We start from the raw sequence: 134,776 nt of genomic DNA, 5'->3' as shown, positions 1-134,776 counted from the left end.
ACATTGTAGGCTCATGTTTAACTTGTCCACGAGGACTCCAAGATCTTTTTCACACGTACTGCTGTCAAGTCAGGCATCCCCCATTCTGTATCTTTGCATTTCATTTTTTCTGCCTACGTGGAGTATCTTGCATTTCTCCCTGTTGAATATCATTTTGTTAGTTTCAACCCATCTCTCTAATCTGTTAAGATCATTTTGAATTTTGCTCCTGTCTCCCAATTTGGTGTTGTCTGCAAATTTGATGATCATGGCTTCTAACCCTTCAGCTAAATCAGGGGTCCCCAAACTAAGGCCCGGGGGCCGGATGCGGCCCTCCGAGGTCATTTACCTGGCCCCCGCCCTCAGTTTTATAATATAATATATTGTATATACATATAATATTGATAATAATATTATAATGTAATACAATATAACACTAATAATAATACCATATAATAGTATTATATTCTATATTACATATAATATTACTAATAATATTACAGTATAGTGGTATAGTTCAATGTAGTAATATATAATGCTAATATTGTGCTATGCTAATAATATAATATATTGTATGTACATATAATTTGTAAGCCACTCTGAGTCCCCTTTGGGGTGAGAAGGGTGCGATACAAATGTAGTAAATAAATGCAGTAAATAAATAATAAATAAATAAATACATTTTAGACTTAGGCTCGCCCAAAGTCTGAAATGACTTGAAGGCACACAACAACAACAACAACAACAACCCTAATTAACTTGACTATCTCATTGGCCAGAAGCAGGACCACACTTCCCATTGAAATCCTGATAAATGTATGTTGGTTAAAATTGTTTTTATTTTTAAATATTGTATTGTTCTTTCATTGTTCTTGTTGTTGTTGTTTTTGCACTACAAATAAGACATATGCAGTGTGTATCGGAATTTGTTTGTATTTTTTTTTTCAAATGATAATCCAGCCCTTCAACAGTCTGAAGGATTGTGGACCGGCCCTCGGCTTAAAAAGTTTGAGGACCCCTGATCTAAATAATTAATAAATGTACTAGCTGTGCTCTGCCATGCGTTGCCGTGGCAAAGTGTGGTGGTATGGGAAATAAAGATTTGAGGAATTGGTGATAATTAGTATATGTTATTTCCTAAAGCTTGTGAATATACAGTAGAGTCTCACTTATCCAACACTCGCTTATCCAACGTTCTGGATTATCCAACACATTTTTGTAGTCAATGTTTTCAATACATCATGATATTTTGGTGCTAAATTAGTCAATACAGTAATTAAAACATAACATTACTGCGTATTGAACTACTTTTTCTTTCAAATTTGTAGTTAAACATGATGTTTTAGTGCTTTATTTGTAAAATCATAACCTAATTTGATGTGTAATAGGCTTTTCCTTAATCCCTCCTTTTTATCCAACATATTCACTTATCCAATGTTCTGCCGGCCCGTTTATGTTGGATAAGTGAGACTCTACTGTACAATATTTCTGGTTGTTCCTTTTTTGTCTGTTGGAGGCAAGTATGAATACTGCAATTAGCCAGAATGATTAGCATGTAATGACCTTTCAACTTTAAAGCCTGGCTGCTTCCTCCCTGGGGGAATATATTGTTGGGAGGTGTTAGCTGGCCCTGACTGTTTCATGTCTGGAATTCCTCTCTTTTCAGAGTGTTGTTCTTTATTTACTGTTCTGATTTTAGAGTTTTTTTAATACTTGGAACCAGATTGTGTTCATTTCCATGGTTCACAACCACAATAATAATAATATTAATAATTACAGTAATAATAATGATTCTGATAATACACACTACTTTTCTCCCTCCTCAGCTTTCTCCCTGGGGGAATTGTTAGTTAGGAGATGTTAGCTGGACCTGATTGTTTCTTGTCTGGAATTCCCCTGTTTTCAGTGTGTGGTTCTTTATTTACTGTCCTGATTTTAGAGATTATATTGTTTTGTTTTATTATACCACAGTGATTGATATATATCATATTTATAATCTTAAATTATTTGGTTTGAACTGGATTATATGAGGCCCCTTCTACACAACTGTAAAAAATCCACATTGTGGACTCAAGTGTGGACTCAAGATAATTCCATTCAAAGCAGATACTGTGGATTATCTGCCTTGGCATTCTGGGTTATATAGCTGTGTGGAAGGGCCTTGAATCTACACTGCCATATAATCCAGTTCAAATCAGCTAATCTGTATTTTATAGGCCAGGGGTCCCCAAACTAAGGCCCGGGGGCCGGATGCGGCCCTCCAAGGCCATTTACCTGGCCCCTGCCCTCAGTTTTATAATATAATATTTTTATATCAGTTTTAATAATATAATATTATATTATATATACATATAATATTGATAGTAATATTATAATGTAATACAAGGTAATACTAATAATAATACCATATAATAATATTAATTATATATTATATATTACATGTAATATTACTAATAATATTACAGTATAGTGGTATAATTCAATATAGTAATATATAATGCTAATATTGTTCTATGCTAAACTATAATATACTGTATATACATATAAATTGTAAGCCGCTCTGAGTCCCCTTCGGGGTGAGAAGGACAGTATATAAATGTAGTAAATAAATAAATAATAATAATAAATAATTTTTTGACAGGCTCGCCCAAAATCTGAAATGACTTGAAGGCACACAACAACAATAATCCTAATTAACTTGACTATCTTGTTGGCCAGAAGCAGGTCCACACTTCCCATTGAAATCCTGATCGGTTTGAGTTGGTTAACATTGTTTTTATTTTTAAATATTGTATTTTTCTTTTGTTGTTGTTGTTGTTTCTGCACTACAAATAAGACATGTGCAGTGTGCGTAGGAATTTGTTCGGTTTTTTTTTTTTCCAAATGATAATTCGGCCCCTCAACAGTCAGAAGGATTGTGGACCGGCCCTCTGCTTTAAAAGTTTGAGGACCCCTGTTATAGGCAGTGTGGAAGAGGCCTAAGTGAACCCTCAGCCATTGTGGCTGAGGCAGTTGCTAGGACATGAAGTGAGCGAGGCCTAAAGGGGGCGGGGCCTACCCTTCTAACTGTCAGCCAGGGGAAGAACAGTTCTGTAATTTGGTCTTTATTTTTCTAGGTTCTTTGATTGAAGGATATAGATTGGATGACTGTGTCTTTTGTGGCCAAATTTGGTGTGATTTGGTTCAGTGGTTTTATTGTTTACTCCATGGGAAAAATGCACATAACATTTTTATATGTACTAGCTGTGCCCGGCCACGCGTTGCTGTGGCGTTGTCTGGTGGTGTTGGTGAGAACTTGTTGAAGTAGTGGTGGTATTGAATGTCTGTTGTATGTTTGTCTTTATGTTTAGTATGCATTTGGTTGTTTGTGTACTGTGAAAGTGGTGAGGGTAGAGGGGGGTCTATCTCCCTGTGTAGTATTGTATAGTATTTATACGTTGTCCATGTGTTGTGAATGTTTGGATTGTGTCCTGCTGCATAGTAGAAAGGGTTGGGCTGGATCAGGGCCGTAGCAAGAAAAAAAATTCGGGAGGGGTTTTGAAAATTTCGGGGGGGGGGGGGGGTTGAACCCCTGATCCACCCGCCCCCCGGGTTCAGACCTGTCAATATCTGCTTGAGATAGTGCCTGGAGGGACTCTTAATGTTTTACGTCTCATAGACTTAGCATGGGGATTTGGTTAACCAGTTAAAATTCATGAGTAAACCAGGTTTTTTTTTTAACCTGAAAAATTTCGGGGGGGGGGTTGAACTCCTAACCCCCCCCCCCTTCGCTACAGGCCTGGGCTGGATGGCCCTTAGGGGTCTCTCCAAACTCTTGGATTCTATGCTTCTATTATTATTATTATTATTATTATTATTATTATTATTATTATTATCATCATCATCATCATCTTCATCTTCATCATCATTATTATGTAGAGGCTGGATGGCCATCTGTCAGGAGTGCTTGGATTGTGTCCTCCTGCATGGTAGAAGGAAGTTGATCTGGATGATCCTTAGGGGTCACTACAAACCTTAGGATTGTATGTTGTTGTTATTAGTAGTAGTAGTAGTAGTAGTAGTAGTAGTATTAGTATTGAGAGGCTGGGTGGCCATCTGTTGGGAGTGTTTGGATTGTTTCCTACATAGCAGAATTGGGTTGGACTGGATGGCCTTTAGGGGTGTCTTCTAACTGTCTGATGCTATGATTAGATGTGTATTATTATTGTGCAGATATTAGATGGCCATCTGTCAGGAGTGGTTGGATTGTGTCCTCCTGCATGATATAAGGAAGTTGAACTTGATGATTCTTAGGGGTATCTGCTAACCTTAGGATTGTATGATATTCTTATTCTTCTTGTTGTTATTATTGAGAGGCTGGCTGGCCATCTGTTAGGAGTGCTTGGATTGTATCGTCCAATGGCAGAGTTGGGTTGGACTGGATGGCCTTTAGGGGTCTCTCCTAACAGTCTGATTTTATTATTCGATTTATATTAGGGTCAAATAGAAACTGTTATTTTGGAGACTGAATATCTTTACTACAAGAGAAATTGGCCCAAGATTCCACGCAACTCCAGGAATAATATGGACTTGGTTGTCTCTTCATGTCTGTTATTTACTCCTTAAATAGTATACTTTGTTAGATTATGACATGGAAATTGTAGCTTTGTTTATGATATCTTGAAAGCAATTTTGTTATATGCAATATAGTTTGAAGTGAATTACTCTAATATAGAGTTGTAGAAACCTGATTTGTATTACATTTCTTGGGAGTCTTACAAGAGTGTATATACACATACATTTTTGTTCTGTGTTATTATAGATATTTGTTCATTATCCAACAACTACAATTTATGTCAGGGGAAGACCTTTACTTTTACAATGCCATGTCTCCATGCTGTGCAGTCTTGGGAGTTATAGTTTTCCAAGGTCCATACCCTTCTCTTGGTGCATTTACACTATGGAATGAATGCTCTTGAACCCCACTTTAAATACCATAGCTCCATACTATGCGTTCCTGGGAGTTATCGTTTCCCAAGGTCCATACTCTTCTCTGGATGCATCTCCACTGTAGAATAAATGCAGTTGAGACCCATTTTAAAGGCTATTGTTGTTGTTATGTCTCCAAGCTGTGCAGTCCTGGGAGTCATAGTTTTCAAGGTCAATACCCTTCCCTTGGTGCATTTATACTATAGAATGAAAAATAAGTCCAAATCAAGTTGAGTAGGAAGTTAGATCATGGATAACCTTGAAGAGTTAAAGAATGTTGAGTTATCTCATTTTTGTCAGCTATTAGAGAGAACGTTTTCTCTTATTTTTCAAAATCTAGAGTCTATGACTAAGAAACTTTACCATCTCTTTACAAGGATTTCCCTAATATTAAGAAATTTGACACTCAAACGCTGCTCACAGAACCCACAAGATGGATGGGTTTCTAACTTAATTAGGGGCAACCAGTCTGGGGTTGGAGTTGAGGTAGGTCAAGGATGGGAGGATAGACAGGGAGATGATGTTGTTGAGTTAGATTGGGAGGGGAGCTGCAGAGGGAGGAGCAATGGTGAAAAGGGAATGGACAAGAGGGAACCACTTCTAGATCTTCTGAGGACCACTCACAAGAACAGTTTAGAGGAAACACCTGCACATCTGATGTCCAACAAATTGACCTTCTACAAGAAAAATGGGCTTTACAGCCCAATCTGCTGGCAATCCAGACCTCTGATTTCCAACTAAATAGGGGCAGGTGGTGCTCTTACAGAACACTGAGGAGATCCCTGGACCAGATTTTAAGAAGAAGCCCTGCGGAGGTTAAAATGAGTGATATCAACTGGCTCCGTAGAGATCATCATAGCCAGGACCGCTCTTCTGTCCTTTTGATAACATTCGAGCATGTTTTACTACCTGTGGAGCTCCTGGCACACACACCTCAATTAGAAAGTTGAGGCATTTACATTAAAAGAGTTGTTAGAGATCAAATTATCTTGGGAAGTGTTTGACTTGTGATTTTGTGAAACGAAATCCAGCATATCTATCTTGTTTGCTGTGTCATACAATAATAATAATAATAATAATAATAATAATAATAATAATAATAATAATAATAATAATATATTGTAGAATGAATGCAGTTTCACACCACGTTTAGCTGCTGTGGCTCAAAGCTATGGAATCCTGGGAGTTGTAAGGTGACAAGGGCTTTAGCCCTCTCTGCCAGGTGCCTCACCAAGCTACAGATTCCAGGATTCCAGAGCATTCAGCCGTGGCTCTTAAAAGTGGTGTTAACCTACATTAATTCTACAGTGTAGATGCACCCTCCCACTCCATGTCTACCAGGCTTGCCTTCTTTTTTCTTACAGAAAACATTCATAGACATTATTCACTTCTGATGAGGTCATTATATATCCAAAAGTTAATATGAGAAATTGCTTCTACTCAACCATGCATCTGGATCTACTTTTGTCTTTTCCACTGTTTGAACATCATATAAACCCAAACATGTTTGCAGAAACAAACAGAACAATTTAAGCCAGCCATTGGATAAGGTTTGTCAGGCAAGCTTAATAAAATGGGAGAGATTTCAAATCTATCTAACAGATAATTAAATCCGTTATCAGTGTCAAAAAATGTTGCTATTATATAGAGATATTCCATTGTCTCCAAATTATGTATCTCCTGTTGGCCACAACCTCACAGTTTGATAGGATCAGTGAAGCATCTTTTTAGCGGAGCATAAGTTATTCATTGAATACAAGTGGAATGCTTGCAAGGCACTGAGGGAGAAAGCTGCTGTTTCAATTTTTCCAGCAGTATGAGGATTGGATGTACTCAGATAATGTAGTCCCAAGTTTTTCATGCAGTTTCTTATCCTTCTCCTGAATACATTTGAGAAAAGTAAATAAGAAACACTATTTTTTTTACTTGAGAAACTATCTCTCTAGGAATCTCTGGATCCTCCAGCACCATTCTACATCTGCTTAAAATTGGAAGTTGACTATAGAGTTGCATGAGAGGACCTAATAATTCCTAGAGGGACCATAAAAATAGAATCCATAATTAATTATATCCACAAAAGTTTAATCACCAAATATGGAGGACAGTACTACACATTATTTTTTAGAAAATATCTTATGACCTTTCAGAGTACCACCTTTAAAATAAAATAAAAGGTGTCCATCAGTAGCTGAATTCTGGCTGTAGTTTTGTTCACATTTCCCTGTGAATACATGCCACCTCTTTCCATTGTGTAGCATACATTTTGAGACAGTAGAAGCTCAGAAACAGGATAAAATGTATTAAGGTAAAAAAGAAACAATTGAATTTTGGAAATAAGTATTGTAATTGCCTGGTCTGGCGGGAAGGGTCAGCACTAGGTGAAGAATAAATAAGAAAAAGGTAAATGGACGTAAATAACAAGTATGTAATAGAGCTAAAGGATGAACAGATTATAGGAGTCAAGATATATATTTTATATATATTTGTCATATATATATATATGACAAATCTGTTGTGGAAAATTGGTATGTATAAGAATTTTTAAGTACTGAATATGTAAAACTCACAAATTATTTAAATAATAATAAAGAGAATATGCTGATTATTGGCTTTTAATGGAATACATATTTCGAGCAGAGAGTACTGCCTTCAAGATCAAAATGTTTTCAGCAACAGTTTTCTGAGTATAATATGAGGACGCTGAAGAGGATGCAATGTTTGCGTTGTACAGGGATCTAAATAACCATTGCCTAAGGCATCATGCAGTGCTATGTTGGTGGCCTGCTGCCGCATACACTGTGAGATCTTCCCTTCCCTTTAATGCCTTAGCGATGCAGATTCCTATCATTTTCAATTTAGGACATAGCCAGCTTTCAAATATGCCACATCTATTTTGCACAGCAGATATACAATTGGCACAGAAACCTTGATATGAATTTTGGACAACAGGCTTCATGATATCCTTACTCAAAGGGTATTTCTCCTCCCCTTGGTGACCAAAGCAGAGGGCTTTGTAATTTGGTCCATCCAGATTACAATTGTGCCATCGGTCACTTGTCAATAGGAGGGGAGCAGCCGCCCCAGAGCAGCTCATCTCCTTCCATTGGTCTTCTGCCACTATTTCTCCATGCTCCTGGCAGACTCGTTTCTAGAGCAGACCTGAAGTGTGGTAGGCCGCGTGGTTTCTCCTCTCTTTCTTGGCCACTTGATCATGCAACTCTAATCTAGAAATATACATTCCAACTATGGTAGCTTTCACTTTGCTTGTTGAGGGGAGAAGGAACTAACAGTATGCAGTTCACCACCATCCAGAAACCTCCTTCTAGGGCCTTTTGCACGTCTGGTGCTGGACTTTCCCAACTTGATATGTTTCTTGAGCATTTACTGGTAATACCTGCCCATTGGGGATTGTTTTTGTGACTTTTATGGGTTTGAGGTATAGGTCCTCATCATATGGAATTTTTCCTCTGTTATGACACACTTTAAAGATGGAATCCCACAAGGCTCATCAAATAAGGCAAGACTGCTTCCAGTTGCTCCTCATGTCTTTCATTTATAAAAAGAAGAGTTTCAAAGATAAGCAGAAATTGACTCAACTCCCTTCCCTGCACATAGAAATACTCAAAAATGGGTGTTTTTCCTTTAGATGGAAAGTAGTGTATATGTCCAATTACTTTGTGACATTTCAGCGTTAGTGTGGGTGCTCTGCTAATGATGATGTAACATTTCTTTGTAATGAGCGATAATAAAACCAGGCCCTACATACATATAATAAGGTGTCTAAGGCACCCAGACCTATAAAGTGACACTCTTCTAGGAAAATGAAGCAAGTAGTCTGTCCAGGTCAGCTGCTGATAGTTCTGCACACAAACAGCAGCACAGTTATATTGCTACAGCCAGGGTAATATAAGACATGATAGACATGCCTAGCAGGTCATAACAGTGACAGCACATGAAGCCTGATTTTCAAGGTGAGACTGAACATTAACCGGACATGTACAGAATTTTAAGATTTGTTAAAAGAGAGAGAGAATAGGTAAAATTTAATTCTAAAAGGCAAGAAGCTGCAGAAAAGCAAAGCAGTTAAAATGAAAAAAGTATCACATTACTTTGCAACTACTGTATTACAATGGTTACCTGGCTACAGAGAAGGAAAGCAAAACAAATGTAAAAAGGTGTCAAAAATGATTGTCTTTGGAGATTTTAAGTACAGTAGAGTCTCACTTATCCAACATAAACGGGCCAGCAGAATGTTGGATAAGCAAATATGTTGGATAATAAGGAGGCATTAAGGAAAAGCCTATTAAACATCAAATTAGGTTATTATTTTACAAATGAAGCACCAAAACATCATGTTAGACAACAAATTTGGCAGAAAAAGTAGTTCAATACGCAGTAACACTATGTAGTAATTACTGTATTTATGAATTTAGCACCAAAATATACGATAAATTGAAAACATTGACTACAAAATGCGTTGGATAATCCAGAACATTGGATCAGTGAGACTCTACTGTATATGGGTTTGTTTTTAATTTAAAGATGGCATGCAGAAAGAAACAGTAGTTGAAAGGAAACTCACACACACAAAGAAGTAAATAAAATGAATATATAGTGTCTATCTGATTTTCCAAGCCTGGGTTCAAAAACAGTAGAAGCAAGTTTAAAAACTGACATTGGGTCTCAAAAGTTAGGCAAGTTAAGCAACTGGTAGAAATTCTACCTCAGAATTGAATAGGCTGAGCCTATTGTGAAAGGATCAGGCAAACCTGAGGACTGTCTTGAAGGGGCAAAGATGCAAAAGTACTCCTTCAATCCAAAGTCGAAAAGCAGAAGCCCCCTTCCAGTGGAGAGGGCAAGGAAGGACACTATGAGAGTTGGATCTTCAAGCTGCAAAAAGCTGTTTATTGCATGGCCATAGCAATAACAACAAAATACATACAGGAATGCAATCAAAGGTTTTGTCACCCCCTGGAATGGGGTTGCAAGGCTTTTTATCATTTTCACAGAAAACTGAAAACACATTAATATTGGTCTTCAAAGATCAATAATTTCATTGGTCTAAAATTGATTACATCACAAGCAACTTAAATTATAAGCATTTCCGTTGGCTTTTTATAATCCTAACAGGCAGGAAGGCACAAACAATGGCAAAACTATGTCTGACCCTGGGCATTGTATCCGTGGGCCAAGCTTATCTATTTCTTCTGTTTTAGACATAGCTCTAAAGGCTGGGAAAATTAGGGATAGCTAGCTAACCAGTTCTGCCCTGATGCCCTTTTTATCCTTGAAAAGTAACTTCCTCCCTGCAGCAGCCTTTTTTCAAAATACAGTAGAGTCTCACTTATCCAACACTCGCTTATCCAACGTTCTGGATTATCCAACACATTTTTGTAGTCAATGTTTTCAATACATCATGATATTTTGGTGGTAAATTAGTCAATACAGTAATTACAACATAACATTACTGCGTATTGAACTACTATTTCTGTCAAATTTGTTGTATAACATGATGTTTTGGTGCTTAATTTGTAAAATCAAACTAATTTGATGTTTAATAGGCTTTTCCTTAATGCCTCCTTATTATCCAACATATTCGCTTATCCAATGTTCTGCTGGCCCGTTTATGTTGGATAAGTGAGACTCTACTGTATCCCTGAAAATTCCCTTTTAAAACTACGTCTCCCTCAGTATGGTGGAGCCCAATGAGGTATTATGATTCAGAAGAGTCCTGAATGACCAGGTCTCCCACCGCAAAGTATTAAGTAGTCCAAAGTGAACCCTAGAATCTAGTTCCGAAACAGTTAAAGGAGCAATTTTGCACAAAAATGTCCTAAATTACTTGTAGAGGATGTGGAGAACATTATTACCATGTTTGGGCTTCTTAGAGGTCAAATAACATTTGTGGAAAATTAAAATTACCTCCTAATGTCCTCCAGGACATATTTATGCCAAGGAGAGGCCTTTTCTGAAGCAGAATGTGAGCAGGAAGTTACCTTTTTCTGTCACCCATCCCCCGAGTTGGCCAACTGCCTCTCGGAACCAGGACTGTTGACTGGCAGGGCCTAACAGAACCTGGTATAACTGACTTCTTTAAGACGAGCTCTGATACCACAGGCTATAATTGATGAAATCGAGAAAAGGGAAAAGATGATCATGTTCTTGTGGAAGTCTGGCGCCTACTTGGCCATATTTGTGAATCTTTGGCTGCTCCCAGTCAATGTGGAGGTCAGTGCCTGGCCCTGCAGCACTGAGAGAATAGTTCATTCAGCTGCCTCTTTTGATGTGCTAGATGTAAGAACAAGACCTCCAAGTGGTGTGAACCTTCGTTATGTCTACAGGGATCCAATCTTAATACAACACACATGTGGAAAGAGATTTAAGTCAGGGATTCCCCCAAGTTTATATCTTGGGGAAAATGTTTTTCTCAGTTTTGACCGTTTTGAAAGCAGCCGACAGCCAGTACTTATCCCATCAACCTTAACAACTCCACCAGCCCTGGTTAGTGCTGCTGTCTTTGTCCAAGCAGACAGACTCCTGATAGTGGTAAATGGGATGGTTTATCTTCACTTCATTTACCAATTGCATTTATGGAAAAAAGCATATGGAATTAACAATCCAGTTACTGAGCTCTCAAACTATGATTGTTGCTTTGCTCCAAAAGATCTTATCTGCTCTGATATCAGTAAAATGGTCCTGGCCTATGACACAGGCGATTTGGCCAACACCAGGCAGATATTCTACTCCCAAGATGGTGGATTTACATTTAAGTCTATAGACAGTAAGCCACGTTACGATGGCACACTACTTCGTGTATACTATTTTGCTTCCACGTCAGAAATTGGAATGCTTGTTAATAGGACTGAAGATAATGCAACTTTGACTTATTTCACATATGGAGATGTAGAATATGTGGCTGATCAAACAGGAACACCATTTGTTTTAAATCTACACGATGACGACAAAATCCTAAGCATTCTTCCTCCCGGGCTAAGAGGTTTTATCATACTTTGGTCCCATGACCACTTTATGAGCTCATCCAACAATGGGATGACAACAGAAATTGTCACTGTACTTCCCACACATGATTATCCTAACACCAGTTTCCCTACACATGACGAAGGTGTATGTTTTGTGGCTGCCACCAGTTCTGAAGTTGCAGCCATCACCAAGAATCGGCTTTTCTATGGAAGCTTAGACATGGTTTCCAGTCAGATGGTACTTCTTGGAGAAAAGAACGTCTCCATGCTAGCTGACCCTTGTGAAGTCATGATGTTTGAACACATCGGGACGCTTAGCATCATACACCCTGTTCCCAGCGACTTATCTGATTATTATAACTTCCATAAATGTACCATCAATATACAAGCCAGGCTCATGGATTTGCGGCCACCGATGCAGCCTTGCCCAATAGAGATCCTGGATGGAGAGTTTCATGATCGTATGTTTTATATTGATGTAAAAGACCAGCTTTATTTTAATGTCACATTTGTCCCCAAGCCAGGCACTGGGGCACATCCTTATGTAACTGTGGGCAACCCACATGTGCTGGCCTTCCGGGCACACATTGTGCAAGAAGGCTATACCTATGATGGAAATCCTAAATATATCTTACATATAAAACTGTTTGAACAAAGGTTCTCGGGAATGTCCCATGAAGACTTTTATGATGACTATCTCACAGGCAAGGTATCTACTGTCACTGTGGATGTTTACAACAAAGGCATATTCTGTGTTGACATGAACCCACAGACCGCTCTTATTGCTGTGGACTGTCCACCTAAGAAACACATCAGAGTTGTTAAGAGTACAACAGCATGCTGCAAGGACCTCTTTAAGCCACGCCTAATGCAAAATTTTACTTATTTAATTGATAAGAATTTATATGATCCATTTTTTCTTGGCAGAAAAGGTATAAAACAGGAGGACCATCCTGTTCCTTATAAATATGAGGAATGGGAATGTCCTCTGCTCTTATATTATGACAGTCCATGGATTCCAAGTCTTGAGCTGTGGGAAAATGATGCATTTGTGGAACATGTACCTGCTGATTTTGTACTCATCGAAATTAATGGAATGCATAATTATGATTATCTCTTGAATGAAGTAGAGGCAAATTGTCTGTCAGCAGCTCAGAACTGGACCACTCAGATACAAGTGGATCCCGACATCCACCCAACTGATTCCTGGAGCAGATATAATTATCACAGTTGTAAGACACACAAAGGAAATCATTCATTACCATCCGCTGCCTCTAAGTATCAAGTTCTAAACATGAACGAGAATAACAGAGTAATATTTCCACAGTACAGTGGCATTTATGTCTTCAAAATCATCGTTGTGGATCCTCTCTACAGCTACTGTAGCCTAAACACAACTGTCAGTGTGTATGTGCATGGTGCCCTCCCAAAGTCTGAGATCAATGTTGGTAAAACATTGGTTAGCTTTCTGGTTCTAATATTTGGCTCCATCCTGATGGCATATTACTTTCCTAAATTAATGAAGGAAAATGCAAGGATGAAATCTATTTGGGACTAATACTTTATCTTGTTGCCCCAAGTTCAAAGAAACCTATGCCAAGATAATAGATTTCCAGTTTTATAGTTACACAAATTAGACTTCTCTGAGTAGCTATTTAATATATTTAGGGTTAGTTTTAATAATAGTCATTTTATTAATTTAACAGGTATTTGATTTAAAAAATCTATAGCTTTAGTCATGCACATTTCACTGCAGGAATATGTAAACTGGCAGTGGCAATGAGTCCAATGTTCAGTACCAATCCTTCCATTTCACAGTCAAAATATATTCTTCTGCTATGGTCCCTTTTATTAAATAATTTCTTTCTTTCTCTCCCACTTTGGGGAGGGTCTGATTCACCCAGAATGATGCAATACCTTTGACAGTTGTCTATGAGCATTCTGCTGTTACGTTAGTGGGCATAAATTGTCATGCTACTTAAACCAGCAGTAACCATCAGATATTAATAAGCATTTGCCTTAATCTCTTCCAGGATTTGCAAAAAAAAAATGTAAAACATCCGTACAGGAAATACAGTGCATATTTTATTCTATTTACAGTACATTTGTTATAAATATACATTTCTTGAAAGCTTAATTAACTGGTATTTTAACAGATTAATTACATTGTTATAGTAACATAATAAAGTGAATGAGTCTATGTGAACAACATTTTATGTTTGTGAAATAGTGCCTTTTGTACTGAGATGAATGAGAAAATATATAAACTGGATTCAAAAGTTTTAAAGTATTAAGCACTGAATGCAGTTGCCAAGGAGAACTGGCTATCAGTACAGAAAAATGAATAAAAATGGGTTGCTTACCTGCAACCATGTTTCTTCGAGTGGTCACCTGTGAAATCCACACATATGGTTTTTTTCTGCGCCTGCGCAGAACAGTTCGGAATTCTCTAGAAGCTCTAAGATACATTTTGGTGGAAGGCCCCGCCCACTCTCCCCATCTCAGTATATATGGCCAGTGGGAGGGGCCAACACCCCAATTCCCAGCTGCGAGAGACAGCTCGAAACTGGAGCATGACACATTGTGGGGAGGATGGGCAGGGATGTGTGGATTTCACAGGTGACCACTCGAAGAAACATGGTTACAGGTAAGCAACCCATTTTTCCTTCATCGTGGTCCCTGTGAAATGCACACATATGGGTGATTAGCAAGCTTCTAACCTGGATAGGCGGGCGTCATGCCACGCACGAGGACAAAACAGCTCTGCCGAAAGCAGTATCCCTTCTAGACAGGGTGTCCAATTTGTAGTGGGACACGAAAGTCAAAGGCGTCGCCCAGGTAGCTGCACGGCAGACGTCTTTCAATGGAACACCTTTCATGAAGGCACACGATGACGCCATCGCTCTCGTGGAATGTGCCTTCACCATCTCCGGTGGGTCTCTGCCTGCAAGCTGATAAGCCAGGCGTATAGTGGAAACAATCCATGAGGAGAAACGTTGTGATGACACAGGAAGGCCCAAGGAGTCCTTGCTATACTTCAGGAAGAGACGGGGGGAGCGCCTATGGGCGCGGGTCCTGTCGATATAGAAAGCAAGAGCCCTTCTCACATCTAGGGCATGGAGCAAGATTTCAAGCGGAGTCGTAGGGCCAGGGGAAAAAGCAGGCAGTATAATGTCTTGTGATAGATTGAATTGAGACACTACCTTCGGGAGAAATGCGATGTCGGTCCGAAGGACTGCCTTGTCCTTATGGAATCGTAAGTATGGTTCATCAGCTCTGAGAGCGCAAAGTTCGCTAGCCCGTCTGGCTGTTGTGACTGCGATCAAGAATGCCGTTTTCCAGGTAAGATGTTGGAGGTTGATAGACGCCATTGGTTCAAAGGGTGGTTTGATTAACTGGGACAAAACTAGTTCTAAGCTCCAAGCCAGAGCGGGTGGTCAAACAGGTGGGTGTAGATTTTTGTGGGTGTAGAATAGCCGTATTAGGGGCTCTGCAAAGCAAAATGGCTGTCCAACCTTCCTTCGGAACCATGAAATCGCTGCCAGGTAGCATTTAATGGATGACAGGGACAACCCCTTCCTAGAAAGGGAGAGGAGAAAATCAAGCAGCAGAGTGACGGGGGCCGAGGAAGGATTGAAGCCTGCTTGCTTTGCGAAGGTAGAAAAACAGTGCCACTTGTAAGTGTAGGATTTCTTGGTAGATGCCTTGTGAGCAGCGGCAATGATGGCTTTCACTGGCTCCGACAATCCTGCTGTGGCCGAAGTCTCCACGCCGTCAGGTGGAGGGATTCCGCATCCGGATGTCGAACCTGACCGTTCTGTGTTGTAAGAATGTCCGGTGTGAATTGGAAGCGATGAAAGTCTCCCCGGGCCATCTGGAGAAGGGGGCCGAACCAAGGTTGGCGGGGCCACCAGGATGTCGACAGTATGCAATTTGAGTCGTCCTCCAGGAGCTTCGCAAGTGTTCGAGCTATGAGAGGAATCGGGGGAAAGGCGTACATCAGCCCGGGGCCCCAGGTGTACAGGAAGGCGTCTCCCAGGCATCCCACCGATAGGTCCTTGGGTAGCCGAGCACAAAACAGGTCACATTATGCATTGCTGGGGGCTGCGAATAGGTCCACTCGCGGACGACCCTACCACTGGAACACTGGTTCCAGCATTCGAGGGCTCACCCGCCACTTGTGGCATGAGTTCGGCGCCCTGCTCAATGCATCTGCGAGTTCGTTCTGTTTTCCTGGCAGGTAGATGGCCAAGAGATGGATCTTGCACGGAAGGCACCAGGTGCATATGCGCATGGTGAGGTTGATGAGCTTTTGGGAGCGAGTGCCGCCCTGCTTGTTGATATAGAACTGAGTGGTGGTGTTGTCTGTCAGCAGGCGAACCACGCGATTTGTCAGGTGAGGTTCGAACACCCGAAGAGCCTTCAAGACCGCAAGCATTTCCAGATAGTTGATATGATGGAATCTCTCGTCTTCTGACCATACCCCCTGGATGGTGAGATCTCCGAGGTGTGCTCCCCACCCCGACAGGGAGGCGTCCGTCGTCAGTATCCTGGATGACCTCGGTTGCTTGAAAGGCATTCCCTTCTGTACATTGTTTCGAGTCAGCCACCAGCAAAGAGACTCACGAATCTTCTTGGGAAATGGGATGATGGATCTTGGGCTGCCGTGAAGAGCATCGAAGACTGAAAGGAACCAATTTTGAAGTGGCCGCATGTGAAGCCTGGCGTAGGGTGTCACCGCTGTGGTGGAGGCCATGTGACCTAGTAGTTTTTGGATGAGACCGCCTCTTACGTTGGAATGATGGAAGGCCTCGAGTATAGTCATATACTCATATACTCATATACCCATAAAGCGGGCATCTGGAAGGAATGATGGATAGAGTCAATAACAGCACCAATGAAATGGATGGATTGGGAGGGCCGCAAACAGGACTTTTCTGGATTGATGACTAAGCTGAGGTCCTGTAGAAGAGGCAATGTAAAATCAATATCGTCTAACAAGGCTTCCTTTGAACTCCACACAAGGAGCTAGTCATCAATGCACGGGTATACAACAACAGACATGCACTTAGTAAAAACTCTAGGTGCAGTAGGCAAGCCAAACGGGAGGATGTTAAAACAATACGACCGATGGCCAACCTTAAAACTGAGAAACCTACGATGGGACCATCTGATCCCAATATGGAAATAAGTGTCCTTCAAGTCCACAGTAGCGAACCAAGCGCCCTCACGCAACAAGGAGAGGATAATGGGAAGTGTCGCCATTCGAAAATTTCGGTGCCTAATGAAATAATTTAGGTCCCTGAGGTCTAGGATGGGACGGAGGCCTCCATCCTTTTTTGGAACCAGAAAGTATTTTGAAAAGAAACAATTGGGGAGGTCATGGTTTCTTAGGCGTTGGGTAGCACCCTTGGCCAGAAGGGATCTTATTTCCTCCAGAAGTGGGGGAGAATGTGGAGTTGTTCGCACCCGTCCGGTTGGTGGAAACGCCTCGAATTCGATGGCGTAGCCCCTCCTGATAATGTCTACTACCCATCTGTCTGATGTGATCTCGAGCCATGTGGCCAAAAATGGGGCCAATCGATCCCAAAAGAAGGGGGGTCTTGAGGGTGGAGGTTTTACTAACGGTCTTGTAGGATGGACAGAGGAACAACTGGAAACTCAGGGATCAACACAACGAGAAACTTCAAATTGGGGAAAAGCGAGTGACCCTTGATCAGGGGCGCTAAACATGCCGTCTGGGCACATAGAAATGCCTAGCCCTACCCTGGGGACGTCTTAACGATGTGGTCATCCTCCTTGAGGTGGAAGGTTGAGTTGGGATGCGAGGCCTCAATTCTGCGGAAGCGGGGCTGAAACGTCTGCGTTGGAATGGCAGGTATGAAGACCATCTCTGTCTGGGTTGGTTAGACGGCTGGGCAGGGAGGCCAAATCTGTGCGCTGTTTGCCGCATCTGGTGAGTACGTTCAAGGTTGGAGTCTGTATTCGGATTGAAAAGTCCAGACTCATCCAGTGGTCGATCTTTGATTGCCGCGCGAGCACTAGGGGAAACCCCTGCGGAACGCAGCCAAGCATGGCGCCGTAATGCGACAGCAGCCGTGAAAAGTTTGCCTGCAGAATCCGCTGTGTGTTTGGCTAACTCCTTTTGCAGGTCGGCGAGTTGACAAGCCTCCTGTTTAAATGCCTTGGCTAATCGCAACTCCTCAGCAGGTAGATGTTGCAAGACGGGGGTGATTCTATTCCAAAGGTAATTTTGGTAGGCTCCCATATACGCTCCATAGTGCGCTAAACGGGCAAACAGGCCAGCGGATGTATAGATCTTACGGCCCATGGCATCTAGTTTCTTCCCCTCCCTGTCTGAGGGAACCGATTGCGACCTCTGGGCTGGACGAGGTTGATAAATGTCCACTACAATTGAATTAGGCTTGAGCTGCTTTCCTAACCATTCTGCAGCTGTAAGGTCAATGCAATACAAGCTATCAGCCTTCTTAGATATCGCCGGGATCAGGGAAGGGGCTGTATCTGGGGCCTTAAGGAGACGGAGCATATAGGGGAGAAGAGGCAGTGGGGTGGTCACTGGTGCCTGCTGCTGCTCACGAGGAAAGATGAGGTCGTCAACCACACTATGGTCTTGTGGGGTTGGTAAGTTTAAAACCTTGGCCAAACGTAAAATCAAGGAAGAAAAACCTCTCATTTCCTCTGGTGAGTCCACGTTGCCTCCTGGTGGCTCGACAGGGCCTTGGGAGCCCATCGCCCCACCTCCCGAGCTGGAGTCTGACTCCACATCAATGTCCACAGCCCCAGGTCCCTGGGTCTGCTGAAGAGTGGGCACAGGGTGAGGAGTAGATGCTGGTGCCTGATGGTGCGCTGGGCCCCCTGGAGCTGATATGGTGTGGTGCACTGGGCCCGTGCTAGGAATCGTAGCTACATGGGAAGGAGTGGGATCCGTCTGGGCTGGGCCCTGTTCCTCCCTCTCGCCTTGGAAGGCCTCCCTCTCGCCCTGGGAGGATCTGGGGTAGTCTCTGGGTGAACGGTACCAGCGTCTATGGTGCCGAGAAATAAAACGGAAATAGTCCCGAATATAGATTGGGTCTCCATGAAAATAATAAGGGGAGATCTAGACACCCAAGTAAAACCTCTGTGTGGAGAGCCCAGGGATCGTGAGCCCCGATCCTCTCCTGACTCTGAGCTTCATGATCCCGAAGAGGAGGGAGAATGGTACCGAGAATGAGAACGGTAGCGTCTCCTTCGTGAGTGACGGTCATGGCTCCTCCTTGCAGAGGAACGGCCTCGGTTTCGCCTCCCTCGGTCCCGTTGGAATGTCGGGTCTGGGAACGAGGCTGTAGCTGGAGTTGGGGCCGGAGCGCGCTGAGGACTCAGTCCGTCTTCCTCCGATGGCGGCGTAGGGGGCGTGGCTGCCTGTGCTCCTTCTGTGCTGTGCACATCTCCCTCCGATGACGGGGGAGGCACAGCGGGTCTGAATTCAAGCTGTGGAGGTGAGAAGGCCTCCGTATCTGGCTGCGACGGCTGCTGGGAGGGGGCGGGAGCCAGACTCTGATTGCTCGGGAGACTGCTGGACGGTGCAGCATTCGATCCCAAAGAGGAGGCGGGGGGGGGGGGTTGGGTCTGCAAGACTTCAGGAGCTCCCTTTCCCCTGGCATCAGGCGTTTTGGCAGTTTTTCCACTCTGAGGAGGCTTGGATTTTTTTACTTTAGATTTCTTGGCCACGGGAGGTAGCGCTTCTCCCGCCTCTCCCACAGGTAAGTTTCCCCGCTGTGGAGGTGTTGGGGAAGCGGTGGCTCCAGCGGGCGAAGGCTGAGTGGGAGGCTCCAACGCTGCTCTTTTCAAAAGTTGCGGAGGCGGTGGAAGGAGCGCCTGTTCGTAAAGGAGGGCCTTAAGCCGCGTTTCGCGGTTCCTACGTGCCTGTGGAGTGACGGCCTGGAAAATTGAGCAAGAGCGGGTAGCGTGGCCTTCGCCCAGGCAGAGCAAGCACATAGAGTGCCCATCAGTGTTGGGGAGTTTTCCCCCGCACTGGGAACATTTTTTGAAAAGGGCAGCCATTAGTACTGTGAAGGGGCAAACTGGCCTGATGAGAGTCAACGAAATCCAAATCGAAAGGCAGGAGAGTGGTCAATTCAGTCCGTGGTCCAGAGAAGTTAGTCAGTCCGCAAAAGTTAGAGTAGTCAATCGGTCCGAAGTCAAAAGGATTTAGTCAGGTAGGCCTAAACTAGAGAGCTAGGAGATTTCCAACTGTCTAACGCGGCGGAAAAAAGGAACTGGGGCATTGGCCCCTCCCACTGGCCATATATACTGAGATGGGGAAAGTGGGTGGGGCCTTCTGCCAAAATGTATCTTAAAGCTTCTAGAGAATTCCAAACTGTTCTGAGCAGGCGCAGCAAAACCCATATGTGTGCATTTCACAGGGACCACGATGAAGGAACTGGATAGATTTGTTGTTTATATTCTACAGAACTTCATAAAATTACATAATTGAGAATGTTGGCTTGAACCCTCTCCCATGACAAGAAGGTCTTTCATATTAACTTAATATTTTAAAGACATCAGTTTTCAGTCCAATATGCCTGGCATTATGAAGTAGACAAAGGATCATAATTCATTTGCATTTTATCAACATCTTTTTAACAGGCTCTATGCCAAGGTTGCAGACTAAAAGAACCCCAGTTATAAACAATATTCAGTTAGTCTAACTTACTGCTTTATTTTATGTGCCCTATAATACATTTCCTTTTATATATTAAACATGATTTCAATATAGGAGGTTTTTGTCCTTCACAATGATGCTGAGGAGCTTTTAAATAGTGAAAAATGGGAACAAGGAGGAGGTAAAGAGTGGAACAAGGTATCTGCACTGCTAGATAGGGCGTGGTTTGTGGGGGTATAATTTCAGATTTGAACAAGCATGCTGCATCTGAAGGAGGAAGGAAGAAGCGGTTGTTCCCTATATAAATAAACACTATAATGGCCATTTGAACTGCGATATATCCCTGGTGTGAATTCAGCTTATGTGGACAAAAATGGTGGTGAAACTATGGAGAGAGCAGCTTTAGTAGGCTTGTGCATGTACGATATATATAAAGGATGAGGCAGGATTCCTGCCAAAGCTATTTGGCTCAAGCAGGTTTTGAAGAAGCTCCTGTGCAGAAACTAATTCCACAAAAAGAATTATTCTTTATGCAATTCAAGGACATTCCAAGATTTTCTTTTGAAGGTAACAAGTATGCCGTTGTTATTTTCTCCAGCCCTTCCAATTCAATTTTTTGAAATTCTTGCATTATGTTTGCAGTCTACTTTTTGAATTTAAGGAAAGAGGAAACTCCTATGAAAATACAGATGCACAGGCTGATTGTGTCCATACCTTGTATTTGTCTACAGCAGCGTTTCTCAACCTGGGGATCGGGACTGTGCCGTCCGCCAGACAATAAAAAAAAACTATAAAGCTGAAACGTGCCGTCCTTTATCCGGGCGAACTGCAAATCCCTATAAGCTGTCCTAAAATATTGAACGACTGAGTCTGGAGAACTTCAAAAAAGGATGTTTATTCATACAAGGTTGTAAACCTGGCACAGATCTTAAAGTTGCAGAAAATGAAACAAATTTCTATAGGTTTTAGTTACAGAATTATCCCTGGTTCCAGAAGGCAAAAGTGATTATAAAACCACTATACCCTAATCACGCTGTCTATATTAGAAGGAGAAACTCTTTCCTTCCCTATCTTTACAGCAAAGATTAGTTCTAGAAGCGATGGAATAACCCTGCTCCTCTAACTAGATTTCCTATTCCAGATCAGTATAATTCAATACTTATCTAATTTGGATAGGCTTAGATTGGCCTGGTTTTGAGGATGATTTGTCCCAGTTAGCCTTGCACAGCTCCAGCACGTTGGAAGACTATAGCCAGAATGAGGCTCCAAAATGGAGACTAGACCCTGGTAAAAAAGGGCGGTCCTAAGATGTTGTACTCTTTGACCAATCATTGCAAAGAAAACTGCAGCCAGCTCTTGCAGACTCCAAGCCACTTTTCCTGGGCTTTGCAGCCAGAGGCTGAAACAAAATGTAAAGGAGGGAAAACAAACAAACGACCAATAGGTAAGGCAAACCATCGTCCTGGGGGACGGAACACTCCCCGCTTAAATTCCCAGGATGTGGGAATTTACCACTCAAAAACATACAAACACCTTTGCACATATGACAATACAAACACTAGAACTTTAAACATCTCCAATAAGCAACACGAGGTCACTAATTGGTCTGTCCAAAATGGACACTTTGTCTCTGTTGCAAGTCTTTAATTGAACCTTCCTGACCTTACCATCCGGGCAAGGAAAGGTCTTTAATACAATGCCCATGGGCCATGCATGGCGGGGCAAGTCTTTGTCCTTTAACAACACAACGTTGTTAACCTCAATGTTGTCCTGTGGGCTTTGCCAGATTCTTCTAGCTTGAAGCTGGCTTAAGTACTCAGCTTTCCACCTTTTCCAAAAGTGGTTGGCCAAGGACTGCACCTGTTTCCACAGGGCACGGTGAGTTCCGTCCGGAACTGGCAACATGATGTCCTTCCATCCTGGCACCTTTTGTGTCAAAATAAGTGCAGGAGTCAGTGGTTGTAAGTTCTCAGGGTCACTGGTAAGGGGAACCAGCGGCCGGTTGTTGATAATTGCGGTAACTTCCGCCATAAGTGTCACCAAAACATCATGCGTCAATGACCTATGACTCAAAAGCATGGCATTAAGGATTTTGCGACTAATACCAATCATCCTCTCCCAAACACCACCCATGTGGGAGGCGTGAGGAACATTGAAAGTCCACATAATTTGTTCAGTATTCGTAAAGTTCTGAACCTTTGGGTCTCTCCCAAACCTAGACACACAATTGAGTTCTTTGGTCGCACCTACAAAATTGGTGCCACAGTCCGACCGAATTGACTTAATTGGCCCTCTGAGGGCTATGAACCTTTTTAATGCGTTTAAAAATGATGAAGTGTCCATCCCTTCTATGACTTCTATATGGACAGCTCGTATTACTAAACAAGTAAACAAAACTGCCCACCTCTTGTTATTTACAACACCACCCCTGGTTTTCCTAGTGACAACCTCCCAAGGACCAAACACATCGATTCCCACATGGGAAAAGGGTGGGTCTGTCAAAGTCCTATCCTGAGGTAGTTCTGCCATCAACTGACTTTGACAGTTTCGCCTAAGGCGCCTGCATTTAACACATTTGAAAATACAACTGTTGACCAACCTTTTGGCATTAACTACCCACAGACCTTCATTTCTAAGGGCTGCCTCAGTTAGAGTTCTACCCTGATGATGGATCCTTTCATGGTGATGCCGAACGAGCAGCAATGCAGTGTGACTATTAGGGGGTATGATGATGGGGGTTTTTATGCACGCCTTGAGTTTAGCTTTGGCTAACCTTCCTCCAACTCTCAAAATACCCTCCTTGTCTAGAAATGGGTTTAACTCATTTAGAAGACTTTGATTAGGGATGTTGAGCCCTTGCTCTAGCCTAGCTATTTCCTGCTTGAAAGCAGATCTCTGTACTGACTTGAATATGACGCTCTTAGCCTTTATCATATCCTGGACCTGTAAAGGCTCACTATCTTTGCAAGCTAAACGATGTATAAGCCTAGCAACTGCTCTAAGAAGACTGTGCCACTCCGAAAAACATTCAAAACGGTGTGGTTCCAGGCAAGATCTTTGGCCCATCTTGATTTCTGTGGTCATCTTGCAAACTTTCACCTCTGGAACGGACTCGGGCAATTCTGTATTTTCCGAAGGTGAAAAGACCAACGGGAAGTAGACATCCGCTAAACATCGGGGACCCATCAACCAACTGGATCTTAAAACTCGTTGAGCTGATGCTCCTCTAGAAGCGATGTCGGCTGGGTTGTCATTTGTGGCAACATGATGCCACTGGCTAGGTGTGGAGCTAGATAGAATGTTGTTAATTCTATTTGATCTGGGAACTGTGATGGTTTCCAGTCCTTCAGCTTGAGAAGTCCAATTTGCCCAAGCTGCTTTCACCGATGGGGTCAGCTCTTGATCCCATCCTATCTTCTTCAGTGACCAGAGTCTTTTTTCTGTCACATGCCTGTTGTTTGGCAAAGTGGGTTTTTCTGCTTTAAAAGGCAGAGGGGCTATCCAATTTCCCTCGGGACTCCGGGAAACTTGAGAGTTCATGATCTCTAAAAACCTCTGTTCATCTTTGGAAAGCGCTGTAGTTTCATCCCTTTCGGAGACTTCAAAGATGGAAGAATACTCTGGTGTTATCCCCTGACAATAGACCGAGATATGACTCAAACAGCTATGCATTAGTGTGGGGCGACTGCCTTGAAGCACGTGCGCTTGACGAGTGCCCACCGACGATGGAGGGTGCATCCTATTTATGCACACTGGGCCTGTAACTGTCCAGCCTAGTGGTAGCAGCTGAGCAATGGGCGCCCCTGGAGGTCCCTTAACTTGGTCGTTCACATAGAACAAGTTCGGACAGTCCGCACCAAGCAGAAGGGCAATGTCCACATCTGGACGGAAAGCAGGTAAGGCGTTCTTCAGCTTTCGCAAGTGAGGATGGGCTTCCACGACTTCTCTGGTGACAATCTGCCTTTTGTTCCGGGGAATAGAGGAACACTCAATGAGGTCTGGTAACTCGAACAGTCTCTTCTGGTCACAAGAGGAGACAACAAAGCCGGATGCTATGCGACCCTGCAACTTCTTCTTCCCTACACAGGTGGACATGGTGTAGTCGACCGTCTGGGTTTTTATGTCAAACAGTTGGAAAAACTCTGGAGTCGCCAGGGAGGCGTCGCTTTGTGAATCCAAAGCCACGTAAAGTCTCTTTTTAAGCCAAGGTCTTCTGGCTGGATATACATCTGCTAGGCAGATGGGATGGCAGACTCTGAACTGGTGCACGTCAGAGCATAGTTCAGTACAGGCGACCGATGGAGCATCCTCCTGCATCCGTGACGCGGTCTGCATGTTGGTGGCTTCAGTAGATGACCCTTCTTTGGAAGACGTGTCCCCTTTGGCGCGGGAGACAGCGTCAGAGTTGTGCATCGCGGTGCAATGCTTAAGGCTGTTACACCTTGCGCATTTGACGTCCTCTTTGCAGTTGGATGCAAAGTGAGGAGTTGCTCCACAGCACCTAAAACATATGCCCAGCTTCTGTACAATCTGTTGTCTTTCTTTATAAGGCTTCTTGCCAAATTCCCGGCAGTTGGCCAAACTGTGAGGCTTTTGGTGAATGGGGCAGAGCACCTCCTTCACCTCTGACTTGGATTCGTTGGCCCTGTGCTGAGTTTCAACAGCCTTAACACTAACCGGTCTTTTGGCCTCTCTGGATGGTTTTTTCTCCACTTTAGGTGCCTTCTCTGGCTGGGTCCCTTGGTATAAGGTGGGGAGGCCCGTCTGCGGATCATTCCTTTCTCTGGCCGCCCTGGTGATGAACTGGACCAAATGAGAAAATGGAGGGTATGCCTGGGAGTGGGCCTCCTTGTAGTTGAAGACCTCCTGTCCCCAGCGTTCTTGCAAAGTGAAGGGCAGCTTGGTCAAGATCTGCCTCTGGGACAGGTGCTGATCGAGGCACTTCAAACCGGGCAGTTCTGGATTCTCCTTGGCCGACTCTAATTCCGTAAGGAGATCGCTGAGGTCCCACAAGAGTTTGAAGTCTTTGAGTTTCAAAGCTGGGAACCTTTGGAGCTTGTCCATAAGAGATGCTTCAATCTCTGTGCTGGCCCCATACCTCTGCTGCAACCTGGCCCAGGCCTTTTCCAGGGCTTTGTCGGGATCGGCTACGTGGGCTGCGTAGATCTTCTTAACTTGTGAGGATGAGGCTGGGCCCAACCATGCAGCCAGAAGAGTCAGTTCTTCCTCAGGCAATAACTTTAAGTCTCTGATTGCTCTCTGGAAGGTGGCCTTCCAGAGAAGAAATTCCTCAGGCTTGTCCGAAAACTTTTCGACACCCTTGTCCTTAAGATCTCTTCTGGGGCTTCTGATGATGGAGACAAGCTGGGACTCTGGCGTCGAAGGGAACAATTGAGGAGTTTGCTGTTGTGGAGTGGACTCCCACCGTGCACCTTGCGTCAACCTTTGGCCTCTTGGAGGGATGACATCGACCACTGACGAATCGGTGGCTCCCTGTGCAGCTGTCTGTAAGGGCCAACTAGCACTTGGCCTTGAGGCCCTGAATGACTGACCTAGGGATTTAGCAGGAGGCACAGGTAGCTCGGGCAAGGGTGAGCTCCCCGCTATGACGCTCTGCTCTGCAGGAAACTCAAAAGTGACTTTGGGGCCCTGCTCTGGGTAAGGAGAGAAGTCTTCCTGTTCCTCATCCGAAAACTGGCTGTTTAAGCTATTAAGATGCACAAGCACCTTGGAAGAAGGGTCCTGCTTCGGCAACTGACTTACATTTTCTTCTGTGAGTGGCTCAATTAGGGCCTTGGCCAAAGTCTCAGCCCTTACCTTTTTGGCAGTAGCATCCATCCTTATTCTAAGCATTTCTATTTCACCTTGCCTTTGGGCCTGTTCCATTTGCATTTCGCTTTGTCTACGGGCCTGTTCTATTTGCATTTCGCTTTGTCTACGGGCCTGTTCTATTTGCATTTCGCTTTGTCTACGGGCCTGTTCTATTTGCAGTCGTTGCTCTTCTTCTTTAAAGGGAAGGGTGAGATCAGCTGCCTTAGCATCAGCCTCCGCCCCCGCTACCTTGCTCTTTAGCTCTAGACGTGCAGCCTCCTTAATGTGCAAGGCAGCTAGGGAAGAGATGGCACTCCCAGCAGCAGAAGACTTGCTAGAGTGGCTATGTTTAGATGATGCACACTCCCTTAGCTTAGATACCTGGCTAGAGCGGTTGGACTTAAGACTAAGTGCCACAGCAGGTGATTTTAAAAGATTGGTCTCATGGCTGCATAAGGAAGACTGATTTCCTTTTGGCTCAGACCTTAGATTAACAGATGGAGAACTAAATTCCAAGGCATCTAGAATTGCCCTCACCTTATTTTCTTTCTCATTAGTGTCAGCTAAGACACTCACTATTTCTAACTCTGAATCCTTGGCGTTAATGCGCTCGAGGACCTGGACTATCTTAGACACCAAACCCCTCCAAATACCGAAGGTCTCTTCAAGGTCTGTCTGTAATATGGATGGCACCCTTGTAATACCCAAGCTCTCAATTCTGTCCATTAATGTTACAATTCGCTCCCATGCCGAACCTAACCTCACATGGAGGAGCTCCTTTTCATCTATTAGATGGGCTAGCATCTTGGCTGAAGGGTGCTTTATCCTTTGGGGCCTTTCATTCCTACTTTCAGCCTCAGAAGGAGGTATACCATCTGCATCATCTTGAAATTGCATAGACATTATGTATTCTTGATAGCAAGTAAATTTACAACAAAGGCAAATGCAATATACCTGCAAGTAAATTTACAATAAAAGCAAATTCAATATATAATACAATTCACAGCACTTAACCATAGCAATATATATCACTAAGTAACTATACTTTACAAAGATTGTGACCTTTGGCGCCAAACTTTGGTAGGCAAGCTGCAAAATGCCAACTGACAGCAACTTGCCACTTGATACCTCCCTTGCCCGAGTGACGTAAACTGCCAAAATGGCGACTTCGCCAAATTTTCAAGCACCTTGTGCTCCGCGGCTCGAGGCCTGCCGCCGAAGGAGCACCGAGGCTGGCTTTGGAAAGGAGGAGAGAAGAGACGCCTCCTCCCCGCTGTGAAGGGAGGTCACCACCGCAGGACGATGAGGCAGGTCACCACCGCCGGACCATGAGGCAGGTCACCACCGCCGGGCGACTGTCCCGGCCGAGATCCTAGCCACTGTGAAGACTCAGCCAGAACTTTCTTTTGGAGTTGCCAGGCTTATCTGGGTCCCGGCCTGGTGCTTCTGGACTCACCACCTCTGTGTGAGCCCAAAGACTGCTGCTGGAGCTCCGCGGCTCGATACCTGCCACCGAAGGAGCTCGGGGTAGATTGCTGGGTTTTGCACAGCCGTGCAATTGCAGAAACAGCCGCAGCTGAAGAGCAGGATACTGCAGAGGCTGAAGGAATGGCAGCAAGCTTCACTGCAACAGACCAACAAAATCAAAGTCTCTATGGCCGTGCAGGCTAGCTCAAGCGGAAAACCGCTGATCGTCCTCAAAACTGTGCCGTCCGCCAGACAATAAAAAAAAACTATAAAGCTGAAACGTGCCGTCCTTTATCCGGGCGAACTGCAAATCCCTATAAGCTGTCCTAAAATATTGAACGACTGAGTCTGGAGAACTTCAAAAAAGGATGTTTATTCATACAAGGTTGTAAACCTGGCACAGATCTTAAAGTTGCAGAAAATGAAACAAATTTCTATAGGTTTTAGTTACAGAATTATCCCTGGTTCCAGAAGGCAAAAGTGATTATAAAACCACTATACCCTAATCACGCTGTCTATATTAGAAGGAGAAACTCTTTCCTTCCCTATCTTTACAGCAAAGATTAGTTCTAGAAGCGATGGAATAACCCTGCTCCTCTAACTAGATTTCCTATTCCAGATCAGTATAATTCAATACTTATCTAATTTGGATAGGCTTAGATTGGCCTGGTTTTGAGGATGATTTGTCCCAGTTAGCCTTGCACAGCTCCAGCACGTTGGAAGACTATAGCCAGAATGAGGCTCCAAAATGGAGACTAGACCCTGGTAAAAAAGGGCGGTCCTAAGATGTTGTACTCTTTGACCAATCATTGCAAAGAAAACTGCAGCCAGCTCTTGCAGACTCCAAGCCACTTTTCCTGGGCTTTGCAGCCAGAGGCTGAAACAAAATGTAAAGGAGGGAAAACAAACAAACGACCAATAGGTAAGGCAAACCATCGTCCTGGGGGACGGAACAGGGACCCCTAGGGGAGTTGCAAGGGGTTTTTAGAGAGGTCGCCAAAGACCACCAGAAAACACGTATTTCTGATAGTCTTAGGAATCCGTTTGGCAGAGAAGGCTGAAGATCTCTCCACCTGTTCTTCTCTTCCTTTTTGGAAACAGACAGCAAATCTTCCCCCCAAAAGCCCTCCTCCTGCTGTGATTGGCTAGCCTCTTAGCTGGCCTCTCAGCCAAGAGTAGGGTTGTTTCTGAGACTCCAAGTGGTGAGGGGACAGCAGGCATGCTCAGCACATGGCAGCATGGTCCACAGGCGAGGGAGAGCACACCAGGCTGGAGGGAGGCTAACGTCCCTTCAAGGCAGGGGTGAAAGCGCCCATTCGTCTTGGACTGAGAGTGGCCCAGCAACATCAGGAGGAGATGCAGCAGCAGAAGCAGGTTAGGTAATTTGTAACACTATTTATTAGAAAAAAATAGTCTTTCCTTTTGTTTTTTATTAATGCTCTCATTAGAAAATGAATAAGGATGTGGGTGAATTACAACTCCCAAAATCATGGGTCAATGATCCTCAAATCCCGCCTGTATTCACAGTTGGCCACATTGGGTCTGTGTGCTTAGTTTGGTTCAGATTCATTATCTGTGAGGTCACAGAGTTCTCTGGTTGCAGGGAGAACTACAACTACCATCATGTTGGGTCAGTCATCCCCCCAACCCTACCAATATTCAAAGTTGGTCATATTGAGTATTTGTGCAAAGTTTGGTCCAGTGAATGAAAATACATTCCACAGATCAGATATTTGTATTATGATTCATAACAGTAGCAAAATTACAGTAGCAAAATGAAATAGCAAGGAAAATAATTTTACAATTGGGGGTCATGACAACATGAGGAACTGTATTAAGAGGTCATAGCATTAGGAAGGTTGAAAGCCACTGGTCTACAGTCTATTAGTCTTGTGCATGTGTATAGACTCACTATACATTTATTTTTGTTTCATTTGTAAGGTCCTGTTTTCTTTTTCAAGTGCCTCTCCTGAAAACAGGCGCCTTTCCAAAGGAGCCTTTTTTTTTCCAGGTCTGAAAGAACAAAAAAAATTCAGACCATTGGCCAACATGGACACTGTTCCCAGGCTCCTCTTTCCCTCAGTTTTAGGGCTAGAGGGGTGAAAATTACTACACATGGAGGGCACATCTACCACTCTTAGCCCACAGAGTTTTATAACGTTTGGGCAATCCTCCAATTTTCAGGGATTTTTTTTCTTTCTATAAATAAAATCTTCTTAAAAACATTCCCTCTTTCTCCCCCGCTGGCCCCACCCTCTAACTTCTCCAGGAGCAGCAGGAGGAGGAGGGAGGCAAAGCAGGCACCATTCCTTCCTGCCAAATGATGCTCTACACACCCCCCACACACAAAACCCAGTGCCCAACCTCATTCACTTCTTCTTTAACTGGTGGCAATGGGGGGGGGGATTCCCCTTCCCTTCCCAACATATTTGGTAATAGCATGGTTTGTCTTGGAGCTGCCATCTTGGGCCCTTGCTTGCTGTTGCTGCTGCCTTCCTCTCCTTCACCTCCTCCGTCTCTCATACAAGGAAAGCACCTCCAACCCCCTCTTCCTCCTTCATACCTCTTACCCTCTCCTCCTCCCTCTTCCTCGGCTCCTGGAGTTGCTGCCTTGGCTTGTTGCTGCTACTGATACCTGGTTTACTCTAGAGTGAGAGGCATAAAGGAGGAAGATGATGGAGCTGGAGATGCCTTCCCTTCATGAGAGATGGAGGCAGCAGAAGCAAGCAAGGACCCTAGACAGCAGCTATAAGACAAACAATGCAATTGCTAAAAATGATGGGAAGAGGAGGGGAATTCCCCCCCCCCCCAATTGCTGCCAGTTAAAGAAAAAATGACTGGGGCTGGGCACTGATGTGCTTGTGTATCGTTTGTGTGTGTAGACCCCAGGCAGCACCAGGGCAGCTCCAAGAGCCGAGGAGGAGGAGCCACGCATGTACTCTCTAAGGCATTTTAAGGAGGCTTCCCACTTGTAGATAAGGAAGAGTAATGACCTCTGTAGTGAATCTTACCTATTAGGCCAGGAATGAAGCCTTGGTAACAGTGAGTCAGGCAGGCATCCATTTTGTTGAGGAATGCCAGGCAGCCATCTTGAGTGTGGATAGAAAGGGGGAGGAGCTTAGAGAGAGACTCCTAGGATTGGCCAGCCAGAACAGATGGGAGGAGCCAAGTCCTAGGGTGTAGAGAAAAAAAGAGCTCCAGGGAGTTCTGTTTTGAGGTTTGAAGAAGAGAGTTCTTTTTTAGGGTTTGGAGACAGCAGTTCGGTTTTGGAGTTGGGAATGTGTGTGAGAGAACTGAAAGCTGTGGAAACTGACAGGCTAAGTCACACAGTTTGGATCTCTTGAGGGGAAGATAACTCAAGAGATTGACTCTCACTACTGGACTGGTTAATAGAAGGACTCTAGGTTAGAATTAATTAACAACCCAGGGGAACTCGTGACTATTCTCAGCAAATAGAGCGAGGGTATTTGTGACCAATAGATAGATTGGTTGGTTGGAACAGTTTGAAACTAAGTGAAGTAACCTGAAACATACAACTAAGTTAAGCTGAAGAACGTTTGTGTCTGATTACGCTTATGAACCTCTCTGAAGTAATCATTTACCTGTTTTTAAGAAAATAAATTTTTATTCTATTTTCAACTTTCAAGAGCCTCCACAGTGTATATTTTCCATCAAGAAGCCTTAATAAAAGTTCCAGCAATACAACAATAAAATACCACAGAAAAGCCTCATAGTGAACATCAGTTTGGGAGTCAAGGGTAGAAACAGTGTGGGCAGGGAATGGGAGAAATTTGCCGCAGACACATTTAACAACAAAAATCCTAAAGACATTTTAGGTTGGTGGCAGCTACCATTTTAAAAGAAAATCTAAAATCAAACGGTATATCCTCTCCTCTCACATACGTGTGCTTGCGTGTGAGTGTGAGTAGAGTGGAGAGTGGGTACAATATATTTGGTGTCAGCGCCTTCTTTATAAGAGAGGTAGAGTTGGGATATTTTTAAAAAGATTCCTCCCTGCCTGAAGGAGTAGCCTCTCCACTCTCCACTCACATTTCCTTTATAACCTCCTCCTGTTTGCTAGAGGATTAAACTGTGCTCTCAAAAAGCAGGTGGACAAACAGTTTCTGAACCTACTTTCCTTTTTGTTTCACTTTTTTTTCTGTACTGGAAAGGGGTGTACTGTTTCGTACAATCCAAATGGATGGAATGAAATGGTAACACGAATTAAACGGATGATACAGATTCCGGGCTCATGCCTACAGTCTATATGAAATAATATATTGTGGTAAACAGTGGGATTTGAGTAGTATCAGTGTTTGAAAAAAATCATTCAGGTTTCTTACTGCTGGTGAATAATTACATCAGGCACTTTTATAACTAGATTTTTGTATAGTTAACAAACACTTGCTCCTTTCATTTTGCTGTATTATACACAGATCAAGAAAAGTATTTTCAATTTAGGCATTCACAAACCTGGACATAATGGTTTATTTATATGATGATTACATATAAAACAGTCACAAAGTTATGATATACATAACTGTTCACTTCCAATTACAATATCTGCAAATGTATAGTGTTCTAAGAATAAAGAAAAAGGCATGTGTTGGGTCTCCAAAAATGAGGAAAAACCATTTAACATTCCAGATATCTTATACTCCAAAAATTAATGCTTACCTGAAAAATGTTTGCACCTTACTGATTTCAAGTACAGCTTCCCTTTCTCTCTCTCACTTAATATCTGGTAGAAGGAATGACCAAATATGAATTACTTTGCATGTCATATACATTTATATGGTCAAACCACCAAATTAATACATCTGAGTTTTCATACACATCGCCAGACATTAAATTATTTGTTAATATACAGTAACATGATTCGCCAACCAAAACGCATCTACACCTATAATTCCAAAACCTTAAGTTCTGTTACTGTAGCATAATGTTTTATGATACAGAGTTACAGCATTTAAGTCAGTAAAAATGTTGGAATATACCATTTAATTGGACTTCTGACATGAAATTTCAGGGGAAAACATGGAATCAGGGCCAGCCCTAAGCAATTTTCAAGTGTAAGCAAACCGTATTTCCCCCCCCCCCCCCAAATGCGGTGAGAGTGGAAGAAGAGAGCCATGGAGATTTCCCCGAAGTGTCGCCGGGCCTTGGCCAGAGGGAGGAGTTTCCTCTCTCCAGCCAAGGTCCCGCCTAGGGAAACGTGAGGTGCACTGCTGCTTAGCAACGCACCACACGTTTCCCCAAAGTGCCGCTGGGCCTTGGCCGGACCCTAGCATAAAGTTTTCTTGGCAAGACTGCTTCAGATGTTTTCCATTGCCCTCTTCTAAAGCTGAGAGAGCTGATTTGCTCAAGATCACCGAGTGGTCTTTTACATTTGAGTGAGGATTCAAATCCTGGTCTTTCAAAGTTCTAGTCAGACACTCTGTTATTCCACACTGACTTTCAACATAAACGTACAGTAGAGTCTCACTTATCCAACATAAATGGGCTGGCAAAATGTCTGATAAGCAAAAATGTTGGATAATAAGGAGGGATTAAGGAAAAGCCTATTACTGTATTTATGAATTTAGTGCCAAAACATCGCAATGTATTGAAAACATTGACTACAAAAACATTGGCAACTAACCAATTGACTAAAAATAAAGATAGAACTGCATAAAATGAACTTACAATAACAGCATTGCCAGAAGTTTAATTAGTAAAAGGTTCGTTCCTTGCTGCCTAGAGAAACAACTGTGGATCCAAGCGAGAGGCAGATTGCGTTAGATAATCCAGAACGTTGGATAAGCGAAGGTTGGATAAGCGAGACTCTACTGTATTGGTAAGAAACATTAAAGATTTTGAATATAAAGAAACTTGGACTTTAGAAAAATACATGAAACTACAATACAATGAACCATTGCAGTTGACTAACATCTTAACAGAGTTGACAAACTCCTTAAAGCATCTCATTGGCAGAACAATCACCCTGCAATATAATGATGTTCCACTTCAAATGGGACAGTTTTCTCCATATTTGGGCTTTGTGACAAGTATCTCATACTTGGAATGCATTGCATTTCAAGAAGCAGGCTGGAAAAAAAAACATTTTTCTATTTTTCAAGAAATTAATCCTCATAAATTTCATTTATAAAGCACTCACATTTCTCAGATAAAGGTGCAGAGGGAGTGCAAAGAGAGAGATGATAAAATATGGTAAAGGTGAGTAACTAGCAGAAGGATGCTACTCTGCCCTCTTCTGGAGAAGTAACACCCACTACAAATTCAGTATCCCTTCTCCAAAATGCTTGGAACCAGAAACCTTTTGGATTTTGGAATATCTCTGAAATGGGAACAATCCAAGCATGGTGTTTGGCGTGAATCCATGCCTCCCACCATTTCATAGATCCTTGTGTCTCTCTGCAGTCTTATGTCTAGAGTATCCAGTATCACATTTCATTCACTCCTATTTGTGTTGTGTATAATACAGAACCCCCTTGATTTTCACCTTGTCGTGGTGAGGGGACTTGTGTATTCCAATGAACCTGCAGGCATAGCTGTCAGAGTCTTGTGCTCCCAGGAGGGTTTCCGTGGGCAGCAGTACCACAGGGGAGAAACCAGACCAAACACAATCTGAAATCCTCATTGGTGGATGAGACAGATTATTACATGGCACATATTAAAATGACTGTGAAGGTGGAAACAGGCTGCAACAGATGAGAAGCTACCAGTCATCGGGTTAATTCATGCCACTGGATGGGAATATCATTCTGTGAAGACTGTGTGTTGATCGGTTGTGCACTAATCTCCACACATAAAACCAGTTAACAAACAGACATCTTCAAGAAAAAGAAAAGAAAACCAACAAAAGTCACATGGCAGTCAGTAAGTGGCAACGGGGGCAGGACTGTTTAGTCTGGAAGCTCTTAGTCACAGGATGGCCCATGGGCGGTGGATATAATTGAGTTGTTCTACCTCAAAATCCAAGGCTTGAGTAGTCCAGCACCTGTATCCATGACTGTGCAGGTCCTTTTAGGTTCCAATATGCTCGCCCCACAGGGGTAGGGGCCTAGAAAAGTTGGCATAAACATTGTCTGCCTCTCTTATCCTTGACTGGAGTGCCGTGTCCAGAGTGGTCACCACTTTGCAACCAAAAAAGAAAAACGAACTTTGGAACATGAAATATACAAACACTGTTGGGTAATATGGATGATGAACAGCCTGAATGTAGGACTGCTATTATTGTAAGGGAGCTGAGACACTTTAACATCGATATAGCAGCATTTCAAGAGATCCAGACAGCAGGAGAGGGACAGCTGAAGGAAGAAAAAGGAAACTATACCATTTTATAGAATTGACTGCCTGAACAAGAACAAAGAATCCACTGAGTTGGTTTTGCTATCAGAAACAACCTAGTGAAGTACCTGTTTGAAGCATTAATGATGGGGCTGGAAAGAGCAACCCAAATGGCATCCTACTTCTCACCAAATGTGTGGAACACAAACTTGTTATCTGCAACATGCTCTTCCACCAGAAAAACAAGCTCAAGACATCATGAAAGCACCCCCGGTCAAAGCATTGGCACCTCTTAGACTATGTAGTTATACATTCCAGAAACTGCTGCAATGTGCTTCTCACAAGAGCCATGACCAGCACTGATTACTGCTGGTGAGACCACAGGTTAATTCGATCCATGGTGGCCATCAAGATCGCCCCCAAGTACAGACTCCTATGAAGAAAGATAAAGTGTAAAACGAATGCCCAAGCCCTTCAACAGCCCTCCAAATGAGCCCTATTCCAAACAACACTCAAGGATCATCTACCCATAGAATACTCTGAAAATTGAGGAACACTGGAATAAACTGAAGACTTCCATCATCACAGCCTAAAAATAAACCCTTGGATACCAAACTAAGAAACACCGAGACTAGTTTGATGAAAATGATTATGAGATCCAACAGTTAATTGATAAGAAAAGGAAAGTCTTCCAAATATGGCAGAAAGACACCAACTGCACTGCTAAGAAAAAGATCTATGCTAGTGCAAAAGCTGAGGTTCAAAGAAGGAGCAGAGCACTCCAGACCATCTTGTGGACAAAAAAGGCTCAAGAAAACCAACACTTTGCAGATGTCCATGATTCTTTAAAGCCACAAAGGTAATCTAAGGCCCAACAAATTATGGCATACACCCTCTACACTCATTAGATGGAACCAAACCTTTGAAGCACAAAAAATCAATTGCACTACATTGGAAAGAGCACTACCATAGCCCCCTTAACTGCAGCTCCAACGTGGCCAAAGAGGTCCCACAACAACAAGCCAGGGATGAGCTTGCAGCACTGCCTAGTTTGGAGGAAGTCAGCAAAGCCATCAGCCAACTAAAAAATAACAAAGCCAGCAGACTTTCCCTGCTGAAATCTTTAAAGAGAGTGGGCCTGTGCTGACACAACTACTCCACCAGTTCATTGAAAAAGTGTGGGTAACCAAGAAAATCCCAGCAGACTTCAAGAACACCATCACCCTTTTCAAAAAAGTGGAAAGAACAAACTGTGGAAATTATTGAGGTATCTCTCTTCTAACCTCCACTGGAAAAATCCTCACAAGAATCCTCCCAGAATCCCAGAATGGCTTCCGCCCCTCCAAGGGAACAGTGGATATGATCTTCACTGCATGACAGTTCCAGGAAAAACACAGAGAACAAAATCATCTTCTGTACATGGCATTTATTGACCTTGCAAAGGCATTTGACACAGTTAATCACAGTGCTCTCTGGATCATTCTCCAAAAAAGTGGATACCCTGACAAATTTGTGAACATTCTGTGGCTCCTCCATGAACACATGATGGCAACAGTCTTGGACAGCAATGGCTCCCAAAATGACCCATTTAAGGTGGAATCCAGTGACCAACAGAGATGTCCCAACCTTATTTTCTATCTTCATCACTATGATACTGCACTTTGTTGATGGGATACTCCCCACCGGTGTGGAATCCGACAATTGGCAAGCTATTTAATCTCAGCAGAATGAAAGCAAAATTGAAGGTTACAGCAGTATCTGTTATAGAACTCCAATATGCTGATGATAATATGATCTGTGCTCATTCAGAACACCTTTGCAGAAGCTTATATGAACAGACTCTGAAGAAAGTAAAATGGGGGGGGGGGGGGGAGTGTTCAAGGTAATAAAAGAACTATACAGTGGAAATAAAGCAACCATTACAGTAAACGGGGCACACTCAAGACAAATTAACATCAAGAGTGGAACCAAACAGGGATTCGCCCTCTTCCCAGCCCTATCTCCATTGGCCATTGAGTCATTAGCAAATTTAATAAGGAACGAGGCCATTATTAAAGGCTACAAGGTGGGTAAGGAAGAAATAAGAATCTAAGATGGGAAGAACTCAAGAAGGTTAAAAATATTATGGGAGTGAAATTGGAGGGAAAGAAGATAAAATACATGGGGTAGATATAAAGACTGAATAAAGGCTGAATTACATCAGTGAACTTGTAAAGAAAAACAGCGAAACTGGCTCTGAGGAGGCAAGTAACGTTAGGAAAGGCAGGAGGAAAGGATAGACCTAGCAAAGGCTGAGTCCCTGAGGTTCTTTGAGTCCATCCTGTAGTGTGAAACAAAGGTGGATGGAGTGGATCAGATAGCCGCTCGACAGATGGAGTCGAGAGGGACACCCCTCAGGAAGGCAGTAGAAGTGGAAAGGGCGGATCGAAGGGGGGGGGTTGGCGTTTAGCCAGCTGGTAAGCGAGTTCGATAGCCTGAGCAATCCAGTGTGAGAGTCTTTGAGAAGAAAGTGGTTCGCCCAGCTTATGGGTAGCATAAGCCACAAAAAGTCTAGGCGACTTACTTATGTCCTTAGTCCTGTCCTTGTAGAAAAGGAGGGCTCTTCTGACATCCAGGAGATGAAGTCTCCGCTCCAAAGAAGAAGAAGGATTAGGAAAGAAGGCAGGGAGTATTATGTCCCGGTTAAGGTGAAAAGCAGAGACCACCTTAGGTAGGAAGGTGATGTCCGGGCGAAGAACAGCCCTGTCGTGGTGGAAACGGAGGTAGGGTTCGTCCACAGTTCCGAAGGCCTGCGCGCAGAGATGATAGCGACTAGGAAGGCAGTTTTCCAAGAGAGAAGGTGAAGGTCGGCGGAGGCCATAGGTTCAAAAGGAGCTGAAGCCAGTTGAGAAAGAATGAGTTCGAGGCTCCATCCGGGGGTCGGAGGTTGAACTGGAGGATGGAGGTTGTTGTAACCTCGAAGAAAGGTCTCAATGAGGTTGTTAGAAAAGAGAGAGGGTTGTCCTTGACGTTGGAAATGCCAGGAGAGAGCAGCGAGATAGGATTTTATCGAGGCCAGAGAGAGTTGACGATCCGCAAGAGAAAGTAGGAAGTCCAGGACCAGCGGGATCGAAGTAGAGGAGGGATCGCCGTGTCAGTCCCGAAGGAAGGTTTGGAATTTTGCAAGATTGTAAGCATAGGCCTTTGACGTGGCCAGCTTATGGGCAGCATGAAGGATCGCCTGCAGGTCTGGGTGGAGAGAATTTAAGGAAGTATCCTCCAGGCAGTTAGGTGTAGGGACGGGACGTCGAGGTGGAGGACCTGTCCCCTCTGCGAAGATAGTAGATGAGGGAGAGTTGGGAGAGTGCGGGGAGGATCCACACACATCCGGAGTAGAGTTGGGTACTACGGCTGGCGTGGCCATGCAGGGGTGATCAGGATGGCCGATGTCGGCGTTAGATAGAGTCTCTCTATTACCCTCGAGATGAGAGGGAAGGGAGGAAAAAGATAGACGGGTTCGAGAGTCCAGTCGAGGAGAAAAGCATCTCCGAGACAGCCCGGAGTCGAGTTTGGAGGTAGTCTCGCTCCGAAGCGAGGAAGTTGAGTGTTCGAGGGGGAGGCAAAAAGGTCTAGAGCTGGCCAGCCCCAAGCGTCGAAGACGGATTTCAGGATTTCGGGATCGAGACGCCACTCGTGGGGGGAGGTCGTTATTCTGCTTAGAGAGTCTGCTAGCATGTTTTGAGCACCCGGTAGGTGAACCGCCGAGAGGGTTATGTGTCTCACTATGCACCATAGCCAAATGTCCATTGAGAGAGCCATCAGCTTCCTCGAGCCCGTACCCCCTTGTTTGTTGATGTAGTACATAGCTACTACGTTGTCCGTTTGGATCAGAACAGTCTTGTGGGGAAGAAAGCGAGCAAACGCCCAGAGAGCTTTGAAGATTGATAACAGTTCTAGAAAGTTTATGTGGTGAGACTTCTCTTGGATGGACCAAAGGTCCCTGACAGTGAGGTTTGACATGTGGGCTCCCCACGCAAAATTGGAGGCGTCGGTCGTGATGGTGACTGACGGAAGAGAGGGATGGAAGGGAAGTCCCACACAAACGTTCGCTGGGTCCTGCCACCAACGAAGGGAGAGGCAAACTTGGTTCGGTACCGTGAGAAAGATTGAGCTCGGATGCCGATGGGGTTTGAAAGAGTCTATAAACCATCTTTGGAGAGGTCTGAGACGCAGTCTGGCGAAAGGAGTAACCATGACCGTGGAGGCCATGTGACCCAGAAGGACCTGGACAGAGTGGGCTCGGATCCTGCGGTTGCGGAGGAGGAGAGAAAGGTGTTGTTGAAGGGCTAGGAACCTGTCCTTCGGGAGGGAGGCGGTTTCCGCGATGGAGTTGAAGAGAGCTCCGATGAAGCGGATTTCTGTGGCCGGGAGGAGTTGGGACTTTCCGACATTCAACTGAAGGCCCAGCCGTTGTAGAAGAGAAAGAGCTTGAGAGACGTGGTTTTGAAGGGATGAGGGGTCGGATGCGACAATCATCCAATTGTCCAAATAAGGAAAGACCATTATGCCCTGTTTCCTTAGGTGCGCTGCCACCACGGCGACCACCTTCGTGAAGACCCTTGGGGCCGTGACGAGGCCGAAAGGGAGAACTGTGAACTGGTAAGACTGTCCCAGGAGCTTGAAGGAGAGGAAGCGCCTGTGAGATCGGCGTACCGAGACGTGGAAATACGCATCTATAGAGGCAAAGTAGTCTCCGTGTTGCAGCATTGGGAGAATGGAGGCCACCGAGACCATTCGAAATTTTGAAGGCAGAATGAAGAGGTTTAAGGCTCGCAGATCGAGGATGGGCCGAAGACCTCCGCCCCTCTTGGGAACCGTAAAGTATCTCGAGAAGAAACCTCGAGTGTCCTGCTCGGAAGGAGAAGGCTGGATTGCGCCCTTCGCCAGAAGGGAGTCGACCTCGGAGCATATCTCCGGTGAAGGGTCGGTGTGGAGGATGTGACCCGTGGGGGGCAAAGTTTCGAATTCCAAGGCATAGCCGTCTCTGACAATGCGGAGAACCCAGGCATCTGAGGTGATAGACTCCCATTCGTGGTAGAAAGGAGCTAGGCGATCGCGGAAAGAGCAGAGAGGAAAGTTCTGGTCAGAGCTTAGGAAAGGCATGGTAGTGGCAGTAGTAGTGAAGGTAGAAAAGGCCCCGAGAGAGTGGGCGTCAGGCCCGTCGTTGGGGTTGTGGCATAGCTGTAGCACCCTTGCCCCGACCTTTCGGGACCTGGTGCTGGCGGCGAGGTTGTTGCTGATGACTGTGGTGACTCGAGCTCGACGAGCGTCGAAATGGTTGGTGACGAAAAGGCTGAGGGTAGCGACAGTATCGTTGAGGGAACCATCGGGTCCGCTGAGCCTGAGGTTGATCGGTCCCGCACTTTGCTGCGAGGATCTTGAAGTCATGATTGGACTTCAGTTTGTCATCAGTACCTGAGTTGAAAAGACCCTGAGTGTCGAAGGGAAGGTCTTCGATCACTTGTCGAGAGGAAGAAGAGAGTCCTGAGGACCGAAGCCATGCATGCCGTCTGATCGCAACTGCGTGGGCAATCATCTTTCCGGCGGTATCGCCGGTGTGCTTAGCCATTTGGATTTGGTGGTGTGCAAGGGAGTCCGCCTCCTGCTGGAGGGTTGAGAGAACTGACCGGTCTTCGTCAGAAAGTTTGGCGAAGAAAGGTTGGGCTTTTTCCCAGAGGATCTGTTGATAAGTGCCCATACAGGCTCCGTAGTTCGCCATGCGGCACAGCTTGCGGCCTACGGCATCGAATCTTTTGCCCTCCCTGTCAGCAGGGGAGTTGGACTGTCGACCCAACGATTGGGAGGCCTTTACCACCATGGAGTTTGGATCAGGGTGATGTTTGAGCCATTCCAGGGCTTCATCATCGGTTCGGTACCAGGCCTCTATTTTCTTAGAGGTTGGAGGTATCGAAGATGGAGTCTTCCAAGATGCCTGGATTACGTCCAGGAGGCTTGAGCCTGGACCCTCTTGAAAACGGGGTCGGTAACAGCTTTTGAGGTTTGTTTAATTTCCATCCCCAGAGCGTCTGCCATTCTGACCATCTGGTCAGAGAAAGCCCGGATATTATCCATCGGAGAAGGTGGGTCGACCTCGTAGGCGTCGTGAGGCGGGGAGAGGTCGAGACTGAAAGAGATAACCGAGGCGGAGAGGATCGACTCAGGGTGTTCGATATCGGGGTCATCCTCCTCGGGCCCTTGAGGGGACCGGGGAGGAGAAACAAGCGCAGAGTCCTGTTGAAGTATCACCTCAAGAGCAGCAGGAGCCGGCTGTGGACGAACGCCCTTGGACGCAGAAGCCTGGGCGGCATGGGCTAAGCGCGTCATCTGTCTACCCCTCTCGGGTGTCTGAGCCGGGGGGAAAAGCTCTTGTCGAGCCAGAGGGCGTGATGGCGCTGGCTGGGGAGCCTTAATAACTGTCCTGACCGACCGGTCGGGAGAGGCTTGAGCATCCGCATCCGAGGACTGACCATGAGGAGAAGAAGAAGAGCAGAGGCGTTGCACTGGTTGGATAGGGGAGGATCTCCTGGAGGAGGCCACAGAGGAAGGGATGTCCTTTTTCGAAGAAACTGAGGAGGACGACCTCTGGATCATTCGTTTCTTTGCTGGAGGTTGCTTCGACACGACCCTTAGCGATTTTCCCGGTGTCGGTGGAATCGGGCACACAGCTGCCGAGTCAGACTGGGCTCGTCTGGATTCCTCCTGGGCCCTCTTAAAGGCAATCTTCATGGCGGAAGAAGATGGCGGCGAAGCCAGGCGGGATCGAGTGGAAATGGCCGAAGTTACCGAACTCGAAGTCGATGAAGGGCCCATTTTGCCTGACCGGGTCGAAACTGTGGCTGTAGTCACCATGCAGGGCGGTTTGGCCGGTTTAGCTCTCGAAGTTTTCGAGGCCTTGGATGATACCGACGGAGCAGGCCTGGACGCCATTGAGGCCGGGGTGAAAGTAGAAGCCTCAGGAGCAAGAGTCTTTTCGTAGAGAGCTGCCCGGAGTCTCGCAGCCCTATTTCTTCGGGCCTGAGCTGTAAAGGCCAGGCAAAAACTGCAGGTACCGACGACGTGACTTTCGCTGAGGCAGAAAAGGCACTTAGGGTGACCGTCGGAACCTGGAATCTTAGCGGCACATTGAGTGCACCGCTTAGTCGACATAAGAACGAAGAGTCCGAAGTGAGCTTTGCGGCGGAAAAAAAGGAACTGGAGAGCGAGCGCGGAGGGCGCCCTTTATACCCTCTGGGGAGAGGGGCGGGGTTACCGCCAAATTTCAAACTTTAGCTTGGAAGAGTATCCGTTGGAGCCTGCGCAGGCGCAGCCTTCTCCATTAGTGTGCATTCACAGAGTACACGAAGAAAAAGCAATATTACTAGAAGGTTAAAAATTCATAAGATGATGTTGCCCAAATTCTTGTATTTGTTCCAAACTCTCCCAGTGAATATTCCTAACAATTTGTTTAAGAAGTAGTATAGCTCTATCAAAAATGGGTAGTGGGAGGAAATAAAAATAGAATTTCCAACTTTTTATTTTACGGTAAACAAGAAATGGGTAGATGGGGTGGCCCTTCTTTAAGAATACGCTATGATGCAAATCAATTAGCTAGGTTAATAGAATTTGAACTGGAAGAGTAAAAAAGATGGGTGCAAATAGAAAACGAAGTAAATAGTTGGAAAAGGGGGATGTGTATGGGAGCACAAATAGACAAAAAAGACTTAAATAACTTAAAAGTTGGCCCTTTATTAATTTGGAAAAAATGGCAAAATAAATTACAAATAAATAAAATTGAACCTTTCCCATTAGAAACCTTGGAAAATAATGGACTGGATGACACCTAGGGCTTCTATTAATATTATTATTATTATTATTATTATTATTATTATTATTATTATTATTATTATTATTATTTTATTGTATGACACAGCAAACAAGATAGATATGTTGGATTTCGTTTCACAAAATCACAAGTCGAACACTTCCCAAGTGTCTAGGACTGTGTGATGTATTTTCAGATGATGCGTGCAGATCCCAGTAGGGTGGCCTTTTGCAGTTGACAGATCGTAATTTTGTCAATGTCTATTGTTTCCAAATGCCGGCTGAGATCTTTTAGCACGGTACCCAGTGTGCCCATCACCACCGGGACCACCTGCACTGGTTTCTGCCAGAAGTTCAATCTTGAGGTCCTGATAGCGGCTGAGTTTTTCCTGTTGTTTTTCGTCAATGCAACTGTCACCTGGGATGGCAACATCAATGATCCAAACCTTTTTCTTTTCCACAACTGTGATGTCTGGTGTGTTGTGTTCCAGAACTTTGTCAGTCTGGATTCGGAAGTCCCACAGTATCTTTGCATGCTCATTTTCCAATACTTTTGCAGGTTTGTGATCCCACCAGTTCTTTGCTGCTGGGAGGTGGTAGTTGAGGCATAAGTTCCAATGAATCATTTGGGCCACATAGTTGTGCCTCTGTTTGTAGTCTGTCTGTGTGATTTTCTTACAGCAGCTGAGGATATGATCAATGGTTTTGTCGGTTTCCTTGCAGAGTCTGCATTTTGGGTCATCAGCTATTATTATTATGACATTATTATTATTATGGCATTATTATTATTATCATTATTATTATTGCAAAGGCTGGATGACCATCTGTTGGGGGTGCTTTGATTTGTGCTTTTACTGCATGGCAGAAGGGGGTTGGACTGCATGGCCCCTGGGTCTTCCATTGTAATAATGTTAAGTTTATGTTCGTCAAAATTGTTCTTCATTTTAAATATTGTATTGTTCTTTCTTTATTTCTTTTTTGCACTACAAACAAGATATGTGCAATGTGGCCCCTGTGTCCAAAGGTTTGCCCATGCCTGATATATATACATTTTATATATAATATAATATGATATAATATAATATAACATAATATTTTTGTGGGGCTCCACAAGAAACTTCTCCTTCAAAAAGGGCTCAGCAGCTGAAAAAGTTTGAGAACCCCTGGCCGATAGTATAGGAAGGAGTTCAGCACTAAAGATGAAACAAGAACTGGACTTTCCACACTTTTTTTAGTGTCAGAAGTAGCACAGTGGTAGTTTGATCAGGCAAGTCTTACTAGGTCTTTAAACTTCTCTGTACCCTCACCAGACTACAGCCACCATGATTCCATAGCATTGAGCCATAGCAGTTGAAGCGCTGGTAAGCATCATTAATTCTACAGTGTCAGGGCACCCAGTGTCTTCTAATGAAGGTCCATTTATGTTTCAAATTTTGGGTGTCCTTCCATTCTGTTTTCAGGAAGATTGTGGGAGATTAGGAGTGGGGGCGTTCAGATTCATAATTTGGGGTTCGGAGTTCCTTTTCCATTTCGGGAATATTTGGTCCATTGGCACTAATGAGGAAACTGGCGAAGGCTCATCTTTCCATCATTTGGAGTGGGTAGGGAGATAGGTTGCTTGTGCTGATGTACACACACACACACAAACTATAAGGAAGGTAGGTAGATACTGGTAGGCAGGTAGGGTTGACACTTCAAGTTTCAAAAGCAAAAAAGTTTAAAAATAAAATCCTAATACTGTTAGCAGAGTAAAATAAAATAAGAACACTCAAAATGCCCTTTCAACTCACCCCTCCTCCAAACGCATGCCCACCCACACCTCCCTAGCATAATTTGGAAATTAAAAGTTGGAATAAGAAGACAAAAATGATGTCGAAAGAAAAATAAATTACTTATTTTTCAGACAGCTTGTGCTAACACTCTGGCTCATGATTCACAGGGAGCAGCTCTGTCCAGGAGCGGAATAAAGAGAAGCGAAGCGAACAGAGCAACATGTTCTCTCCCCAACACATCACCAGGCCACAAAATGGAGGCGCTCCGCATGGGCTATATATAGAGCAGCTTGCAGAAAAGCCACATGATCAGCTTTCGTCTTTTAATTGGCTATAGCTAGGCTGACAATGAAATAACTGTGTGCAACTGCTCTCGTCAATCATGCCAGCAGGTGCAGCCCCGCCCCATGAAAAATAAGTCAGAATCAACAAGAAAGAACTCTTATCTGTTGAGGCAAGTCTAAATGTTGCAATTGGCCACCTTGATTAGCATTGAATTGCCTTGCTAGTTCAAAGCCAGGCTGCTTACTGCATGGGGGAATCCTTTGTTGGGAGGTGTTAGCTGGCCCTGTTTATCTCATGCCTGGAATTCCCCTGTTTTCTGAGTGTTGTTCTTTATTTACTGTCCTGATTTTAGAGTTTTTTAATGCTGGTAGCCAGATTTTGTTCATTTTCCTCCTTTCTGTTGAAATTGTCCACATGCTTGTGGATTTCAATGGCTTCTCTGTGTAGTCTGACATGGTGGTTGTTACGAGTGGTCCAACATTTCTGTGTTATCAGATATGCTGTGTCCAGTTTGGTTCATCAAGTGCTCTGCTATGGCTGATTTCTCTGGTTGAATTAGCCCACAGTGGCTTTCATGTTCCTTGATTCGTGTTTGGACAATGCTGCATTTGGTGGTCCCTATGTAGATTGTCCACAGCTGCATGGTATACAGTAGCCTCCTGTAGAGGTGAGAAGATCCATATTGTCCTTTGCTGAATGTGGCATTTGTTGGATTTTCTTAGTGGGTCTGTAAATAGTTTGTAGATTGTGTTTCTTCATCAGCATCCCTATGCTGTCAGTGGTTCCCTTGATGTATGGTAAGAATGTATGATGTACGTTTCTTCTGAGTGGTCTTTACTCTCGTGTCTTGTTCTTGGTCTTGCAGCTTTTTGGATGTCTGTGGTGGAGTAATAATAATAATAATAATAATAATAATAATAATAATAAATTGTAGAATGAATGCAGTTTCACACCACTTTTAACTGCTGTGGCTCAAAGCTATGGAATCCTGGGAGTTGTAATGTGAAAAGGGCTTTAGCCCTCTCTGCCAGGTGCCTCACCAAACTACAAATCCCAGGATTCCAGAGCATTCAGCTGTGGCTCCTAAAAGTGGTGTAAATCTAAATTAATTCTACAGTGTAGATGCACCCTCCCACTCCATGTCTACCAGGCTTGCCTTCTTTTTTCTTACAGAAAACATTCATAGACATTGTTCACTTCTGATGAGGTCATTATATATCCAAAAGTTAATATGAGAAATTGCTTCTACTCGACCATGCATCTGGATCTATTTTTGTCTTTTTGACTGTTTGAACATCATATAAACCCAAATATGTTTGCAGAAACAAAAAGAACAATTTAAGCCAGCCATCGGACCAGGTTTGTCAGGCAAGCTTAACAAAATGGGAGAGGTTTCAAACCTATCTAACAGACTATTAAATCAGTTATCAGTGTCAAAAAATAAGTTGCTATTATATAGAGATATTCCATTGTATCCTAATTATGTATCTCCTGTTGGCCACAACCTCACAGTTTGATAGGATCAGTGATGCATCTTTTTAGCGGAGCATAAGTTATTCATTGAATACAAGTGGAATGCTTGTAAGGCACTGAGGGAGAAAGCTGCTGTTTCAATTTTTCCAGCAGTATGAGGATTGGATGTACTCAGATAATGTAGTCCCAAGTTTTTCATGCAGTTTCTTATCCTTCTCCTGAATACATTTGAGAAAAGTAAATAAGAAACACTATTTTTTTTACTTGAGAAACTATCTCTCTAGGAATCTCTGGATCCTCCAGCACCATTCTACATCTGCTTGAAATTGGAAGTTGACTATAGAGTTGCATGAGAGGACCTAATAATTCCTAGAGGGACCATAAAAAATAGAGTCCATGATTAATTATATCCACAAAGGTTTAATCAGCAAATGTGGAGGACTACTACATATTATTATTTTTTAGTAAATATCTTATGACCTTTCAGAGTGCCATCTTTAAAAGAAAAGGTAAAAAAGAAACAATGGAATTTTGGAAATAAGTATTGTAATTGGCTGGTCTGGTGGGAAGGGTCAGCACTAGATGAAGTGTAAGAAAAAGGCAGATAGAGGTAAATAACAAGTATGTAAAAGAACTAAAGCATGAACATTTTATAGGAGTTAAGGGATATGTATTTCTGTATTACAAATCTGTTATGGAAAATTGGCATGTATAAGAATGTTTAAGTTCTGAATATGTAAAACTATCAAATTATTTTAATAATAATAATGAGAATATGCTGATTATTGGTTTTAATAGAATGCATATTTCAAGTAGACAGTTATTTTCACAGAGTACTGCCTTCAAGATCAAAATGTTTTTAGCAACAGTTTTCTGAGTATAATATGAGGAAGCTGAAGAGGATGCAATGTTTGTGTTGTACAGGGATCTAAATAACTATTGCCTAAGGCAGTGCTATGTTGGTGGCCTGCTGCCGCATACACTGTGAGATTTTCCCTTCCCTTTAATGCCTTAGCCATGCAGATTCCTATCATTTTCAATTTAGGACATAGCTAGCTTTCAAATATGCCACATCTATTTTGCACAGCAGATATACAATTGGCACAGAAACCTTGATATGAATTTTGGACAACAGGCTTCATGATATCCTTACTCAAAGGGTATTTCTCCTCCCCTTGGTGACCAAAGCAGAGGGCTTTGTAACTTGGTCCATCCAGATTACAATTGTGCCATCGGTCACTTGTCAATAGGAGGGGAGCAGCCGCCCCAGAGCAGCTCATCTCCTTCCATTGGTCTTCTGCCACTATTTCTCCATGCTCCTGGCAGACTCGTTTCTAGAGCAGACCTGAAGTGTGGCAGACCGCGTGGTTTCTCCTCCCTTTCTTGGCCACTTGATCATGCAACTCTAATCTAGAAATATACATTCCAACTATGGTAGCTTTCACTTTGCTGGTTGAGGGAAGAAGGAACCACCAGTATACAGTTCACCACCATCCAGAAACTTCCTTCTAGGGCCTTTTTCACGTCTGGTGCTGGACTTTCACAACTTGATATGATTCTTGGGCATTTAGAAGTAATACCTGCCCATTAGGGATTGTTTCTGTGACTTTTAAGAGCTTGAGGTATAAGTTCTCATCACATGGAAGTTTTCCTCCATTTCTACATACTTCAGAGATGGACTCCCACAAGGCCCATCAAATGAGACAAGACTGCTCCCAGTGGTTGTGTCTGTTGTTTATAAAAAGGGGGGTTTCAAAGTCAAGCAGAAATCGACTCCACTCCTTTCCGTGCACATAGCATCACTCAAAATTGGTATTTTTCCTTTAGATGGGAAGTGGTATATATTTGTCCAAATACTTTGTGAAATTTCAGTGTTCGTGTGGGAAGTCTGCTAATGATGACATAACATTTTTTTAAAGTAAAGGTAAAGGTTTCCCCTGACATTAAGTCTAGTCGTTCCGACTCTGGGAGTTGGTGCTCATCCCCATTTCTAAGCCGAAGAGCCGGAGTTGTCTGGAGACACCTCCAAGGTCATGTGGCCAGCATGACGGCATGGAGCTCCGTTACCTTCCACAGAAGCGGTACCTATTGATCTACTCACATTTGCATTTTTTCAAACTGCTAGGTTGGCAGAAGCTGGGACTAACAGCAGGAGCTCATTCTGCTCCCCAGATTTGAACCGCCAACCTTTTGGTGAGAAAGCTCAGCAGTCAGCAGTTTAACCCGCTGCGCCACCATGGACTCCATACAACATAATACAGTGACTAAGGCACCTAGACCTATAAGATGACACTCTTCTAGGAAAAACGAAGCAAGGAGTCTGTCCAGGTCAACTGCTGATAATTCTGCACACAAGCAGCAACACAGTTACTACAACCAGGGTAATATAAGACATGATAGAACTGTCTGGCAGATCTTAAGAGTACAGCACATGAAACCTGATTCTCAAGGTGAGACTGAACATTAACCAGACATGTACAGAATTTCAAGATATGTTAAGAGAGAATGTGTATCTGCTAAGAACAGAGAAAGAATAGGTAAAATAAAAATTTAAAAGGCAAGAAGCTATAGAAAAGCAAAGCATTTAAAATGGAAAAAGTATCACATTATTTTTAACTAAGGTATTTCAATGGTCTCCTGGCTACAGAGAAGAAAAGCAGAACAAATATAAAAAGGTGTCAAAAATGGTTGTCTTTGAAGATTTTAAGTATATACCTTTGTTTTTAATTTAAAGAAGTTTCATTGTCTTTGTTACAGAATTACAACCAGATAGCATGCAGAACCAGTAGTTGAAAGGAAACTCACACACAAAGAGAAGTAAACAAATTGAATATATAGTATCTGTCTGGTTTTCCAAGTCTGGGATCAAAAACAGTAAAAGCAAATTTAAAAACTGACATTGAGTCTCAAAAGTTAGCCAAGTAAAGCAACTGGTAGAAATTCTACCTCAGAATTGAATAGGCTGAGCTTATCCTGAAATGATCAGGCAAACCTGAAGACTAAGACTATTGTACGGTGGAGCCCAATGAGATAATATGATTCAGAAGAGTCTTAAATTACTAGACCACCCACCGCAAAATATTTAGTAGTCCAAAATGAACCCTAGAATCCAGTTCCGAAACAGAGCAGCAATTTTTCACAAAAATGTCCCTAAATTACTTGTAGGGGATGTGGAGAACATTATTACTATGTTTGGGTTTCTTAGAGGTCAAATAAAATTTATGGAATATTAAAATAACCTCCTAATGTCCTCCAGGACATTCCTTCATATTCTCTCTTGCCCATATTTACACCAAGGAGAGGCCTTTTCTGAAGCAGAATGTGAGCAGGAAATTACCCTTTTCTGTCACCCATCCCCCGAGTTGGCCAACTGCCTCTCGGAACCAGGACTGTTGACTGGCAGGGCCTAACAGAACCTGGTATAACTGACTTCTTTAAGACGAGCTCTGATACCACAGGCTATAATTGATGAAACCAAGAAGAGGGAAAAGATGATCATGTTCTTGTGGAGGTCTGGTACCTACTTGGCCATATTTGTGAACCTCTGGCTGCTCCCAGTCAATGTGGAGGTCGGTGCCTGGCCCTGCAACACTGAGAGGATAGTTCATTCAGCTGATTCTTTTAATTTGCTAAATGTAGGAAGACCACCTCCAGGTGGTGAGCACCTTCGTTATGTCTACAGAGATCCAATCTTAATACAACACTCATGTGGAAAGAGATTTAAGTCAGGGATTCCCCCAAGTTTATATCTTGGGGAAAACGTTTTTTTCAGTTTAGACAATTTTGAAAGCAGCCGACAGCCACTAAGTATCCCATCAACCTTAACAACTCCACCAGCCCTGGTTAGTGCTGCTGCCTTTGTCCAAACCCGTAAACTTCTGTTGGTGGTAAATGGTATAGTTTATCTTTACTTGTTTCATGACGTGCATTTATGGAAAACAGCAAAAGGAATTAAAGATCCAGTTACTGAGCTCTCAAACTACGATTGTTGCTTTGCTCCCAAAGATCGTATCTGCTCTGATATCAGTAAAATGGTCCTGGCCTATGACACAGGCGATTTGGCCAACACCAGGCAGATATTCTACTCCAAAGATGGTGGATATTCATTTAGGCCTATAGAAAGCAGGCCACATTATGATGGCACACTACTTCGTGTGTACTATTTTGCTTCCACATCAGAAATTGGAATGCTTGTTAATAGGACTGAAGATAACGCAACTTTGATTTATTTCACATATGGAGATATAGAATATGTGGCTGATCAAACGGGAACACCATTTGATTTAAATCTACACGATGACGACAAAATCCTAAGCATACTTCCTCCCGGGCTAAGAGGTTTTCTCATACTTTGGACCCATGAACACTTTATGAGCTCCTCCAACAACGGGCTGACAACAGAAACCGTCACTGTACTTCCCACACATAAATATCCTAACACCAGTTTCCCTACGCATGACGAAGGTGTATGTTTTGTGGCTGCCACCAGTTATGAAGTTGCAGCCATCACCAAGAATCGACTTTTCTATGGAAGCTTGGACATGGTCTCCAGCCAGATGGTACTTCTTGGGGAAAACAACGTCTCCACGCTAGCTGACCCTTGTGAAGTCATGATGTTTGAACACATCGGGTTGCTTAGCATCATATACCCTGTTCCCAGCTATGTATCTGATTATTATAACTTCCATAAATGTACCATCAATATACAAGCTAGGCTCATGGATTTGCGGCCACCGATGCAGCCTTGCCCAATAGAGATCCTTGATGGAGTGTTTCATGATCGTATGTTTTATATTGATATAAATGACCAGCTTTATTTTAACGTCACATTTGTCCCCAAGCCAGGCACTGGGGCACATCCTTATGTAACTGTGGGCAACCCACATGTGCTGGCCTTCTGGGCACACACTGTGCATGAAGGCTATACCTATGATGGAAATCCTAAATATATCTTACATATAAAACTGCTTGAACAAAGGTTATCGGGAATGTCCCATGAAGACTTTTATGATGACTATCTCACAGGCAAGGTATCTACTGTCACTGTGGATGTTTACAACAAAGGCATATTCTGTGTTGACATGCACCCACAGACCGCTCTTATTGCTGTGGACTGTCCACCTAAGAAACACATCAGAGTTGTTAAGAGTACAACAGCATGCTACAAGGACCTCTTTAAGCCACGCCTAATGCAAAATTTTACTTATGTAATAGATAAGAATTTATATGATCCATTTTTTCTTGGCAGAAAAAATATAAAACAGGAGGACCACTCTGTTCCTTATAAATATGAGGAATGGGAATGTCCTCTTCTCCTCTATTACGACAGTCCATGGATTCCAAGTCTTGAGCTGTGGGAAAATGATGCATTTGTGGAACATGTACCTGCTGATTTTGTACTCATCGAAATTAATGGAATGCATAATTATGATTATCTCTTGAATGAAGTAGAGGCAAATTGTCTCTCAGCAGCTCAGAACTGGACCACTCAGATACTATTGGATCCTTTCGTCCATCCAGCTGATGCCTGGAGCAGATATAATTATCACAGTTGCAAGACACACAAAGGAAATAATTCATTACCATCCACTGCCTCCAAGTATCAAGTTCTAAACATGAACGAGAATAACAGAGTAATATTTCCACAGTACAGTGGCATTTATGTCTTCAAAATCGTCGTTGTGGATCCTCTCTACAGCTACTGTAACCTAAACACAACTGTCAGTGTGTATGTGCATGGTGCCCTCCCAAAGTCTGAGATCAATGTTGGTAAAACACTGGTTAGCTTTCTGGTTCTGATATTTGGCTCCATCCTGATGGCATACTACTTTCCTAAATTAATGAAGGAAAATGCAAGGATGAAATCTATTTGGGACTAATACTTTATCTTGTTGCCCCAAGTTCAAAGAAACTGATGCCGAGATGATAGATTTCCAGTTTCATAATTACACGAATTAAACTTATGAGTAGCTATCTATTTTATTTAGGGTTAGTTTTAATAATAGTGATTTCATTATCTCAACAGGTGTTGGATTTTTAAAAATTATTTAGTTTTAGTCATAAACATTTCACTGCATGAATATGTAAAGTGTGGCAATGAATCCAATTTTCAGTACCAATCCTTTCATTTAACAATCAAAATATATTCTTCTGCTATGGTCTCTTTTATTAAATAATTTCTCCCTTACTGATTCACCCAGAACTTTTGACAGTTGTCTGTAAGCATTCTGGTATTATTTTAGTGGGCAGACATGTGCAGTTCCCTGGTAACTGTTCCTATTTCAGGTACATGCTTATGCTTCAAAACACACAACAGCAAAGTAGAGTGTTCTGGTCCAAATAAGAAAAGCAGACATGTGCACACACAAGACTTGTGCATATTGATTGTTAGCTGAACGTCGACATTTGAGCCATTACATCTTTAATCCAGTTTTTAGTTCTGTGTATGCAACATACTAACTCACTGGTAGCAGTAGTAGGCTGCTGTAACAGGTCCCCCCCCCCCCTCCCAGTACTCCTCTTTCAGCTTGCCATTTCATTAGAAGTATCTTTCTCTGAACTGCAGCCTTCGATAATGATTGTAAAAGCACTGTACTCAGTAAGGCTTGGAGGAATAAATTGTCATGCTACTTAAACCAGCAATAACCATCAGATATTAATAAGTATTTATCTTAATCTCTTCCAGGATTCGAGAAAAAAAATATGAAAAACATCCGTACAGGAAATACGGTGCACATTTTATTCTATTTACAGCACATTTGTTATAAATATACATTTCTTGAAAAGCTTAATTAACTGGTATTTTTAACAGATTAATTAAATTGTTATAGTTACATAATAAAGTGAGTGAGTCTAAATGAACAACATTTCATGTTTGTGAAATAGTGCATTCTGTACTGAGATGAATGAGAAAATATACAAACTGGTTTCAAAAGTTTTAAAATATTAAGCACTGGATGCAGTTATCAAGGAGAACTGGCTATCAGTACAGGAAAAAGATAGCCTCAACTTCACCTTTAAAGAAGGGAAAATGAGTAACTGGATTTGTTTATATCCTACAGAATTTCATAAAAATAACATAATTAAGAATGTTGGCTTGAACCCTCTCTCATGACAATGTCTTTCTCCTAAATTTTCCTCTTCACAAATATTAAGACATGCTCAACAGTTTTTTCACAGCTGCAAAATTGCATTGGGATAGGGACTAAGTATTCAAGAATTTTCAATTTTGGTTTGAGGGCTCTGAAATTTGTATGAATATTTCATATTAACTTAAGAAATATTTTAAAGATATCAATTTTCAGTCCAATATGCTTGGCATTATGAAATAGAAGTAGACAAGTAATCATAATTTGTTTGCATTTTATCAACATCTTTTAACAGGCTCTATGCAGGCTGAAAGAACCCCAGTTATCAACAACATTAATATTCCTTTTTGATTTTTAAAATCAGAAAATCAGTTATTGTTGATGATTATCAGTGCTGGCATTGAGTTCTGTTGGCTTGTTTCAAATAAAGTAACTTGATCTGAAAGCTTGGCAAACACCCTTGGAGTTCCAAGATTATAAACTCCTGTACGAGCAAAACAGGCCTTTAACTGCAGACTAGATACTTCCTGGCTTTTCACCTGAAGTCTGTATTGTGTTTTCCCAAGCCAGGTAAAGGAACCCGGAATTTCAAGTATTTCTGCACTGAAAAAATAAAAAAACAACACATACATGTCACATTTTGACTTCTTTTCTGAAAAGGATTATAAACCTATGAAACAGATAAAGAAACAATACCAAGAAATCAAAAACACAATGAAAGTAAAATAAAGCCAATACAATTAGATTAGCCTACTGCTTTATTTTATGGTCCCTACAAGAAATTTCATTTTCATATGTTAAAAATTGTTTCAATATATTTGCTTGGAGGATTACATTCTTCTATAATCCTCATTGTTTTGAGCAGACAATATTTACTATGTTATATCATAATAATACAAGCGATTAATTTTGCATGATTATACATTCCTACATGTAAATTACTCAAGTTGTTTTGATAAAGCAAAGATGATCCCTACATGGAACCACATTTCCTACTGTGTTCTACTTTTTTGGTGTAGTAGCAGTTTTAAAAATTGCTACAGGACTGAGAAGGAGAACCAAAGGTGGCAATGTTTCTTATTTGAATAGCGATCTAATGTTTTTAGGGATAGTTTTTAATAATATCAATTTTAGTAACTGAAGAACTATTGGACAGATTTCAGGAATCAATCTAGGACACAATCTCCCACAGCTACGGGAATGAAACAGAACTGATTTTTCTCAATTTCATCTAATATAAATATTTCTCTGAGGTATTCCCACTGAAATTAATCAAAAACTGTAAACTAGAGAATTCCAGAACAAACATTAAATTGTTTGCTTGTTTCATTTATAATGTCATTCTAACAAATTTCCTCAAATGAGCACCATTTTTGTCCTGTAACTCCTCTCATACTATAACAATATTATTGGCCATTAGAATGAATTTTAACAATAGACTAAAATTCCAGACAATGTACAGGCAGTCTCCAAGGTACAAACATCCAACTTACATCTGACTCTTAGTTACAAATGGGGGTGAGACAACAGGATGCGAGAGGAAATCTACCCATAGGAAGGAAAATTTCACTCCTGAAAGAGTGGGAAAAGGTGTATCCACTGAATCACCAATCCTTGTTTGCACAAACACCCCAATTTTCAAAATCCAATAGCCACAGGGACAGAAAGTGAGGCGAAATCTTCTGAACGGGGCACAGACAGCAAAATAAACATTACAGGGGTGTTAATACTTCCTTAGACTGTCCAAAGCTAAAGGAACACAATTTTGGCCTAGAGTTAGACTTAAAATATGTACCTGTTACATACAAATTCAACTTAAGAACAAATCTACAAAACCGCTCTTGTTCACAACCCAGGGACTGACTATCTTTCTGGATGTGTCATATACCTCAGAAAACAAATATACCAAGAATATGCCCATATGTGTTTCAGATCAATTAATGAAGACATTTCACACAAGCAGAAAGATGTCCATCCTTCTGCATGAATTATGTAGCAGCCCTTTTGTAAGCTCACTGTTACAATGAAATGTAAAGAACATTTCCTATTAACATTTTTCAAGTAGTTTCAATTAACCTTAATCAGGAATTAGTGATTTGTGGAAACAGGCACATGTGTATTTGAACACAAAAATGCTTCTACTTTAAATAGAGGAATAATAATAATTTACTTTATCAACATAAAGGTTCAACAAAAATTACCTTGTTGTTTTATGCCGCAAGTCAATTATCACATCAACGTCAGTCTGAGAGCAATTTGAAAGTAGAAGAGTAACTGGAACTACACAAAGGCTGTAAAAGGACAGTTTCATTAGCAATACTGTCCTGGTGCATCTGACACTGGATGAGCCACAGAGAAAACTACCAACATTTTCTGAAAAATAATGAAATTCTATCCTTCACCACTCGGTAAATGACATGTACTTGTCTGGAAAACATTTCTGTGGGATTTAGGGTGGGGATTATATGAAACGTGATACGCTCTCAGCATTCTGGTTGGTCATGTTTCACCTGATTCTGAAATGGAGAGCTCACCTATACATTTGCTGGCACTACTAGACAATGGTCTAGATCAGGGCTTCTTAAATGTTTCCACTCAGGATCCCTTTTGGCCTGAAATATTTCTATGTGATGTACGAGAGTAGGTATAAGAATCAAACATTTACTGATAAGAAATCAACATTTGCAAGCCTTGCTAAACTGGCTGAGTTTCCTTTTTATCAAGTACAGCTGAAGCACCTTCAACAGAGTCCACTGCAAGCCCTGCACTACAGATTTGTGTAAATCAGGGGTCCTCAAACTTTTTAAGCAGAGGGCCAGTCCACAGTCCTTCAGATTGTTGAGGGACCGAATTATCATTTGAAAAAACAAAAAAACCAATTCCTTTGCACACTGCACGTCTTATTTGTAGTGCCAACCCCCCCCCCCCAACAACAGCAATGAAAGAACAATACAATATTTAAAAATAAAAACTATTTTAACCAAAACCTATCAGGATTTCAATGGGAAGTGTGGGCCTGTTTCTGGCCAATGAGATAGTCAAGTTAATTAGGATTGTTGTTGTTATGTGCCTTCAAGTCAATTCAGACTTTGGGTGAGACTAAGTCTAATACTGAGGTGGGGGTCAGGTAAATGACCTTGGAGACCCACATCTGGCCATGGGCCTTAGTTTGGGGATGCCTGATGTAAATATCTTGAACAGCCAGTAAGTGACATTGAGAAAAAATGTTCAGGACCCCAGCACTGAGCTAAGGGGATCTCATTTGGGATCAGGACCCACAGAAGCAGTGCTCTAGATTGACATATACTCTATATATGGACTTATTTCATTGCTGGAGGGACTGGAATCCAACAGAGTACACATCTCCTTTCTCTCCCTTCTTATAACAGATCCCAGCAGCACTTCCTATGGTATTTTTCATCATCCCTCAATAACGCAGAGCTATTCACCAAGCATGGTGCTGTCGTGAAAAGGAGAAAACAGAATGGCTGACTAACACTTTTACTCCAGCAGCGGCAAAACCTAAGCTCACATTTCAATCCAATCCACTGATTGTAACCCACACTTGTTATTTGACTTGCTCCCATTACTCTCTCAATAACCTAAACTTGGAGAGCATTATTACTTGGAGATTTACAATTCTGAGTTGTGTTTGAGAAGTCATAAAAACCACCTGATTTTAATCAAAGCAGCTGCATTTAACTCAATGTTTTGAAATATAAAAACAGTGTTTTGAAATATATAAGGACAGGTTGCTCACCTGTAACCATGTTTCTTCGAGTGTACTCTGTGAATGCACACTAATGGAGAAGCTGCGCCTGCGCAGGTTCCGACGGAAACTCTTCCAAGCTGAAGTTCAAATTTTGGCGGTAACCACGCCCCCCTTCCCAAGGGGCATATAAGGCAGCCCCAGGCGCGCGCTCTCCAGTTCCTACGCCGCCAAGGCAACGAGAAAGGGAGAGGTTTGCCAGAGGGGAAGGAAGGGCGGGTTTGTGTGAATTCACAGAGTACACTCGAAGAAACATGGTTACAGGTGAGCAACCTGTCCTTTTTCTTCGTGTACTCTGTGAATGCACACTAATGGAGACTGACACGCTTAGGTCCCGGATGGTGGGACAAGGCAAACTCGACAAACAGTGAATGTCCAAACATACGTTTATTAGGACAAATTGAGATAACAGTCCCAAGAGACCAGTGCAATAATTTGTCCGAAAGGACCAGTGCAATGCAACATGAGCATAGTAGAAGAGGAAACATAACATAGAGTTTTATCAATAAACATAATAGACACACGCAATTGCGTATAGTGCATATAAACGCTCTCCCGGGGGGGAGAGGGGAAAAACATCATGCCCTTTGACATAACCGCCAGGATAAATAAGGCACTACAAAGCAACAGAGCAACTGTTCAACACAATCAGGGAAAAACAGATCCCTAGAGGTAGATATGGGAAAAAGAGAGACCGGCCCAAACTTGAAGGAGAGGTATAGAGAGTCACCTGCGGGTAAGTATAAGGAGAAAGGACGTTTGACAGTCAGGAGAGGCAAGATGAGAGTACTGATCTTGCGAAGGCAGAGTCCTTTAAGGTTTTACTGTCCAGTCTGTAGTGAGAGACAAACGTAAGAGGGTTTGACCAGATAGCCGCTTTGCATATGGAGTCAAGCGGAATACCTCTAAGGAAGGCAGTCGAGGCCGAGAGGCCCCTAGTCGACCTCGGGCGGATGGATGGAGGAGGAGGTCGCTTGGCTAGTTCGTAGGCCAACTCAATGGCCTGAGCGATCCAGTGGGACAGTCTTTGGGAAGAGATGGGATTACCCAACTTGTCCTGGGCATAGGCGACAAAGAGTTTTTGTGTCTTACGGATGCCCTTGGTACGGTCCCTGTAGAAGAGAAGCGCCCTTCGAACGTCGAGAAGGTGCAGTTTCTGCTCGAGAGGAGAGGAGGGGTTAGCGAAGAAAGCTGGTAGGACAATGTCCTGGTTGAGGTGGAAAGCTGACACCACCTTAGGGAGAAAGGTAATGTCCGGGCGAAGAACAGCGCGGTCATGGTGAAAACGTAGATAAGGTTCGTCGACCCTGAGAGCAGTAAGCTCGGATGGCCTTCGCGCCGACGTGATCGCGACTAGAAAAGCCAGCTTCCAGGAAAGCAGGCGGAGATCGGTCGAGGCAAGCGGTTCGAAGGGAGGAGAAGTGAGTTGAGAAAGTACAAGTTCGAGGTTCCAGCCCGGCGTAGGTGGTAGCGACGGCGGGCAGATGTTATTGTAGCCTCGGAGAAAGGTTTTGATCAGGTGGTGAGAGAAGAGAGATGGCTGACCATGGCGTTGAAAAGACCAGGAAAGGGCTGCGAGATAGGCCTTGATAGAAGCGAGAGAGAGTTTCTTCTCGACGAGGGTCATGAGGAAGTCGAGGACCACCGGTACCGAGGTCGGAAAGGTGTCGACATTACGGGATCGAAGGAAGGCGTGAAAGCGAGAGAGTTTATAAGAGTAAGCCTTGGTAGTAGACGGCTTATGGGCTGCCCAAAGGACATCCTGCAGGTTCTGCGGAAGGGAGGCTAGGTGAGAATCCTCCATGCAGTGAGATGAAGGGAAGGGAGGTCCAGGTGAAGAATTTTGCCGTCCTCCCTTGAGAGAAGGTGCGGCGAGGGAGGCAGAGGGCGAAACGTTCCTCTGGAGAGACGAAGAAGGGCCGGATACCACGGTTGGCGGGGCCAGGCCGGAGCTATGAGAATCGCTGTGACCGAGATCGAGAGAAGTCTTTCGAGAACTTTCGGTATGAGGGGAATCGGTGGAAAAAGATAAAGCATCTCCGCCGACCAGTCCAGTAGAAAGGCATCCCCTAGACAGCCGGGAAAGGAGTTCGGGGGAAGTCTCGCTCCGTAGCGGGGTAGCTGAGCGTTGTGGGGAGACGCGAAGAGGTCCAGAGTAGGGCGTCCCCAGTGGAGGAACAGACCGTCGAGGATCTCGGGATCGAGCTTCCACTCGTGAGAGGAAGAAGTCATCCTGCTGAGGGCATCTGCTAAGTCGTTTTGGGCACCCGGCAGGTGGATTGCAGAGACCTGCACGTCGTGGGCTATGCACCAAACCCATAGACGGGAGGAGAGGAGCATCAATTTCCTCGAACCCGTACCGCCCTGTTTGTTGATGTAGAATACTGCTACGAGGTTGTCCGATTGAATGAGGATGGACTTGTGACGGATGAGGCGAGAGAAAGCTTTCAGGGCTTTGAAAATGGCGAGAAGCTCGAGGAAGTTTATGTGGTTGGCCCTCTCGGATGGGGGCCAAAGATCTTGAACCGTTAGACCGTTCATGTGGGCTCCCCAAGCGTAGGTGGAGGAGTCCGTTGTTATGGTTAGCGACGGCGGGGCTGGATGAAATGGGAGACCCCTGCACACGTTTTGGTGAGACGTCCACCATGAGAGGGACTGGCGGACGAACAACGGTACCGACAAGTACTTGGAGTTGTGGTGGTAGAACGGCTTGAAAGTGTCTATGAACCACCTTTGTAGGACCCGAAGGCGCAGCCTGGCAAACGGGGTCGTGAGGACCGTGGAGGCCATGTGGCCCAGAAGGACTTGAATGGCACGGGCTCTGACCCTCCTGGCGGATCGACAAAGGACGATGTGGTGGCGGAGAGCCAGGAATCTGTCGAACGGTAGTGAGACAGTCTCTGTGACGGAGTCGAAGAGGGCCCCGATGAACCGGATTCGGGTTGACGGGGAGAGATTTGACTTCTCGGAGTTGAGTTGGAGGCCGAGAGATTTTAGAAGACGCAACGTGAAGGAGACCTGGTTCGCGAGAAGAACCGGATCGGGCCCGACGAGAAGCCAGTCGTCCAGATAAGGAAAGACCGTGATGCCATGTAGCCTGAGGTGGGCCGCTACGGCGGCGACGACCTTGGTAAAGACCCTCGGGGCCGTAACGAGACCGAAGGGTAAAACGGTAAACTGGTAGGTTTGGTCGAGAACTTTGAAGCAGAGGAACCTTCTGTGCGCCTCCCGTATCGCCACGTGGAAGTAGGCGTCTCGTAAGTCTATGGAGGCAAAGTAGTCTCCCCGCTGCAGCATCGGGAGGATAGAGGCAATAGAGACCATCCTGAATTTGGAAGGGCGAATGAATATATTGAGGGCCCTTAGGTCCAGAATGGGGCGTAGCCCGCCCCCCTTTTTCGGGACTGTAAAGTATCTGGAGAAAAAACTTAAGGGGTCCAGTTCGGGAGGGGAGGGACGGATGGCGCCTTTGGCCAGTAATGCATCGACTTCGGCCAGTATCTCTGGAGAAGGAGTTGAGTAGAGAATGCGACCTGTAGGTGGGAGGTCTGTGAACTCTAAGGCGTAGCCGTCTTGGACAATGCGAAGAACCCATGCATGTGAAGTAATGGACTCCCATTGATTGTAAAAGGGGGCTAGGCGGTCGGCGAAGGCACAGGAGGGACGAGGCAGCGTGGGCTCCACAGCGGTAGCGGGCGATGAGCTTTGGCAGGGGTTGGCGTCAGGCACGCCGGTTGGCCTGCGGAGGGGCGGGGGTGGTTCGACCGCGTTGCTTTTGCGGATGAGGTCCCCGACGAGGTTGGTGATGGGTCTGATTATTCGAGCCCGAGGGCCGCCTGAAAGAGTGGTGTTTGAAAGATTGCGGCGGGAAGCGGCGGGAGCGGTGCGGGAACCAGCAGGTGCGCTGAGGTTGCGGTTGGTCACCACATTTAGACGCAAGAATTTTAAAGTCATGGTTAGACTTGAGTTTATCATCGGTACCGGAGTTAAATAGTCCGAGCGCGTCAAAGGGAAGGTCCTCAATGACCTGCCTGGAAGATGAAGATAGACCCAAAGACCTCAGCCAGGCGTGACGGCGGATGGATATCGCGTGGGCAATCATCTTGCCCGCAGTATCACCTGTATGCTTCGCCATTTGTATTTGGTGGTGGGCAAGCGAGTCAGCTTCCTGTTGGAGGGTAGTGAGGACGGAGCGGTCTTCGTCCGACATTTTAGCGAAGAAAGGCTGTGCCTTCTCCCAGATAATCTGCTGGTAGGCACCCATGCAGGCTCCATAGTTCGCCATGCGGCAAAGCAAAAGGGCTCCAGAGTAAAGTTTTCGACCCACGGCGTCGAAGCGCTTCCCTTCTCTGTTGGCCGGAGTGTTCGACTGACGACCTGAGGATTGAGAGGCCTTAACGACCAGGGAGTTGGGGTCGGGGTGGTGTTTGAGCCACTCCAAGGAATCATCGTCGGTACGGTACCAAGTCTCGATCCTCTTCGAGGTCGGAGGAATGGAGGAAGGGGTTTTCCAGGAGGCCTGGATAACGTCCAACAGATAAGGCAGGAAAGGGAGTAGCGTGGCTGGCGGAGCTTGGGCCTGCACCCTTTTGAAAACTGGATCAGACACTGCTTTGGAAGTCTGCTTGATCTCCAAACCCAGGGCGTCGGCCATTCTGACCATTTGATCAGAGAAAGCACGAATATTGTCAGTAGGAGAAGGCGGGTCCGCCTCATACGCATCGTGGGGAGGAGAGAGGTCGAGACCGAGGGAGACCACCGAGGCCGAAAGGACAGAGTCTGGGCGGTCAACATCAACATCTTCCTCCTCAGCCCCTTGGGGGGACTGAGGGGGAGAAGAAAGCACAGTCTCGGGAGGAGGCATGGCCTCGCGGGAAGAGAGGGTCGGGAGCCGAGGATCCTTAGAGGCTGAGGCGAGCCGTTTGTCTGCCACGCTCCGGTGTCGAGGTGGGAGGGAAGAGCTGTTGGCGCGACGAGTGAGGCAGCGCAAGGGGTTCCGGCACCGGCACCCTGACCACCGTTTGGGTAGAGTGGTGGGGTGAGTCCTGCAGCTCCCCGTCAGACAGGGGGTGCAATGGAGATTGAGACACATCTCTAGGGCTCTGGGCTGGCCGAATTGGAGAAGACCTTCTCGAGGAGGTTGCCGAGGAGGACGGCCGGTCCCGCCTTGAGGAGGCCGAAGAAGAGGAGCGTTGAGTTAGCCGTTTTTTTGTCGGCGGTTGCTTAGATGCAACCCTCAAGGACTTGCCAGGTGTGGGAGGAACCACAGCTGAGTCGGATTGCGCTCGACGAGATTCTTCGTGAGCCCTCTTAAAGGCTATCTTAATAGCAGAGGAGGACGGCGGGGAACCAATACGGGAGCGGACCGAGGTCACCGAAGCCAGAGAGCTCGACGTCGAGGAAGGCCCCACCTTGCCGGAACGGGTGGAAACGGTAGCCGTCGTCACGGTACATGGCGGTTTAGCCGGTTTAGCAGTCCTGGAAGCCCTGGACGCCTTGGACGAGACCGAGGAGGCTTTAGTTGTCGTGGGCCTAGCTGGCGGCGCCGACATCGCTCTCAGAGCTGAAGAAGACGACGTACCCGACGTCGACGGAGTCGGTTCTGGCGCGAGAGATTTTTCGTAGAGCGCCGCTCTAAGCCGAGCGGCTCTGTTCTTTCTGGCCTGAGCCGTGAGAGCTAGGCAGAAACGGCAGGTACTGACCACATGAGCCTCGCCAAGACAGAAGAGGCACTTGGCGTGGCCGTCCGAGTCAGGAATTTTAGCAGCACACTGCGTGCAACGCTTGAAACGAGTAGTAGACATGCGAAGAGTCCGAAGTGAACCTTGCGGCGGAAAAAAAGGAACTGGAGAGCGCGCGCCTGGGGCTGCCTTATATGCCCCTTGGGAAGGGGGGCGTGGTTACCGCCAAAATTTGAACTTCAGCTTGGAAGAGTTTCCGTCGGAACCTGCGCAGGCGCAGCTTCTCCATTAGTGTGCATTCACAGAGTACACGAAGAAAAAATATAAATGCTGAATTTTCTTAAACAGCTATAGAAGAAATAATAATAACAACAACAACAACAACAACAACTTTATAACCCACCCTCTCTCCCTGAAGGGAAATGAGTTACATACAGTGTACTAAATTATAATAACTTCCATGAGTTAAAAAGAATTGAGGTAACCATTCAAATAAGTGTACACATTTTCATTCTATGCAATTATATCATATAATTATCCATTTCATAAAATCTGCATAAAGATCAGCATCTAAAGCCTCAAATGTCAAAAGTCAAAAATTATTTTAACCTTTTCTGATGAAATGAGTGGTCAAAGCTTTCAGGATAATGAAATCTAGTTTTAATGAGGTTGGAAAGCTGGTCCAATGATGGCTTGGCAGGTACCGATGTGCTTTCTGGTCGAAAGAAATTTAAGAGGCCGATCTCTGGTGACTCCTGGAACATAAAAGTGTTCAGGAAATGCTAGTTAGAATCAGGAAGCACTCAAAATTCTATAAGTGAGAAATGTTTTATCCAAATTAATATACAAGAGGAAGTAAATGGCCATGACTCAATGCTATGCAATACACTGTACTATTCGTTTTTTTCTCTCCTATGGTCATGTAACCCTAATAACTGGTGATAATGCTTTATATATCTGAAGGACTCTTCCCAATGAAAGCTCACACCATAAACACTTTTAGAAAATATTAAATTATGTTAGAAATACTATTCACATCACAGTTAAGGAAAGTTAAGAGCAGAATAAACATAAGTGTGTTTTCCCATGATAGTCCCAATCCTATTGTGTCCGGTAGAAACATTTTGTTTGATTCCATGTAGATATGAATTAGCTTCCACAAATATTAACTTTCTTAAAGGAAGTGCACATGTTTTGTTGTACGTGCAACAAGTACCATGGACTTAAAAGCCAAAAATTCTAACTACAGTAGAGTCTTGCTTATCCAAACTTCACTCATCCAACGTTCTGTATTATCCAACGCAGTCTGCCTCCCGTCTGGATCCACAGCTGTTTCTCTAGGCAGGCAAAGATCAGAGATTTTAAAAAATCTTCACAGGACTGAACTTTTTACGGATTTAACTTTTGACAATGTTGTTACTGTGAGTTCATTTTATGCAATTCTATATTTATTCGATTTTTATTTGTAGTCAATTTTTAGTAGTCAATGTTTTCAATACAGCGTGATGTTTTGGTGCTTAATTTGCAAAATCATAACATAATCTGACGTTTAATAGACTTTTCCTTAATCCCTCCTTATTATCCAACATTTTCGGTTATCCAACGTTCTCCTGGTCCATTTATGTTGGATAAGTGAGACTCTACTGTATTCAAAAGCAAGGAGGTCACAAGAACTTCTGGATAGTGCGGTGTGATGAATAATGTGAACTGACTAAATAGCCCACAGAAGAAGAAAAAAATTCAATCAGATCAAGTAAGGGAATTACAACATCACAGCATTACAGGAAATGCATATATGCCAAAAACATGTATCCCACTTAGCCAATACTTTGATGTGGAAAGCGTACTACTCCTCAGCATTAGAGAAAAAATTAGGAGTAGTACTATATACGAATTCAAAACTCCAACCACAACTAGCATCTAGAGATGATGATGGAAGAATGGTTGCCATCATGATTCAATTAGACAATCAAAAAGTGCTGGCATGCAACATCTAAGCACCAAATGGCCCAAAAATACACTTTGTAAAAAAGCTTTCAGAATTAATTTCAAATCAGGAATTTGATGAATTACTAATTATGGGTGACTTCAATGGAGTGTGGTCCAACCTTTAGTTACCCGAGGGCCAATCAACTTTTAGTATAGGAATGTGAGGGCCAGAGACATTCCAATAAAAAAACATTTCTTAAAAACTTAAAGCAGTAAGAAGGGTAAACTATTTTTTTTTCCAAATGTTAAATTAAAATATTTTTCCAGTAAGAAGAGCAAAGGTTAACAAAAATGAATTGGTGGGCGGCAGGCAGCCCACGAGCAGCCGGTTGGACCACACTGGAGTAATGGATTGCAAAATTGATAAGACAAACAGAAGGAAGAAAAAAGATAAAACATCAGGAAGACTACCAGAAAGTTTCATAACATTTTATAATGATTATCTCCTACAAGATGTATGGAGAAAACACCATAGTGCAAAAAGGGATTACACCTTCATCTCGTCCAGACACTAATCATAGTCTAGAATTGATAAGGTATGGTCTTCCCATACACTGGTCTCTAGATTTAGGAAAATAAAGATCACCCCCAGAACCCACTCGTACCACTGTCCGATAGAGTTAACATTAGAAAAGATTATATTGTTCACTATATAAATAAGCAAAACTTAATGAAAATCTCCAATCACCATAGAGACCTACTTAATAAAGATATATCATTAGAAGAACCACACAGGGCAATTCAAAACCAGATGCTTCAAAGGCCCCAGGCCCACATGGCTATACAGCCACTTATTATAAAACTTTTGAACAGGAACTAGCGGCAACACAATGAAACAAAAAAAAAAAAATTCCAGAGACATGAATGGGTGCTTTGAATGCGATTTCCTGCTTCTTAGCGGGGGGTTGGACTAGATGGCCCATGAGGTTTCTTCCAACTCTACTATTCTATGATTCTATAAATCACAAAATAGACTTTTTACTCAGATGGATAAATTAGAAGTCAAAAGGAAAACCCAAATCCAAATCAAAAGAAAAACCCAACCCCCAAACAACTTTTAACCTCCCCCGCTATCCAACCCTACCACCACCCTACCCCACCCCACCTCACTCTAACCCCCACCTCTTAAATATCTGATAATAAAAATCATTTTTAAAAAAGCAATGAAGTCACAAACAATTGATAAGTTTTTCATGGTGGTATGCATCTTATTAGAAAAAAACATGAATTTAGCCAAGAATCATTATAAAAAGCTGTTGTCTTTGAAATATATACTTTTAATATACATATCTCTTCCAATACCTGTTCCAAGTCTTCCCAGTCAGAATTCCCAAGTACTTTTTTAAAACCCTAGAAAGGCAAAAAACAAAAACAAATGAAAAAGTAAGAGACAATATGGAGAATGCTGTCTAATAACAATGAACATGTTAATTTAATCAGATACAGTTGCAGAAACCCAGTATAACCTTAATCATTGTTAATGAATGTGTTGTTTACTCCATTTTAGCAGGTGCTCTGTTACACCATGCTGGTTTTTGCTTCTTAATTTACTATGAGATAAAAAGTGAATTCTTCTGGAATACCTGTTTTTGAGGGAAAGAAAAGGCCTCGTTCCCCACTGCATGAAGTAAAACATGATGCTGGCCTTCCAAAATGAGTTGCTTGTTATCTTCCACAACATATGCCTGTTTAAGAAAAAAGTACAAACAGACCATAATATATTAAGCAATATTGTAAGAATTAAGGAGTTAATTGTAAAAATCCTGATGGTGGCACATGGCATGTGAAACCTAGTTCATTCCTGGAATTCAACTGGCCATTCATCAGTAATAAGGTAAAGGTTTCCCCTGACGTTAAGTCCAGTCATGTCTGACTCTGGGGGCTGGTGCTCATCTCCATTTCTAAGCCAAAGAGCCGGCATGGTCTGTAGACACCTCCTAGGTCATGTGGCCGGCATGACTGCATGGAGCCCCATTACCTTCCCGTCGGAGCGGTACCTATTGATCTATTCACATTGGCATGTTTTTGAACTGCTAGGTTGGCAGAAGATAATATCCTGTTGGAAATGACAATCTTCATCAAGCCTACTCGAGCAATCTGTTTGTCTATGATCTTGTTACTTACTGTTCCTGTATGTATGTTCTGGTGTGCAGCTTCCTTTACTCTATGATTTCTGAGAAGTTATAAAAGGAGCTGTAGACCACATGCTCTCTCTTTCCTTTTGACTATGTGATCTGTTGATAGCTGTGTTATTACAAGAGAGATGCCCTGGCTGGCTAGCACAGGGAACCATCTCAAAGATGAAACTGGACTAATAAGTGTTTGTACTTCTGTTTGCTGAATATATGAAAGTTGTGAATAAACCAAATATGTTATTTCCATCAAAGTCTACTTTATTTTTGTCTGTTGAGTGCATGACATGAAACAAGTTGTTTTATGGAACAGTATTTTTTTGTGCACTGAAAAACCCACTTCTAAAGCTCTGTTGTTTTTATGCACTGGCAAATATGTTTTTCTGACAGAACGGAGATTGCTGGTTATTCAGTCTAATAACTGAAACCACTGCCTAGAATAATTATATTTGGTTGTATACTACAAGAGGAGATTCTGCTCTAAAGGTTGTTTTGGCTCTTCTCTAAAAGGTTATGTTCTCTAATACACCCAGACTTGATTAACACAATGTGTGATATATAAAGCTCTCTTTTAAACATTTCAGGAAACCTGCAATCATTCATAATACAGCAGCTAGATCATTTAATAAGATGCTGTAGTGGGTGAATATCAACAAATGTTTACTGGCTGCAAGTTTGCTTCTAGACACACTTCAAGACATCTTTTATAATCTAATGAAGTCCTAAATTGGTTTAAGATATCAAAAAGACTGACTTAAAGTAGCAAAAAAAGAAAAAAGATTCCCACATGAATTTGCTTAGCTTCACAGATTAGAAACACTGCTCTACGTGGCTTCAAAAGCAGATTAGTTATGAACCAAAGACAGGACTTTCCTTGTGCATGTGCCCTGAGTATGGAACATAATCTCCAGCCACATTTACTAGGCACTGGCATTGCTACCGTGGGATTGCATTAAAACTGTTCCATCTTTCTAGGTCATCAACAGGAATACTGATAATAAATAGTCTAAGCAAGATTTACTGCAGCTTCAACATAAAATACATTTTTAGTTGCCTGTAGTATTATATTACATTGTTATACATACCTTCCATAGTACAATAATACTCAAATCCACCTCATTGCACTTCTGTATTAATCTGACAGTATCATCAAGAGATTGTTTTGCAGGTGCTTGTGATGTGTTCATACTTTGCTGTGCTTGAGTTCTTTTTAATTCAGAATATAAACTTCGGAAAAAGAAATCTGCACATGGACTGGTTGAACTGATTATCTATAAAATAAGTATCTTACATTAGATGGTGCAGCCACAAAACCTCAAAAGAACAACTGGTAGTTGCTTATCTGTAACTGTGTCTCCAAATAATTGTCTATGCCTGAACAGAAACCCATTTGGAATCTTCCAGAGCTGGTTACCTTTGTCAGGAACTGCACCCTGACCTACATACCACACATGCATTAGCTCACCAAAGCTATTCTCCTATCTATTCCATAGTCCACCATGCAAACCAAAGTGACAAACCTAAAAAAACAGAGGAGGAGGGAGAGTTATATGAATATACAGGTGACCACTAGAAGAACCAGTTATAGATAGGCAAACTATTCTTTTTCATCTTCTTTAAGTAAGAGGTAATTAAGTGGCTTACTTATTAGTAAAGGTAAAGGTTTCCCCTGATGTTAAGTCCAGTCATGTCCGACTCTGGGGGTTGGTGCTTATCTCCATTTCTAAGCCGAAGAGCCGGCGTTGTCTGTAGACACCTCCAAGGTCATGTGGCTGGCATGACTGCATGGACCGCCGTTACCTTCCCGCCGGAGAGGTATCTATTGATCTACTCACATTTGCATGTTTTCGAACTGCTAGGTTGGCAGAAGCTGGGACTAACAGCAGGAGCTCACTCCGCTCCCCAGATTTGAACCTGAGACCTTTCGGTCTGCAAGTTCAGCAGCTCAGCGCTTTAGCACACTGAGCCACTGGAAGCTCCCGGCTTACTTATTAGTGGATAATAAATCAGATCAAAATTGGAGACAACAGTGCATCAGAAGAAGTTCTTGTTAAATGAAAGTAGATAATTGCAATCATGTAGTCACTTTGCAAATGTCAGGAATCAAGACATCCTTCTAAAATGCTCTGGGCCCAGATACTCTGTGGTTTTATCTAGATCATAAGATATTTCAGTCATTTCCATTATCCACTTGGATAGTCTCAGATGAGGCAAGCAAGTCTTTCTGCACCACAATAGCAAACGAATAGGCATCTGGACGAAGGGTGATATTAATAATGCGCATGAAGCACTGTTTTTACGCTGTTGAAGCTGTGTTGTTGATCTGCTGTGATTGTTATGTATTTTATATTGTTGTATTTTATTGTATGTTGTTGGGCTTGGCCCCATGTGAGCCGCCCCGAGTCCCCTCGGGGAGATGGGGCAAGATATAAAAATAAAGTTATGATGATTATTATATAAGCTGAAAGATACAATTTGTAATATGATGCTGTGGTAATGGGTGAATCCATTCTATGACATGACCTGAAACAAAGATTGTCAGCTGATGCAATAATATTCTAAGTAGAAAGGAGTGTGATCTCAGACAGAAGAGTAGTATTGAGTGAGAGCATGGCAACATCTAAGTGTAACCAGCTAGTGAGGAGGTAACGATGGAACACTAAGTATTCTTTGGGTTTGTCCCTGCTATAGTTTCTTATAGGGGACAGGAAGTTCAGTAAGACTGGATAATCAGAAGGGATATGTTGGCCCTAAGCCTGTTTTTGAGCCAATTTAAGAGGGTCATTTTGGGGGGAAACAGTAGGGGTTGGGGGCATTGGCACATTAATATAGCCTGTCAGTGGCATAGGAGCAAAAATAAGTATTTGCTTCTCCACAGCTGACCATCCCAGGGCTAGATGAAGAAAATCAGAATTGTGGCTATCAAAGGTGTAGCCATCAGTGTTGAGAAAACTTCCAGTATCAATCTCCTGATATTAGTGAGATTCTTTTGTTGGTTTTCTGAAGGTCAAAACTCTTTGATAATGACTACCTTTTGCAGACTGATGAAGACATAGAGTACGGTGTTTTGTTCTTGGTGGTGTAAATAGGTCAAAAGGGGAGGGAGGGAGGAGGAATTTCTGTACATGAAGTTTCTTTAAAAGATACTTCAGCTAGAAGCTAAAACCTATTCAAATGCAGGAGGTTCAGGCCTCTTACAATGATGCTAAGGAGGTTTTAGACAGTGAAAAGAAGGGAAGAAAATGGAGGTAAAAAGAAGGGAACAAGCTATCTGCATTGTCAGACAGGGCATGGTTTTGGGGTATGTAAAATTTTAGATTTGGACAAGCATGCTGCTTTTGGAGGAGGGAGGATGAAGAAGTATTTTAAATAAACAAGATAATGTTCACTTGAACTGTATCCCTGATGTGGATTCAGCTTATGTGGCCAAAAGTGCTGGTGGAACTATGAGAGAGCAGCTTTAGCAGGCTTGCACATGTACGGTATAAAGGATGAGGCAGGATTTCTGCCAAACTTATTTGATTCAAGCATGTTTTGAAGAAGTCCCTGTACAGAAACAGAGACCACAAAAAGAACTGTTCTTTATACAATTTGAGGACATTATAATAATTTCTTTTGAAGGTAGTAAGTATGCCATTGTTATTTTCTCTAGCCCTTTCAATTCCTTTTTTTTTAATTCTTGCATTTATGTCTACTTTTTGAATTTAAGAAACGGGGAAAATCCTAAGAAAAAATAGATCTACACACTGATTATGTTAATACCTTGTATTTATCTACAGTTTATATAAAATAAGGTATTGAGGAAAACAGTGGAATTTGAGTAGTACCAGTGAAAAAATTATTGAGGTTTCTTACAGTTGGTGAATAATTACATCAGGCACTTTAATAACTGGATTTTTATAGTTAACAGATATTTGCTTCTTTCATTTTGCTGTATGTATACACGGATCAAGATAAATTATTTTCAATTTAGGCATTCACATACTTGGACATAATGGTCTATTAGACATAAAACAGTCACAAAGTTATGATATACATACTTGTTCACTTCCAAATACGATATCTGCAAATGTATAGTGTTCTAAGAATGAAGAAAGGGGAACATGTCAGGTCTCCAAAAAAAGAGGAAAAATCATTTAAAATTCCAGATATCTTTCATTCCAAAATTTAATGCTTACCTGCAAAATGTTTGCACCTTACTGATTTCAAGCACAGCTTCCCTTTCTCTCTATTTGCCAGCTTAATATCTGGTAAAAGGAATGACCAAATTTGAATTACTTTTCATGTCATATATATTTATATGGTCAAACAACCTACATCTAGTTTTCAAAGACATCACCAGACAATGAATTATTGGTTAATATAACATGATTTGCCAACTAAATTGCATTTACAGTCATGACTGCAAAGCCTTAACTGCTGTAACTGTAGCATAATGTTTTATGTTAGGGAGTTACAACATTTGTTTAAGTTACTAAAAATGTTGGAATATACCAGTTAATTGGACTTCAGACATGAGATTTCAGGGGAAAACATGGAATCTACCACTTCTCACAGGTCTTGTATTAGAAGTGATTCAAGAGAGAACCACATGCTGGCTGATTTCTTTTTCTTTATATGGCAGGTTTTATTACAAGTCGAAGTGTTGGCCCGCTCAGATGATCACAAAAGAAAGCACCTTTAATCCTGCAAACTTTGTTGAAGATGAGTGCATCAGTGAGAAAGTACAAATCACTGTGTTTATTGCACACAAAGAATAACTTGAACTAACAGCTGCAATAGAATGGCCTTCACAATTTTACTTCATATCAACAATGGGCTTATCTCTTATAGCTGCCAGAAATTCTAAACTATTAAAGTTCTATTTTAGTGTTAAGTCAAGAACTTTCTCATCTCGATACAGATCTTTTATTATTTTTATTTATAATTTTATGTGAGCTAGTATTTATTTTAAATTCACTGGCAACATAATATATAAGACTGTTGTTTTAGAAAAATACAGTCTGTTATGAGCTTTGTTGGATATTAAGAGTAGAATAATAACAATTCATAATCATTTTGACTGCTTTGCTGGTTTTATTCGCTATAAAATTGAAAATATGGTGATAACTCTTAATTTTTAGGTGCTACCTAATATAACAATAAGCACAGTGAAGGTAATAATAGACCAAATGAGCATATTGTTACTACTGTGTCCTTTCATATTGACTATAACATATAGCAACCCTAGCATAAAGTTTTCATAGCAAGACTTCTTCAGATCTTTACCATTGCCATCTTCTAAAGCTGAGAGCGCTTATTTGCTCAAGATCACCAAGTGGACTTTCACGTTTTAGTCAGGATTCAAATCCTGGTTTTTCAAAGTTCTAGTATGACACTCAAATTATTATTCCATAATGACTTTCAACATAAACATATTAGAATCATAGAATCATAGAGTTGGACAAGACCTTGTGGGTCATCCAATCCAACCCCCTGCCAAGAAGCAGGAAAATCGCATTAGTAAATGGTAAATAACATTAAAGATTTTAAATATAACAAGACATAGATTTTAGAAAAAGCCACAAAACTACAAAATACACTTGGATATTGCAGAGAATATACTAGTATGTTTTGTAGTTTTGTTAAGACTAATGCTAACATCCTACTATATTCTATTACTAATTAGACAATTGTCCATTAAAATAGGCAGATATATTATAGAATTTTTTAAAAAAACTTTTTTTATTGTAAATAGTGCTACATGAAATTATACAAATGTTGAGAACAATTTCCATTGGTAACACATGTTTACATTCTTCCTCCTTTTTCTCCCTCCCTCCTCTCCCCTCCCCAGGAACAGTTTACAAATTTTCTATATTTATTACTATTGTTCGATCATGAGGATAATCTTGTTTAATTCCTTATATTTGTCTTTCCCCTTTATTCTGTAAATTAAGTCTTTCTACTTTGCCGCCTATTTCTTTCTGATTTGGCCTTTTTTTATAGTAACTTTTCCTTTCGTTAATGTAGTCTTGGAGGAGATAGTCTGCTAAATATTTATACCATGTTTTAATGTCCCGTTTCTTTTGGTCCTTCCAGCCTAAGGCGACTGAGGCTTTAATTACATCTAACATATAATTTATTAATCGTTCCCATTTTTTAGTTCCCCCTTCACCTTCAATTTTCTGGAGGAAAAATGGTTCCAATCTATTTTTATTCCTAATAGCTCCTCTATTTCTTTTTAAATTATTTTGTGGAACTTTTCTATTTTTTCACAATCCCACCACATGTGGGTGTATGTTCCGGTTTTCCCGCAGTTGTGCCAACATTGTTTTGGGGAGGTTCTTTTTATATGGGCTAGTTGCACAGACGTTCTATACCATTTTGTCTGGATTTCTTTTTAAATTATTTTGTGGAACTTTTCTATTTTTTCACAATCCCACCACATGTGGGTGTATGTTCCGGTTTTCCCGCAGTTGTGCCAACATTGTTTTGGGGAGGTTCTTTTTATATGGGCTAGTTGCACAGACGTTCTATACCATTTTGTCTGGATTTGTGTTGCATTTCCTTTATCTTTAAATGTTTTATTTTATTAATTGAATTTATCCAATTATCTATTTCTTTCTCATTACAACTTAGTTCCTCCTTCCAGATTTCTGTCAAGGTATTTTTTTTATATTGTATAGTTTTCCCGTGATTATTTTGTAAATGTATCCCATGGTTCCTTTATCTTTATCTACTTTCCATTTTATTATTTTATCAATATCTGTCTCTGGGATTTCCTTGCTCTTCCATTCTGTTAACTTTTTAGATAACCCTCTCCATAATAACCAATTTCCGTGACCGCACTTATCTTTTAGCTCCTCCCATTGTATTACTGTTCCATCGGGTTTCAGTATGTCCTGGATCTTTGTTATGCCATGTTGTTCCAATTTCTTTAACATGTTCCGGTATAACTGGGGATTTCTATTCTCTATGGAACCTATTGGGAGTTTGTCTATTTTATTTAATGGAAGTTTGTTTTGCCACTTTCCCCAACATTCCATTGTTGAGGTCAATGGGCCCCCTTTTATATTTTTTAGGTCTTTTTTCCCAATTTTCCCTATCAAACATGATCTGTGTTCCCATCCATTTATTAGTTTCTCCAATCTGATAAACCTGTACTGATCTTCCCCTTAAAGTGGGCATTATCTCTTTCAATCTATTTGCTATAATTTTTGTGAATATTTTATAGTCCATATTACTTAACGTGATAGACCTATATGAATTGGGGTCGCTTTCCTCCTTATTTGGTTTTAAAATTGTTATAATTTCTGATTTTTTCCATGCCTCTGGAATTATTTTATTTTCCATAATTTTATTATATTAGATTTGTAAATTAGGGGTAACTTCCCTTTGAAAAAATTTACAGAAATTTGTAGTGAGCCCGTCAGGTCCTGGTGATGAGTTAATTTTTAAGTTTTTAATTACCTCCTCTATTTCGTTGCTAGTTATATTCGAATTCAATGCTGCTTGTGAGAGAGGGTCTAATTTTTTGTTAAGTAGTCCTTCCAAACTCACTGTGTCCTTGTTCATATAAAGTTTTTCATAATAATTTGCCATTATTTCCTTGAGGTCTTCCTCCCTTGTTTTTATTTACCCATTTTTGTCTTTCAGTTTGATTATCTTTGCTTTCCCTTGTTTCTTTTTTAGAAGACTTGCTAACTTCTTTGTGTTATTTACTGAATTTATTTGAAAGTCATTCTTGACCCAAATATATTTCTTTGTGACTTCAATTTCCTCAAACGTTTCTAGTTGTTTTTTTGTCTCTATCCATTTCTCTTTTTTTCCCTCCGTTTGGTCTTTTTGAAATGCTTGGAATGCTTCTTCTTCTTCAAGTCTCAATTTTCTGAATCTTTTTTTCTCTTTTGTTTATGCCCTTCTCAATTGTTATACATTTACCTCTAATTACTGCCTTGAAGGCGTCCCAAACTATACTTTCTTTCATTCCAGGGGTTCTATTTAGGTTAAAGTATTGAATAATTTGGTCTTTTATCGCTTTTCTATCTGTCTCTTTATAGGCAACGTTTGGATTAAATTGCCATTTTTTCATTGTGTTTTTGATATAATTTCCCAATTTTAAATAAAGAGGTGCATATTATAGAATTCTAAATATTTTTGCTACTGGTATTATATTATTATTATATTATTTTCAGCTTTTCCTCAGATACATTAAAAGAACCTTCTGGCAAATAATTTTCTGCAAATTTTAACTACTGCTGCAGTTCCCACACCCCACTAAATGCTGCCCCAAAGTAATTCACGCCCATTGAAGGAGGCATAGAACCTGCAGCTGAAAGACAGGAAAGTTCCATGATTGTTTATGGTTCTTAAGATAACTTAAAATGTATACAAATAAAATTTAAACTGTTCTATCTAGTTAAAAATTCACAAACCTTTGTCTTCAGATAGATTTATTGATTCCTTTAACTTCCAGTTTCTGCTATTACTAGACACTTGAACTACATGGAATTCTTTTACACCAGCTTCGCTCTGATAAGCAAGCATCAAAGAGAAAAGAATTATAAGACAATAGTCTCCAGGGAAAGTTTCATTTCAAAAACTAGATACATCCCATGAATTAGAATATATAGTTTTTCAAAACATTTGGTTTTTATTTGTTTTAGTTTAAAAGAGTAACAAAATTTAAAAAAATCAACCTGTTTAGAGTATAACTGACAGATACTAATTCAGTTAAAGCTACAGCTGTTCAATACCTATATTTATTGACCATCCACATATGATGAGCTTATATAATAATAATTATTATTATTGTTATTATTTTATTTATATACCGCTCCATCTCCTTGAGAGGACTCAGCGGGGTTTCCAACATGAACATAAAAATATTCAATTATCAAAAAACACCACACAATGAAGTTCACATAATATACATATTAAACAACATCATAAGACAAAATCAAAACAGTTCTATTAAGAATAGACACAAAATTACAAATCCAAATCAATATACTCCATCAAGGATTCAAATACCAGTGAATAGAACTTCAAAGTAGACATGTCAAATTATAAGGGATAGGTAAAACTAGTGCATCAGAATATCATAGGGCCAGGGAGTGGATAAAGTGCAGAGCAGGGACTTAGTTGACTTTATAAAATATAGGCAAAGAAGTGGCTGAATTTTTATGGTATCTAAGACCTCTTCTGATTTCATTTTCACTACTTTTGAACTTAATATGCTTTGCTTTTAAATAATGCATTAAATTAAAACACGTTTATTCACTGCAAAATTTCACAATCAAAAATCACATTCAGTTACAATGGGTGTATGGAAAGACTAAGACTAATTTGCCAAGACTAAGAAGTAGGCAAGATTGTGTTTCTGCATCTGACTCACTACTTGCCTCCACCCAGTTACATTATGAGATTTTAATCTTATAAGAGTGCCGAACACAGAGGATCTCTTCATTTCCTTGCTCTATTACCTCAAAAAGGGAATTGAAATAGGTCCAGATGGGGCCACTACCATTTGTCCAAGTATAATGCAGGTGAAAAAATTGCCTTAAAAAGCACTTAATAGGGTTGCTGAAGTGCAGTTTTTAAAAATGTGATTAATGAAACAGAATTATATAGAGAACTTCAGAGTGCCATATCATTTTCCCTTTGTAATTGTCTTTGTATTCCTCTTTTTATTTTGTCTACCTATATACCGGCATTATTTTCACATAGTTTGGTTTTTTTAAAACCTTATAATAATAATAAAAAGACCAAAAAAGGTCTTAACTGAAGTTCAGTAAATGACAAAACCACCAGCAGCAACAGTATAGTACAAATAACACCAGGATGGGATGGAAATTATTTCATCCTGATTTCATAGTGACATTCTATTTCCAACTCTTCCTTAATGAAAAAACATTTAACATGCTACCGTGTTTCCCCGAAAATAAGACATCCCCATAAAATACGACCTAGTAGAGATTTGGGGGGATTGTCTAATATAAGACACCCCCCGAAAGTAAGACCTAGGAAGAGGGAGCCGAAGAAGAAGGGAAGGCGCGCCTTCCCTAGCGGCGATGGGAAGGCAAAGGAGGAGGCCTCCTTCACTTTCCCCAATGGTGATGGCATCTTTTCCCACCCGTGAAGAAGAAGGAGGAGCCCTTCTTCTCCTTCCCGGGCGGCGAAGGCTCTCTCTTTCGCCGCCCGGGAAGGAGAGGAGGGGTCCCTTCTTCTCCTTCCCGGGCGGCGAAGGCGCTCTCTTTCACCGCCCGGGAAGAAGAGGAGGGGTCACTTCCTCTCCTTCCCGGGCGGCGAAGGCGCTCTCTTTCGCCGCCCGGGAAGAAGAGGAGGGGTCCCTTCTTCTCCTTCCTGGGCGGCGAAGGCGCTCTCTTCCACCGCCCGGGAAGGAGAGGAGGGGTCCCTTCCTCTCCTTCCCGGGAGGCGAAGGCTCTCTCTTTCGTCGCCCGGGAAGGAGAGGAGGCAACCCTTCTTCTCCTATCCGGGCGGCAGCTGTGGCGGCGGCCCCCTTTGCCGCCCATGAAGGAGGAGCCCTTCTTCTCCTTCTTGGCTGGCGATGGCCGTCTTTCACCGAGAAAGGTAAAGGAGAAGAGGGAAAGGTGTGCGCCTTTCGCTCCTTCTCCTGCACACCGCTGCCGTGGTGGAGGAGAAGAGAGTGAAATAAGACCTCCTCCGAAAGTAAGACCTAGCGGGTCTTTAGAGCCAAAAAATAATATAAGACAGTGTCTTATTTTAGGGGAAACATGGTAGATATTTGAGCACAGAAAGGTTCACTTAAAAATACAACTAATATTAGCCTCATTTCTGAGCAGACTTACAGTATTGATATTTTCCACATCCACAAACACTAGCATATTGTCACCTTCGCCCTTTTCATTCTCAAGGGCATTACTTCGAAATACAGTGGCTTGCACAGTCAATGATCGGCTGGTACAAATAACTGCAGTATGCCTTAATACTCTATGACTGAAAGAAAAAAATATTTTATGTTTCACTGCCTATGTACCCAATTTCATTCACATGCAATTTGCCGACTGTTGTACACCTTATAGGACTCTCAACATTAATCAATAAATAACAAATAAATTAATAAATAACAAATCTTACTTTAATTCATCTTTCCAGATATAGGCAAATGAAAGAGTTATACCAGATGATAAAAAATATTGGATTTGAAAGAGAACAATCAGGATTTGAAAAGAACTGTGTACTAATGAACAACATCTTATTGGAAAATATATAAAGTATTACCAAAGATGGAAATGGAAACAGAACCAATACAAGAATGTATGATTAAATGGGTACAAAATGTCAGGCATAACATAAAATTAGATAAAAGGGAAAAATGTAGATTATTGGCTTAAAGAAAATCCTTTACCACAACCTTAAAGAAAATGTTTATAAAATGATGAACATGTAGTACCCGACCCCAGCAAAACTAGCTAAAATGTATAAGGGAAGAAACAACAAGTGCTGGAAATGTAAAGAACAAGAAAGAACTTTCTTCCACATGTGGTGGTCCTGTAAAAAAGCAAGAGAATTCTGGGGCAACGTACAAAAAAAGAAATGTTTCAAAGATACAATTGGAGCCCAAATTCTTTTATATTGGGAATGTCAAATAAACAAACAAAATAATTAAACTATAAAGTACTCCACAACATGATAATAGCAGCAAGGATATGCACAGCTTTGGAAACAGGCAGATTTCCCAACAATAGGAGGATGGATGGTTAAAGTTTTTAAAATAGCAAAAGTGGACAAATTAGCAATAATGAATAAAGAAAAAACACAAAAAAAACTTTAACAAGGACAGGGAGTCATATCTAAACTTCGTAGAAAAAGAAAGAAGGAAAAGTGCTTATAGAAGACTCCACAATTTAATCCATTAGAATCTGTGTGGGGAATTTATAAAGAATACTTATCAGGCCAGAAGGAATAGAAAAACAATGTATCAGGAAGGAAGAATGGAATTATATATGAATGTCTCCAAAATGGGAGGGATGGAAGGAGGGGAGGGTATAACCAAATATGAATATTGTATAGATGTTAGGTAGTATTCTATTGGTTCAAATATATATATATATATGCATATATATATAACTGTTTCATTGTTGTTTTATGAATATGTAGATTGAAAATAAAAAACAGAATTCTGGAGGGGGGAGAAAAACTGTCATGAGAGTACAGAACTGGGATATCACATACACAGCCTTGAAATATATGTGAATTCAAGAAGCAGTTCCATAATAAAGTAAAAAAAAAAATAATCAATTCATTCTGTTGCAGTTATATAGCATGGAAACACTTTTTTCTTAAGCGATGTATAACTATAGAAATTCTTACCAACAGTCCCTCGAGAACATGCATTTACTTTCCTGGCAATTCATATCAGAAATAAATCACATTTCAATACTACATGAAACACATGAGGCAAGGCAAAAAAGACAGATATGATTCCACTGTCCTCACCAGTGTTTTGAAAATACAAATTAAAAAGTTTATCGCATTGCTGATTATAGCTAACATCCAACATTCAATACATGTCCTGTTATTTCCTAATTACAGCATTCTCAACTGAACCCAGCTTTCCCTGTTTTGCATCATTATATTCCTGTGAGAAAAGGACAGGTAACTTACCTGTAACCATGTTTCTTTGAGTGGCCTTCTGAATCCACAGAATATGGAGTAATACGCCTGCGCATTTTTGAACAAAAAGCTTTCCAAGCTACAAGTTTCAAATTTTGGCAGTAAACCCGCCCACTCTTCCCCAGGGCATAAAGGGCGCCCTAGATCTGCACTCATCATAAAATGATTCTATGAAAAGGCTAAATTGAAGGTTGCACAAACACAACAAGGACCAAGTACTGAAAGCACAATAATCCCAAATAAACAACTCAGGGGAAGGTCCCCAGGGACTTACATGTCTTTACATGCACAGAGCATGGGAAATAAACAAGACAAACTTCAACTCTTAGCACAACACCAAACTTATGATGTCTAGGCATCAGCCTTTTGGTGATTCCCTGCAGTGGTGGATAAAGTACTGTTCGCAAGGCTGTTGTCCCCCTCCCCCAGCTGACCTAGTTTAAAGTGCGCCTGATGAGGTTTGTAAGTCTGTGCACAAAAAGGTGTTTTCCTACTTGTGTGAGATGCACCCCATCTCTTGCCAGTAGGCCTTCCTCCTGAAAAAGCAGGCCATGGTCGAGGAAGCCAAAGCATTCCTCCTGACACCCTTTTCTGAACCAGGTCCTTGTAGAGCCAAGTCCACCAACGGGGAGGAGGGATGAAAAGATCACAGGTACATTATAGAGTTTTAGCTTTGTTCTGAGACCTCAAAAATCATTTGTGATCTTTTGAAAAGGGTCAGGGGTGGACAGGAGGATGCAGGTTGCTATAGCCTTCTAGGAACGTCTTGATGAGGTGGCTCTGGAAGAGATTATGGCCTTGCTCTTGCATGGACCAGGAGATGGCTGCGAGGTAAGTTTTGAAGGATGAGAAAGCCAGGCTAAAATCTGACAAGGAAAGTAAGAAGTCAAGCACCGACGATACCGATGACTCGAGTGGCGGGTCTTGTTAGGATTGAAGGCCCAAAACCTTGAGACCTTGTAGGCATATGATTTCTTTGTCGAGGGTTTGTGGACAGCTCAGTGAATGTTCTGTACAGCTGGCACAAGGTGCATTAATGTATGATCCCCCATGCTGTCAGGTACAGTATCTTTCTTTCTTCTATGGAGAGAAGGTGTAGGAAGGGTGGAAATTGGAGACTTCCAGTAGGGTCGGGTACCACACCTTCCTAAGCCACGCAGGAATTATTAAGATGCAGTTCATACGGAACGTTAAGCTATGTTCCAGTACCCTGAGAATTCATGGTAATGGGGAAAGGCATAGGAGTATGTGTTCGTCCATCTCAGCAGGAAGGCATCCCCCAGCCAGTTGAGATTGGTGTGAGGTGCTGACCTCACCGCATGTTGAGGGAGCTGTGTGTTTGTTGATGAGGTGAAGAGATTGATGTCTGGCAAGCCCCATCTGTCACATAAGCAGTGGCATTCCATCTGGTCAAGCATCCACTTGTGGGAAGATGTTGTGGATCTGCTGAGCGAATCTACCAGGTTGTTTTGGATTCCTGGAAGGTGTAGGGTAGTCAGGATTAGGGTGTGTTTGATGCACCAGTCCCAAATCTGGAGTGTCAATTGCAGGCATTTCCTTGATCCCGTGCCTCCCTATTTGTTGATGTAATAAATGGGTGTTCTGTTGTCTATTAAAATCTGAACAGACCTTTGAGAGAGTAGCCGAGAAAATGCTTGAAGGGCTTTGAAAACTGCTAATAATTTGAGGTAGTTGATATGGTGGTTTGACTCTTTGAGGGACCATACGTCCTGAATAGTCAGATCTTCCATCTGAAGGTCAATGAATCAGTTCTGATTGTAACCGTCGGTTGTAGGGCATGGAAAGGTACTCCTCGGCAGATGTGATTACTCCACCATGTCAGAGTTCTTAATACTGGCCTTAGTCTGTTTAGATACCACTTACCCCTCTCAAATAAAATTTATAAAAAAAAAAAATACTGGCCTTAGGATCATCAGGAATCAGGAGTTCTGGTGGAAGGTTGGGTTGAAGTGCTCAATAAATCACCTCTGTAGTAACTGAAGACAAAGTATGACGATGCCGTGTGGCCTAGGAGAACTTGGATGGACCTGGCTCAGACTCAATGACAAGACTGGCAGAGCTGTATTTCCTTCTGCAGTGTGGAGAACCTTTTTTCAGGGAGATAGGCTTTTTGAGACATGAAATAGAATATTGTCCCGATAAACTTTATCAAGGTTGTTGGGATGAGATGTAATTTCTCTGCATTCAGTCAGAGACTGAGGGAGTCTAGAAGTGAAAGGGTGACTTTCACATTGGATTCAAGGATCCCTGGTGATTGTGTGACAATTAGCCAGTCATCTAAGTAAGGGAAAAATCTGATGTGTCTGCGCAGGTATGCTACCACCACTGACATGCATTTTATAAATATTTGAGGTGCTGCGGTCAAGCCGAAGAGATGGATGGTAAACTGATAAGTTTTTTTGCAACAGTCTGCATCACAATATGGAAGTAAGCGTTGTGAAGATTGATGGTCAAAAACCAGTCTCCTCCTTGGAGCACTAACAGGATGGATGATACCGTGACCATTCTGAACTTTTTTGGTAGTAAGAAAGGATTCAGGTCTCGCAGGTCCAAGATGGGACGGAGGCCTACGTCCTTCCTGGGAATGATGAAGTACCTGGAGAAGAAGGCTACCGCATTGTCTTCCAAAGGGACCGAGTGCATAGCACTCTTGGCAAGTAGTGATCGTACTTCTTCAATCACAGCTTATGAGGTTTGGATGTTGAGCATATTTCTTGTACAAAGGCAGTTCCTCAATCTCTAAGGCGTAGCCATTTTGTGCAATTTCTAGCACCCACGCATCTGAGGTAATGCTCCTCCATGAGTCAGCATTGCAAACGAGGCAGTCACTGAATGGAGGGTGCGCAAGGGGCTCAGGTTTTAGCTAAGGTAGGGGACTTGGTTTTTCTGACGTGGACATGACAGCAGTAAGTGATAGAGACAAAGTATCGTCGGGCGCACCATCAAACCTGATGTTTGGATTGGTTGTTACCAGGTTGGATTTGATGTTTTTGGCCCCATGAAAGATTACAGCTTGGAAAGCTTTCCATTTTGAACCTGCACAGGCGAAGTAACTCCATATTGTGTGCATTCACAGAGACCACGAAGAAAAAAAATATTAAGTGTAGCATTTAATCACCTATGTTTTTAGAATGAATGAAAAACAATATACAGTAGAGTCTCACTTATCCAAGACTCGCTTATCCAAGATTCTGGATTATCCAAGGCATTTTTGCAGTGAATGTTTCCAATATATCATGATATTTTGGTGCTAAATTCGTAAATACAGTAACTACAACATAACATTACTGTGTATTGAACTACTTTTTCTGTCAAATTTGTTGTCTAACATGATGTTTTGGTGCTTAATTTGTAAAATCATAACCTAATTTGATGTTTAATAGGCTTTTCCTTAATCCCTCATTATCCAAAATATTCACTTATCCAAGGTTCTGCCGGCCCGTTTAGCTTGGGTAAGTGAGACTCTACTGTATTATCGTGTATTATAAAACTTAGTTACATTCAGATTTTATTATAATTGATGATGGCATGAATCATTTGAGATTAAACAAAAGGACATTTTTCTAGGACCATCTTTTAACTATTATCCAAATTTGCTTAACTTGTAAGAATACAGAAGACGAATAAACCAAAACTTACCACAGTTTGGAGTGTTTTCTAAGACTTTCGTAGTAAAACAAGAAATTTATTTCATGAACACCTTCTTCATCAGGTCCACGTAACCACATAGGAAGCTGTACAGAAGCTCCAGGGAGGAGAACACAATCAGGAAGTGGGACATCCATTACTTCAGGCTGACTTCCTGACCCAACCCCAAAGTCTGAAGAAGCAGTTGAGGATGTCAGTGAACTTAGAGAGGTAGAATGTGATACAACAGTCTTGTAAGCACTGCAATGTTCAGATGCTGATGGGCTTAGCGGAGTGTGAATAGCACTGCTGCCACCAAAAGTAAAGAATTCTGGCCGCTTAGATACAACTTTCACTCCTGTCAAGGAACACTTGCTTACATTCACAAATTCAACATATGTCTTCCGGATTTCACCACAAAGCAGTTCTGTAGGAAAATTTATAAAGAATACCTGCATTGGAAAAGAACATATGAATATATTTTGACAATGTCATAGTTTCAAAAAGACAACAAGTTCTACCTTAGAATCATAGAGTTGGAAAAGACCCCATGGGCCATCCAGTCCAACCACCTGCCAAGTAGCCGGAAATTGCATTCAAAGCACCCCAACATTGGCCATCCAGCCTCTGCTTAAAAGCCTCTAAAGAAGGGGCCTCCACCACATTCTGTGGCAGAGAGTTCCACTGCTGAACAGCTCTCACAGTGAGGAAGTTCTTCCGAATGTTCAGGTGGAATCTCCTTTCCTGTAGTTTAAAGCCATTATTCTGCGTCCTAGTCTCCAGGGCAGCAGAAAAAAAGCTTGCTCCCTCCTCCCTATGACTTCCCTTCACGTATTTGTACATGGCTATAATGTCTCCGATCAGCTTTCTCTTCTGCAGGCTAAACATGCCCAGCTTTTTCAGCCACTCCTCATGGGGGTTGTTCTCCAGACCCTTGATCATTTTAGTCACCCTCCTCTGGACACATCCCAGCTTGTCAACATCTCCCTTAAATTGTGGTGCCCAGAATTGGACACAATATTCCAGGTGTGGTGTGACCAAGGCAGAATAGAGGGGTAGCATGACTTCCCTGGATCTAGACACTATATTCTTATTTATGCAGGTCAAAATTCCATTGGCTTTTTTTGCCGCCACATCACATTGTTGGCTCATATTTAACTTGTCCACGAGGGCTCCAAGAGCTCTCCTGTCAAGCCTATCGTCCCCCATTCCATATCTTTACATTTCATTTTTTCTGCCTAAGTGTAGTATTTTGCATTTCTCCCTGTTGAACTTCATTTTGTTAGTTTTGAACCATCTCTCTACTTTGTTAAGATCATTTTGAATTCTGCTCCTGTTTTCTGGAGTATTAGCTATCCCTCCCAATTTGGTGTTGTCTGCAAACTTGGTGATCATGCCTTCTAATCCTTCATCTAAGTAATTAATAAAGATGTTGAACATAACCGAGCCCAGGAAGGAACCTTACGGCACTCCAATTGTCACTCCTTCCAGGATGAAGAGAAAGCATTGGTGAGCACCCTTTCAGTTCATTCACTTAACCAATTACAGATCCACCTAACCGTACTTTTGCCTAGTCCACATTTGACTAGCCTTTGCCAAAAGGTCATGGGGGACTTTGTCAAAGGCCTTACTGAAATCCAAATATGCTACATCCACAGCATTCCCTGAATCTACTCAGCTTGTAACGCTATCGAAAAAAGAGATCAGATTAGTCTGATATGACTTGATTTTGATAAATCCGTGTTGACAATTAGTGATGACCGCATTCCTTTCTAAGTGTTTGCAGACCACTTCCTTAACTATCTTTTCCAGAATCCTGCCTGGTATCGATGTGAGGCTGACCGGATGGTAATTGTTTGGGTTGTCCATTTTCCCATCTTGAAGATAGGGACCACATTTGCCCTCTCCAATTTGCTGGGACTTCTCCTGTTCTCCAAGACTATCAGAGATGACTGCCAGTGGTTCTGAAATAACTTCCGCTAGTTCCTTCAATACTCTTGGATGTAGTTGATCCGGCCCTGGGGACTTGAATTCGTTTAAGAGTGGCCAGGTATTCCTGAATGACTTGTTTCTCTATTTGGAGTTGGATTTCCCCTAATCATTCATCAATTCCATGTTGCTGTGGATGAGGATGGCTTTTTTTTGTGTGAGAAGACTGAGGCAAAGAAGGCATTAAGTAGTTCTGCCTTCTCCCTATTCCCTGTCAGCATTACCCCATCTCCTCATCGCAGAGGCCCTATCACCTCCTTGTTCTTCCTTTTCCCACTGACGTAAGCATAGAAGAACTTTTTGTTGTTTTTAATGTCGCTGGCAAGCCTGAGCTCGTTTTGCGCTTAAGCCTTGCAAACCCTTTCTCTACAGGAGTTGGCTATTCGTTTGAATTCTTCTTTGGTGATTTCTCCCCTTTTTCACTTCTTGTGCATGTCTCTTTTGAGTCTTAGCCCAGCTAGAAGTTCTTTATTTATCTATGTTTAGAAGTCCTTATTTATCTATGTTTGATTACATAAACATGCCTCACAGAATTATGACTAAATAACAGTGGTTTGCTGAACCATGTATTCAGTGTTTTACTGCCTATCTTTAAAAGAGGAAGAGATTGCTACTTTTGAATAATAACACTGTATTATGTAAGAGAAAACATTGATAAAAACAGTATTTTTCCTAAAGGTATTGGGACACTGATTAAATGTTTTAAATTAAAAGAGGAATTCCCTAAATCAGGGGTGTTTGATAACTGCCAGTCATTCTCCCCAATTTAAAACTCAAATTCAAAGAAGTTAAATATAGTTGGGATAACCTATCACATTCTGTCAAGTGAAAACAGAAAAAGTGCTCAGGTTGTTCCATCACTGAAATCAATGTACTGTATTTCCAAAGTAGCACTTAAAATATTTTGGTGTGGTTAACAGCTATACCTCCAACAAAGGCATTTCCTCTGTAATAATAGGATCCAAACGCCGATCTGGTCCATATTTAATAGATGTTTTCTCTTCTTTTGTATTATTCAAGCGAGGTCCCTGGATTTCCAAATCTTGTCGCCCTCGTACTGACATTCCATTAGAGAGATATTTTCCTAAACAAAAATAAACAGAAAGAAAAACAATTGAACTGACAATGAAAGTGCATGGGCCCAAGACAAATAACAATAATCAATGCCTTTAATAAGAAAAATAGTCCACCCTAGTAAGTATAGTATTAAATCTGTGCAGACGGAAATGACAAAGACTCCTGACAAAATGTGAACACAGCTACAGAATTTTTTGGTACAGGAAAATTCTTCTCTCCCAAAAGAGTGTTATGGGATGCTTAACATGTTTGAATAATCATGTCATGGTTCAACAAGCCAAAAAACAATAAAGCCTTTTGACTGCAATTATAACTCTGTCATTCCTCCTTTCATGAGATTAAACAAGAAAGATAGGTAGAAAAACAGGTTACTTTTCAATTACTAACTAATGGCTAACTTTTTAAAGTTGTGATCAATGAATCCACGTACGTATATATATTTCCTCTTTTCGCAAATCAAACAAGCAAATCATACTGTCTTCTATTAATTACAATTTAATGTTTCAGCAGACCTAGGATACTAAACTTAGCAACTTAGATGCAGTCAGGATATTAAGGCAGTATCTAACCAAGTATTTTCGAGATATAAGCACGAGTTAATTGATTTTATGAGTACATGCTTCTGTTTTTATGCTGGCAACCTTGTTTTTTCTACCTCAATTGTCCTATTTTATGTTCTACTGAAGCTGTTCTCTCTCCATGGTAGCCCAATGGAAAGGCATAAAATATTTAATTTTTAAAGCATGCAAGTCAAAGTCATAGGACCAAATATGATCCATTGGGAGAGTATTACCAATGGAATATATTAGCAATCTTTTTATTAGCTATTTAAACCAAACATCCCCAGCCCATTGACAAATACTGCTTCATGATCAACAGTTTGGCTAGTAGAATCTTGCAATATGTTCTTATACAAAGCCTTTCATATTATTGTGATAAATAAACTAAACTGACTTACCAGTTTGCAATCCAACAGAAGCGTCTATTCCATCTAGCACTGTTGTACCCTGAATACTGCCAAGATTATAAGCGACTCCCAGAATGTGTAGCTCCCCTGTTTGATGGGGAAAGAGCTTTAGTCTTGCCTGTGGAGATACGTTAGATTTTTGTTGTTGCTAGTGTAGAGTTATTTTATATTATGCACTAATTTCTATTATAAAAAACAAGCATTTTTATTACAAAAATTATTAAATTCATACAAATTCTAAATTTTTACAAGCTGTTTCACAAAATAGTGGTATCACTCAATTTACAGCATTAGTAATCAACATGCCACTGCATTTTTGTAAAATAGGGTTTCAAAACACGTTTTCACAATTCTTCATGCTGTAGTTTTTCATGCACCATAAAAAGTTTGCACTTGTGAAGCTTAAAAGATGGGGGAGATCCATCTGCAGTTAAGTCTAAACTTTAACTCTACTACTGAGTAGCATGTTGAATAAATTAAGTATTAACGGCAGTCTCTGAGGATGTAACGAGTGCACCTGCTTGTTCAGTTTTGTTGGATTCATTTCAATTGGTTGAGCTCGAGGATGTGGACAAGATCCTTGGAGAGACAAGACCGACCACATGCATCCTGGACCCCTGCCCATCCTGGCTGGTGAGAGAAGCCAGAGGGGGTTTGGCCGAGTGGGTGAAGGTGGTGGTGAATGCCTCCCTTTAGGACGGCAAGTTTCCAGCGAGCCTAAAAATGGCTGTGATCAAGCCGCTGTTGAAAAAGCCATCATTGGATCCCACTCAATTCGGAAATTTTCGGTCTATTTCCAATCTCTCCTATTTGGGCAAGGTCTTGGAACATGTGGTCGCCTCGCAGCTCCAGGAATTCTTGGCTGACACTGATTTTCTGGATCCGGCACAGTCTGGCTTTAGGCCGGGGCATGGTACCGAGACAGCCTTGGTCGCCTTAGTCAATGATCTTCGCCGGGAACTGGACAGGGGGAGTGTGTCCCTGCTGGTTCTGCTGGACCTCTCAGCAGCCTTCGATACCGTCGATCACAGTATCCTTCTGGGAAGCCTCGCGGAAATGGGACTTGAAGGTACTGTTTTGCAGTGGCTCCACTCATTCCTGGAGGGTCGGTCCCAGATGGTGTCATTGGGGGACGCCTGCTCGGCCCCACAACCGTTGACTTGTGGAGTCCCGCAGGGCTCTGTGTTGTCTCCCATGTTGTTTAACATCTACATGAAGCCGCTGGGAGAGATCATCATGAGTTTCGGGGTCCGGTGTCATCTGTACGCAGATGATGTCCAGCTCTGTCACTCCTTCCCACCTGTCACTAAGGAGGCTGTTCAGGTCCTGAACCGGTGCTTGGCCGCTGTGTCGGACTGGATGAGGGCCAACAAATTGAAATTGAATCCAGACAAGACAGAGGTCCTCCTGGTCAGTCGGAAGACCGAACAGGGTATAGGATTACAGCCTGTGCTGGTTGGGGTCACACTCCCCCTGAAGGCACAGGTTCGCAGTCTGGGGGTGATCCTAGACTCATCGTTGAGCCTGGAGCCCCAGGTCTCAGCGGTGGCTAGGGGAGCCTTCGCACAGTTAAAACTTGTGCGCCAGCTGCGACCGTACCTTGGGAAGCCGGACTTGGCCACGGTGGTCCACGCTCTCATTACATCCCGTTTAGACTACTGCAATGCACTCTACGTGGGGCTGCCTTTGAAGACTGTTCGGAAGCTTCAATTAGTCCAACGGGAGGCTGCCAAGTTAATAACTGGGGCGGCATACAGGGAGCGTACTACTCCTCTGTTATGCCAGCTCCACTGGCTGCCGATATGCTACCGAGCACAATTCAAGGTGCTGGCTTTAGCCTATAAAGCTCTAAACGGTTCCGGCCCAGCTTATCTGTCCAAACATGTCTCCCGCTACGACCCACCTTGAAGCTTAAGATCATCAGATGAGGCCCTGCTCGCAGTCCCGTCAGCCTCACAGGTGCGGCTGGTGGGGACGAGAGACAGGGCTTTTTCAGTAGTGGCTCCCCACCTATGGAACGCCCTCCCCATTGAAGTCAGGCAGGCTCCCTCCCTCCTATCCTTCCGTAGGAAGGTTAAAACTTGGTTGTGGGGCCAGGCTTTCGAATAAGAATCAGTAGCATTAATTACTATTATGTACGCTGGAACTCAATTGACAGACCCAGTCTTTTAAACTTGAACACGCCTATTTGTATTTTATAATGCGTTTTATGAATGTCTTATGTAAGTTAATTTTTTAACTGATTTATAGTGAATTGTACAGTTTTTATATGTGTGTTTTATTGTAAGCCGCCCTGAGTCCCCTGTTGGGTGAGAAGGGCAGGATATAAATATTGTAATAAATAATTGTAATAAGTAGAAAAATATCTAATACTGACGTTCCTTATAGAAATTTAATTTTTCACAGTCTACTTCTAATCTAATAGTAGCCCTCCATATTCACAGATTCAAGTTAGCCTCTGTTTTTTGTAATCTTGCTGGGATAAAAATAACTTAAACATGCTACCTACCATTTTAGTTTCTTCGCTACTGATCAAAAATTCTGATATCACTTCAGCCCCAATCATTTCTTTTCCACAGGTTTCCTAAAGAATAAAAGTAATTCAAAAAAACACTTTTTAAAATTCATTCATTCAATTTATATCCTGCCTTTCTCCCAGCACAGGATATAAATCACCTCAGGACAAAGATTTTTTTTAAAAAATACAGGTATACGTGTCATACATGTATTTGATATAGTCTCTTAACATTTAATACATTTCCATCTCTCAATAATAACAGTTTTAAATCATTAAATAATCTACTAAAATAATTTAACAGTTAACCAACTATCTTTTAAGCACACTATAGTTTCTCAGCATTAAGCTGTTGCCAGAACACTAAACAATACATTGGAAGTGTGACAATCTGTAAAAGTAGGAAATTAGAATTAGGTGTTTTCAAATATTCTTAACACTTGGGAGTGCACATAATGTTAACCCATTATAAACAAGAACCCAGTCTTGTCTGAAGTGTGTCCATGCTTACTCTCTCTAGTAGAAACATTAAGACGTCTGAAGGTTTTGCTTGTGTTTTACATTGATCCTTTGCATTAAACACAAACACAGAAAGGCAGCAATTAATCTTGATTATGGTTAATACACTGACTACCAAAATTTAATCAAACTTAGAAATTACCATATGGAGGTATGCATTGATTTAACCATAAGAAAAAATTAATTTTTTACTCAATGTATTTTCTAATTACTTACTAATTCTTTTGCTTGACCATTGATTTTTGAACTGAAATCCTTTGGCTGGAATTTCCAAAGTAGTGACACGTCGGTTAACAAAAGAGGCACTTTTAGTGGGTTCCTAAAAGCCACTTCCACAGTTATTGGTTCTATTAAAAAGAAAAACAATTCTTAGGATGTGAAAATAAGCTGAATCATTTGTAATGACTTCATAATTTTGGTTATTTCATACATGATATTTTATTAAATAAATTTAAGCCAAGAATTATTTTGGTAGATTTTTTTACCTTCTACTACACCAATTGGAAACCTCGAATTATCCGAATATTTGTTCAGACAGTACTGTGTTGGCTGGAAATTAGGAAGGGGTATGCCTTTGTTAGCTGTGGATACGACTTGCTCCTCAAGCTCCTTCCACTGTTGTGAAAAGTCAGAATCATATTCCTGATCAAGGCTTATGTGAGTTGCTGCCTGTTTTTCACCTAATTGTAAATACATTTTTTAAAATATCACAATTAATTTAGTACATCAGAGAAGAAACGAAAAACATTTTATTTATTTGTGATCTTGGAATGTTCATGTTTTTAAGACTGCACCATCAGAATATTTTCTGGGATACTTGCTTTGTATACACCATTTTCAGGAGACATTATCGTTAAAAAGAAGTGAGAAAAGATCTAAACACGTCTGAATAGTGGAACTGGAAACTATATAACGTGACAGACAGGAAACCAACGACTTAGTGGGAGTGGATTGACTTCAATGTTATTAAACTAGACAGTTAAAGTTTTGACTGCCAATTACATATCGCTTTGTACTTCAAACACTTGCATAGCATGCCTATGGCCACCACAACACCATGGCTAAAAGAGAACAAAACATTTGGAAAAATCGAGTAAACACTTAAAAGCATCCTCTTTATGGCAATCGAAGAATGGTCAATAACCCATGCCCACCAATAAGCGAGTGCTTTGATTGTATTTTCCTGCATGGCAGGGGGTTGGACTATATGGCTCCTGTGTCTATTCTAACTCTGTAACTCTTTTCCATTAATCATATTGGATTAATTCAGAATCACACAACTTCTAAGAATTGACAGAAGGACAAAACTACACACAGAAATGAATGAAAATATAAGGTGTCAGAGTGCACTATTTCAGACATCAGGTGAGAAATCATGGGCTCAGCATATTAAAAAGAACAATCCCTGCACACACAAAAACGAGCAGCAAATAAGCAAAAAGGTGGGCATGACCCTTTATCTCCAAGTTACTGGTTTTCTGCTTGTAGGTTGTTTGAACTAAAGACATATTCAAAAGAAATTCAAAAGAAATTGTCTCTACTTGCAGTATGAAATGTGCATGTAGTTTACCAGTGCAGAAACCTGCTCTCTCCTTCTGATAATGTATACATATAACCTTATCTTATAAATTCCACATGCTATCCTGATTAACTTCTAAAGCCAAAAGAAGAATCTGAATAGGAGCTGACCTTCTGCTGGCCTTCTGTCATGTCCAAAGAACACCCGTGTTGCAGAGCTATTAATATAGGGTAAAGGAAGCTGTGGTAAAGGTCCGTCTGGGGACAGCTGACTTACATTCTAAAAAAGAAAAAGGAAGGAAAAAAGGGCTTGATGAACATTCAGGAAGTAAAAACTGCACATTTTTAATGACTTAAAATTGTCATTATGAATATGGAAATACACAAGAGGAAAATAAGGAACATTTAAATACAAATACACAAAAACATCTTGAAATGTATCAAGTTTTAAATGGAGTCGTAAATCAGTAAAACACATGATTGTGGAATCCCTATCTTGTACAAACTAGTTTTGATATTCACAGCTTTCAGCATGTTCCTTCTATCAGTTTACTTTGTTGTTGTTTTTTAATGTGAGAAGAACAGGTTACTTTCCTGTAATTGTGATTAACTCTTGTGATCAGTGAACTCACATATATGGATTTTGTGCCTTGCAAAAAATCATGTAAGAAACCTCTCAAGCAGGATAGCTTTGGCAGTAACCCTGATCCCACACATTTATCACACATTTCCAGTATGTCCAGTATGTCAAAGCACCTCCACCTCTGTTCTCAAGTAAACTACAAAGAAAAGAGTCACAATGTCACTTGAGGGGAGGACGATGACCTATATGAGTTCACAGTTGATCAATTAAAGCAGTGGTTGTCAACCTGTGGATCCCCAGATGTTCTAGCTTTCAACTCTCAGAAATCCTAACAGCTGGTAATCTGGCTGGGATTTCTGGGAGTTGTAGGCCAAAACACCTGGGGATCCACAGGTTGAGAACCACTGACTTAAAGAATCTAGATAAGATGTTGATAGAACAGCTTCTGTAGGAGTGATAATAAGATGGATAAGAACACAGCAGCAACCAAAGACCCAAGAAACATCAGAAGGGGGCTGGAAGGAAGAGGCAGTGTTTGTTGCTGTGAGCTGCTTGCAGTATTTGCTTTCCGTGAGCTGTTTTGTAGCATTTATTTGTGAGCTGTTTGCAGTTGCCTTGACCCCATTTCCTGGTGAATGGCTCTTTGTAGAAGTAAGGGTTCATCAGAAACATCTGCTGCCTCCAGAGGCTGGGGGATAAAAGGAAGGTGTCAGTGAAGATGCCGCCCCTTTGGGGGTGGCATGAGGGCCTGTCCCTTTGCTTGGCTGACCTCACGCCTATGGCCTTGCTTTTAACATCTGCCTGCCTGATTTTATATAATGTTTTTATTTGCCAAAGATGTATTTTTCTAAGGAGGGAGGGAGTCCCCGGACTCGTGGGGCAGAAATTGGGAGTCATACAGGGCAAGAGGAGATGTGGAAGGGAGAGACAGTCTCAGTACCAACAAATTGGGGGGGGGGGGGCAAATAGAGTACTCATTGTCCCCAAACTGTCTCCTATATCTAATAGCTGGGATAACCAGGGTGACAGCCCCCCTAGGTAGAAAATTCTGCTGTTGAATGCCAGGTCAGTAAATGGAAGAACAACAGCCATCCAGGACTTGATCCTAAATGAGTATTCAGACCTAGTTTGTATAGAGAACTGGCTGGATGAGACTGAGGGGGGGGTTGATCTCTCTCAGCTCTGCCCACTAGAATTCTTTGTGTACTGCATCAGCACTATGCGAAGCCTCGGGGGCAGGGATGTGGAGTTGCAGTGGTCTATCATGATTCCATCCCCCTGACCAGCTTCTCCATCCCCCAGTCAACAGCATTCGAGTGTATTTACCTAAAGGTGGGTAACCAGGACAAAATAGGGATTCTGTTGGTGTACCGTTCACCCCGCTGCTCAATAGTCTCCCTTCCTGAGCTAGCCAGGGTAGTCTAGGAGTTGGCGTTGGAGTCTTAATGGCTAATAGTGCTGCGAGTCCAAAACATCAATGCTAAGACTGCACTGTCAGGAGTGTTTCAGGACTTCATGACAACCATAGGTCTGTCCCAGGTGGTGTCTTTCCTTACCCATGCTGTGGAACACACTTTGGACCTTGTTTTCTGCACAGGATGGAATGATGATGATTGTGGTGTGGAGGAACCAGATCACTACCCGGTCAAATTTAGACTCACTGGGACTCCAAACCTCCGCAGGGGTGGGTGACCAATTAAAATGGTCCACCACAGGAGATTTATGGGTCCAGATGGATTCCTGAGGTCTCTTGGGAAATTTCCGGTTACCTTGGCAGACCTCTGGAATGGGGAAATGGCCAGGGCAGTGGACACAATTGCTCCTGAACATTACCTCTCACGGAGCAGAGCAAAACCGGCCCCTTGGTTTTCCAAGGAGTTGGGGAGACTAATTTCTAGGTAGTGGTTCCCAGTCCCCATCACATCAAAACAGGAAATTCCTGAGGTGCTTGTCATCACATTGTGCTCAGTACCACAGATGCTGATTGTCTGTTAGATTTTCCCCAGCATAACTATTGGGAATATTATTTATACCCTGCTTTATCTCTCCTGAAGGAGACTCAAAGAGGCTTAACATAAAAGAATCAGTATAACAATTTAAAATATACAAATATGTGAACATTAAAACAGAATTAAATATAAACAGCATTAAAAAATTCCCAGTTAAAAACCATTATGAAATATTTAAAATTAAAAACCATAGCACCCCTTAATTGATCTTAAAAACCTTAATCTTTAAAAGCCTGTCTGAATAAAAAGGTTGTAGTCTGCCACTGGAAAGACAGCAGGGAGGGGGCCTTTCTGGCTTCCCTGGGCAGGTAGTTCCAGAGTCGAGGGGCAGACACCAAAAAGGCCCACTCTCTCGTTCCCACCAAGCTGGGGATTGGGAACCACTACCTAAAAAAATCTCCCCAGTAAGGCCCAAGTCCTATTGGTAACATATTCTGATGAGATGATTCAGGAAGATGGTGACTATGAGACCTGGGGGAAGTACTCTTTTCAGCACCAATTACTACAATAGGATAAGCTTCTGAGGCATGGGCTGGACACTGCTATGGCTCTGTAGCAGTTAACAACCAATTACTGCACTGCCAATTTCTTGGCAGTCTCTTCTTTCAGTCTTTCTGGATCTGGTGAGGACTGACCTGAATGGGAAGCTTTTGATTCAAGAAAATAGAAGCCAGAAGGGAAGACAGTGACATCTGAGGTTCCTGATCAGATTGAGGATGCATCTCATCTTATTTCTTTTCCTAACTACTCCAACTACTAAAGATCAATGGGAAGCTGTTTCTCACTTTTGTATTTTTAACTGATAATTTTCTCCAGGGTTGGAGACAGAAAACGTTGTTCTTCAGATTGTACTCAAAGCAGATTGAGCTGCCATAGTCTGAGGGGGAGTGCAGTTCTGCAAAGGTAGCCCGTATCCTTGGTTGAACTTTAATATGAAAGGACCTGGCAATATTAAGAGGCTCTAATCCAGACATTTCTGAGAACAGGACTTCAAGTGATTTGATAACAACAGAGCTTTACTGATCGATATTAAAACAATATTGAGGGGGCTGTTGAGTTACTTCATTTGTTAATTTGAGAGCACTCTTCTGGAAGTGAAGCTTAAGGAGGAATTCTGTTTTGAAATTCTCTTTCATGAACCTTGACAAATGTTATATTTTGTGACACTTGTCCAATCATAAGAAATGCCAAGAATGACAATTCAATAGTGCACAGGATTAATTTCAGTGATGCACGGAAAACAAAAACCACAACAACAATTTATGACAGAATTTTCAAGAAAACTGCTACAAGAAATTAAACGAATATACTCAGATAACGCTGCACTTATGGTAATATTTAGGGATTCAACAATTTGGGTTACAAAAGCAGCAAAAAGATTTATTATGATTTCAGTTTAATTAATTAAAATAACATTTGAAATTTAAGTTGAAAAAGCAGCATTAAGCAAAAATAAATATTCTATGCTTCAATGGAATTGGAATTAACCCACCAAAACTTCTCTAACACCCTCTGGTAATAGTTGCTGTTCAAACCAAAATTGACATTCTTTTAACCAAGTCTAGGATACAATAATTACTTTAGATGTACTCAATGACTTACCTGTGATAAATAGAACCTGAGGGTTGTTCTTTCTTGAAAGATAAGTCCCTTTGCCAATATAATATAATACGAAACTCATTCAAATGATGGCACCTCAAGTCATAGATCATGGGAGGCATTAAGCAACAAACACATCCAATTCATAGAAACAAGTTCATAAAAAAGAATGAAAGCTGTGCAGAAGAACATGTTAGTGGATTGCACCCACTTTTTTTTTTTAAGGGGGTGTCCATTTGAATTTTCGACCTCAGATACCAAAAAGCCTTGAGCTGGACCAGAATACAATTTCAATGTAAAAAGGATAAGATGCATAATTGAAGGAGAGACTTACTGTCAGTATCAAGTGGGAAAATATAACAAATATTGGATAATGTTTATTAATATTGAAACTTGGTGTCTTACCCTATAAACATAAAGATATTCTCGGAGAAAGGCTCCTTGTTGAGCAGCAGTTTGCTTGCTGTCATTGATCAAAATATGCCTGAATGCAGATATAGCATTATCAAGTTGCCGAAGTGTAAAAGATTGCCGGCCAATAGTGAAGTTTATATGATCCTCGGCTAGTGACCATCCTTTCCCCTTATAAACTTGCATGGCTTGACAGTAACATCGCAAAGCATGCTTCTTCTGCAAGATAAATATTAACACACCAAATACAATTACACATGCAATGGTATAGATGTTAGGATTTAAAAAAAAGACTAATAGCAGACACAAAAACATATTTTATATCATTAAGTTCTCAGTACTAGACTTCAGAAATTGCTGAATAATGAGGAAAATCAGCAGAAACTAACAGCACAACACTTTCAATATAAATATTTATCCATATGAGATAAATTATTATGGGAATTTGTAATGCTATGATTAGCACATATGTAATAATATTTACAAAACTGCATACTCCAACCTTCAGCAAAAATACTCATACATCCAATATAGCACACTTAATATAATCAGTACTATAGTATAATGAAAATGGACTAAAAGATTATCAAATTTGAATAATAAAATAATATTTAGCTTCAGCTTTTTATTTATCTGAGCCTTTAAAAAAACATGAGCTGAACCTAAATTCACTTTGTAAGCAATTCCAGAGACATAGTCTAAAGATAACACTGAGACTCTCAGTGGGGAGACTCTCGTTCCCAATCACTACTTACTTTTCGCAAAAAAAAGGCTTTATGCAACTTTAATACACATGCATATTAAAAATGATGTTTACAGTCTTTGGTCCCAAGCTCTGTCATTCAAAAAACTAAATATCAGAATTTTGAACTGTACTCAGATATGGACCTGAAGACAAAAATGTGGTTTCAAAACTAGAAGGATGTGTCACTTTTATCGGTGAAAAAAGCATACTGACATGCTCTAGAAACTGAGCAGATTATGCATTTTGACAAATTACTTACATTACAATCAAGAAAATAAATATCAGTAACAGCAGCAGTCTTTTGAGCAACATGAAGCCACAATTCAGACTAACTCTAATGCACACCCCTTCCTTGCATGCTCTCCTCAAGACTGAACAGAGGATGTCAAATATGCTATTTTTATAGAGAATAAAAGAAAGTGTTTTAATAAAAGCACATGCCTCACCACTTAAAGCATAAAGACTTAAACCCACAATTGTTTAAACTATGTGAACAATGGTAATGTATATCTCTGTATTAATATGCCAGCTGCCGATGCCTTTGTTCAGGTCTCCATTATCCAAAGTAAAAATGGTAACAGGTAGAGAAATGGAGCTTCCTTTGAGGTGCTCCTCTTGTACATACTTCCTGGCCAAAAACATACTTAATGCCTACTCCAGAGTTATTTAAGTATCTGGCTAAAACCTTTCTGTTCTGACATAGGGAATCTGAGGCTCGGTTTGATGTTTCTATTTTATTCTGTTTGTAACTATGTGAGAATATTTAGGTTTTGAATGAAAACCTAAATGTTAACTACATTTGAGATTGTATAAATGAAGAGAATAATAAACATTACCACTATATATAAAGCAATTACCCACATCAGGAAGATGCACTATTTCCAGTCACTGACTAAGATCAAATAGCTAGACGTTTTTAAAGAAATGGGCACTTGATTTCTCCTTCACAGATGAAGTATTTAAATTTTTCCCTCATGTTCCCCTTTTCATATTTCCCTTTTGGGGAATATTACATTTCACTCAATTACAATATAGTGTTAAGCATAACATCAATCAAATATCAAAGGTGATGAAACACAAATAAACGAAGCCATTTTAATAAGCCACAGAATCAGTATGTCTTTCTTACGACGCAAAGCATACCTGCCCAGCTTTACTATATCTATGGCCAGCCAGTATCATATGAAAGGCAAATTTTCGAACCATGGGACTCTTCATGTTTATAAAACAATGTGCTGCTTGCTCCAGCAATAGTGCGCTCCGAAGATCTGAATCCTATTAAAACAGGCAAGTGATCAGATAAGTTACAAATAACCAGGGAAATCAATCATATAAATATCAGAGAAAGTCTAAAGTCAAGGAAGTCCCTATTTTACTACTAAAATGAGCCTATTCTATAAACCTTCCATAGCTATGGATAAGTCATATATAAATTCCATTGCAAATATCTACAATGGGCTCACATCTACAACCAAAATGACTAGCATACGTGTAATTTGTTGTCATGGAAGAGAACCACTCAGAATAGGAAAAAATACAAGGAATAGATGCAATTTAGACTTCTTATAAATACTTTTCTTAAGTTACATTGATCAAATTTAATTGTATGCAAATTTGCAATCTTTGGTACAGTGATTTATTTTTGCACTGTAAAGCATGTGGGTTTTAAAGGAGGAATAAATTTAATAACAGTTTATTTTCAGTGATCTCGAAAATGTCTTAGTTCTGCATCTAATAAAGAGATCGCTGGAACCACTTGTGTTTCTGGGTGGTTTGAGAGTGAAGAAAGGAACTAAATTACATCAATTGTCCTTGGTTCCACATGGACCAAGATAATGGTTAAATCCTAAGAAAAATGATTATAGAATCAGTTTACAACTAAATCAAAGCTGGAAATTACAAGAAACTAATTGATACTGAGATAATCTCTTCTGAAAGGACAGCAGTACATATGACTAAGGGTTTGAAAAAGGAATGTTCTTTCTGAAGCTCATTTATCAATTGTTTCACAAATGAAAAGCACTCTCTAAATCGGTCATGCTTTGAAGCTGTCCAGGACCACAAATATTCACTAACACGAATAAGTTTTCTTATACTGATATTTTGATGAATACCCAGATACAAGCATAATTGGCAAACAGAGTGACAAAAAACATTAACAGTCTATCTAACTTTCTAGCTAAGACATTTCTAACACTCACCATTCCCATCCAAGCGCTCTGCTGCCATTTTTCCACAGAAAAATTAAGAAAACAAGAATGTAAACTTTAACATATTTCAAACAAAGAAAAAAGGAAAGGAGGACGGGAATAGGTACTGAATCTATAAGCTACTGAATACTATAAGCTCTGAGCTGGTCATTGACCGTAATAAAAGTTTACTTACTTACTACTATAAGCTAATACTATAAGTTACAATTTTGAAACAATCAAGAAGCAGTTGTCAACGGCATCTTCACTGCCTTATTTCTACATAGCTGGAGTATCTCTCCTACAATCTCAGTGAAGAAATGAAGCTCAGATGATATATAACAACTAATACCTTTTGATTTTGCTACTTACACAAGATCAATTTTCAACTTTTTTTTTAAAAAAAAGGTCTTGATATTATTGCCACCACCATTTGTCCTTGTAATGTCATGTCTGCTAAACAAAATATATGTAATTGCCCTTCACCTTGTTTTCATATTTCAATTTTACCACTTTGCGGATATTTGAACTTGTGTGACTTTAAGAGGTATGAGAAAACACATTTACACACATTTCTTATATTACCCCAGTAACTGTTTAATTATCATCCCATTTCATCCTTTGAATGATAGTGTTCCTCTTTTCAGAGAAGCAATGCTGAAAACTCAACTTTTAACCTCCTGACAAAATTCACTGAGAGATTATTATTCAGATAGGCTGAACAATATTACTGGGTAACTAGAAAAATTTGTGGCCAGAATTCATAATTACCCACATAAATTAAAAAATATGCAAGGAGATTTATTTATTTATTAGCGAAATTTATATCCTGCCCTTCTCACCCCAAAGGGGACTCAGGGTGGCTTACAAGTCATATGTACATACAATATATTATATTATTTGTATAGCACAAGATAAGCATTATATATTGCTATATTGTGCTATAACACTATATTGTAATATTATTAGTAATATTACATGCAATATAAATATACCATTATAATAGTGTATTATTATTATATTGTATTACATTATTCATCAGATTCATCAGACTAAATAGTCATTTGAAATGTAAACAAATCTTTACAATCATCTGCTGATCTGCCATAAGCTTTTCCTCTAGACACAACTTATTGTACCTAGAAACAGCATTTTAAAATAAGCCTTATTTTATTTCAATAAATACAGCAACTAGCAATAAAAATATTATCTACCTCACTCGTTAAACGTATCAGGAGAGCCGCTGCCTCTGAATATTTGCTTTGGCTTTTTAATATTTCAGCACTGAGGAGAACACATCTCTCTGCCAGCATCATGTTCCTAAAAACAAGATTTTAATACCTATGACACATATCTTGCATGTTTTTTAAGTGCCATTTGACACAGATTAGTGAACAAATCTGTCTTTAAAACAGAAGTATTCTACATTTTATTACTCAGACATCTATCATATGACTGTGAAGAAGACAAAAAGAACTGTAATATGCAAGTTAAACTGGTGTCTTGTTAAACCACAGCAATTCCCAACCTCTGGTCCTCTTCATATTTTGGACTTCAGTTCCCAGAATTCCTGACAGGCAGGCCAGGGCTTCTGGGAATTGAAGTCCCAAAATCTGGAAAATCAAAGGCTGGAAAGCAATGCTACAGACTATTAGAAATATTTAATCAAGTTTCCTCTCGATTAAAACTGAAAATTTAAGATTTACTGTGCAACTCAATCAATGGCAGTTCACAGTTAGTTTGCCTTTGGGATTAGATAGGCCAATAAAAGCTGGATTTCACCTAACATTTTATTTAAATGTTAAACAGCAACCACCAGTAGCCTATTATAGCTGAGTATCAAACAGCCTAATCATGCACTGTAACCGAACAAAGGAAAATACTCAGAAAGATTGTAGCACTTGACTTTTCTGGGTTGCTGTGAGTTTTTCAGGCTATATTGCTATGTTTTTTGGGCTGTGTGGCCCAGCTGACTTTTTACTGGGAAGAAGTCCATATAAATGACCACTTACTTGCAGATATCTCTGTAAGTCTGAATTGCAGTATCCATATAATGAGCAGGGTATGGCCTTGGCGCTCCTGGCTGAAGAAAAGCTGATACTGCTGCCATTTCCTGTGAAATACAAAGATATAGGTAGTTTTGTCACTAACGTTTAATCACAACAAACTGTACAAATAGCATCCCTCACACACACCCCTTTAAGCAAGTTAAACTTGTGTAAAGGAAAGGATTTGTGTTTTAAGGGAATTACAGAGACTAGAATAATTTACAATCACATTTTCTAACAATCAGATGTTATAACATTCACAAGAAACAACCAGGATGTTCTATAGGAATAAATATTCAGCAAAACATCAATAATTTAAAAGTTGTTTTGAGAGTGCAGACTAGATATAGATAATCTTGGGTTGGTTATTATAAATAGTATCAAACCAAAACAGAAGAATGCAAATAAAACTGGGGGGCTCAGTAGCATCTATACACCTTCCTCCTGAACTCTTGCTTCTACCTACATCTGACCAGATCTGAATTTTTTTTTAATTGTACAATTAAATTGTACAATTACAATTTAAACAATAAATTATCTTTTCAATTCTTCTGTCATGTCATAGCTGTATATGTATATAACCCACACTGGGCTACAAAATAATCCAAAATGCAGTGTGAAAGATGACATGATAGATGATTTGCTAAATCATATGTAACAAATAGAACCAAGGTAACAGGAAATAAATAAATGTTCATCTTGCTCAAAGAAGAAAAACAAGATATAAAATCCTAACATATCACTGGTATTTTAAAATATATGAGGTAAACCCCTCTGATTTCTCTGAATCTTTTCTTTTTTGTTCAGAGTTTTACACCAACTATTTTTAAAATACATACATTTGTTTTCAAAAGGCAATCACACTGTTTGTAAAATGTTATCATTACAGAATAAGCTGCATGAATATCTATTTCTATTCTATTTTCTCTTTAAACCTAACTTAACTCAGTGCCACAATACCCCAAAGCACCAGATTCTGTTTGATTTTGCACACTAAGCATGTCAAGCCCTGGTTAGTAACTCGATGGAGGACAGCCAACAAATACCACATGATGTAGGCTATATTTCAGAAGAGGGGACAGGGAAAATCACCTCTGAGTATTATTTGAAATACCTGGGGTAACAATAAGTTGACAGTCAACTGAAGGACACATATACACATAGCATAAGTAAATGAATATTCTGTATGACTATGTAAAGAAGCTCAATTTCCTCTACATACCTATGAACTGGGAATTTGTAAAGCAAGACATATTTTTATCTGATCTAGCCCCATATGCAGTCTCTTAGAGCAGAGGTTCTCAAAAAGTGTGCTCCACAGAGCCCAAAGAGCTCCAAGCAATCTTCCCCTTTCCTGACCTAAAGGGTACACAACAGCATCATTGTTCTCCTGGGCATGGACCTTTGCCCCCTTACCACCCATACCCTTTCCTACATGCCTTCCTTGCTTCCAGAATCCAACTTCTCTCACACCACTCAGGGTGTGCTCTTGTGTGTCCCAGCCCCTTGATTGGGCTTTTAAAATGAAACTAAAATTGGTGAGAACTGCCGAGCTGAGTGCTGCTGCTGCTGAAGCTGGAGCACAAACTGCAAAGAAAGAGGCCTCCAGCACCACCTGGAAAGTGCCTGCTTCTACTGCTGCTGTGAAGGAGAGACTCCAATAGAGAAGCAGCTCAGCCTAAGGTGGTGGTAGGAGACAGTGGCCAACAGATGGAGCCTGGGAGCCGAAGGAAGGAAGGAAGGAAGGAAGGAAGGAAGGAAGGAAGGAAGGAAGGAAGGAGGCAGGCAGCTGGCCAGCTACTTGAGTGAATCAGGAAGCGGCTGGCCAGTTTAAAGTTCTGGCAGAGGACAGGCTGAAAGTCAACTGGGAGAGAAGGAGGAGAAGGAGGCATCATTGGCACGGTGCCTCTCCTCCGGCCTCAGCGTCACTGGCATAGCTTGATGACGCGTTGAAGGAGGCAGAGGCAAGTTGTCAGTGTGGCCAGCAAAAGACACCCGTCAGTTTAACCACATTCTTCCTTCAGTTAAGCCCTATTCTTCCTTCCTCACGGGACCTTCCTCCCCTTCCCCCAGTAAAATGTGGGCTAAGGGAGATTCGGCTTGGAACCAAATACCAGCGGGATGTTGACCGCACATAACAAGGCCCAAAGGTGCCCCTCGGAAGATAAAAGGTCCCCTTCAGAAACTATTTTGAGTCACACGGCATCTCTGTGGATCTTCTACGTGTGCCTCCAAAGCAGCCCCCCCCCCCCCAAAATGCCCTTGTGCGGCCATTAAGGAGGCATTCCCATAGAGTTCATTATTCCATATCTCTATGGGATAATGAACAGCTCTTTAAAAAAATGTCTACGCCAGTGCATCCTGACCTTCAAAACAACCCTGGCATCCCCTTACACTTCTTCAGGGGAGAAGCAATGGAGATGATGATGATGATGATGATGATGATGAATAATGATAATAATAATAATACTATTACAAAGGTTGGATGGTCATCTGTTGGGAGTGCTTTGATTGTGCTTTTCCTGCATGAAAATTATGAAATTTCCATTTAAAAGAAGAAGAAATTAGAAAATGAGTATGTTTTCAAAATATTTGTGCTAGTGCACCCACCAGTGCTCCTGCTGCATAAAGCATTGCTTGATCATTCAAAAAATCTTTCTTCGCTGTATGGTAGCAACTGTATGCTAGTTCATAATGCTGCACCAAGAAACACAGGTCTGCCATCTTCCTGATTTGAAGTTCTGGTGCTTCTGGAGGATACCTTTAAAAAGACAATATAAAATATTCTGAGGAAAATTCCTCACTCATAAGCACACAAGAATGAAACCAAATTCTAGATATTGCAATAATTTATCTCTGCAAATTATTCATCTGGTGTCTCTAGATTTGACAAAATAGAGTCCAGAACATAAGTAGAAAAGGATTAATGCATCTAATTAATTATTCATAATAATACACTTTAAAATCTAGTTCAATTACATTCAACATTAGAAGGGAGAAATTAACAATTTACTGTATGTTAAACTGCCATTTAAATTTAAATTAAATGCCTGCACTAAAAGTCGTAAGAAAAAGAAACTGAGAAATACCATCCCTAATTTACTCCCACACTATGTTTCTATTTTGAACTATAGAGACAGAAACAGCTCCATGATTATTTTCTTTAAAAAAAACTACTTTCCATGTATAGTCAAAAGCTCTTCTCTTGCCTTCTCTTTCTTCCTCCCTTATAATCTCCTCTCCCTATTGATTTCTGCAAGGATTCCAGCTAATGTTAAAATCAGCTTCAAAGTTCAGTTTCCTGAGACAGATTAGGAATCTCATTCATATATGATATAGACATAAAAAAAACAAAAAATCTTTGTATTCAAATAAGGCTGACAGCTTTAAAACGCCTCGTTAAAGTTGTTTATTTAAAATGTTTTCACCTTCAAATTAATTAAACTATCATTTATTATGGATGAAAATATTATGTCATTTTGCAAGAGCCCCAAGAAAAATATACTATGGGAGAAACGGACAAAGCATGAGGTTTCTCTAGGATGAATGGATCTGATCTTACGTTTTAAATTTATATATTGTAATTTATATTGTATTTTTAATAGTTTTAATTGTCTTATGCATTGTTTTGATACTGATTTTGTACGGGCATCGAATTGTTGCCATTACTGTAAGCCGCCCTGAATCCCTCCGGGTGATAAATGTTAGAAATAAATAAATAAAACCAACTTGGGAAATGTAAAAATTATAATCTTTAGCACTATCTCTGATTTAATAATGACTTGATTCTGGAATTCATATCATACTAATAGCCCAACTTAGGTAAATTACTTTAGTTAAAATATAATTAGGTTGTCCACTTTTGTTACAAAATGTCAATTAAACTGACAATTGAGTTTAATTAGTCTCTGCTACGAAAATCACAACAGCAAAGACCATTTCTGGGTTCTTTCTAGCACTTTCCTATCACATATACTAGTTCCCTGCATAGAACTTCTACATCATGGTTCAGAGGCACTAAGGGTTCATCTACACAGACCATGTACACCAAAATCTCCTGTCACCAAGTCGCTGTGGTGACAGGAGGGTGTCTGCATGGCCAGGAGCTGTGCCACCCCAGAGGTGGAAGGAAGACCTCTCATCTAGCAGCATTAAAGCTGGTTTGGCATTACTGACCACCCACCCTGTCACAATCCTAGCAGCAACCATGTAGCACAAAATTGCTCCTGATTGTTGCCTGTAGCCAATGCAGACACTTCCCAAGGCACAGCATAACAGTTTCTTGGTCAAAGGGGGTGGTCTCTGCCTGATAAATAACTGTAACAACTGATACAAACACTTTTCATCTTCTATTCTTCTTCTATATATTTTAACATGAAGCTTTCAAAGCTTGAATGAAGCATTGTGTACACTTTGATTGGCTAAAATTTTATGGATTTTGTTTTAATTTGTTGCATGGCAAACACTGCTCCCCTTGAATATGTTTTAAGGAGAAATATGGAGAATGTTCTTGTTGCTACCGTTGTGAGAAAAATCTTGTGAAGCAAAGAGAAGTAACAGAAACACATAACTTATGGAATGAAGACTGGCTTTACCAGGGGTTGCTCTCACTAGAGGGCATTCCTGAAAAGTCTGTACCATTCCTACTGACGTGAGAGGGAGGAGGAACTCAAGCCAAGATGTTCAGGTCTTCACTGCTGAAAAATATTTTAAGACGTGCATTTTCCTACTACTATGTGACTGCCTGGATTCAAGGTGTTATTTATTTATTTAAATGTGAACATCCAGCCCTTTGAAGATTTCATGGCAATGCACAATAAAACGAATTTAGGATAGTATAAATAGTTTAAAAGGTTTTAAAAGACTAATAATATATTAAACAATTTGCAGTTTAAAAGCACATTAAAATATTACAATAGTTTAAGATGAATTAGTCAATTTAAACAGAGAGAACCAGGAAACATATTGACATCAACATAGCAAATAAACTAAAATTACATACAGGTAGTCCCCAAATTATAAACATCTGACTTATAACCGACTCACGGTCAAAAACGGGGGTGAGACAACAGGAAGTGAGAGAAATCTGCCCCTAGGAAGGAAAATCCACTCCTTAAAGAGTTATCATGGGGAAAATGTGTCTCCACTGAAGCTTTATCACCAATCCTTGTTTCCACAACAAGCCAATTTTTTCAAAATCCAATTGTCATAGGGACAGAAAGTTAGGTGAAATCTTCTGAGCAGGGACACAGCAAAACAAACACCACAGGAGTGTTAACCCTTCCCTATGCTATCCAAAGCACACACACACACACACACGCACATACGCATGTGTGTGTGTGTTATAATTACAAAATGTACATGTTCCAACTTACATACAAATTTAAACTAAGAACATGCCTATAGATCCTATCTTGTTCATAACTTGGAGACTGCCTGCACTGTAAATTTTATGAGATATACTCACAACAAACCAGACGTGCTCTTCAATTCATTTACACTTTTCTCTGGAACTTTACTGCCACTAAACCATTTCTTAGTTGCAGAAAATAGTGAGCGACTTAAACCCTTTCTGGATATCAACTGAAATATAAGATGAAAATATTATATAACCACTGAATTGTATTGCAGTTTATTAGTTTCATATAAGGGTAAATATATTTTTAGAAAGATTTATACCCATTTAAAGAGAACCTGCAACCCTGGCAAAAGCAAAAATTCAAATACTCAGGTGTGCGTCCACCTATCTGTAAATTATACTTCAGGATAGAGAATGAAACAAAAATGTAACTACCAATACCATAATACCTTCATAAAAATCCTTCACAGTACAAATTTATTCGTCATACTTTGAAAAGGAATACTGTACAACTGAAAATGGTGCAAAGAAAACCAAAATGATCTAAAGGTTGTTATAGCTGATGTTTGAAGAATGGTTACAACATCGGGGTCTTTTTAGCTTAGAAGAAAAACAAGTGGGTGAGAAAATGACAGAGAGATATTCAAATTATGAATAACATGGAAAAAGTGGAGACAAAGATCTTCCTCTTTGCCATAACACTCAAACACAGTAGCCACCCACCAAAGCAGAACATTGTAAGAATCAATAATTAGGAAGTGTGCCGTTACACACCACACTGTTGAAATATTGAACTTGTTACCACAGAATATAGTGAAGGTTTTAAAGGAGGATTAGGAGCAATTCATGGAGGATAAGGCTATTCATGGCTATTTAGTCATGATGGCTCCAGACTGTTTCCAGTATCAGAGACAGTGTGCTTCTGGGGAACATGAGTACTTGGGTCCTACTGTACTCATCCTTGCACATGAGTGTCCTTATAGCCATTGGCCACTCTGGAAAAAGAATGTAGAAAAGAGATCCTGCCCATGCCAATGGATCTTCTGTATCTTTCTCAAATGTAATTTTTCTCTTACTGTGAATTATATCCAACTATAAATATGATGCATAGCAATCAAGGTTCCCCCTAGAAGCAAAATCTGAAATTAGTTTTGGAATCTGTTTGCAAACCACAATTAAGGAGCCATATTATGTGTGCTTATCATATTTCAAACATGCCTCAGTCTGCAAAGAATGAGGAATCTGAATGACAGATGGGAAGGGCTAAGAGAATCTAGGTTTAAGGGATAATGTTTAAGGAAATAAACATAAAGCTGCATAGAATAGGTTTAAAATGTCGTTTCTTACTCTTATTGTTAAGGATAAGTCTGTAAAGGTTATCACAATTAGAACTTATTTGCACAGAAATTGCAATGAACCTTTAGTGACACAGCGAACTGTTAGCTTTGAAACAGATATTTTGAGTCAAAACATTAAAAAAAAAACAGGCCAAAATACACCCTTCCTAGCTAAATACATACATACTGTGGTGGAACACACATTTATATTAATATATGTCTTACATTTCCTCCAAGGAATAGAATGATTTTATTGCTTATTTGTTTTGAATTTGGTAAAATTTAAGAACATTTTCCCTTGGAAAAAATGGATAGGTCTAATAAAGGTCTAATAAAATTGTTCTGTGGCATAAGGGTACATGGATTCTGATTCCTCCTCTCAATGCCACTGAATGCATTGTACAGTAAATTGTATAGAAAAAGAGACTGTCAAAAATTAGACTCTATACTATGAAGGAGTTAAATTTCATCAAGAGTTGTAAAAGATGATCATAGTAATCACTATCACAGAGAAAACAGTGAATTGCACTTTTTAAGACAACCAGGTTTCATCTAAATAAAATATTATTTGTACTAACATGATCAAGGTAATTCGTGTCTGTACCTAAATACAGGACCTATCAGAAGACAAATAAAGTGCAGCTACATTACAGAAATTTGAACTACAGAAGGATCTGTGATCAAAATTAATTAGTGGATAAACAGCTAACAGCGGGACCATTGCAAACTACTGTAATTTGTGTAAATGGAACAAATTAATAGCCAGAAGACTATAAAGAATGACTTTTTATAATCCAATCTTGAATCACAATTTAGCAACAAAATATTAGGACCAGTTGAAACAAAGGTAAGAGCGCAGCCTCAGCTCCCAAAGGAGTGCCAGAAAGAATGGAAGAATCCAACACCATTAAAATCCTTGTCTTAGTTTTATCTTAATTTTATGCCACAACTAATATACAAGGTATCATCTGTCCTTCACAATTTTGGCTTCAAAGAAACAGGCTGTTGAGCATCTAGCAGTTTATTTCCCTGCATATACTGATATATGGTTTCATTTTCAGACTTAGCATGGATATGTAAAACTGTGGATACTAGTGAACCCTATTGAAATGGCCTCCAGCCCAAGGATACCATATAGTCATACTGGAAGACGTAGAAAATGCCAACACAGGTCATATTTTGTGGGAAATTGGTAAATTAAATTCAATCCCCACAGATATGGGGATTTACTAAAAATATATTCAAGATTATAAGGAAGAAATAGCTGGAATCTTCTTGGCACATTGTACAGTTACAGCCCACTCTATCTGTGTCATCTATTTCTAAATGTGAGGCACATCTGTGGCAGGGGCAGAGTAAGTCAAATGAAACTATCTATATGCAGGGAAATAAACTGCTAGATGCTCAACAGCCTTTTTCTTTGAAGTCAAAATTGTGAAGGACAGATGACGTTCCAAGGCAACCTGCCGACAGCGTCTCTATCTTTGATTCACTGAAAAGCCAGGCTTGGAGGAAGCCAGCTTCTCAGGGTCTAGCAAGCGTCCAAAAAGCATGGGAGATTATTTTCTCTGCCTACCCCTTGCCACGGCAACCTTCTTATTCTTGCCACAATGACACAATTTGTGCAGTGTCGTTATGCCAGTCAAATATATTTTAGTCAATGAACAGTAGCCAATTATGCCCTATTAATGAAGGCAATCTTCTAAGAAACCAAGGAATTTCAATGAGAACCAGGATATTGAAGATTTTCACGGAAACTACAGTACTATCTACTAAGGCCTTCTGTACCAAGTCCATACTTTTCTTGCCAAGCCTCTAAAACATATATCTGGGGGCCACATTGGGAACAGTGAATTGTTAAAACCACACCCGCTTTATGTTTTGTGGCAGACCCTACTGGGTCAAAATTTTTTACCTGAATGAAAAGGTAAAGTGGATACAAACCATCAGATTTAATTATTTAACTACTAGAATTATATTCCATCAAGTTCATTAGCTTGTCATTTTAAGTGTATTTAGAGTAAAATAACTGCCAGAAATTCTGCCAGCAGAACTGTCATTCATATTAAACAAACTAAACCTATCAATTAAAGGAAAATTAGAACATTTTCATAGTACAACACAGAGAGCTTAAATAGTTTTGGCCACAAAAGATGAAAAGTTAACAGCAAGAACAATTCAAAATATATTTTGGAATTGTGCCTGATTTCTATAAATGTTAATTTTAATGAAACTTCTTATCAGAACTGAAACTGGACTATTCTCTAGAAATTGTTGACCTGCAACTCCAACTGCCCTAGCCTGCAATGTTTAGGAATGCTAGAAGTTATAGTTCAACAATGTCTGGAATGCCACATACCAGTAATTCCCCATCTCAATTATAGGCTAATATTTTTATTTAGTCTCTCTGTCGATTGAATCTGTTCCCCTTGCAATGTTTTGATAGCTTAGACAATAATTTAAAATATTTTCTAATCTGATTTTATAATTAAAGACAACCGTTTTTACTCCAGATTTAATCTCAAAAAGATAACTAGATACAGTGCTTTTCAGAATCAGAAAACTATTTTCCAAATTGTTTGATCATGGTTTGTATGAAAAGAACTAGCAGGGCCTTTCTCTAATCAGTGAGAAACGAAGCAAAGACCATGGCTGGATTCCTAAAGAAGCTTGCGAACTCACAAAAAGTGTTTTCCTGAATGGATAGGTGAGCAGAATTCCCAGACAAAAAAGCTACATAAAGAAGAGAATGACTTACCTGGTCATTTAGCTGCCTGATAGTTTTTTCTATATGTGGCAAAAGCCCTCTAAAAGTGAATTCCTGAATGAACTGCCGAATTCGATCGTGATCTGTGAGTGTCAAACAAGTGCCATGAGGTGTCCATGTGTTTGACTTCTTTGTTTCATGAATGGGGGGATTTGGTTTTACGTAATCATTGCCATCAAAACAACCACTGTTGCTGGTGTGTTCCAATTGGAGAGGATGAGTCTTAAAATTATTTGATAAGCCATCTACTAAAAAACAAAATGTGAAGAATTACTTAAACTGAATTCCATACATAGGAATTTCATCTTATAACAAGGCTGTCCCATATTAATTTATATTATGAGGTATTGAAAACTTCCTACACACATTGTATGTTAGAACTGTACAGAAACAAAGTCTGGAATAAATTTTATTTATATCCCACCCTATCTCCCCATGGCAACTCATGCCCAGTGTCACTCCATTGTTTTCTAAAGTTAATCAGAGATTTGAAGCAGGGTCTCCTAATGCCTTACTATAACACTGAAACTAAACTAACACTGGCGCTTATCCCATGGGCTGTGAAAATAAAATTAGAGGTGTTATGTGTAGGCTACACTGGATTCATTAGAAGAAAAATGAAGAGATATAAATGTAACAACAAAAAGAATCTGATTGTGATTTGGCCTGGTTTACTAGTATTACCATTGACTACGGCTGTAACCATCTTGTTCATGTTATCATTACTAAAAGACCCATGGAGGGGTTTTTTGCATTAGGTTTATAAACTTTATGTTATTGGGTTTCTGACAGAAATGTGCTGGCAATAATACATCAATACCAATGATGTTGTGGCCTCTTCCACATGTGAGGATCCCACATTTGTGAGGCCCAAACATTTCCCTCTACACCCTCCTCAAAACATACTATTTAATACTGTAGCAATGTATGTGAATACTTCCTTAACAAACCAGCAGCTTCTCTGAAAGACACTTTATACATTTCTAAAAGTTCAAGAGTGCATCACATAAATCATCACAAAAATTAAGCCGCCCTGAGTCCCCTCGGGTGAGAAGGGTGGGGTATAAATAATTGAAATAAATAAATAATTGAAATAAAAATTACATGATTACTGTAAATCTCAGATATCAAAAGAGAACTAAGACACAGTAGTTTACAAAAGGCCACAAAATGGGTTTATAGCAGAACTCAATCTTATACTCATTTCCAGCTCACTTTACACACTTTTAATAACAGCACTGCTTAGTTGTGGTAAGATGAAGATATATATATGGTGTTATGATGAGAAATATTTTAAGTTATAAAAAGACAGATACCTTTGGAATCATTATCTAATCCATCTAGGGGTATAAAATGGTCCGCATGCTTATTAGGAATTACTGTATATGGGCCATCTTCATAAGGCTCCTGTTAGGATAAAGAATAAATGAAACAATTTCAACTTTTTTTAAATTAACAGATTGGAATCTTGCAGAAATAACTTTTGTTCATAAAGACGTTTGCTTGGATTAAATGTATTTAGAATGTTTGTGACTTGATTTAAATACACTATAAAAATAGATATTCGCCTTAACATTTCTCCCACATGAACCTGTTTGGGAAAGGTCTCTTTCTTGGGGAAAGGTCTTTCTATTCGTCCCACCACCCACACTGGCATATCTGTTTGGAATGCAGGATTGTATTTTTGCTGACTATTTCCAAACTCAGGGACCCCATTTCAAGAGAGAGTCGATTGTCTCCATCCTTGAAATGTTTTACTATATATTTCTTGCTTTTTAGGAGAAATTTGATAAAATTGCCTTTAATTGAGAACTAATTAATTTAATTATATTCTTCCTTGTTTATACATATATTTGCTTTTATCTTAATCTGTTTTAGCTTTTGTAAGCTGTCACGACTCCCAGTGTCAAGAAAAAAGTGGCTAGTAACAGCAACCAGCAATATATCTCTGAAAATTCATGTGTATGCCATAACAGCAATGCTTTTCCCCAACTATTTATGTTGTATTCAGGGGTATATAGTTTTAATAAAACAATCACTGGTAGTAACCATCATATTTAATTGCCTTGCTCTTACACTTTGTGAAAAATGCTCAGAAATTTCAACTACTTCAAAGAGCTGCAGTCAGACTGTTAAATGGGGTTGGTTAGAGGAAACACACAATTCAGCTGTTGCAACAACTCCACCAGCTGCTAGTCTGTTTCAAGGCACAATTAAAAGTGCTGTTTATGATCTACAAAGCCTTATATTCTCAGGTTCAGGTTATCTGAAGGACTGTGTGTCTATTTTTGAGTCGCTATATCTTGAGGACATATGGGGAGGCTCTTCTCTCACACACACCATCCTCCCATACACAGGAAATGATCTTAGTAGGAGCTGTCCTAGGTTCTAGAATTCTCTCCCTACAGAAGTTAGACTTTGTTATCCTTTGATATGAAGGAAAACACCTTTGTGCTTCAGCTGCCTGCCATGACCTGACTGCTGATGGGTTTTTTTTTTATGTGCAATGCTCTTTGCATTTGTGTAACAACTATGACAACAACCAACAACAACAAATTTAGTTGTAGTTTATTAATATTTGCCTGTTTTCCACAACTCAATCGATCATAACCATTACCAATTCACTATAGAAAAAAATTTGAATTGCAAAAAATAAATAATGAGATATACCTGATTTTGGATAATATTTTTCTGGAGGTACTGGCTCCAGGGATCAGGAATCTGCTCATCTGCCCCTCGATTAGATCCACGAGAATTTATTTTAAGTAGATAGCATCCCTGAGTACCATATCTTTGTTTCATTTCTTCATAAACTGAATCAGCCCTGAAAAAATATTAAAGAAGGCAAAAATATTTTTCATATGGTTGTTAATGGGAAAAACAATAACTTAACCAGAACAGTAACCTGTGATATGCACTCTTACTCACATGGACGATAGTTTGACTAGTTAAAAAAAACTTTTAAAATCACTCATATGGAAATTTAGACAAAATCAATCGAGCCATTTGGAAGGCAATGGTAAAGAAAGGGAAGTACTACTGTTATGATTATGAATATAACAGTCAATAAAATATATTTTTTAAAATCAATCGAATCCCCTCCCTCCCCACAAAAAATTGGTAAAATAGCCATGCATGTGTTTTCTTGGTAGTGGAATGTTAGGATGCTGCTAGTACAAAACAAATCAGAGTTCCAAGAATACTAAACTGACCATTTTGTGAAAATGCATCCACTCAGGTACCTATGTTATACTGAATTTATTTGTAATTTGAATACTTTCAGCCGGAATCTACTTCCCTAAAACAGTGTTTCTCAAACTGTGCTCCTCCATGTTTTTTGGGCTTCGGCTCCCAAAAACCCCAGCCATCTTGCCAGTTGCTAGGAACTGAAGGAGCTGAAGTCCAAAACATCTGGAAGAGCAGAGTCTGAGAAACAGTGCCCTTAAAGTACACCACCGCATCACTAGACCATATTAAAAGCATCAAAATTAACCAACTTTCCTAGCTTTTATAAATCCTCTCAACTGAGAATGTTAAAAAATTGAAGCCATAACACTAGGGTTTTTTAAATGTTGTTATTACATAGTTATTAATAAAACACACTTAAAATGAGGACTATTCTATGGATACTAACATGCAAAATCCTTAACAGAGCCATATTACAAAGGACTGTTTTGTCCAAATTAGCTTTGGATAACATTTTATCAGATTTGGTTTGTTAAGAAAGACAAGAAGAAAAATCTGTACTAGCACAAAACCAATGGAAGGGATTACATAATGAATTATTAAGCACTTTATCTCTTGTGAAATCACTGGAGAAGCTCCTAAGTAGGTCTTGAAAATCAAGCATAATTTGAAAACTTTAAAAACTTTTTTTAAAAACAAAACCTTATGAAGAATTTATTATGAGCCAGAGGGATCCTACTTGACTAGTGGTCCCTAAAAAATCAGGACTTGCTTAAAACAGTCAGCTCTACCTACTATAAAATTTATATTTACCCACCAAGTTACTTTAGTTGCTGGTTTCTGTTGACAAAAGGAACTATACATGTATGTTGACTCTTAATTTGGTCCTATTGAATAATCTTAAAATGACTGCACTTGTACAAACATCAATAAAATAGTTAAAAGTAATCATTTTCATTAAAAGTGTCTGTAAAACGCTTACTAAAGCCTACTCACCTTTGTTCTTCTCCTGCACTCACATCATGCAACAACACATAGTATTTGAGTGTATTTGGAATGAACCATTTTGGATAAGAATATTCATTACTATGTTGAATCCGATGTTGTTCTTGTGATAGCTTTAGGAACTGTTCCACAGGTTCAGGTTCACTAGATGATACAACAAGCATACCTAAGTTGACATTAAGGATAAGTCACAAGTAATCAAATAGCCTAATGAGTAGTACATACAATTAATCTTTGGCGCTACTGCAAGAAAACTATTGTTTTCTTTATAAACTGCACTTACCACAACAGCAGGAGTCATTTTGGAGTAAATAATCTGAGCATTACTATCCTGAGATTTAAAATACAAACATAGTTAGATTGGTCATCAGAAGAGAAAAAAATCCAAACCCTGGCTGGGAACATATTTCCCACAGATATGGAGGTCTTACTGTATATTGAGAAAACAGAGACATTAAAATAAAAAGCTTAATAGAATCTTTGAGTGAGGCAAAACACTGCAGCAACACGAATGCCCCAAAACAGGAGTCTACCGCAAACATTTAAAGGAATTAATAATTGACCAAATAAAACACCATAAAGCATTAGCAACAGCAATTCCCAATTGACTATTAGCATCAACAATTTAAAAAACTGGATTGTTTGTTTTAACATCTTGGCATTTTAACAAGCCTGGCAGTGGACACAAAGTCCAGGATTCAGAAATGATGTTTTAAATTCAGTGTAATTACATTAAAGCTCTGACATTAATTTATTATAATAGTAATTATATTTACTGCATTTGTTTTACTTTTGAGCATACTGTATGGTGGAAAACGTGGAATGCAAAATAAGTGACTTGGGTGGGGGAGCATAGAGCTCCTGTCGTGTTAGCAGTGTCCAGACATTAGCTAGCATGGTGCTGGGTTTAACTAGTATGTTGGATTTCATCCAAAGAGTTCCAATATCATTTTGAATTGTATATAAGATCACACATTATAAGTTCCTGTTTCAAAGGATACATGCTACATAGTGGTTTAGGAACTCATGCTCAGATGCTGGCATAGACTGGAGAAAACTCTCTCGATAAGACTCAAACCAGGGTGTTGTAGCTGAAATAAAGTAGAGATTATAGAAATCATTTAGAAATATAGAACTATACACTATAAAAGCTTTTCTACTGTTTTATCTATTTGCAAGAGAAATCCCAGGGGGAAAAATAACAATTTCCATTAATCGTTTGATATTTTTGCAGGACCAAAATTAGAACTACAGTATATCTTTTTTAAGATTCTAAAAAAAAAAAATCAAAATATGTTTCTTCAAATTTCATTCCTGTGGTTCACACCACCCCTGCAAAATTACAAACCTACATTTTATCAATCCCATACAATATCACTTGCAGTCCAAAGCCTTTGAACATTTTTTTTCATTACAGTAAAATTTGGGAACTTCCACCTATTTCAATTAAAACAGAAGCATTAGCTACACACATATATTCAGAAGTCCCAAAAATTCAGCAGAATTTTCCTGATTTTCCTGAATAGCAATGTGACTCAAATGTTGTGATTCCTATAAAATTGGTTATATAATTTTTACAACACAGTATATTTTTAGGATAACGATAATGATTTGGATTATCTTTATTTATACTGTAACCTTTCCTCAAAACTGTTGACTCATGGCAACTTACAAATTTAAAATATTACTATATATAGTTCTACATAAAACATCAACATTAAAATAGAATTAAAGTCTTGAAAACATTAAAACTATTTAAAACACGTTGTAAATTATTTAAAGCCAGTTAAAACTCTACCCTTTATAACAGTACAACACACTCATTACACGTGTTCAGTTCAAAAAACAAAAGGCGAATCAATGAGAAAGTCATTGGAGAATGTCAAAACCTGAGATGCAGCCACCCAGAAGACCTTATCTCTTGTCCTCATCAAATAAAATGAGAGAAGAACCCCTTCTAAGGACCTCAAGGTCTGGACAGGCTCATACAGAAAAATATGGCCTGTCAGCCTGGGCTTAAGTCAAATGAGCTTTATAGGTCATAACCAACCCTTTGAATTGTGTAAAGAAATAGACACTGGCAGCATGTGGGAACATTGAAATAGGAGACTTGTACGATCCTTGTACATAGCCTCAAGAGCCAGTGTGATGCAGTGCTTTGAGGATTAGACTAGGGGCCATTCCACATAGCCATATAACCTAGAATATCAAGGCAGAATAACCCACAATATCTGCTTTGAACTGGAACATCTGAGTCCACACTGCCATATATTCCAGTTCAAAGAAGATAATGTGGGATTTTGTTCAGTTGTGTGGAAGGGGCCTAGGACTCTGGTTGAATCCTCACTTGGCTATGGAAACCCACTGGGGGACCTTCCACACAGCCATATAACCCAAAATATCAAGGCAGAAAATCCCACAATATTGGCTTTGAAATGAGTTATTGGAGTTCACACTGCCATATATTCCAGTTCAAAGCAGAAAAGGTGGGATTTTATTCAGCTGTGTGGAAGGGGCTTTGGTGACCATGGGCAAATCACACTCTCTCTGCCTCAGAGAAAGGCAAAAGTGAACCCTTTATTAATGAATCTTACCACAAAACCCTGTGAAAAGATTTGCCATAGGTTTTTCATAAGTCAGAAATAACCCGAAGGCCAAGAACAAAACTGGAAGAGTATGTTCTAATCTACTGAAATTTACTGTTGAAATGTTCAGTATGCTTTGACTAACTAAGGCTCAAGGAGTTTCCATTATGCTTTAATGCTGATTTTACTCTTTTATGCTTTTACTGTGAGCTATTGGTTAAATTTGTTTTGCTTTTAACAACATGTATACTCAACTATGTATGACTAAGTATTGCCAACATTTGACTTGGTAAAATCTTTAAGTAAGGAAAACAGAAGTGCCTGAGGGTCCTTGATATGAACAGAGACAAAACGAACAGTTCATAAGTCATTGGCTTCCTTTTGCAGATGTCAGGGAAATACAGACATTTAAGAGGCAAGAAAGAACAAGGCAAGCTGCTGATCTGCCATCACTGCATACTAAATTAAGTACATAGATCTAATGCCAAGGAGCACATAGGGCTATTTCTCCCCTATGTTGTAGTTTTCCTTCTAAAAAACATGTGAGAGCTGGTATGAGTTTGTGTGGATACTCTGTCATGAATTAAAATTCTTGATCTGATTATATCACACAAGTATATCTATAAAGAATAGCGGTGAAAATTATAATGTGTAAAAGCAGAACTTTGCAAAACACTTCTTCAATTCACAGTTCAAATATAATACTGTACCACAATAATCACTTTACACTGGGAAAATGTATCATAAAAAACTTGCTGCAAAGAGAAATCCAGAAATCCAGCAAGGTGTTAAGTTTTCGGACTCCTCCCAGCTGTTTCAATGAATGAGACATCTGCAGATGGGCTCAAGGTTAGCCTTTGTCCACATTTGCCCAATTCCAGTCTCTTTGGGCAGATTAAGCAATACATTCGGGGACAGCAAACAATTATTTTTCAAGCATTATTCATTAAGTTACTGTTTTAATCATATAATCATATACAAAAACAATAACAATGATCCTCTTAGGAATGAGAGAATATCACTTTTTCAAACAAAAAATTGAGAATGAGAAAATGAAATGTCTCCCAAATAGGCTGTTCTGATAAAAGATACCTGGATTCCACACAACAAATGTCATGTAATAAACTGTAGAATTTAACAGCAACAGTTATGCTTTAATGCCAATAAGGAAAAACAAAGAGGAGAATTCAGAGGATTCAAACATCACAATATTTCTAGCACTATTTATTAAACACAAACGTTTAGGAAAATTAGGGAAGCATTTCTAGAAATTTGACAATATAAATGGCATCATGCTCAATCAAACAGATCACTTAAAAGTAGTCAGTGAGTATTTTTTGATTCTGCAGTTCAGTCCATGGAATGGTCACGATTAACTTTTAATAAGCAGCTAGAAAGATTCAGAATCATAAAGCCACCACCAGTATTTCAGGTAAAATCTATTTCAAACCGAGTGCTGCATCTTAATAGAATTATAAGGAAAGACAGATAGGTTATATAACAAAGGTACAGAATCAGGGTGATTGAGAAAACCCACACCAACCACACAAAATACCTGAGTAAAATGTGGATGTGTTCAGTCCCATCAGTGTGTCTTTCCAACTACTGTACCAAGGAACACTAGCTTTAACTGAGCGATCTGACAGAGAAAACATTGAAATATTAAACTAAATACATAACCTGTATACGTTTTATCTTTTCTCATGTTGAGATAGCCTGACTCCTGAGTGAAGCAAGAAAAAAGCAACATTGGATTTATTTATTTTTTGCAAAAGCTTCAAAATGGCTCAAAACGGATTTATTTACTTATGAAATGTTTATCTGATCTCATTATTTTTATTTTACATGTTCATATTTTTAGTTTTGAGTTTTCTGAAACATGTTGACCTGCTCATCTTTTTTTTCTGGTGTTAGGAACTTCTCTCTATTCTTTCCATGTTATTCTTGTCTCTGGTATCATATTTACTGTTTCAAGAAGTCATATGTCTACTTTGTTAACTGAATTATAACTATGTTCAACTTCTAGTAATGCTGTGTCCTTCAGGTAGAATCACAGAGTTCGAAGAGACTACAGGGGCCATCCAGTTCAAAATCCTGACATAAAGAAATACACAATCAAAACATTTTCAACAGATGACCACGTACTCTCTATTCAAAAATCTCCAGATGAAACTCTACCACACTCTGAGGCAACATATTCCACTTTTTACTGCCAGGAAGTTCTTCCCAATATTCTGGTGCAGTTTGAATCTACTGCTATGTCTCAATCTCTAGAGCAGCAGAAAACAAGCTTCCGCGTCCTCAATAGAATATCCTTTCATATGGCTATCATGTCACCACTTAACCTTAGCTTCTCAAGGAAAAATACACCTAGCTCTCTGAGTCATTTCTCATTTTGGCACCCTCTCGTTCAGCTTGTCAATAGCCTTCCTGGACAGAGTATTCTAGGTGAGGTATACCAAAACAAAACAGAGTGGTACCACCACGTCTCTTGAGGTAGACACTATGCTTCTATTGATGCTGCCTAGCTACCTCAATCACACTGCTGAAATGTATTCAGTTTGTGGTCTGCTAAGATTTCCATATCCCTTTCAAACATATTGCTGTCAAGCAAGGTGTCACCCATCCTATATCAAAGCTTTTCTTTTTTCTACACCCCTCTACCGCCTCCCGTTTTTGGCCTATGCGTAGTGTTTTATATTTCCCCTGTTAAAATGCATTTTGTTAGTTTTGGTCCAGCTCTCCAGTTTGTTAATGCCATTTTAGATTCTGATCCTGTCCTCTAAGATATTAGCTACCCCTCCTAACTGGGTGTCATCTACCAATTTGCTAAAGATAATTTCATCATCCAAGGCACTGGTAAAAGATGTTGAATAGTGCTAGGGAGGCCAGGACAGCACCTTGCATCACTCCACTAGTTATTTCTCTCCAAGATGAAGAGGTATCATTATTGAGCATCCTTTGAGTTTGGCTGGTCAACCAATTACAAAATCCACCTAACAGTAGCATTGTCTAGTCCACATTTTACTAGCTTCATTATTGTAACCAAAGTAGTACAATACTTATTGGTTATTGTAAGCAAGCTAGTAAAATTTGACACTGCAATTTTATAGCACTAGAAATTTAAACTTGATCGTGGAAAATTTAAGTTCAGATTTTCACTGTACTGTACTATGACATAAATTGGGCAGCTTAGGACAAGGTGGACAATATGTGGTTCATTCCTGAGTTCAAACAGCTAGGATATAAATATGTTAAATAAATATTCCAGATTTATGGGTCACTTGGCATCAAATGACCAAACAGCCCCTTGTAGGTGTATTCCTCAGTGTCTGCCCTTCTTCGTGCCATATTTTAAAAAGCAGAATGATCTGCTCAATGTTTACATTGTGTTATTTGCTTTAATAGAGGAGATAGAAATATATTTACCCTTTCCCACTGAAATCAGTGGAACTTTAAAACACTTCATTTATTTGAAATTTCCAAAGCCACTTCTTCTGTTGACGTCAAATTCATTGCCTTCAGTATTATCCTGTATGCAGCCATTGTTAACTCATTTCAAACTATTTCACTAACTTTGACTATATCTCTGGTATTTTGGCTTAATGTGACCAGTCTTTCCTTACCCATTAAATGTTACCTGCCCTATTCAATCTATACCCCTCCCTTTTCTTTAGTCCCTACATTATGTCAACAGCTAAGATATGATGCTTCTGCAGATAACACTGCAAAAATATGAACATATCTGATTCATGCATTGTCTTCTCTCATCTAGATTGCCAAAATCTTCTACTTCTGTGCTTACCTTAGTCATCTCATATCTATCGAGCACTGTGCTGCAAAAATTATTCACCTCTCTAATCATTTTAACTATGTGACATGGCTTCTTAAAATCGCAGTAGTTGCAGGTCTTCTGAATTCAACACATGTTCTTTATCCTTACCTTTAAAGTCCCACATTATTTCCTTACTCTTATATCCCAATATATTCCAGGTGTGACCCTTGCTTCTACTCAATGTCACCTCCTGCTTGTTTTAAATCCCTTCTCAGTCTATGCTTTCATCAGACATTGTTGCCTATTCTAGAGATCTATAAATGTACAATGAAGTTCGGTAACAGAGCTAAATCAGAAGAATCCAGAAAAAAAAGTTATGCATGCAAATTATATTAACCTCATCAGGAATTATTTTCAAATAACAGGTCAATCTGTAGATTAAGCACTTTGATGGAACTTCATCTCCATTTATACTTTTAGAATTAAAACATTTACTGTTCCTATGTTTGCGGGATTACAATTTTTAATTGTAAAAATACTGAAATTAAAAAGGCAAGCACCCATATATATTTTTTCATTCAATTGCCAAGTAACAACTCTCCCCTTATTGATTGATTGATTGATTGACAGACATCTCCAATGTATATAAATAGGATAAAATTATAAAATAAATAATGTTAAACCAATAGGTAATGACAGCAGCAACATTTCCACAAAAGCGAAAAACCAAGTTTGAATATGTTTTACAGCTTAAAAAACAAAGTATAATTTATTTAAATGTATATATTGCAAATAGTATAGATAGTGCTCTCTATAGATGTTGGTATTCTACAAATTTAAACCTCATTTATATTCTCTCTGTTAATCTTACATAACATTTAACCTACTAGTATAAAATACACATTGTTGAATATTCATATGAAGAGGTATAGATTTCAACATCTTTTCCATAGTAATTACATCTCAGAGAAGAAGGTATGTTATCCTGCAGTTCTCCTTGTCTCAATACTCTCATCTCAATTAACATCTAACAAAAGTTGTGCCCTACAATCAGTGCATTTTCTACTGTTTGTCTTTCACACTGTGAAGTGCCTTAAACAATGACGTCATGATGCATAGTGCTGAAACTGGGTTTTGGAGAGGGGTCAGAGTTTTAGAGAGGTGACTTTGAAATATGGTAATCTCCACAAGTCTAGAACTCAGGGTAAACATGTTAGTTCTCCTCACCAGTAACAACCGCATCCTTCAGGCAATAATGACAATTGAGCCCTCCTATTCTTCATCTCTGGCTCATCCATACACTTTGGTCCAGAGGGGGATAAATAAAAAGGCAGCAATGGCAAGAAGGAATAGTGGGGAGATGATACAATGGATGATGCCAGCCCAGAAGACATGGGTACCTTTTATTACACGGTTATGGAGTGGGTGAATTAAGAATGAATAATAACTGCATTTTTTGTCAACAGTAGTAGCTATATAGATTTGCCCTCATAAAAATAAAATTCCAAATACAGATCCTGTTATTAACCTGAAAAACAAAAACAATACACAGAGTAGATACAAACTTACAAAGCAGTAAGCAACAAAAAAAACCCAAGCATTTTCTGGCTATCTAAATCATTATTATACAAACTTGCATAAAGCTTTAAAACTTCATTAACAAATTTAAACATATGTGGAACACATCTTTTACATTAAGGAGATTTTTTTAACACATTTAATCTCTTGTTACATACCACTAATGTTGAGATCATAATCTCCTGCAGTAATCACATTAGCAACTAATCCTTCAGTAGGCTGGCTAACCGTCACAACATCGTTGAGAAGTTTCCGAATGGCTCCTGGTTGAGGTGGCTGAGTAGTAATGTTGTTGACAGCAATTTTCAAGTTCTTGATTATATGAAGCTGATTGTTGGGATCTCTCATGTGCACTAAAAGAAGAAAACAAACTTGTTAAATGACTATACTTTAAACTGACACTCATCACTCCATGTTGTCAAAGGCTTTCATGGCCAGAATCACTGAGCTGTTGTGAGTTTTCTGAGCTATATGGCCATGTTCCAGAAGCAATTTCTCCTGATGTTTCACTCATATCTATGGCAGGCCTCCTCAGAGGTTGAGAGGCATAAGCCTTCCATAGGTATATACACCTCTCAACTTCTGGGGAGGCCTGCCTTAGATGTGGGCAAAACGTCAGGAGAAAATGCTTCTGGAACATGGCCATACAGCTGGGAAAACTCACAACAACCCATTCATCACTCCATTTGTAACATTTGTATAAAATGTACTGATTCACTACCTTCAAATATATTAAAGACTAAAAAGGTCAAAATAAAAATTACTTAGACCCCAATTCAAAATTCATTAATAAGGGACTCCCACTGGACTCGGACAGACTTACTGTCAATTAAAATACAGAACATTGTGTAGCTGTTAGATGAACAGAATCTGAAAACAAAGGCAGACACAGAAAAAAGATGCTCACATACAGCCATGACTTCATTTGCTGTTTTTAGTAGAGCACTGCCACTTTTTAAAAAAAGAGTTAAACATTTTTTAAACCAAACAGTAATGTCTGTTTTCTGGAGTAGAAACTGATGCAGAATATAAACCATGCAAAGCTTTTAATATTTTTGTCACAAAAGTTAAGCAGCTATGTAGCTTAATTCCCTCTTTCCACCTAGTTCAGACACAGTTATTTTAGTGTCAGACAAGTTGCAACATGTAAGAAAACTGGGCCAATAAGCAAATTTCCCTGAAAGAAATGTAACTGTCACTTGAATTTTCTAGTTTCTTTGGGGGGGTATCCTCATAACCTGATTTCCGGAGCAAAAAACGTAAATCTGAATGCAGAGACTGACAAGTGGTTCAGATACAAATCTTACCATTCTGTTACACCCAGAGCTACTCTGCCAATGCACAGCAAGTCAAGAGCTTTCTGTATCTCATTCTGCCATATCCAGCAACCCATTCTTCCCAGGTATGCAAACTATTGAGATTACCCAATTAAAAAGAAAAAGCCACACAATGCAACTTGAGAAACTGTCACACTGCTTTCTTGACAAGATTTGGTTAGTGGGAGGGGTTGCCACTGCCTTCCTCTGAGGCTGAGAGAGTGACTTTCCAAAGGTCCCAGTGGATTTCCACAGTGCAGCAGGAATTTTAACCATGAACTTCCAGAGTCCTAATCCAACCACACTATGCTACAGCGGCTATCATGAAATAGATTTGTTGAATGTTTATATGTCACTCTACATTCTGGTCTCCAAGCACTAAGAGCACAGGATTATAACTATAATTAAGAGTGATCAGCGAATAACCACATGTCTATTTGTTACACAAATTACATATTCATGGCCCTATAAAAAAGAAAAACAGAGTCTAAAGTGAATAAAGGCATTATATCTACGTGTGGCTTACAAAAAACAAACAGTTTTCCTTCAAGACCCTGAGTTTTCTAAATCTTAAAAAAAAAAAAAGGCTCTTCCCATTTAATATATCCTGTCACTGAAATACATCACTTACAAATAGCTTCAGATAACAGCACTATACAGATGAACCTAGGTCTGTTTGGTTTCTCCAGTCTAGGCCTGCACAACCTGTGACCCTCTAGGTTTTGGGACTCCCAATTCCCAGAAATACTAGCCAGTCTGTCCTATGGGCAGGAATTCTGGGAGATGAAGTCCAAAACAACTGGCCAAAGCTTGTGCAAGCCTACTTTAGACTCAACTCCTCTGTTCAGATTAAAAAATGTATACATCTTGCCCAGTCATGAGGTTATGATTATTTGAGTTGGAGATTTTTAAACATAGGATAATGACCACCTCTCAGGAATGCTTTTGTAAAGTATTCCTGCAATGGCAAGGAATTTGATTAATGTGCCTGGGGTCCCTTCCAACTCTAAGTCTACTTGATTCTTAAACATTTATCCTGTCCTACATATTTTTTCACTTTGTAGATATTACCATCATAGTCTTCTCATCCTAAGTAATTGACTCAGTACACCTGGACTGCAAAATATCCTTCTAAAACCACAATGAAACCATTTGGGTGCCAGAATAGGGCAAGGTTTAATCACTATTGGAACACATCATATGAACAAGGTCACACACCTGCCTGCTTAACACACACACACCTTTGTAGTCACACAGGGTCTGGAAAACATTTCCATCTTTTACACATGGGTTATTCACCTTGCTACAATGCAGCTAAAATTAACAATTTAGGCTAACTACCTTTCTAGATGATTTTGGGTTGTATCTTCCACTCTTGCTGACTATGAGGATTAGTACTCACAGGAACAATAAAAATTGGTGTGTAGTTATCCTAGTCCAGTAGTTCTCAACCTGGGGTCCCCAGATGTTTTTGGCCTACAACTCCAGAAATCCCAGCCAGTTTACCAGTTGTTAATGTTTCTGGGAGTTGAAGGCCAACAACATCTGGGGACTCCAGGTTGAGAACTGCTGTCCTAGTCCCAGTTTAGAGTTTCATCATACCTTGACCAAACATAAATAAAAATGGAAATGAGAGCTTCCAGTATCTTTGGTATCACTATGTCACAAGAGAATGGACAACAGAAATACAAGGCTTTTTCTTTTTTCATCATGGCTTTATCATAACCCAACTGGACCAACAGCTGCAGCAATTGGTCTTTCCAGAAGTTAAACTGTTCGAATTACAACATCTCTGTGTGGTTTCAAAATTTTCATACAATATTTTATTATGGCTACAAAATTTACAATACAAGTACATTATCACTTGTGAATCATATGGCCGAGACCCTGCATTCTTGGATGACGCAACTATGACAGAGCTTTGCCAATATAGTTATGTCTCCCAAATTGACAATCCATTTTAAAGCCCAGGTAATGGCACCAATCAATAGAAGTTCGAATGTGTGGAAGAGCTGGGCACTGAAGGATGACACATCTAGATCTCACCAACCAGGAAGTGCAGATCAAAAAGGAATCGTGACAGGACCCCACAGGGATTGCTGTCACTGCTTTTCACATCATACATCACTGGCAGGCAGCAGCTGCATATGTGAGCACCTCACTTTCCAAAACTCTTTTATTTTTGTGGCCACCTTCCTAAGCAAATTGAGTTTCTGATGTCTGCTATGGTGCTATGACTATACATGTTAACTATAATGCTTAAAATGTTTCAGATTTACAGCATCATAATTACTGAGCAGGGTGCCAGTCATTATCTTTCGCATCCCTTTGTTATTGTAGTATCAATACGTCTATGAAATTTGCTTTTTACTTCTTTACTTACTTTTTTACTTCTGAAACTTCAAAGATAGAATCAGTCAAAAATCTGCAAATTGCACACAGTCCTCCATTATTACAACCAAAATAGGACAGAGATTGAGTGCATATATCAAAGGTCCACTCCGTTTAATGAATGTATTATATTTTTCTAAGATAGAATTCACTTTATACTAGTGCATTTAAATACAATGCTGAGCAATCTCTAGTGATGAACTCATTATCAAATGCCAGTATATTGTACAGCACAGAAAACACTACATCGAAGTCACATCTTAAAACTCTTTGGAGCAGATATGTTGTACATAAATTACACACACAAAAGCTTGGCACATGAAGAGCCAGCATGGTGGCAGTTTGAATACTAGACTATGACTCAAATTTGAATCCCCGCACAATCTTGGAAACCTACTATATGACCTTGAGCTGGTCACTGTCTCTCAACCTGTCAGAAGGAGCAAAGGCAAACTTCCTCTGAACAATCTTGCCTAGAAAACCTCATGGTAAGTTTTATACAAACCTGAAAATGTGTATAATATTGATCTTTAGTTAGCCACAATTAGTGTTTTGCTAAATGCACCATCCAAGAGAGAAAGATGTTTAAAACAATCCAATCACTTCCACAAGAAACAAAATATTTGTTTCTCAAGATTGCATTATGCCTGCACAATCATTTCTGCTGAACAGCATCACTCTTTTATTTGCATGTCAATTGTCCTCAAAAGCACCTCTGACCTTACCACCATTCAGTTCTGTGTGCAAGGTTCAGAAGCTAAGCACGGTCTATAGAAGGTATATGGAATACCACCAGAGATTATCAAGGATCTCCAGATAGGGCTTCAGATGAATCCAAACACGGATGTCTCAAAATGGACAATATATGGGGTGGACTAGATAAACAAATGGTCAGATTCGTGAAAAGGCAACATTCCACAATACTATGCAACTTAAAAGTGCCTCAGTACAACAAGGGGAACATCTGTTGCAGGCATGAGAAAACTTCAGCCCTTCATATGTTTTGGGCTTCAACTCCCACAATTCTTAACTGGCTGGGATTTCTGCGAGTTGAAGTCCAAAACACCCAGAGGGTGTTGCCCATGACTGATCTATAGTGTAAAATTAATGCAGTTTGATACCATTTTAACTGCCATGGCTCAAAGCTATGAAATCCTGAGAATAATAGTTTTACTAGGTCTTAGGCTTCTCTGCCAACAAGTGCTAGTGCTTAATCAAACTACAACTCCCAAGATCTATAGTCATGACAATTAAAGTGGTGTCAAAGTATATTTCTGCACTCAGGCAGAAATGATAATAACAACAACCAAGTGTAACCTGCATAGTCTCCAAGTTACCACATGACACTCTGGCCCCATTTACACTGACCATTCCATGCATGTATTAATGAATTTTATTATTACAGTCACAGACCATGAGTGTAAAACTTTAAAAAAGAGGGGAGTTTTAAGCAGTTCGAAGCTAGCTTCAACTTGTAGCAGTCAAACTCCCACAACAGAACAAAAAGGAAGTCCTTAATTTGCATCAGTACTTTCATTTGTATAATCACCATTTGGGCCTTAAACTGGTTCCAGGTTTTCCTCTGTAATCATCTGCACAGTGAAAGCACTGTCTTCAATACCAATTGGAAACTGCATTAAATGGACGGTGTAGACTGCCCCTCTGTTGTTTGTGACTACAACTGATTGATCTGCCTACTTCTTCGTAAATTTAAATTATCTCTAATTTCGGATTATTGAGCCAAGTCAATTAATGTGGTGCCAAGCTGCATTAATTCTACAGTGCAAATCAGAACTTTCCAAACTGTGGGTTGCAACATGTTAGTGAATCAGCTGCAATGTGTAGGTGTGTTGTGTGAACATAACAAGAAATGACCAAAATCTTGGAGATGTCATTATCTTACATATCATATATTTTAAAAAACACAAATGAATGATTTTCATAAGATACATTGTGTCCCCATACATTATAGGCAGCCCCCAAGTTACAAATGAGTAATAGATAAGAAATGGGATGAGACAAACAGGAAGTGAGAGAAGGGAAGGGAAATTCACTCCTGAAAGAGTTATCATGGGGAAAAGTTGTCTCCTTTCTCACCAATCTTCTCAACAGAGGCACAGACAGGGTGTTAACCCTTCCCTATACTGTCCAAAGCCTCCCCCTCTATATATATACAAGTATATGTAAGCAAAACTTAATTTCTATCCAGCCCTATCTCCCCATAGAGACTCAGGGCAGCTCACAGCATAAAAGGCAAACATTCAATGCCATAAACGTGTGTGTGTGTGTGTGTGTGTGTGTATAAGTTTGTTCTTAATTTGAATTTGTATGTAAGTCAGAACAGGTACATTTTTAAGTAACTTCAGCCATATAAATATTAATATACAGTAGAGTCTCTCTTATCCAATCTTCACTCATCTAACGTTCTGTATTATCCAACACAGTCTGCCTTTTAGTAGCCCATGTTTTTGTAGTCAATGTTTTCAATACACTGAGATGTTTTGGTGCTAAATTCATAAATACAGTAATTACCGCATAATGTTACCATGTATTGAACTGCTTTTTCTGTCTATTTGTTGTAGAACATGATGTTTTAGTGCTTAATTTGTAAAATCATAACATAATTATTATTTATTTACAGTATTTATATTCATAAAATCATAACGTAATTTGACGTTTAATAGGTTTTTCCTTAATCCCTCCTTATTTTCCAGCATTTTCACTTATCCAACGTTCTACTGGCCTGTTTATGTTGGATAAGCAAGACTCTACTCTGTGTGTGTGTGTGTGTGTGTGTGTATATATAAAAGGATTAAAAAAATGTCAGCCTAGGACAAAACAACACATCCCAGAAACACTAAACTTGGCAACACAACCCCTCATCCATGCCTCTACGTTCATACAACAAAAAGAAAAGAAAAATAAAGTCCTAATTAGAGGGAAAGGAATAATTGTTTTTTATCCAATTGCTGCCAGTTAGAACGCTAAGCCCTGCCCATTTGCTCTCCTAGCAACCTACTCAGCCCAGGGGACAGGCACAGTTAGGCCTCAGACCTCTTCCACACTGCCTGTAAGATACAGATTATCTGATTTTAACTGGATTATATGGCAGTGTAGACTCAAGGCCCTTCCACACAGCTATATTACCCATTTATAATCTTATATTATCTGCTTTGAACTGGATAATCTTGAGTCCACACTGCCAGATAATTCACTTCAGTGTGCATTTTATACAGCTGTGTAGAAGGGGCCTCATATAATCCAGTTCTAAGAAGATAATATAAGATTATAAATATACAGTAGAGTCTCACTTATCCAACATAAACAGGCCGACAGAACGTTGGATAAGTTGGATAATAAGAAGGGATTCAGGAAAAGCCAATTAAACATCAAATTAGGTAATGATTATACAAATTAAGCACCAAACATCAAGTTATACAACAAATTTGACAGAAAAAGTAGTTCAATGCTCAGTAATGCTATGTTGTAATTATTGTAATTACAAATTTAGCACCAAAATATCACAATGAATTTAAAACATTGACTACAAAAACATTGACTACTAAAATGCAGACTGCGTTGGATAATCCAGTACACTGGATAAACGAATGTTGGATAAGTGAGATTCTATTGTAATATGAAATAATTACTGTGGTAATCCAGTCCAATCCAATTCTGCCATGGAGGACACAATCCAAGCACGCCCAACAGATGGCCACCCAGCCTCTCAATAATAATAATAATAATAATAAGAAGAAGAAGAAGAAGAATATCATACAATCATAAGGTTAGGAGACACCCCTAAGGATCATCCAGTTCAACTTCCTTCTATCATGCAGGACGGCACAAACCAAGCACTCCTGACAGATGACCATCCAAGATCTGCACAGTAATAATACAAATCGAATCATACAATCAGACAGTTAGGAGAGACCCCTAAAGGCCATCCAGTCCAACCCAACTCTGCCATTGGACGATACAATCCAAGCACTCCCAACAGATGGCCAGCCAGCCTCTCAATAAGAATAAGAATATCATACAATCCTAAGGTTAGCAGATACCCCTAAGGATCATCCAGTTCAACTTCCTTATATCATGCAGGAGGACACAATCCAACCACTCCTGACAGATGGCCATCCAATATCTGCACAATAATAATACACATCGAATCATAGCATCAGACAGTTAGGAGACACCCCTAAAGGCCATCCAATCCAACCCAATTCTGCCATGCAGGACACAATCCAAGCACTCCCAACAGATGGCCACCGAGCCTCTCAATACTACTACTACTAATAATAATAATAATAACAACATCATACAATGCTAAGGTTTGGAGTGATCCCTAAGGATCATCCAGATCAACTTCCTTCTACCATGCAGGAGGACACAATCCAAGCACTTCTGACAGATGGCCATCCAGCCTCTACATAATAATAATGATGATGATGATGATGATGATGATGATAATAATAATAATAATAGAAGCATAGAATCCAAGAGTTTGGAGAGACCCCTAGGCGCCATCCAGCCCAACCCTTTCTACTATGCAGCAGGACACAATCCAGGCATTCACAACACATGGACAACGTATAAATACTATACAATACAACACAGGGACATAGACCCCCTCTACCCTCACCACTTTCACAGTACACAAACAACCAAATGCATACTAAACATAAAGACAACCATACAACATACATTCAATACCACCACTACCTCAACAAGTTCTCACCAACACCACCAGACAACGCCACAGCAACGCGTGGCCGGGCACAGCTAGTATCTATATATATAGTACCTGTTCCAGCTTACATACAACTTCAAATTAAGAACAAACTTGTAGATAAGAATCTTGTTCATAAATTGGGGATTGTCTGTTCTGTGTTAGTTAAATGATGTGTGTCAAAAAAAAATGTGCCACCCACATGATGCATTGTGAAAGCTCTGGTGTAGGTGCCCCTTGCACAAAGTGGACCCCTTTCAGAGATGTTTGCAATGTGATCCTAAGGAAGAGCCAATGTCATCCCTTCACTGTAAACAAGGCTTCAACAGCTATGCCTCACTGTGGCCTCAGACAGGAAGTTCAGTCAGAGAGGAAGAAACGGCACCGACCGCTCTTCCCTTCTCCGGCTTCAGAAATGGTCGGGAAAGGTATCACCCCATGACTTCAGGCTGCCGTCTTCTCCTGGGTAAACAACCCCTTTCCTTCCCTCCCTCCCTCCCTCTTTCCCCGTGTAAACAACCCAGTTTCGACACCGACCTTCCGAGGTGAGGCGGCAGAAAGGCTTGACCAGCTCGCAGAAGCCCAGGTTGTTCTTGCGGGTGACTCTCTCCGCCTCCTCGCTGCACAGCGCGGCCACCAAAGGCACGAAGGCATCCTGGAGGAACTCCTGCACCGACTGCACCCGCTGGGCCATGGCGCCGGAGGCCCTCCTCAGGACAGGCCGGCCCAAGCGCTTCCCACCCGGCGCCCGCTCTTTTCCTTCTCCTTCTCTCCTCAGTGACGCCCTCTCGGTGCGGACGAGGCCTCAGCAGGCCCCTCAACGGCCAGGCGCCGCTCTCCCTCCGAGGCTGCCTCCCCGGCCCCTCAGTGACCGCCCAGAGCCGCCATGTTGGATCAGGAGAACCCAGACAACCGGGTAAACCCGATCCCGGCAGCCTCTGCGGCCGTGGTCACGTGACAGGGGCGTGAGCAGGAAGGAGGGAGAGACAGACAAGGCAAAAGCAGAAGGGAGGTGAGGGGGTTGTGGTGTTTCTTTCTTTCAAAGCCAGAAAGACATACATCAGGCACTAATCACAATTCTTAATAATGTTTTTGGAAAATGGCATTCAAACACCATAACTTGTTAGCAAAGCATGACAGAGCCCTTTAGAGCAGGCATAGGCAAACTTGGGCCCTATCTCCAGGTGTTTTGAAGTCCAAAACAGTGGAGGAAGGGCCCAAGTTTGCCCAGGCCTGCTTTAGAGTACAATCTTCTTTTGAAGATTTACAATACTGTAAATGTGCAAGGTAATGGTTTCAGTTGTTAGACTGAATAACCTGTAATCTGTGATCTGCTGTTGGGTTTCATCCCTGAACTGCACAAGTCTCTTGTGTCTTCAAGTTTCCAGACCTCAATGAGTAGCTAGTCTAGAGACAGGGTCAAGCTGAGGGGTTCCTTTCCTCCACATTCCTATGCATGCTTTTCCAAAAAGGGCTTTGCCTTTACTTCTTCTGCTAGGCACTGTCTCCTCCCCTGCTTTGATGATTTAGTAATGGAATTTCTGTGAGGGAACTTCCTTTTCCGGTTTAAACTGCCCCTGGGCTGGCCATGTGGCTGGCTATTCGCCATTGTCTCTTCTGCCTTTTCTTATAATATTATTATTATTATTATTATTAACTTTATTTTTATACCCCGCCCCATCTCCCCGAAGGGACTCGGGGCGGCTTACATGGGGCCTGGCCCGATAAAACAAACAAATAACAGTAACAAAGCAATAAAACAATTATCCCAGTAAAAAACATCAACATCAATAAAAACAATCATTAAAATCAACAAGCAGGATACAGTGTTAAAAACAGGAGACTAATTCGTAGATCCCAGGCAAAGTGCAGAGTGTTACAAAATGGGAAAAGGAAATTTCACAGTTGAATGGACAATAAAGTGCGGTATAAAATGATGTCTCTGCTTTTCACTATTTTATCCAGGTTCGCCATTGCTCTTCTCCCAAGAAGTAGACTTCTTCTGATTTCCTGGATGCAGTCTGTGTCAGCAGTGATCTTCGCGCCTAGAGATATAAAGTCTGTCACTGCCTCCACGTTTTCTCCTTCTATTTGCCAGTTATCAATAGGTGTAGTTGCCATTATTATTATTATTATTATTATTATTATACCCCGCCTCATCTCCCCGAAGGGACTCGGGACGGTTTACATGGGGCCAAGCCTAGGTCACAAACAATATAAAAACATAATAAAACAATCAATCAACAATAAAACAAGTAATAGGTCAAGATACAATAAATATATTATGATAAAATCCTGGGTCGGCTCTAAAAAAAGAACTGGGCCAAAAAAGTGCAATTAATGTCAGATTCAATTAGGGTGAGGTAGATTCCAGAACTATTGTCCTGTTAAAGTGCTGGCGAAGGCATATACTATGGCCTGCTAAAGGAATAGGGTATAATAACTGAGATAAGCAACAGGTCAATCCATTACTATAGAGATCAGTCACCAAAGGCCTGTTGGAAAAGCCAAGTTTTCAGGCTCTTCCGAAAGGTGAGGAGGGTAGGGGCCTGCCTGATCTCCCTGGAGAGAGAGTTCCAGAGGTGGGGGGCCACAATGGAGAAGACCCTCTCCCTCGTCCCCACCAACCGCGATTGCAAAGGTGGTGGGATCGAGAGGAGGGCCTCCCCGACGAGTGTAGAGACCATGCAGGTTGATAGGGGGAAATGCGGTCACGAAGGTAGGTGGGTCCCAAACCGTTCAGGGCTTTGTAGGTGATCACCTGCACCTTGAATTGGGCTCAGAAAATAAATGGCAGCCAATGGAGCTCCTTGAACAGTGGCGTTGAACACACCCTGTAATTTGCTCCAGTTAGAAGCCTGGCTGCCAAACGCTGGACTAGTTGCAATTTCCGGGCCGTCTTCAAGGGCAGCCCCACGTAGAGCGCATTGCACTAATCCAGTCTGGAGGTAACTAAGGCATGGACCACCATGGCCTGATCCGACTTCTCGAGGTACGGTCGCAGCTGGCGCACAAGTTTTAATTGTGCAAAGGCCCTCCCGGCCACCGCCAACACCTGAGCGTCAAGTGTCAGCGTTGAGTCCAGGAGGACCCCCAAGCTGCAG

At 40.7% G+C, this 134,776-nt stretch overlaps 3 protein-coding genes across 10 annotated transcripts; 2 read left to right on the top strand and 1 right to left on the bottom strand.

Annotated features, from left to right (window-relative positions):
- Positions 1–10,955: 10,955 nt before the first annotated feature.
- Positions 10,956–14,325, top strand: LOC107983098 (cation channel sperm-associated auxiliary subunit delta-like). Its single transcript, XM_016995132.2, has one exon. It carries the CDS (start codon positions 11,098–11,100, stop codon positions 13,483–13,485), a length of 2,388 nt encoding a protein of 795 aa, XP_016850621.2. The 5' UTR covers positions 10,956–11,097; the 3' UTR covers positions 13,486–14,325.
- A 35,208-nt stretch (positions 14,326–49,533) lies between these two features.
- Positions 49,534–53,157, top strand: LOC134298885 (cation channel sperm-associated auxiliary subunit delta-like). Its single transcript, XM_062980418.1, has one exon. The coding sequence runs from the start codon at positions 50,018–50,020 to the stop codon at positions 52,403–52,405; it is 2,388 nt and encodes a 795-aa protein (XP_062836488.1). The 5' UTR covers positions 49,534–50,017; the 3' UTR covers positions 52,406–53,157.
- An 85-nt stretch (positions 53,158–53,242) lies between these two features.
- Positions 53,243–132,606, bottom strand: trappc8 (trafficking protein particle complex subunit 8). 8 transcript variants are annotated; one of them, XM_062980417.1, is made up of 33 exons: positions 132,210–132,606; positions 123,395–123,589; positions 119,439–119,522; positions 116,300–116,389; positions 115,290–115,464; positions 113,778–113,931; positions 112,424–112,514; positions 111,099–111,355; positions 107,112–107,227; positions 104,255–104,405; positions 101,609–101,709; positions 100,811–100,916; positions 99,609–99,629; positions 98,551–98,682; positions 96,657–96,881; positions 92,232–92,340; positions 91,028–91,222; positions 90,759–90,889; positions 90,018–90,092; positions 87,500–87,626; positions 86,391–86,548; positions 83,488–83,927; positions 78,000–78,147; positions 75,603–75,699; positions 71,364–71,432; positions 71,226–71,266; positions 68,271–68,456; positions 66,637–66,738; positions 66,356–66,403; positions 63,674–63,819; positions 55,816–55,905; positions 55,108–55,186; positions 54,080–54,217 (listed from the first exon to the last, which is right to left on the bottom strand). In XM_062980417.1, the coding sequence occupies exons 1-32, from the start codon at positions 132,364–132,366 to the stop codon at positions 55,117–55,119; spliced, it is 4,287 nt and encodes a 1,428-aa protein (XP_062836487.1). In that variant the 5' UTR covers positions 132,367–132,606; the 3' UTR covers positions 54,080–54,217; positions 55,108–55,116. The 8 variants fall into 8 exon arrangements, with proteins under 8 accessions (XP_008113116.1, XP_016850628.1, XP_008113117.1 ...); XM_008114909.3 differs by lacking the exon at positions 55,108–55,186 and having other exon boundaries at positions 53,243–54,217; positions 132,210–132,604; XM_016995139.2 differs by lacking the exon at positions 55,108–55,186 and having other exon boundaries at positions 53,243–54,217; positions 111,099–111,352; positions 132,210–132,604.
- Between the last annotated feature and the right edge of the window lie 2,170 nt (positions 132,607–134,776).

This window comes from Anolis carolinensis, chromosome 4 (assembly GCF_035594765.1).
Source record: "Anolis carolinensis isolate JA03-04 chromosome 4, rAnoCar3.1.pri, whole genome shotgun sequence".
NCBI classification, from domain to species: domain Eukaryota; kingdom Metazoa; phylum Chordata; class Lepidosauria; order Squamata; family Dactyloidae; genus Anolis; species Anolis carolinensis.
The sequence above is the reverse complement of the archived record's forward strand: the minus strand, read 5'-3'. Positions and strand labels throughout refer to the sequence as shown.

Excerpts from the sequence above, each read along its gene's own strand:
- trappc8 (XM_008114909.3), bottom strand. The coding sequence starts at position 132,366 with ATGGCCCAGCGGGTGCAGTCGGTGCAGGAGTTCCTCCAGGATGCCTTC. Across the intron at positions 91,223-92,231 it reads TGACAGAAGGCCAGCAGAAG|GTGAAAAACAGGCAGCAACT; the intron begins GTCAGCTCCTAT and ends ATTTACAATTAG. Across the intron at positions 78,148-83,487 it reads AGAAAACACTCCAAACTGTG|TCATAGAGTATTAAGGCATA; the intron begins GTAAGTTTTGGT and ends TTTTTCTTTCAG.
- LOC107983098 (XM_016995132.2), top strand. The coding sequence starts at position 11,098 with ATGATCATGTTCTTGTGGAAGTCTGGCGCCTACTTGGCCATATTTGTG.
- LOC134298885 (XM_062980418.1), top strand. The coding sequence starts at position 50,018 with ATGATCATGTTCTTGTGGAGGTCTGGTACCTACTTGGCCATATTTGTG.